Source organism: Crassostrea angulata, chromosome 2 (assembly GCF_025612915.1).
Source record: "Crassostrea angulata isolate pt1a10 chromosome 2, ASM2561291v2, whole genome shotgun sequence".
Lineage (NCBI taxonomy): Eukaryota > Metazoa > Mollusca > Bivalvia > Ostreida > Ostreidae > Magallana > Magallana angulata.
The window spans coordinates 29,057,075-29,201,253 of NC_069112.1; the positions used below are offsets into that span (position 1 = coordinate 29,057,075).

The following is a 144,179-nucleotide window of genomic DNA, read 5'->3' on the forward strand; positions in this document are numbered from 1 at the left end:
TCATATCATACCATAGCATAGCATACAACATTCTTTTAACTCGGTTTTAAATGTTTTTATTGGAAAAAAAATAAATGTTTACATAATAGATTTGTGGTAAACTTTGGCTTCTTATTATTTTACTTCGAAATTTGTGGAATTCTTCTGTGTATGGAGGCGTTTTTGTTCAAATCTCATAGCATACCATAGCATAGCATAGCATACCATATCATTTAGCCCTTCATTTCAATTTCTCATAGCATAGCATACAAATCTCATAGCATAGCATACAAATCTCATATCATATCATTAAAATCGCATACCATAGCATAGCATAAATTTGTAAAAGATATGCATGAAATGACTGTACCGGTCGTACCCACTGTGTAAGAAAAATCGTCGTCCATGTGATTCCGTCTATATTTAGACAATTATGATAATTAAATAAGTTTCTCAAAAAAGCACATGCAAAAAAAACAAAAAAAAAAAAACAACAACGTGCAGAGAATCAAATGATAGAAACTTTATAATATCTCTATTTGTTTGTATAGTAGAGTGCATTTAGTAAACATGTTCTTTTCTTCATCGCCTTGACAAAGATTGAAAAACATTGCTAGAATGTTGTTCAAACACGATGATATAAATTTCTGCGAAGGAGGAGCTATTCCTTGCTTTGCAATGAGCTCCTTTCTAGTTTTGCATAATAATTGTTCTCGTTTTGTTTTTAAAAACGTCAAGAGTATATTATTTTTTCCGTTCATGTGATAGAGATCATTTTATATTTTCAAGAAATATGTAAGAGTTGATTTGAAAACAAAATGAAAAAGTTTTTAAATACACGTTTAAAAATATTTTCTGTCTTTATTTCAGTTTGGCCTACATGGTTAACGAGATGAATCGTGTCCCTTTTCTCGTTCTTTATATGTTCTCCCCTCTTCTTTTTAAGGAATGGATTTAATGTTTACCTATGTTATACGATATAACATAGCTTTGGGCAGTTTACGCTTTATAAACCGCGAAGCGGTTTATAAAAAAGAGTAAACTGTTCAAAGTTATGTTATACTCGTATAACATAGGTAGAAATTAAATTTATTCCTTATAATTTAATTTTCTTCTATTTAAATCAAGATGAAAAGACCCATTAATAAGTTAAAATATGTTAATTTATACAAAATTTAAACGTAACGTCAAGCAGATTAACACGTTTCGCACGTGCGTCGTATTGTGACGTAGGCAAGTTATGTTATACATATATATATGAATTTGTTAAGACAATCAAATGAGGCGTTACAATCAGAATTAAATTATATACAGTTGGAAGAAGCGAAACTTTTTCTGTTTCCAATTATATGAAAATGGTAAGTATTTTTGTGCATTAATTAAACATAGAAAGTATGTCTAATAATGACTACTACAACCAGGGATATAACCAGTAGCTGATACCAATCACCGTATCTTAAACACAGGTTAACCATGACCCGATTAAAAATCACAAGATGAACCACAGGGGCCAAGCCCGTTTTAACATTAATTTCAATGTAACCATAAATAAAGAAAGGGGTCGAACTCTGACCCAGATAAAAAAAACTACCAGCTCGCTTCAAAAGCCTAATAAATCAATTAATTTTTAAAACACTTAAAAGAGTCGAGAAACATCTGCACTAATCTTTATAAATCTTACATCAAACGCAAGCTACTTACATACAAAAATCCGATAAAATTCCTGAAATACTCTCCATACTGAACTTTTATTCTGCAACCACATTGACTTCTGACAAGGCCAGCCATTTTGACGTCTTCGAGAAAGGACAATCAGGAATATTAACCAATGAAACTGAGTTTAACATTAGCTATCACAATGGCCGGTCTGGTGAGTAGTTTGGAGAGTATTTAAGGATTTTTATCGAAATTTAAGGATTTAAGTAGCATACGTTTGATGTGAAATTTAAAAAAAATTAGTGCGAATGTGTCGCGACTTGTTGCAATACTGCTGTTGTCATAGGCAAAATCCCATTGTGAGCCCTGGACCGGTAAATGTCCGAGTAAAAATAAACTGGCGACTTCGAGAGAATAATGACGTATATATCCGCTATTTTAAGACCCATCAACTTGAAATTTGGCATGAGTGTATCTCAGACATTACTTTTCTGAAAAATACATGCATATTGCGAGTGTTTAAAAAATTAATTGATTTATTAGGCTATTTTATAATCCTACCGATGCCATAAACTTATCTTCGCACATATATGTAAAAGGAACGTCCATTATCAGAATAAAACAGAGTTGAAACCAAACAAACTTTAGAGCAGAAAAATATTTTGCCGTCCTTTGGTCTTAAAACTAGGCGAAATCATATACCACTTTCCTCAGGAGGACGGGGGGGGGGGGGGTTAGTACTGTTTTCCCATATTTGTCTGTGTTATTGTGAGTATGTGGGTATGTTCTGTAACGACTTTCTGTTGCATCTTTTAAATCAGTTTTCATCATATGCATCATTGGCATTTTTTTTTTAAATTTCATTTCCTCTTGATTTTAATAAATATCAATTGATGATAATATAATAATAATTTTAAATAATAAATAAAATCGTATGTCATATCATTCTTTGGCAGCACGATCGACAATTTGGCCGCGGAAAAAAACCGGCAAGGGACTGCTGTACCTGCTATAGGCATCCCGCTTCATCTTGACATGCCCAGTAACAGGAACCAATTGCACAAATGAGAAACCAATGTGAAAATTAAATTGTAATACACATTAATATATGTGATTATTATTTGTTTTGATTTTATTTGATTTTAGATTTTTCTTTTGACACTGGCTTGTGTTTTCATGAAATTACCTGTGCTTTTTGGATACATTTGATTTCACCTAATAACACTACAAATCATTGAATGTAACTAAATACCTATTAATATGAAAAACAAAAACAGAAACATCAATCAGATCATTATTCTTCTATCAAAACTTTACATGGCATGTACAAAAAGAAGTAAAAATGGTAACAAGGAATAAAAAGAAACCAAAGAAATATTATATAAATAGTGCCTGTTTGGGAGGGTAACAGTTGAAATTGACACCCCGAGAAAACCATTGTCAACCGACGCGAAGCGGAGGTTGACAATGGTTTTCGAGGGGTGTCAATTTCAACTGTTATCCTCCCAAACAGGCACTATTTATTTTGTTATACTGAATGTCTTTTTTAAAATTTTTAAGAAAATTTTACTGCTTTTATATGGGAATAACGTGAATTTTACAGCGAACCGTACGCGCATAATTTTCGCGCATGTAACATTTTTTAATGTTACCCGTTGCCAAGTGCGTTGCTAACGCTGAGGGTAATAGTAAATATTATTAACTGCGTCTTAACCAATCAGATTTCAGTATGTAACATGAAAGTATAACAAAATTATTTGTTGGAGTCCATCAGTAACAGATTTGTTGATCCAATTATTCTTTATCTAAAGTTTAAATGTTGCAAATATAAAAGATTATCATGTTGTAAATACCTTACTTCACTAAAGAAATACGGCTGGGGTAGATTTATTAGTTAAATAATATCGCTGAATATTGATTTTAGTATTGCTCTTGAGTAATCGATAAAGTTGGAAATATATTTTTGCATTGTCGTTAACTTATCAATATTACATAATGTCTCGCAGAAAAAAATCTGAAGATTATATATAAAACACGGGAAATGTTTCACATTGTTGACATACAATACCATTTATCATGATTTTTTTTAAAATTCTTTGTTTGTCCACAAGTGGTAATTAACAAGGAAGTTTTTTTGTTACCTGCTCACACTTCATAAGTATAAGTAAGTGATTTATTCACGTTGAAGTAATAACAAATGGAGATGACAGAAATCTATGAATAGCAAAAACTTACAATACATAACATAATGGTCAAGTGATCGCCTACTTACATACATGCAACACTCGTTATACAAATCTCTAATTTTTATACTTCAAGTAAATTACATATACATTGTATTTATATAAAAGCAAAACATACAATAAATACAAAGATGTATTGATAACTTTGATATATTATAAACAATTAGTTTGACGACGACTGGCTCAGTCGTGCGAACAAAAAAGTTCTTTTTTAAATCTATTAGCAAAGCTGGCCACATCAAAAAGATACATGGTAACGCACAAATCTATATTTTATATGTTGAGATGAATTAAAAAAAAATATGGTGTTTATATGTTAAAAAATCCAACTGGAAAGAGAAACCATAATAAGTAATTGGGCAAATACATTATTACATCTCTTATAGATTATTGAATTTCATAGTAAATGCTGTAGCGTGTCGGTGTCAAAATACATGTACATGTAGACCGTTTTATTGACTTGGATATTCATGGATTAACGTAAATTTATTGTGAAGGCATGGAAAGATGACATAAGATGTACTAATGCAAGTTATCGAGGAATTTCAAGATTCTAATTCAAATTCCCTCAATTGACCTTGTACAGATATCATATTATCGGTTCGTAGCTCTCTCTCTCTCTCTCCCTCTCTCTCTCTCTCTCTCTCTCTCTCTCTCAACTATGACGATTTCAATCAAAAGATACAACGTATCCCAATTTTAAAAAAAAATGTCATATGCGGAGAGACTTTTAAGATTAAGTCGTCCAGCTAAACATTGATTTTATTGACAAGAAAACAAACCTGTAGAGACGGCGTCAAAAATGTAATAAATAGATTATGTTTAGTAAACGTTTTGTTGTGATTATAACAAATAAGACCATGGAACATTATCTACAGTCAGTTCAATATCTTTTACAACATATACCATAGCATAGCATTAAAATCTCATAGCATAGCAGCATAGCATTAAAATCTCATACATGTAGCATAGCTTTGGAATCTCATACCATAGCATACAATCTCATTCGTCATATCATACTATAGCATACCATAACTTAGCATACAACATTATTTTGACTTGGTTTTCAAATGTTTTTGTTTTAGAAAATAAATGTTCACATTGCAGATTTGTGGTAAACTTTGGATTATTATTTTACTTCTTCATATATGTGGAACTCTTCTGTGCATGGATGCGTTTTTGTTCAAATCTCATAGCATACCATAGCATAGCATACCATAACATTAAGCTATTCATTTCAATTTCTCATAGCATTGCATACAAATCTCATAGCAATCGCGTAGTATAGCATACAAATCTCATAGCAAATCATTAAAATCGCATTCCATAGCATAGCTTAAAATTGTAAAAGATATGCATTAAAAGACTGTAACTTACTTAAAATATAACCCATTTTTTTTTTACAATTTAACAAAACCTATCAATTTGTTGTTGTTGTCAAACTGTCGATTTAAAATGTTGATTTTCATATAAACAAAATAAAATCTTCCCAGTATCATTTGATGTAATATATAGCGATTGCTGAGGAGATCAAAAATTGATTTTGTCCAAAATGAAATTATCACATATTTCAAAAGCACGATCATATATAGATATACAATTTAGGTTTTCGTAAATTTGTGTTCTACGGTCTCTAAGCTCTTGGTATTCAGTACTCATGACGTCATTATTAGAAACATACGGCGTGTCGCCACATTGTGATTCTTCTACGTCGACTGTTTGACTCTTCTTATGCTCCCGTTTCCTAAAATTTATTTTAAGAAGATAAAATGTTTTAGTGGGTTTTTTTCTATGAGCATCACTGCATAATAAAAAAGTATAAGAACTTGAAAAGTACCTTGTAGCGACATTACATGCAATCAATATTCCAATGATGATGACAGAAAGGCATAATGCACCAAGAAGACCAGCAAAAATAAATTTCCTTTTGTTCACATTGTGAGTAATTGTGGATATTGATGATACTGAAAAGATGAATACAGTATTAAAGGTATCTTAATTACCCGGTTTATACTTTTTATAATCTCGATGACAGAACATACATTTAAAATACGACTTTATCAAATGAAAACAAAAAGCCATAATGATATTCCTGTATAAGCGCTTTTACTAAACACATCTTAAAATAAACAAGACCAAGAATCAAAATTGTGCTATAAGTTGAAACGTATTTTGTAATATTTTTGAGAAGTGTTCTCTATATGTTCGTATAAAAATATTAGACACCCTCAACACCCCCCACCCGTTTTGGCCTCCTATACAGGGATTATAATTTGAACGGAATTGAATTTACACTACCTGCTTCAACACACGTTTATGAAATTTATAGACATTTGATCTATGAGAAGATTTTTAAAAGATACATGCACCGACCAATTTTTCATAATTTTTTATTTTCTCCTTTTTAAAAAAGGCGTGACCCTTAAACAAACATTAATTCCTTACATTTGAGTATGATTTGTACTAATGCTGTGACAAAGTGTTGGAGTCATTCTTTTTAGACCGCAGATAAAAATGTATTTTTTTTTAATATGCACGTGTTAACAATGGCAAATGTGTACTTTCATAAGATTTAAACACTTTTTGAATTTTCGGGCAAGTATAGAAAAAAACCACACTGGTACTTCTTTCTTCAAATCATTGTTTTATAACATCAATATACATGTAATTGTGTAAGTTTATGAATTTTACTAAAAACTTTTCTATGTGTTAAGGCAGGTACAATTTTTAAATCATTTCAATCAGTTTCAAAATGAAACTCAATTCGATCGACAAGTTTAATAAGCGTACACGCAATTTTCATTAAGCATTTGCTCTCGTTTTTGGCAATCAGTCGTATATCGTTTGCTTAAGTGTAAAATATAGAAAAAAGAAGTTTTAGAGGCAGTGTTAGGTACAGCAGACGTGTGCCAAAATGTGACGGCAAAAATCAAAATAGAGGCAGCGTGAAGCGTAGCGTAAGCAAGTTTGGTCTGCGCTGTTATTTCGAAATGACATAAATTACAGGATATTGCTGATGTGTTGAAAATTCCCAGAGGAACAGTTACAGGAGTTATCACTCGTTACATGTATAAATTTCGAGGCGATGTTGAAAAATTACCTCAAACTGGACGTCCTCGTTTACTGTCGGTGACGGATACAATGTCCCTTGTTAGGCTCTCTCGGACCAACAGAAAGACAGCATTGAGAGAAATTACCACACAGTTTAATGAAAACAGACCCCAACATGTGTCTAAATGAATGTCCAACGATGTCTTTATCGGTAGTGTTACCATAGACGTATCGTGAAGAAGAAAGTCCGTGTGAGGGAAGTAAACAGAAAATAAGCGGAGGTACGCTGAAATGGCGTGTGAGCGGTCAGTGGAATGAAGTGATTTTCTCTGATTAAAGTCAGGTTGTTTTGGGAAAACTTAAAACTGATACTTATCTCAGAATTTGGTCCACAAATGTTGGCTCTTTGCAGTTTCAATGTTTTTTGGTTTACAAGGACAAATTTTAGTTAGAGAAATCCAGTTTTGTAAATTATGGTTACCTACACGCCATATTGTTTCCTAATCGGCAATGATAAAATGCGTTGCCACTATCGCTCGCCGGCGACGCGAGTTCAAGCATTCGGCGACGAAAGCAACACCGGCAAATCCGGCGATGCCGTTTAAATTGAAAGCACCCTATGTATGGCGGCGCAAGGACGCAGCCAGACTGCACCTGTCTCCATCTCAACGCAAAATCTCAGTTATGATGTGGAGATGTATCACATACCACGGTGTGGGCACAATTACAACTGTAAATGGCACTGTTACATTTTAATCGTCATAAGTATATATAAATCCTTGATCCACACATTGTGGACCGTACTCGCCATACATTTTCCCAAACAGAACATTCTATTCAAAGACGATAATGCCCCGATTCACCGCGCTTAAGATGTCAAGAATTACATGGCCAGGAATTGTATAAATTGTATAAGATGGCCTGCCCAATCTCCCGACTTAAAAAGAAAATGTTTGGCTGAAAGTAAAACTAAAGTTGTAGCAGCAACCATCAACACCCCTGACAAACTGTTCAGTGCTATCGTGAACATTTGGCAAGGTCTTCCCTAAGATTACATTCAGGACTTATATAATTTCATGCCAAGAAGGATGAGGAAAGTTTTGAGGGTTAAGGGTGAAATGACGAAGCATTAAATAAAGAGTAGCAATTTTTGACGTTGATCTGTTTAATTCACGCTTGAGCGCTGCCGTTTTGATTTTTGCCGTTAAATTATCGCACACGTCTGTAGCTCGTTGATATGTTTTGACAAGGAGCATTGCAGGCGATTTTTCATTTGCATACTTAAAATGTTTATCAGTATCAGGATAAAACATTTATTTACAAAAGCAGTTATACGACTTGACATAATTTGAGAGTGTAGAAAAGGACATTACCATTTTGTTCATTGCAGAAGTATCCCTTCCAGCCAGAGACACAACCATATTCACATAAACCATTTACAGTATTACATCCGTCACATGTGTCAATACATGGTTCTGCACAATTTTCTCCGAAGAATCCTTGTCGACAAGCTGACAAAAATATAAAATATCTATCTATCTATCTATCTATCTATCTATCTATCTATCTATCTATCTATCTACCTATTTATCTATCTATCTATCTATCTATCTATCTATCTATCTACCTATCTATTCATCTATCTATCTATCTATCTATCTATCTATCTATCTATCTATCTATCTATCTATCTATCTATCTATATATCTATCTATCTATCTATTCATCTATCTATCTAACTATCTATCTATCTATCTATCTATCTATCTATCTATCTATCTATCTATCTATCTATCTATCTATCTATCTATCTATCTATCTATCTGTATATTCGTCTGTCTGCCTAATACATGGACTATACCTACTTGTGTTACACATATCTCCTTCATAACCAGGATCACATCCCGTCTGGCAAGTCCCTGTTATATGATAACACTGATTTAAGTCACGACATTGACCGCACCTTTCTTTGCATCCATATCCATAGGATCCTCTGTTACAAGCTATGAAAAAAAATGTTTCTGTACAAAATATCTATTCAATTGCAGAAATGTATACGCGGCTATGTTAAGGCTGCCCGATTAATTTCACAGCGATATGTAGAAAGTCACTTGTCTGTACTTCATACGATATGACGTCATAGTTAACTGCATTCCTTTCGATAGTTCTTCGGGAATGTATCGTAACGTAATAAGTGATATTCATTGTGCATAATAAAACCGCTTCATTCCTTTACATAGACACTGTTGTAAATACTAGTGATGCTAAATTCAATATCTCCGATATGAAGTATAAAAAAAAATCAACAGTTTTAAAGCTTCGTAATAGGTAAATAACTATTCATAAAATAATCGTTTTGAGACTCCCCCTGATACGTGTAATCTAATGAATGGTGATATGTATATACATATAAAAAAAGGTTTGGTGCAAGTGAAAGAAAAAAACAATCTTAGTATAGTTTACGTGAAATCGGGAGAAGAAATAAGTACCAATGTGAATCTTGCTGGGGGAAACCTACCGATTGACCCGATTTTGTGTAAATAGAGCCTAAAAGGTAAAAATGTGCCTAATTTCGATGGCGTAGCGAAATGTTTTGACAATATTTCAAATAAACAAAATATTTAAATGAACCCCCAGCAAGAAATGCAAAATACATTACTTATCGAAGGATTTTTCATAAAAATATTTTTGATTTGATGTCATTATTCACTTGCGCCGATGCGATTTTTATAGATTATTTACCGTGTTAAAACACACCCGTCACGTGCTTAAAAAAATATATGACGTCACAAAAATATTCAAATATAGTGTTGGATGTCACTGTTAATTTATTATTTAAAGTAATTCGCTCGGTTAAAGTATTTTTCGATAATTAATATAGTATCATTTTTCGATATATATTTAGCTTCTGACAGCCTTAACATAGCCACATATATATTCATATATAAAAATAAGAAATTACAATTAAAGTTATTCATTGATGTATCACAAATACGTATCTTATTTCTTCTATCGTTATTATATTGGTAAATTACTTTGCGAATTTATTACTCACGCGTTTTACACAAATCCCCCTGATAACCAGAATCACATCCGTTTACACATTTTCCACTAGTATGTAAACACGGGGTGAGGTCACGGCAATTCCCGCACGTTTCAGTGCATTTAACACCATAAAACCCTTCTTTGCAGGCTGGTGAAGAAAAAAAAAGTCCAAATAAAGGCTATTAGGCCAGCATTTCTTTTTTAATTTTTAGGTTATAGAACATCAAAATGATTTTTAGGTTTACGAACCACAACTGTAAAGTTCTGCTGGAGGGGAAAACATTTTTGACATTATCTTTATTCTATTAATATTAAATGAATTGCAACGTCATGATTGTGCTGTGTAATTGAATCAAGTGTAGCATGAAGTGTAGTGTGTGAAAAGTATGTAATCTGTGAAACATCTCATTGAAAAAGTACAATAGAATATTAGACATGCTGCTTTGATGTTACATGTTGCAATGTTCATTAGTCATTTTATAGGGATAAAGTCATTTATCATTAGAAGAATCTTTAGTTACAGTTGTATCATATAAACATTTTAGCTAGGTTCAAATTGTTTTCCAATTTTTTTGTAAAGGGAAATCATCGTTAATACCAATGAAAGAAAACTTCGTATAAAATGGTTGAATTAAAGAATGCTAAACATAAATGTATGGTCAGAGGTGTTAAGCATGGATATCTTCAAAAGACAATGTTGCTTTAGAATATGTTAACTTACTTTAAATAAATTTTGTAAGAATTTTATTTTAATCAGCGTTTTGGATGCTCTAGTGACCGGTTCCTTTCAACTTGCAACACATCGACATGCATTAATTACATATCGGTTACAAGAAAGCTTGATCCTCTTAAGTTGTATATCTCGGCATTTTCCATCCCCGCACACAAATTTCAGACTTAACCAGGCCATATTAGACAAGAAATTGGAGCTTTACATTATGGATCCCGATTAAAATCTTGAACCCGAACCCAAATAAATGTTGATCCGGTCAAAAATTTTCCGTCAGGGGGAAAAGATCTCTTTTGAAATTATTTTTTTCTTCTAAAAAGTAAGAAAACCGAGCGGCGGGTTTGTTAACCTTAAAATTAAAATTTAAAAATGTTGGGCTTAGTGTCAATCTTTAACAGAATTAAAAACAACCTTGTTTTCTTATCATCTCATCTTTCCCTTGGAATTTTGAAAATATAGAGAAAATCAAACTTTGATAATAAAATAAAGTCTTAAAGGAGTTAACAATTGAATAAGAGAAAACAAATCAACCTTTAGGCAGTCATATACAAGATACTTTAACGAAACTTAAATTCAGAACATTGTGTTGTTTATATTGTATACTAGGTACCAAAGTGTTGGGAAGAAAGGTTGAGCCATTTTCCTGAACATTTTTAACAGTTTAGTCTGACTCAGTTGACAAAAAAGAAAGGCTATAAAAATACTGAGGACAAGGAATAGACCACTAACAACACAAATTGTGCGGTTTGTTTGGTTTTTTTTTTTTACAAAAAACAATACCTTCAGAACAGTTCTCTCCTTTCCATCCTGGTTGACATCCAGAATCACATAAGCCACTGTAAATATCACAGCCTGTACATTTTGCGTGACATTTCTCACTGCAATCTTTTCCAAAATATCCATACTGGCAAGCTTGCAAAATTAGATGAAACACTCATTTTCATAATGAAGTAAATATCTAATTAAGTTTATTTTCATTTCATTTTCTATGAACGCTTTCAAACTTATGTGTATCAAATATCTAGTTGTATAACTATGTCCTTCTAACCAAGTTTTATATTTATCTCTTCCTCCTTTAATCTTTTTTTCTTTGTTTCATGAATTTTACTCAAAACGTAACTATAAATTAAAAAAAATAAATAAATAAGGAAAGCAAAACGTACAATAAACTTCCACTTCACAGAGTTCATTGTATGCGTAGGAAGAATACCCAGCAGGATACGGAAGGTGCGTTCTGTTGTTGTAGTAGATGACTATTCTTCCGCTTATATTTTTTGAGCATGTTATGTTCATTGGATTTGGTATTGTCGCTGTTGTGTAGAAGTTGTCTTTAAAACATAATAGGCCATCTTTCTTATTGGTTGTGTTCGACACGTAAACTGACAACCCCAGAAACCTTGAGGTGTAGCCATTGAATACATCTGATATGAATATATGACGAATCAATTAAAAGATTCTATCATTAAAATTTTACATTATATTGATATGAACTAAAACATTTTTAACTTTTTATCAGCGCTCAATATAAACAAGATTAAGAAAAATGATAATTTAAACCGTAAACTTTTACATGTATCATCATTACTCAAGACAAATGACGAAGAAAGTTGATTTTGGTCAGATCAATAAAATCACATATTTCATAATTTAAAAACTGAAAATTTAAATTGGTACAGCCTTTTTCTGGTCATTTATATATCATAAAACATATTTTTTGTTACAAAGTGAAAGCTAATGCCAACGAATATAAATGAAACACTGAATTGGCAAATCCCTTGTTTAAAAAAAAAATAGATCTTACTCCATTGCAAATTGTCTGTCCTGTAGTGTATAGAAATGCGATGGATTTTAAATACTCCTCCGAGGTACACCTTCCACTCAGCTGTTGTTTTATAGTTAGCTGATACTGTACACTGACCTCCATTAGCTGACAAGTCAGATTTCAGTCCATCCACAGCTTTTTCTGCACTCCATTTACTAATCGAATACGGATGTAGCTGCCAAGCTGATCTATTCAATGCGACGTTTTCTTTTGCCAAAAATTCATTCAGCGGGAGAGATAAAAATGCATTTAATTGATTAATTAAACGTTTTATTATCACAAAACACCTTTTTTAAGATTTAATTCCAACAAAACAATGTATAATTTTGATTATTTTAGATAATATTTTCTTTAATTCTATATACAAGAGGCCCATGGGGCAACATCGCTCATCTGAGCAACAATGACTTTATATGGGCGTTCAAAGATTATTATGCCATATGGTCCCTCGGTAGAATAACCAAAAAAAAAATTACCGTAAAATATCCAAATTTAACACTTATTTTTAAATACACTTAATCTTTGACATTTTACCTTTATGAAATACCATTTTTATCGAAAATAAGATTCTATGCAAGATATCCAACTAATTTTTTGGTAGGAGTTCAAGGTTAATCTCCGGTTCTCTGGAGCCCCCCCCCCTTTATAAAGAGATCAAAAATATGACAGCATATAGGTATATCTTCTCCCTTACTTACTGGTTATTGTATTTTTTTTTTTAAATCCTTTATGTGAACGAAGAAAATAAAACCTCAATGCGCTTAATTCTCGAATCAAAAACATTTAAAAATTTTACTGGTTTTCCATTATAAATGATTGTCGTTTTTCATTTCGTATGACGTTTCTTAACCCTGCTCATTTGACTGATGAATAAACTATTAAACTGAACAATGTTGTCACATGATAAATTCTAATCAATGTATTGACAGGTATATCGCTTTATTGTACTAAGGCCCATCCATTATTTTCATCTTCATTAGAAAAAGACAAATGGCTACAAACAAAGATGCTGTTCCGCTGCAATATTTTTTTCAAGAACAACGACGATGCTTTTATACTCATCACAATAATGTGTCAGAACTATGGCAACTGTTTGAAAGCCTTCGTTTTTATTTACTTGTGTTTAAAAACTATCAAAGTTGGTGTAGATTTTCTATGTATAATTCGTATAAGAAGGGGCACCAGAAGTAGTTACTGCATATCATCCTTTTGGCAAGACATTTCTAATGACTAACTAAATTTCAGCGTCAATCGTAGAGTTATAAGGAAGATACAGACCTTGGTTTGAGTCAAGTTTTTGTTTACATGAATTTATTACATTTAACGTAAGATTTTTGAACTTCGTAATTCCTATTTGGCATTTAAGATATAAACAAAATAATGCATAATTTTAGGTCTTTGTACAAACATAGTATTGTGCACAAAGCTCTGTATCTTGCTTATAACTCGAAACTTGACTTTTAGATAAGTCAGTAAATTATAGAAAATTGTAATCAATTAAAACAAGAAAAAATGCACTAAAACAAAGAAAAAAGCAAAATTTATTTTTCATCATTAATATACCTTTTTATTTGTAGCAGCTAAAATAATCTCCGTTTAGACTAAAAATGCTGAGCATCTTAACAAATCACGTTGCAATATTCAACCATACGTAAAGATCGTATAGATACCGAATAACGAATAAAATGAATAGTACAAATGAATTGTATATTATAATATGGTGTTAGTGCATCCGATTTTGCTGATTTTGCACATGTTAACAATCAGCTGTCTATGTTTGATTTAATACGTAAACATTCCAAAATACACGCGATAGCTCCCCTAAAGTTCAAAGGCATAATTGACGGAAATGAAAGTAAAATCAAAACAAGCGAAAACCACCGTCACAAGTGAACATGTCAACGCATTGAAATATTAAATATTAAACCTGAATTTGCCTCACAAAATCGCCACAAATACATTATGCAAGTTTCATATATTCCTTTTGCATGCAAACTGTTGCACAACAAGCAAATTCATCTTTGTCAGTTTGACACGTTTTCGTTCGTCGAACATGGCAGCCTAGTTTTCGGTGGGATGGAGTAAAGGTGTCGAATCTACACTTTTGGTGAAGGACAATTGATGATTTTAAAGTTATTCGTGTTTCATATGAAGCAGAAATGATGCAATCGACTAAACTTAAGAATCTTTTTTATATCTGATTCAGGGTATTTGAAAAAAAAATAACTGAAAAATAAATTGCGAAATAGGAAATTGGGACAGCGCGGAACATATGGCTCGGACTACCTTAACACCGTCCCGTTTTCGGTATACGAAATACCTAACCCGAAGTTATAAACTGATCGACCCGCATTCTTTCTTTATTGTTATGTTCGTAAATTACTCACATTTGAAACAGAATTAGCCCATGATTTTTGCAATTTATATGTTCCTTTCCATAAGAATTGTTTAGACTAAATAAACGTTGAATTTGACTCAGTAGTTTTTAAGAAGAAGATTTTAAAAATGCACCCCTTTTTTTACAGTGTCGAGGTTTTCTCCGCTTTGAATAAAGATTGGTCTTTCATTTCCGAATTCTTATTCGTCTTACCAGAAGGATGCTTTGTGCCAAAATTGGTTGAATTTGGCCGGGTGGTTTTTTAGAAGAAGTTCAAAATGTAAAAGTTTACAGACGGACGAATGGACGGACAGGCGGACGACGGAGGAAATGTGATCAAAAAAGCTCTTTTGAGCTTTCAGCACAGGTGAGCTAATAAAACAATTCACACGTTTTTTTATGAAGTTTTTTTTATGAATTCAACATCATGTTCACAAATCAAGCAAACAAAATTTTTGTTATTTGTTTGTGTGGTTTTTTTTTTTATTATTCATCAATGCTGAATATTTGCAAGTGTCCTACCGTAAGATGCTCCTAGAGAGAATAAAGCACCCCATACAGTACAAAGTAAAGCCGCACCCATAAGAAAAGGCTATGGAATTGAAATAAGATAAAAACCAATTAATTTTAATATATTTATTTGCAAATATGTTTCCTCTTATGAACCTACATAATAATGAAAACGTTCAATTCTATATTGACTGTTTTTATGACCCTACAATGATAATGCTTATCGCTTGCTTGTCGCTTGGATTATTGTAAACAGGATTTTTCGGTAATTTTAACAATTATAAACAATTTGCCTTTTTTCAAATATAAATATAAGTAATAAACAGCAATGTTAAAAAGTTCACCGGAAAATTATCATGGTTGGTACGTGATCAAATCTTCCGATCACATGATTTTATCACGTGACCAACCAAACCCATATCCCCGTTTTGCTGTTTATCTCTTAAATAAACATATAGTCTGTACCAAGTAAGCGCTTTCATCACTTAATGATGATTATAGATAAAAATACACATACCTGCGAAAGAAACACAGTTGAAATCGATAAAAGAGAATATATCCAAGATATTTTCATTGAACAATTATCATTTTTCACTCATAAAAGTTCACAGACACGAAAACAAATTTCTTACAGAGATTTATAATGGGAAATGTTTACATATTTTCTCCATTCGGAAGTACTCGGGATACGTCGTGCAATTTTGCAACGTTATCATACAGGCTATTTTATAGCTGATGCAATGCAAAATCCCCGTACACTTTTTTTTTATGTATTTTGAAACCTGAAGCGGTATAGAGGGGCGTTTCAAAACAGATAATCTATACATTTTTCATAGTAGAAGATGAACGTACTTTGAGCACAAAGGTATTTATGATTAACGAAATGTCAAGCAAACAGTGGTGGAAGCAAAAACGCGGGACAAAATATAGTAAGACAAGACATATAGTAAGACAATATATGTATGTGATAAAGTTGACAGCAATGGAAAAGTAAATTAAACGTGATCAGGTTTTAAGAAAAGAAAAAAAAGTCTTGTCGACGTGTGTTTCGGAGTAAAAACCAAAATAATCAAAACAGTGGGACAATGTGATGGGGTGGGGTGCGGTGGGGAATACAAAAACAAAAACAAACTTTGTTTACTTAGCGAAAGTGACGTTTTAAAATACGTTAACTGAGGACTCATTTCTCCAACATAGTTGCTCTCCATTTGAATTAGTTATTATATAAACACCCCTTATAAACCACAAAAAGATATTTAGTAATATGAATAAAGGATGAAGATGCTTTATTTACAGGTTACAAAAGGGAGCGCCTTTGTTTTCCAGGCATTTATTGTACAGTAGTAAATAAATGAATTGTTTAAAATTCATCACTTATAAATATATATGATATTTATTACACGTTTAATTAAATCCATTTACATATATATGCTATTTTGTAAACCTAAAATTAAATAACTATGAACATATATTAATATATATTACATATATTATATATAATTAATACATATAATAGTAAAATTATCTGACAGATTCGTCGAAGTAAAGAAATTTTATTTCTAGATATAGCATTACATTATGTTCAAAGACGACAACACTTGCAGCTCTAAGTTAAGATTTAATTCGTTATGGACACCTTCGAATATACTTGTAGATAGATGATCATTTCATCCGAAAAGAGTAAGCTTTGAAATTTCAAAAAATGCACAATAGCTGATAGTTAATTGCATATTTAAATTTCTATAAAAAAGGTGAATAAAAATATATTATAAAAATGACCTGCCGATCACTAACTGAAGCAAAACGCTAATATTGTGTGGTATTGACGTTTTTCATACCTCCTTAATATACTAACATTCATTTTATGATAAACTATAATAAAAATAGTAATCATCTATGTGAATTTATAGTTTTGCGTTTGATCCTATTATATTTCATAATACAAAAAAAACCCAACATTTTTTACAACTTACTTGATATGTCCTTAAGCAAATTCCACAAACCATTAGGAAACTTTGCAAGATTTTTATAGTTAAAGTATGCGGATGTGTTTCTTTCGAAAGGAGAAGGTAAACATGAAATCAGTTCCGGGAAGTGTTCAATTGTAATACAACATATCAATTAATAAAAAAATTACTGAGTAGGCTAAAACAATTTTAATTACAAGGAAATTGTTGAACATTTCAATTTTAACATACAATACATTGACATATCTTATTTTATGTGTTAGCTCAAAATTTGTTTGCCTGGGATCACTCAGTCTAGAAGGAGTAAGCCGTATCATTTTAAATATCAATAACCTGTAAAAACGATTTTTCCCGAGAACCAAAATCACAAAATAATTAGATATCCATAATAAATGTAGACTCCAAGAAAAGAAACAAATCTGAGATATTTTCGAAAGATTTGGCCAAGTTTCAAAAGATGAAACAGGTGAATTTACATTAATCTATTTTTTTATAAGGCGGTTAATGTTAAGGCAAAATCCTCCTGTATATACTATTAACCCTATGGTGTTCATTAAAGCTTGACTGTTTAGGTGGTAACAATTTTATAAGAAAAATGTTCGACCTTCTCTCTTCTAAGCAAATGGAAGGGGAAGGGGATAAAAAATGAAAGATGCTTGACCCCACCTTTGAGGGGCAATATATTGGGAAGTACATAAATGAATAAAAACGAACGAGGATACATCTTCAAGAAATGCGATATCTATCACCCCAATGTCACAGAATGAATGTACTGTATTGCTTTTTTTGGCGGGATAAAAATTTGACAGACTGAGCCAACAAGGTATACTAATAATGTTGGCGGATATATTTTGGTAAATCCGTTTTCCTTTATTATAAACCTACCAGGAAAAAAATTTTAACAGCAGGGAAGTACATGTACTTAAGTAAAAATCACAAGTCATCTTTACGAGGCAATTAATGTTATGTCAGATCCTGGACATATAAGTATTTTCAACAGAAATATATTAGTATATAGATCGTGCCTGTTTGGGAGGGTAAAAGCTAAAATTGACACCCTGAGAAAACCATTGTCAACCGACGCGAAGTGGAGGTTGAGAATTGTTTTTGAGGGGTGTCAATTTCAACTGTTACCGTCCTAAACAGGCACTATTTATTCTATTATACTGAATGTCTCATTTGTGAGATAAGACTGTTATATACAAATGACGTGAATACTACGGCGAACCATACGCTCATATTTCACGCGCTTGTAACAATGAGTTTTATTATACTTTCATGTTAAATACTCAAATCTCATTGGTTAAGACGCAGTTGATAATCCGTTCTATTACCCCCAGCGTTAGCAACACACTTGGCAACGGGTAACACAACGCATTTTTACATGCGCGTAAATTATGCGCGCAGGGTTTGCCAAAGAAATAATGTCATTCCTATATAAAAGCAGTAAGTTTTCTTAAAAATTAAGACATTCAGTATTATAAAATAAATAGTGCCTGTTTGGGAGGGTAAGGGTTGAAATTGACACCCCTCGAATACCATTGTTAACCTCCGCTTCGCGTTGGTTGACAATGGCTTTCTCGGGGGGTCAATTTCAACTCTTACCCTCCCAAAGAGGCACTATTTATATAGTGTTACCCGTTACCAAATGTGTTGCTAACGCTGAGGGTAATAGAATGGATTATTAACTGCGTCTTAACCAATCATACTTCAATATTTAAAATGAAAGTATCATAATAGTACTTCCTAAATGCTTGAAAAATAATACCTATTGATAACCAATTTAATTATAAGGAAAAATATCCCTAATCGGACATTTATCTGCACGGAATCGATATGGACCATAGTTGTCATAAAACAACAAATCTAACACCCCTATGACTAGGATTAATTGCACACATAAAGAATCTGAAAGTGAGATGGTGTTTAAACAATTAACTATTTATTCATAGTAATTTTGTTTTAATTACATTAGTAGGGTATTAATAAAGAGTAAATGTCCATACTTATCTGAAACACTTTATGCTTGTAACAAGTATCCTTATTAATCATACTCAAAGACTGGAAAAAGATAAAAAAAAAAAATAGGCCAAAACTACATGTCTGTCAACAAAATCTATATACATTGAAGTACTTAAATTTGATGATTTTAATTTTGGTGAATTTTTAAAAATCGCGAAAAATAGGCCAAAATTATAATCTCGCTAAAATAACCAGATAAACGATATTAGAACGGAGCTCTATTGGTCAAATAGTTTATCAGAATTAATTTCTTTTTAATTTTCTTCAGCTCAAACAGGAATCTAACAGGCAAACTAAGTACATAATCAGAATAAGAGAGAATATCTGTACTTATATTGTGAACTATGCGACCCCAGATCACGGGTTTTGGTATAATGTCATGTAGCGAATATATATTTTGTTAATCTTATTCTGTAAAACTGAGACAGAGTCCATCAGTAACAGTTTTGTTGATCAAATTATTCTTTATTTTAAAATCATGTGGTTAATGCCTTACTTCACTAAAGAATTAGGGCTGGGTTAGAATCATTAGTTGATCAATATTGCTGAATATTGATTTTAGTATTGTTTTAAATTGATCGATAAAGTTTTGAACATATTTTTGGCATTGTCGTTAACTTATCAATATCTTAAATATTAATTTTTTCGGGTATTTTTTATCATTTAACTTTGGCTATCGCTAATATTAAATGAAGTATTAATAGTGATTATCGGATATCAATGAATATTGATTAAGGTATTGACATTTAAAACTGGATATCGCTGAAACTTGTCCCCCGAGACAGCAATTATTTTACAAGGCGAAGCCGAGGTTATAGTTGTTGTCGAGGAAGGCAAAAGACTCCCTTTTTGAACACAACACAGGTAAGCCAACAATATAAACAAGAGATGTTTGTAAAACACTTATGCCCCCTCCTTTTGAAACATCTGTGAAGAAAATGAATGGAAACTGCAAATTTTTGAAACATCTGCAAAGCAAATGAAAGGAAACTGCAAATATTGGAATTTTTCTTCGTCCAAGGGGCATAGCTCTGTATAAGATTGCTTGATCGTACCCAGTACCGAGCTTGATCTTGATAATTATCATACTTAACCTGTATACCACATTTCATTTCAATATGTGCATTCTCTGCGAAGCGAATGAGCGGAAACTGCAATTAATTGGAATTTTTCTATGTCCAAGGGGCATACTTCTGTCGAAAATAGATTCGAATGAACCTGTAAACTGACGGTGGACTGACCGACCAACATACCGACAGACAATAGCAAAACAATATGCCCTTCCTTCTTCGAACGGGGGGGGGGGGGGGGTATAAAAAAGCCGAATCGGATTTTGACGGTGAATTGTTTAGATGACTATTCTTGTCTCAAAACGATCATTCAAAATTTTCAAAACGTTTCATTTCGAACGAATATCATGATTTTCTAATACTGACACATGATACTTTGTTGATAAAATAAACCCATATAGATGGTGTGGTGTCACGGACCAAAGTTCAATGGCATCTCCCTTTGTGGTGGGGAACTGGAACTAAGCGATCGATTTTCTTGATTTATTCATTGTTCTGGGATTGTAATGAAAATAAATACGATTTACAAATATTTATGATTATAGTTAATTGATTTATTGTACAATTTTTTTTTAGTTCCCTTCCCCTTAACTTTCATCAATTTGTATATATTATCACCCAAACATAGTGTTTTCCATCGCCGTACACGTGAGAAAGAAGTTATAATGCCCTAGTCCAGGGAATTGACACACTCATAGAGTGAAGCTTGATTAAACTCTCCACACTCTAGATACTCAGCTCGATTCTCTACAGTTTCATACGCTGTGTTATTGTGTACAACAACGGTGTTACGTGCACTGATCTCGTTGTACTGCTTATTCGGTTTATATTTCATTTGAAGCCGTCTGTTTCTATAAAGAGATATAAGGTCTAAAATTATTGGATTGTGCTTTCTTTTTTTCATAATTCATGACATTGTAAAATTAGTTTGCTTTTCTACAGTTCCTAATGTAAAACAAATCAATAAAACTTACCTTATTGTTAAAATAATGTTAGTCAAAATGCTGACACAAAACAGTGAAACAAACGTATAAAGAAGAATGTTTGTATGGATGATTGGTTCTTCCGAGACTGTTAGTGATGCATTTGACACATCTGAAGCGAACAAAACTTTAATTATAGACCATAAATCGTGTTAATACTATCGACAAAATACATATTTAATGGATGCTAAATGTAACCTAACTTGATAGTGAAAATTGTGATGTCACTGTACGTTTTTGGCATCTGTCCCCCGTGTATCCAGAAGAACATCCCCTTGGACAGCGCCCAGTCACGTGATGACATTGCTCTCCATATATGTAGAGACAGTTTCCACAATTATACGAACAGTTTGGTCCATACGTGTTGTTAACGCAGTCTGTTAAAAAAGGATTAAACAAAAGGTAATGGTAAGTTATAATGAATAAATTATATTTTTGTTTATATTATAACATTTGTCTTTTTTTAAATGTTTTAGATTATTTGTTGTTTTTTTTGTAAATTTTTGTTTTGTTCTGTATTTAGTTTGCAAAATCGTTGCAAAATAACACTATCATATTTTTTTTTTAAAATATATGTTATTATGAATATCTATAACGTGTATGAATGGGTGCGTATGTGTGTACAATGTAAGTGTGTAACTGTAAGGATTATATGTTTTACTAATAATGAATTTTTTACTTTGAACACATAAACTTCCAATATATCCACTATCACATCCCTCCACGCAGATACCGTTAATGAAATGACATTGTTTCTTCTCAGTGCAGAATCCACAGGGTTGTGAACAATTTAGTCCAAATTTACCATCAGTGCATCCTGTAATGAAAATGCTTGTTTTGTTTTTACAATGTGGTAGAGTGATTTTGATTTCACAAAAACTTACATGTGTATATGATATGCATTTTTTCTTAAATTTTATTGCATTTTTTTATCATTAAAATTGATATCAATATTATTTTGTGTTTTTTAACCGATCTTTATTAGCAATGGCTAGGAGGGAAAAACAAAATTGAATAAGGCCAAATACATAAATAACCCAATGTCAAACATAAAAAAATAAGATATAAACAGTATACTTTGATCGCATCGTGGTCCCTTCCATCCGGCCTGACAACCACCACTACACTCCCCAGTTTCTCTGTCGCATTTTTCCGGAACCCCGCAGTTAATGTTACATTTTTCTTTGCAGTCATATCCAAAGTGACCATAAGGGCATGCTAAAATCAGTTGTAATTAATAATAGTAATTAGATGCATCTTTAAAAAAACTATTTTAAGTTTCACTTAGAAAAACCATGTTTGTGCTTTTATTTAAAGGCGAACACTGATTTTGATATGGCTGTATTTTTCGTCTGTTTAAAATATATATAATATGTATTGCCCGCGCAGAAAGGCCTGAAAGGAAAGGAACAAAAACTATATACCACTTGCCTTTTCTCTAAATATTATTAAAAATTAGACAAAATAATCTCTTTGCATTATGATCTTTCATAGTGTTCATTTTATACTGATCTAACCAAAACAAAGGGTGGGGTGTTTGCAAATGGTGGTTTTAAAAACAAGAGGCCCAGGGGCCACATCGCTCACCTGAACAACAATTGCCTTAATTCTGATCGAATTAGCATTACAGTATCAAAATATCCTGACAACTGAGTACAGTAGATCTTGCTAAATGCTAAAAAAAATTGAAAATCTGCCAATTTTATCCACCTGTGCTTTCACACTAAGTACTGAGTTTTGGACCGAAAACTTTCCAAGAATATTTTTAAAGATTTTCTCTATATATTCCTATGTAAAACTTGATCCCCCAATTGTGGCCCGACCCTACCCCCGGGGACCATGATTTGAACAATCTTGAATCTACTCTATCTGAGGAAGCTTCCAATTAAATTTGAGCTTTCCTGGCCTAAAAGTTTTTGAGAAGAAGATTTTTAAAGATTTTCTCTATATATTCCTATGTAAAACTTGATCCCCCTCTTGTTGCCCCTCCCTACCCCCAGGGACCATGATTTGAACAAACTTGAATCTACACTACCTGATGATGCCTCCACACAAGTTTAAGCTTTTCAGGCCGAATAGTTTTTGAGAAGAAGATTTTTGAAAAATACCAACAAATTTTCAATAATTCTCAATTATCTCCCCTTTAAAGAGGGCGTGGCACTTCATTTGAACAAACTTGAATCCCCTTTACCTAGAGGTGCTTTGTGCCAAATTTGGTGGAAATCTGCCCAGTGGTTCTTGAGAAGAAGATGAAAATGTGAAAAGTTAACACCGACAACGACGACGACAACGACAGATAACGGACAAATTGTGATCAGAAAAGCTCACTTGAGCCTTTGGCTCAGGTGAGCTAAAAAAAGAATTTTGTCTCTGATTATTTAAGGATCCGATAAAGTGGCATCCTAATAGGTAAGCGTTAATTTGTTTTCATAGTTATTTGCATATTTATATACTTTTTATTGCATTGTGTGTTGCAGCAATGGTTTTGTTTACAATTTCCTTACAGTATTACCTAGGTTACATTTAACACCATAGGTCCCCCTGTCACAACCGTTCAAGCAACTTCCGTTCACAGGGTGGCATTGTTCCCCATTGATACAGTTTCCACATATCTGTTTGCATTCCATACCATATGTATTATCTGAACAATCTGCAAAAAATTGTTCCTCTTTTTAGCTACTGTGTTTACGAGGTAATGTCGTATAAAAATTTCAAGAAAACAAACAAATCGAATTAAAGCATCTTTCCTTTAGTTATTGGTTACTTAAAACAAAAGTACTATGGGCCATCGCGTGACAGTAAAAAACAAATAACAGAATACAACAAATACTGTAAACCAACTTTTATTCGCGTGCAAGAGATTTTCGCAAGCATCGCGGGAGTATCGTCGTCCCGAATATTTTTCGCCGCAAACCAGTCCATGTCAAATGGTTTGTATAACAAAATGGGTCTAGATAATGCTTGGTCGTGGACATTAGTTGTCGCAAACCAATTTTTAGGAAGAAAACCGCGAAATAAAATCGTCGCAAATGAAAGTTGGTTTACAGTAACTTATCAAATTTCAAATAAGAAGAGCTAACGGGAAATATTAGCAACTGACCCGTGATGGTTGCTGTGTTCCTTATAAGAACCCCCACCCCAACCCCCGAATAAAATGAAAAAAAAAAGTACGTTCAGTGCAACGCGCCCCTTCATATCCTTTTGTGCAACTTATGCATGTTCCTTCCACAATGTCGCAGTAACCTCCCTGGCAGTTCAAAGGGCACTTGGATGAGCAGTTTAATCCGTAATTACCTGGGTTTTGACATCCTATTGGATTATATAACCATTTAACAGAAGTATTATCATAGCCTGATTAAAAATACAACAATATTTTTACATCTGATTGAACAATAGCAGTCTGATTAAAACCACCTCCCTTCTCATTGTTCTTATCAGGATCTGACAGGTATAGAAACAGTGAAACGGTAATGTTCATACGACCTCTACATTTGCATACAGTCTAAACATACCCCCGCCTATTACAACTTGCTTTTATCTGTTTTATAATAGGTTTAACTCCTCAGTACTGAAGATTATATTGCAAACAAGAATGAATTGATTTTACATTTTGATAATTCAATTAAGTGTTGAAAAACAAAAAAAACCTTTCTCTGATTGGTAAGAGGTAGAGCTATACCTATCAGACCTCGATGAGTGGGAGGAGAAAACGGGTGGTTTTGATCCGATTAAAACAATGCAATCGAGTGAATGAATGACATTATTTCACTCAATGAAATATAAAATAAGGTGTTATTTTCTTACCAAAAACTTCTACTTCACAAAGTTCGTTGTTTGCACCGTCTTTAGAATATCCATTTGGAAACGGTGGATGGGTTCTGTTGTTATAATATATTACATATCTTCCGTAAGCTCTACATAAAATGCTTTGAGGATTAGGGATTGTTCTTCTAGTATAGTTTGTGTCCCTAAAACAAAGAAGTCCATCTTCCTTTCTTGTTGTGTTTGAAATATACACTGAAAAGCCCAGGAATCTTGTTGTGAAAAAGTTGTTTGCGTCTACAAAAAAATATACAATATACAGCTCAGATGAGTTTTTGATATACAATATGTTTGAGATCATTGAGATTGTTATAACCTTAAAGCTGAACACCACTCGTAAATAGGCACTTTCTGCCATGTTTCTTTCTTAAGGTGGCTCTATACACCCACAGTTTATTGCAATTTTCAAAAGAAGACCACAAAACATATACTTATCAGATATAAAAATGATGATAGGGATATTATAGATATTTTAAAAAAAAAAAATTAATGTTTTTCCGTGTTTTTGTTATATAATTTTTTTTAAAGGTAACTATTACCAAATTGAGAGAAATTATTTTGTCATATGATGGATAATTCCTTCGGACATAAAATAAAGTATATTAAACTTCTTAACATTTAAAAATGTTATTATTGCATTTTTTTAGTACTTCCCCAAAACATAATTTTTCATATTTTCTTACTCTGTTCACAAATCATCTGAAAAAGCTGCTTGATGTTATAAAAAATGTACTTAAATAAATGTGACATAAAAAAATTGAATGAAAATCATTGCAAATAAAAACAAAAAATATTTTAAATTTTATTCGGTTTGAAAGGTCTAAGTCCCAAGGCCCAAACACCTTGGAGACTTCTCATTTCTTAGTTGAAGAAAATTTCCTAAATATCATTTTGGTATGATAAATACATACATATTTCATTAAAGACCTATATAAGTGAATATATTCGCATCAATTCAAAACTTAGTCAAATAAATAAAGGGGAAAATTAACTAATAGGATTTATGTATCCCACCCTGAGAGAAATTCAAAGCCACCCTCCCATCCCCTTAAGGTGGTAAGGAACATCTCTCGATATTTTAATTGAAATACTTTCACCTATTTAGAATTTTCTTTAACATATTCCACCAAAAATTACGTTTTAGAAATTGTGAAAGGTTAAAAATGTTATCGCCCTCAATGGAATTCGAACCCATGATCTACTGGTTTGACGTGAACCCACTAACCCACTGCGCTATGCTGTAGTATGTCAATGATGGGAAAGAAACTTTTTAAAAAAAATATACTTGATTATATTGTTTATTTCGATAAATAATACGAAACAACGTGAAGGTGTCATACACCATATTACTTATAAGTAAGGAATTTTCCAATTATGAAATTCAATCTTTTAATTTAACAAATTTTTCAACAGAGCGGCCCCCACACAATTCGCCTCAGTTTAAATCAGCCAGTACCGGAATTTCATGCTTCCAGATTTACTTTGTAGCGTACTGCGTCGTCAAAAGGTGGTGTATAGAGCCACCTCAATTAAGCTGCATAACTCTTAGCAGTTTTGAGTATTTCGCTGTAGAGGTCTCACCTCACATCTTGCCTCGCCGTGTAATTCAGTCGCGATGAAATAATTAAATTCTACGCATTTTTTTCAAGTCAAAAGAATTTTATCATTAAGTAAACATGGTGATGCATTATTAATACACATGATATGCAAATAAAATAAGAAATGCATGCATCAAGTCAATAGACCTTGAAGGGAATACTACACGTAGGCCACAGGTTTCATGTGTATAATCGGGTTTAACGAAATCGGAGGGTTTTAATACACGCGCGACATTGCCTATTAACGAGCGGTGTTCAGGCATCAGGATCATGAAGCAATTTTTGATTTACGTCATATTACGTTAGTCATAAAATTATTGCTTATTATAAGTTTTCGAATAAACTTTTTATAAACAACTTTTTATCAAAACACTTTCAATTGCATTTCATTGTTGTCAGTGTTTCAAATCAAGGTACATTAAGATAGTGTTCAATGTTTGATTTAAGTCAGAGATTGCTCGAAGGCAGCTTTAACGTGACATAGACACAGACTATACAGGTCTTTTTTAGAAATAAGAGTTCTTTTATACTGCACTAATTTCTTACTTTTTTACATAGCAGCATAATGTTTGATTTAAGCCTGAGATTGCTTGGAGGCAGCTTTAACGTGACATAGACACTGACTAAGCAGGTCTTTTTTTTTTTTAGAATGAACAGTTCTTTTATACTGCACTAATTTCTTACTTTTTGACATAACAGCAAAATTGAAGAAGTAATACTAGTCATTATATTACCGACCACAAGGAAACAAAGGAACAATCAGGTTAAATTAAGATAAGGGTTTTTCTAGTTTCCTTATGACTTCATTTACAAATGCGTTGAATAAAATGAAAGATAATTGTACATTATGTCACAGCAAACAATTTGAAATCAATAACTAGATACGATCTCGTTACGAGTAACGAGTAGGTCTTCCTTGCGATTTCTGTTTTAAATCATACCATGAATAATCGATACAATTTTAGAATTATCCCCCCCCCCCCACTTTCAGATAATGTATACAAATCCATTATTACGTAATAAATGGGTGTGGCAATGAGTTTTCCAGATAGATATTGCTACAATTAACAACTTTGCTTTTATAATGCATTACGACATCTTAATCGTTTTTATGTAATTTGTAATAGACTTTACGAGTTTCTTGCCCCCCCCCCCAAAGAAAAAAAAGGGGACAGCCCCTTTTTCTTGAATTCTTTGAAAGGTCTTAAGAATACTAACAATGTTTGTTCTTACACCCATCTAAAATTGTTGATCATTTTTGAGATCAAATGTATGAATATTTTAGGGGCCAGCCCTCTAGATCCTTAATGGGGACAGAAATTCGTGTTTTGATAAGTGGAATCGATTTAAATCATAAATTCAAACATTTTCTTTTCTATGATGTCTAACAAAATATGTCTACTTCTCTAGTTATTTTGCGTCAAAGTTTAAGTACTTTAGCCCCTAAAAATTCCCAATTACTAATTATAAATGGGCGTGGCAATGATTTTTTCTAATAGATATTGGTACGATCAACAACTTTGCTTCTATAATGCATTACAAAATCTTTATCGTTTTTAAGTTACTTGTAATAGAGTTTACGAGTGCCTTGGCCCCTAAAAAAATGGGCCAGCCCCTTTTTCTTGATTTGTTTGAAAAGGTCTTGAGAATACAAATATTTTTTGTTCTTACACCCATGTAAAATTGTTGATCATTTCTGAGATACAAATGATTGATGTTTTAGGGGCCAGCCCTCTAGATCCTTAATGGGGACAGAAATTCGTCTTTTGATAAGTGGAATCAATTTAAATCATTTATTCAAACATTTTCTCTTCTATGATGTCTAACAAAATATGTATACTTCTCTGGTTATTTTTCGTCAAAGTTTAAGTACTTTGGCCCCTAAAAATCCCTAATTACGTAATAAATGGGCGTGGCAATGATTTTTGCAAATAGATATTGGTACGATCAACAACTTTGCTTCTATAATGCATTACAAAATCTTTATCGTTTTTAAGTTACTTGTAATAGGGTTTACGAGTGCCTTGGCCCCTAAAAAAAGGGGCCAGCCCCTTTTTCTTGATTTCTTTGAAAAGGTCTTGAGAATACAAATATTTTTTGTTCTTACACCCATGTAAAATTGTTGATCATTTCTGAGATACAATTTATTGAATATTTTAGGGGCCCGCCCTCTAGATCCTTAATGGGGACAGAAATTCGTGTTTTGATAAGTGGAATCAATTTAAATCATTTATTCAAACATTTTCTCTTCTATGATGTCTAACAAAATATGTATACTTCTCTAGTTATTTTTCGTCAAAGTTTAAGTACTTTGGCCCCTAAAAATCCCTAATTACGTAATAAATGGGCGTGACAATGTTTTTTTCCTAATAGATATTGGAACGATCAACAACTTTGCTTCTATAATGCATTACAAAATCTTTATCGTTTTTATGTTATTTGTAATAGAGTTTATGAGTGTCTTGGCCCCTAAAAAAGGGGGCCAGCCCCTATTTCTTGATTTTGTTGAAAAGAACTTTCGATTATCTACCACTTTTGGTATATATGTTTTAACAAAATATCAACTCATAAAAAGATACAGATCAAAACGTATGAAAAATTTGATTCGAAATTCGTACCCAATTTTCGAGCCTAGGCGAGCTCATAGAAATGGCGCCACTGGCGCCAAAAAACTACATTGTGCACAACATCAACCTATGGTCTACCTATCCTGAAAATTTCATATTCCTATCTCTGATAGTCTCTGAGTTTATGTCTGCACAAAATGGGTCGTACATACTGACAAAATCGGCCGTAAATCGGAACCGGAAGTGCCGATTTCAAAATTTCAAAAAACTTCTAGAATTATGACCACTGGCTACCATCTGAGAAAAAATGGTCGAAATCGGCCGAATGGTTTTCGAGAAATCGCGTGCACAAAATTCGTGGAAAAAAATAATAATAACTAGATCTCGTTACGAGTAACGAGTAGGTCTTCCGTCCGATTTTGTTTTCATATGATACGATGAAATATCGATATTCTCTGCCAAATCTGCGATCTTGGTGAATCTAGGTTTTTTGTCTCGAGACCGAAAACGGACGAACAAAAGAGGTTTATGAAAATAAAAGCTAGGGTTTTTTATACATATGTTTAGTGTACACTACTGTTAATCATAGCAGATGAAACACCAAAGATAATCAGTTAAACTTGTGAAAAAAATGAATTGTTTGAACTCTTCTGGTGAGTACCGGAAGTGACGGTTGACAAAAGAAAACCCGTTAAATATATCTTCAATCGATTGTCTATCATTTATAAAAGTTTGTGTCTCAATCACTTACAGTGACTAAAATCTCGCTGGTATCAATTTTGTAAAAAAGGCTAAGTACCAAAGATATTTGAAATCTTGCTTGTTTTCAAGTTATCTGTAATATAGTTTACGAGTGTCCTGGCTCCTCATTTAAGGGGCCAGCCCCTTTTTCTTGAGTTCAATCGAAAGTTCTCACGAATACTAACATTTTTTGTTCTTACACCCATCTAAAATTGTTGTTCATTTTTGAGATACAAATGATTGAATATTTTAGGGGCCAGCCCTATAGATCCTTAATTGGGACAGACTTTGGAGATTTGATTAGTGAAATTGATTAGAATCATCAATGCAAACATTTTCTTTTCTACATTGCCTAACAAAATATGTCTCCTTCTCTAGATATATTGCATCAAAGTTTAAGTACTTTGGCCCCTTAAAATCCCTAATTACGTCATAAATGGGTGTGAAAATGATTTTACCTGATAAATATTGCTACAATCAACAACTTTGCTTCTATATTGCATTACAAAATTTTGATCGTTTTTAAGTTATTTGCAATAGAGTTTACGAGTGTCTTGGCCCCTAATTTAAGGGGCCAGTCCCTTTTTCTTGATTTTGTTGGAAAGAACGTTTAATTATCTACTATTTTTGTTATATATGTCTTAACAAAATATCAACTGATAAAAAGATACAGATGAAAACGTATGAAGAATTTGAATGAAAATTCGTACCCAATTTTTGTGCCTAGGCGAGCTCCAAAAAAATGGCGCCACTGGCGTAAAACAAAATAATAGTGCACAACTTCAGACTATAGACTACCTATCCTGAAAATTTCATAGTCATATCTCTGATAGTTTCTGAGATCAGCTCTGCACAAAATAGGTCGTAAAAATGTACAAAATGGCCGATAAATCGGTACCGGAAGTGCCGACAGGAAAAATCTCAAAAACGTATGAAGTTTACATCAAGACTCATCTTCTCTGAAAAAATGGTCGAAATCGGTCGAATAGTTTTCGAGAAATCTCGTGCACAAAATTTGTGGAAAAAAAAAATAATAATAATAATAACTAGATACGATCTCGTTACGAGTAACGAGTAGGTCTTCCGTTTAATTTTTTAAACGATTCGATTAAAATATCAATGAAATTTCAGAATTCCACCTCAACCACCTCCTTTTAGATAATGTATACGATTGTCAATATCCTTTAAAAGCTTAACAAAGAGTTTTGCTTTTTAACATACAGCACATTAAAGATTTAATATTTTAGTCCCCTAAAATCTCTAATTACGTCATCAATGGGTTTGGAAATGAGTTTTACAAACAGATATTGCTGCTATCAACAACTTTGCTTCTATAATGCATTACAAAATCTTAATCGTTTTTAAGGTATGAGTAATAGAGTTTAGGAGTCTAATGGCCCCTAATTTAAGGGGCCAGTCCCTTTTTCTTGATTTTATACGAAAGGTCTTATGAATACTTACATTTTTTGTTCTTACATCCATCTAAAATTGTTGATCACTTTTGAGATACAAATGATTGAATATTTTAGGGGCCAGCCCTCTAGATCCTTATAGGGACAGAAATTCGTCTTTTGATAAGTGGAATCAATTTAAATCATTTTTTCAAACATTTTCTCTTCTATGATGTCTAACAAAATATGTATACTTCTCTAGTTATTTTTCGTCAAAGTTTAAGTACTTTGGCCCCTAAAAATCCCTAATTACGTAATTAATGGGCGTGGCAATGATTTTTTTCTAATAGATATTGGTACGATCAACAACTTTGCTTCTATAATGCATTACAAAATCTTAATCGTTTTTAAGTTACTTGCAATAGAGTTTACGAAGGCCTTGGCCCCTAAAAAAAGGGGCCAGCCCCTTTTTCTTGATTTGTGTGAAAAAGTCTTAAGAATACAAATATTTTTTGTTCTTACATCCATGTGAAATTGTTGATCATTTTTGAGATACAAATGATTGAATATTTTAGGGGCCAGCCCTCTAGATCCTTAATGGGGACAGAAAATCGTGTTTTGATAAGTGGAATCAATTTAAATCATTTATTCAAACATTTTCTCTTCTATGATGTCTAACAAAATATGTATACTTCTCTAGTTATTTTTCGTCAAAGTTTAAGTACTTTGGCCCCTAAAAATCCCTAATTACGTAATAAAAGGGCGTGGCAATGATTTTTTCAAATAAATATTGGTACGATCAACAACTTTGCTTCTATAATGCATTACAAAATCTTTATTGTTTTTAAGTTATTCGTAATAGAGTTTATGACTGTCTTGGCCCCTAATTTAAGGGGCCAGCCCCTATTTCTTGATTTTATTGAAAAGAACTTTTGATTATCTACCACTTTTGTTATATATATTTTAACAAAATATCTACTCATAAAAAGATACAGATCAAAACGTATGAAAAATTTGATTCGAAATTCGTACCCAATTTTCGAGCCTATGCGAGCTCATAGAAATGGCGCCACTGGCGCAAAAAAACTACATTGTGCACAACATCAATCTATAGTGTACCTATCCTGAAAATTTCATATTCCTATCCTTGATAGTCTCTGAGTGTATGTCTGCACAAAATTAGTCGTAAAAACTTACAAAATCGGCCGTAAATCGGAACCGGAAGTGCCGATTTCAAAATTTAAAAAAACTTCTAGAATTATGACCACTGGCAATCATCTGAGAAAAAATGGTCGAAATCGGCCGAATAGTTTTCGAGAAATCGCGTGCACAAAATTTGTGGAAAAAAATAATAATAATAATAAGAAACAGTACGAAAACTATAAGGTCTTCCGTTGGAAACGGAAGACCTTAATAAGAAATCGTACGAAAACTATAAGGTCTTCCGTTGGAAACGGAAGACCTTAATAATAATAACTAGATACGATCTCGTTACGAGTAACGAGTAGGTCTTCCTTGCGATTTCTGTTTTTAATCATACCATGAATAATCGATATAATTTTAGAATTACCCCCCCCCCACACCCACACACATCAGATAATGTATACAAATCCCTAATTACGTAATAAATGGGTGTTGCAATGAGTTTTCCAGATAGATATTGCTACAATTAACAACTTTGCTTTTATAATGCATTACGAAATCTTAATCGTTTTTAAGTAATTTGTAATATACTTTACGAGTTTCTTGCCCCCCCCCCCCCCAAAAAAAAGGGGCCAGCCCCTTTTTCTTGATTTCTTTGAAAAGGTCTTAAGAATACTAACAATTTTTGTTCTTACACCCATCTAAAATTGTTGATCATTTTTGAGATACAAATGTATGAATATTTTAGGGGCCAGCCCTCTAGATCCTTAATGGGGACAGGAATTCGTGTTTTGATAAGTGGAATCGATTTAAATCATAAATTTAAACATTTTCTCTTCTATCATGTCTAACAAAAAATGTCTACTTCTCTAGTTATATTGCGTCAAAGTTTAAGTACTTTGGCCCCTAAAAATCCCTAATTACGTAATAAATGGGCGTGGCAATAATTTTTTCTAATAGATATTGGTACGATCAACAACTTTGCTTCTATATTGCATTACAAAATCTTTATCGTTTTTAAGTTATTTGTAATAGAGTTTAAGAGTGCCTTGGCCCCTTAAAAAAGGGGCCAGCCCCTTTTTATTGATTTTGTTGGAAAGAACTTTTGATTCTCTACCACTTTTGTTATATATGTTTTAACAAAATATCAACGGATAAAAAGATATAAATCAAAACGTGTGAAAATTTTGAATGAAAATTCGTGCCCAATTTTCGTGCCCAGGCGAGCTCCAAGAAATGGCGCAACAGGCATTAAACAACTACATGCTGCACAACTTCAAACTATAGTCTACCTATCCTGAAAATTTCATATTCATATCTCTTTTGGTTTCCGAGTTTATAGCTGCACAAAATGGGTCGTCAAAAATTACAAAATGGCCGACAATTCGGTACCGGAAGTGACTACGAAAAAATTAAGAAAAATGTATGAAGTTTAGATTACGCCCAACAATCTGTGAAAAAATGGTTGAGATTGGTCGAATAGATTTCGAGAAATCTCGTGCACAAAATTTGGAAAAAAAAATAATAATAATAAGAAACAGTACGAAAACAATAAGGTCTTCCGCTGGAAACGGAAGACCTTAATAAGAAACAGTACGAAAACAATAAGGTCTTCCGTTGGAAACGGAAGACCTTAATTAGCAATTGACATTACTTAATACCATGCATATGCTCCGTCCATAAAGTAATGATCATCTGTTTTGATCACATCGATCCAATGTATTTTAATCACATTTATGTAAAAAGAATTATATTTGTAAGGGAACTTTACAATATTTTAAAATAGTTTTATATACAAACAAAAAAAAATATAGAAAGATATTAAGATTATTGTTCAGATCAGCAATATGCCCATTGGACCGAATTTTCGTTAAAAAATAATAAGTTTATTATTGCATCTATTGAAAAACTGTACATCATCTCTCTTTCTCTCTCTCTTCCTCTCTCTCTCTCTCCTCTCTCTCTCTCTCTCTCTCTCTCTCTCTCTCTCTCTCTCTCTCTCTCTCTCTCTCTCTCTCTCTCTCTCTCTCTCTCTCTCTTACATCTACAATCGCATGTGCACACCCACATTATGGTGATGAATTCAGTCTCACAATCAAATGACACTTTACAGTTTCTCCGTAGAATTTATATTTTTAAAAACCAATACATTACCCCACTTTGAATTGTCAGTTCTGTACAGAATTGAAATATGGTGAATTCTAAGAACAGCTCCCAGGTCTACACGCCATTCTGCGGTTGGTTTACTGTTCGCTGATATCGTACACTGGCCCCCATAAGCAGACAAATCTGATTTTCGACCGTCTACAGCAAGTTCCGCTCCAAATTGTCGGTCGTCAAATGGATATTGCTGCCATGCCGATTTGTTAAATGCAATATTGTCTGTAAGTAAAATGATAATACTTTTTTATGACGATTATGCGACCACTCCGAAATAATGGTATATCAGTGCAAACGAGGCATACATAAAATAATGTTTGGATTTCCCCCTTTTCTATATGTTTGTGCCTGTTTGTTTCGTTTTGTTTTGTTTTGGTTTCGGTGGGAGGAGTGGCGGGGAAAGGGTGGGGGGGGGGGGGTAAAAATGGTTATGAAAAGATGAGTCGAACATATTGTTTTATTTTTAATTTCTTTCAAACAAATATATTTGGTTTGTTATACGAGGGTTTTGCAATATGTAATCCTATTGTAAGGTTTTAAAAATGAGCATTCGACTCGAACAGTAAATTACAAAGTAAATTACAAAGTACATTCCTGTAAAGTATCCTTCGCGGTTTGAAATACGTAATTTCAATCTCTGAATCAATTTTTCAAATGTGTCAGGGTACACTGCTTTAGGTATATCGCTGAAACACATACTGATGGCCAAGCCTATGGTTTGTCGTGACTTGTAACGAAAACCAGTAAAATTAAAAATTCTATGCTTTTAAAAAGGTATAGCATGTCAGTAATATAGACATGTAACACTTTTGCCCTTAAACATTAATAATTTATACGGTTACTATCTGCTATATCATCACATGACAAGAGCATGCAATAAAGATCCACTTTTGTGTTTATATTTTTTTTTTGGCAGCTAATGCCCTTTTATTGTGTTTTTTTAAGCCATGTATTGTTTTGGATTTTTCTAACGTGTTCAAAAAGGAAACCAATGTTTTATCACTATTAACAATATTTAAAAACTGTCTTTGATTTACTCTGGGAAACATTTTCACCAGTTTCTCAGCGGTTTATACTCGTTATTCATCTGTAAACATATGCAGTATTCTTCAGGCATATATTTTTCTTACTTTCAAAATATGCTTCAAAATGAAATGCACCCGCGATAGCGATATACCAACAGTTTTACAATGTTACGAATCTATCATTAGATATTTTTTTCTGACTTTAAGGATATTTGCTGTGTCTGTTATAGTAACAGTCCGGCAAAAATTTGCTGCATTTTGATGGACTTTGTGCCAGTCTTTCTTTCTCTACCTATGAACTTTCACAAGATACCTTATCAGACCCATAAAAGTCCCCAATTCAGTAAAAATCTACATTGCTTAATCATTTTGTTTTATGTGAACCATTATATCAGCTAATTTCATCAATAATTTTCAACCAATTTTGCAACAGTCTAAACGACAGGCCCCAATAGAATTACTGTAAGTTTAAAACTATGTGGAAATGAAAGCTCGTTTTTATACAATGTGAAAGATATCCAATGGAGCTATTCAAAAATCGTGAAAAGCGTCATCGCGCTGGGCTACAATACACATCTTACATCCCTCGTAGATAAGCCAACCAAATGCAAACAAAGTTTACATCAGAATATTCTCATGCATAGAAATGCATATATCCTCTTTTTGACAATTACATCTAAAAATACACTTCATTTATTAATCGATCTGTTTGTTATGTTACGATAGATCATACCTATTGCTGCAGCCTTATAATATTTTTTTTTCAAATGTTTTGATTTAAAAATAAATAATGTCAATAAATCAAGCTTTAAGGAATGAGAGGTTTATACATACCAAATGCTATTGATGACCAAACAGATGCAGAAAAAAGTATCACCATCAAATTTAAATCGGTGATCATAATCTTTCTTAGGTGAGATATTTGTCTTTGGGGACTGTAATCAGATCATTTTGACTTTTTTAAGGAAATATATTTTGAAATTGATACATTTAAAATTTCTAAAGAAACACAGATAATGTTTTTAAGACCATAACAAAATGTCTCGCATAAAAACGCTTGAAGACTATGCATAATACACGGGAAATGTTTCTTATTGTTGAGTTACAATACCATTTAGCATGATTAATAAATTCATTGTTTGTCAACAAGTGGTAATTAACAAGGAAGTTGTTCTGTTACCTGGTCACACTTCATTAGTATAAGCAAGTGATTTATTTACAATACAGAATGCAGATGACAAAGATATATCAATAAAAAAAAAAACTTACTATACACAACAATGGTCAAATGATCGCCCACTTACGTACATGATGTACCACATGATGTTATACAAATCTTTGGTGTTTATAGTTCAAGTAATTACATGTATTTATGTTTAAGCAAAACGTACAATAAACACAAATATGTATTGATAACTTTGATATATTATAAACAATGAGTTTGACAACGACTGGCTCATTCATGCAAACATTTAAGTTAATTTACAAATCTATGAATAAAATTATATCATAAATATGCTATACATAGATACATGGTAACCAACATATATTTTACAAATTATATCTAAAGGTGAACCTATGAAGAAATGTAAGGTGATTATTGGTAAATAAATCCAGCTGAAAAGAGAAAAGATATGATTAGTAATTGGGCAAACACATTATGAATGAGTTTCAAAGTGAATACTTTAGTGTGTCAGTGCCATTATACATGTATATCATTTTATTGAAGTTGATACTTATGGAACCTATGTACATTAATTGAAAAAACATGGAAAGATGACATACTATTTATAAAATGTAAACTATGGATGACTTTTAAGATTCTAATTCAGATTCCCTTAGTTGACAATGCACAGATCTGATATTATACGCTCTCTCTCTCTCTCTTTCTCTCTCTCTCTCTCTCTCTCTTAACTAAGGTGAAATCCAGCAACCAACAACAACAAAAAATGTATCCCCTTTTCAAAAAAAAGTTACATGCCTATATTTACCGTGAGGCTTTTGAGGATAAACAGGGGCTTGCAGTGTTAAATCATTTCACACATTTACATTAAGATGACCCCCATAACATATAACATTTCAATGATAGGATTTACCCACTTTTCTGGCATTATGATTTTTTCTTAACAATTTGAATTTTCTTTAATTTTTTTTATTGTTTTTTTTTTTGCAAATCAAATTCATCTTTTTTTGAGAACGAAAACAAATTTCAAAATTGTTTACATAGGTTTTTTAAATAGCAATATCATAATTTTATCAATTTATTTCAAATTTTTCACGAAATGTACTGCTACATTGAAAATTGTCCATGTCTTTTTTTTTTTTAAATCATCCTTTCCATGTGCTTTATAACTTATTTAATTTTAATGACATCTTTCTTGGCATTTAAGAGAGGTACTACAATAGGCACCACGCCTACCTCTTATTCTGGAATTATGACCTCTTGTGACAAATTCTGTTTGGAACCATGAAAAAATAATCCATTAATTAGATTGACCAAATAACATGAACAGACCATTATCACAATATATAAATCTGATTATATTAACCGGTTCCGATTTTGAATATTACCATTTTCTAAAATTAAAAATGTTAAATCAACCAGCTCAACCATGTCATATGATACGTCTTGTTCCCCCTAAAGATTAAGTCGTCCAGCTAGCATTGATTACATTGACAATAAAAGAAATGTGTATAATTCTAAGATAAAGTCATAACTAGATTATAGTTAGTAAACTTTTAGTGACTACATATTGGGCAGAAACTGAACACCTATTTAAGCGATATTATTATGACAAATATTATCTAACGTACTTAAAACATAACTTAATTTTCCAGTAATAAATCAAAACCTAAGCGACTTTCAATTTATTGTTGCTGTTAAGCTGTCTATTAAAACTTTTAATTTCAATGATTTCAATATAAACATATAAAAATTCTTATCAATACTGGTATCATTTAATGTAATATTAACCGACTGCTGATTGAGCCAAAAACCAATATTGTTCAAAATGAAATTATAACATATTTCAACAGCACTTTAATATAGTAATACATTGTATATAAGTTATGACAAGCGCTCGTAGATTTGAGGTTTATGGTCTCTTAGCTCTTGGTATTCAGTTCTTGTGACGTCATTATTAGAAACCTTCGGTCGGTCGTCACATTGGGGTTCTTGTACATCGAGTGTTTGGCTCTGTTTTGGCTTCCTTCTCCTAGATGTAAGATTTCATTCAATAAAATAAAATATGACTGTGGTTTTTTCTATGCTTAGCATGTCTGCATAATTACACAGTATGAAAACGATATTTACCTTGTAACCGCAATATATGTAGATAATGTTCCAATGATGATAAACGAGAGGCAAACTGTACCAATAAGACCGACAATAATAAATGTCCATGGTTTCAAATCGTCAGCAAATGAGGATATTGATGATACTAAAAATGTAATCCACAGTCTTAAAACTAAATCTGTTTTCATTCGTGTACATAGTATTTTGATCAAACACATGTCAACGACATATATCAAACGTTTGTAAAAGATGGCCCCTACCATTTCGTTCCTCGCAGAAATATCCCTTCCAACCCGAGATACAACCGTGGTCACATAAACCATTGACGTTATTACAACCATTACATGTGTCGATACATTTCTCTGCACAGTGTTCTCCAAAATATCCTTGTGGGCAAGCTTAAAAAAATGTAAAAATCATATATCTGTATTTCATCTATCTTTAAAAATTATCTATCTATCTATCTATTTTCTATCTATCTATCTATCTATCTATCTATCTATCTATCTATCTATCTATCTATCTATCTATCTATCTATCTATCTATCTATCTATCTAAAAACAAGACAAGCACTTACTTTTGTTACACATTTCTCCTTTATAACCAGGATCACATCCCGTCAAGCACGTCCCTGTCATGTGAAAACAGTGGTTTAGGTCACGGCAACGGCCACAGTTTTCACTGCATCCTAATCCGTACAATCCTCTATCACAAGCTAAAAAAAGTGAAAAAACCCTCAAGAACCCTATTAATCGAATTAACATATAAACATTATTCTTATTGATTATTAAGTTAATTTTTGAATAAAATATTTACGTGTTTTGCACAAATCGCCCTGAAAACCTGCATCACATCCGTTTAAACATGTCCCGTTAGTATGTAAACAAAGGTTAAGGTCCCGACAATTGCCACAGGTTTCTTCGCAATCAACACCATAAGACCCGTTATTGCAAGCTGTTAAAAGGAATTATCAAAAAATAAATCGAGAAAAATTTGATGTTAAGTCTCATTTAGCTAGTACAACAAATCCACACTGGTTGCTGTTATTTATAACGGTCTCTTTTTCACATATGCACATCAATTTTTATTCTGCAGAGAGTGAACTTAACTATAATAGTAGATTGTTTCCTATTTGATGCATATGTACTCACACGTAGTAGGTTGACTTAGCCCCTGTTTGACCAGTTTATAAATCAGGCACGTAGCATCAGGGGGGCCGGGGGGGGGGCTGCCCCCGCCCCCCCCCCCCCCACTTTTTCTCGCAGCAACAAATTGTTTAAAATTTACATATAAAAAATTGAATTACCATTGAGTTGCCCCCCCCCCCCCCCCCCGTTTTTTGGGACTTTGTAAAACATTTAAATGAAAATAAGGAAATGAGGTGTGAAATTGATTTATGATTTTGAGAAAGTTTAAATTTCCCTTTTTTTTTTTTTAATTTTGCTTGTCAAAATTTTTTGGATGAGTTTGCCCCCCCCCCCCCCCCCCCCCACTTTCAAAAACGATGCTGCGAGCCTGTAAATTTTTGCTATTCGTCGCTTTGTCATGCAATGTACAATACTTTTTTAAAAGAATGACTGCACTTAGCGCTGGTTTTGAGTCTTTTTCGGCCGTTCTGTTGCGTTTACTGTATTTCTTATCTTATATCACTTTTGGTTTACTTTATTAAAGATTAATGACCATTTTCAAAAAAAAAATATTTTAGACTGTGATTCAATAAAATTATTCTTGATGTTAATATGCATGAGAGGTGGAGCACATTTACTTGAGTGGGACTAAAATAAGACAAGGTGGAATATCAATGCCATGTATCAAAAAGAATGTGATCACTCCTTTACAATAGCTCTTTATATAATATATGCATTAGATGTGCTATTTACTATGGTTTCAACAATAAGACCACTCCCATGTCAGTACGAAATACCTTAAAACAATGCTTGACAACTTGCCGTGTTCAAAAACATTGTCGTAGGTAGCATATAGCACGCTAGCTTACAGTCGCATGAACCATTTTGTATTCAAAAAGTTACCTGAGATTAGAAATCATCAACTGATGGCTCATCAAAGACAGCGAAATTGAGAAGAAGCAGGCTTTTTTTTTCATTTTAATCATGATCGCATGTTTGTCTATTGATATTTTGTTGACATAACTACGATAGAATAACTATACAACAACTTTTAAAAAAAAGAACAAAAGACAAATTCGCGCTGACTATGTGTGATGTCAGTGTGAAAGTGGTGCCCTCATCTTTGCATGGTGATTCAAAAAATCGTGATAAACCAGTCTAAGAAAACAAATTCCTACTTATTAACAATACACCATTATTTAACGCAATTACGTAAAGTTTCAGTTTATCATCTACGCAGCACTGATAAGGTTTACTTTGTGGTCGCGCCGCCCAGAAAGTACGGGAAATGTTAACTATGACATCACACAAAACAACTAGTCGTCAAAAATGCTTATAACTAATGTAATTTCCGATTGTTAAGGGTACGAAAACGTTAAATTACATAAAAAAATTACCTATGCGTGCAATGTTCTAGTCAAATCCAACAACAATAAATTTAGACAACTGACTGATCGCGGTTCACTTGTTGAAGTGACGTCATACTGTGAATTTTTGACGCATATTTTGTGTATAGAGAGGCGGATCAATCAATTTTTTAACATGAAAAATGCATTTTATAAATAAACTGAAGGTAGTCTCAAAACAATCAACATACTATTAAATCCTGTCTATTATGCTTGTTTTGATTTGGCATGTGACTAACATCTTAATCCGCTTTTTACAAGGGCATACACTAAATAGATAATTACGATAGATTACGATGAATTAATGAATACGTAAATTATTAAGCGAGGGTCGTTTGAATTCCAACCGGAGCTCATTTCTTTGATATTTATTCTAATAAAATAAAAACTCGATACAAATAAGGGAAATGCCCTTGTAATATTGAAATTTGTTTATGACCTCAATTCGGGAGAATTATTAACACATGTCACGTGACTATCAATTCAGGGGGCCACAATAAGTGTCGTAAAAAGTAGCATTTACTATACGATTATTACTTATTAGGTTAGTTACTGACTCACTGCGGAAATATATTGGGTTGATCAATCTCATAGATGGCGAGGCGAAGTTTGTTTTCCCGAGGACTATCAAGCGACATATTTATTCACAAATAGCGATGATCTACGCAAAGCCATGTACATGATGCCTAACTTCTCGTCCAATTTAACTCATTTAAACTCTTCAAAATTTTCAATTTCACCTTACAAATACTCTTTAAAAATCTTTGCTTCACCCATGTTTACTTACAATGTGTTGTTGCTATTCAATTTTAAATGTTTTTTCCCTTTCCTCTGCAGAGATCTGAGCAAATTTCGACGCTGCCATTTTGTTCAGCTCCAGAAAAAACAATGTGACGTCAATATTCTCAGGGCAACTACTCTAATTTTAAAGAAATTCAAAGGGCAAGTACTCCAAATACTTTAAGAACTTACGGCATGCGGTTTATGTATTAAATACTATGAAAGGTCGAAATGAGTAAGCGAAGCGTTGACCAATGACGGCCATATTGCCTAATATTATTTCTCACAGGACAAATATAGAGATATATGAGGCAATCACGTGCTATGTTTAAACCAATGAAAATGTGACATTTCAGTCCAAGGGAAAACAATTTATTTTATATTACATTTACATCATGATAAAATAACTTTACATAAATATTTTGTAATAACAGATGCATCGTATTGTGAGCATTAAAATCCGCTGATGTTTTCATAGTAAGTCTTAACAGTGCTGCGTATCTTAATAATGTAATGGTTTGTTCAGAATGTAATTATGCGCAAGTCATCGCAATTTGATACCTCAAACAATGTAATGAAAAGATGTGTGGACAATTGCACTGGATATGTATGCGCCAATGACCCTCACCTGTTTTTGTACAGTCTTCCTCCTTAAAACAGCCATGTGCTTAGTTTGTCAAATGTAGTATAGAAGACGATATTGTTTTACTCTTTTTTATAATAATGCAGAAAAAATAAAGCGTGTATTAAAACAATAGTATTACCTTTGTGACAAAAGTCTCCCTCCCAGCCCGGATTACATCCAAAATTACAAAAGCCATTAAAAATATTACAATTTTTACAAGTTGGATGACATTTCTCAGAACATTCTTCTCCAAAGAACCCATATGGACACGCTGTAAAAATATGAAAATATATACTAAAAAAATATATGATGAAAAATAATAGTCAATATTCATTTCACTACTTATAAACAATTTAAATGATCTACGTTTTTAATTTATAATTTTGTATCAGTTAGTTTGAAGATATTAACATTGATAAATTTAATAAAAAAATATTCTTTTAGGATAACATGTTGAGCATTTTTCATAATAGATTTCTACAAGAATGTAAAAAAGGTATTTTTACAATCGCATTTTATAAAATTGAATTTTATCAAGTTGGTAACGTAACAAGTTTAGTTTAGGGTCCTTTTGTTTTTTCCTCAACATTAAGCATAAAGGATGTTTGTCTTATTAATGTTAAAAGAATTATGAGTGTGTTTTTTTTAAACTGATAATACCATATTGGCCTTTTTTCCCTTACAAGCAAAACATAATAGTAGTCTTAATTGAGAGCTGCTGAGCAGTATAGAAATAAATTGATTCTAAAGGTAAAAAATCAATCATTAAAACTCCTTTTAAAAAATGAAACGTACAATACACTTCCACCTCACAAAGATCGTTGAAAGCTTGAGTAGAATATCCGTGTGGAAATGGGGAATCTGTTCTATTGTTGTAATAAATTACTATTCTTCCGCTTACATATTTTTCACATGTAATGTTAATTGGATTTGGAATTGTTGCTTTTGTGTAAAGTGTGTCCTTATAGCAAAGTACTCCATCGTTTTTGTTCGTTGTATTCGATATATAAAGTGAAAATCCCAGAAATCTTGAAGTATAACCATTAACCATATCTACAAGTCAAGTACTTTGGTGAATTATTATATGCAATGTTTAACATCATTTTAATTTATCCTTGAAAACATATTGTCAATTACAGAAACAGGTGAATTATGAATTATTTTACTTAGAAAACCTACTCCATTTCACATTGTCTGTTCTGTGTTGTATGAAGATGTGATGAATTCTGTATACACTTCCAAGGTCTACCCGCCATTCTGCTTCCCTTTCACCCCATGATATTGTACACTGACCCCCTGCCTCTGATAAGTTAGATTTATGTCCATCCACAGCTCGCTCTGCTCCCCAGGGCTTCCCATTATACGGATGAGATTGCCAAGCCGGTTTATTTAGCGCAACGTTTTCTGAAAAAAGAGAATTCTAAATTAATTGCTTTAAACAAGATACCTTTCCTGGAAAACAAAAAGAAGCACAAAGCAGGAACATATGATTTTAGAAATCATTTTGAGATGAAGGTTTTTCCATAATTTGCTTATTGTTTAGGTAGAAATTCTACAAAAATTCTGTTTCGAGCAATGTTTGTTTTTTTGATAATCGGCGAAATTACATCCACTTTAACTGTTCCAAATACAATGTAAAAATCTGCTACACTTAAACCAAATTTCTATCGTTAATGACACAATATTGATTAAATTTGTCTCATATAAGCATAGCCTGGGAAAACGTTTCCTTCTAACAATACATTGGGCTAAGGACTCAGATAATTCCTCAGTGCAGTGCCTTAAGAATCAAAGATGAGTGCAAGAGGGTCCTTTATTTTGCTACGTTCCATACACACCTGTGGCTAGGATCTAATTACCAGTGTTACTGAATAAATTGTTTCTTTCGCTAATATAAAGATGGAAAAAATTTCTAGTCATTCATTTCGAATTGGCATGGCTTCTCACTGCGCAGACTGCGGAATGAGGGACGGTACAATTAGACTCCTGGGACGTTGGAAATTAGATGCCTTTAAATCGTACATCAGACCGGTAACAACTCGTGTAATTAGATGCAATTACCCAGTCTAGTCAACACTGTGTTTACTTTTTTATGACGCTGAATCCAAAGCATATGTTAATCTCTGTTGACATTATTGTTTCAATACTGAAGGGCATATGTTTATCCCTTCACAGAGATAGACACTAACAAGTAACAATAAAGGCTTAGCTGTCAGCAGGACTACCAAATGACTGCGAACGATAGCAGTGTCTAGCCGCCTAACTAAAGGTCATTTTTTGAAAATTGTCTTATTAAATTTATACTTTTATAATAATGTAAACATTTATGTATATCTTTATTAAATGTAGACGTTTTAGTCAAAGAAAGAGAGATCACTTTGTATTTTGGGTTAAAATAGCTCATTCTATAATAGAAAATAACGGAAAACGGAATGTTTTTTAAAACACCTTTCCCCCGTGAAACAAAAATTCCTTTTGAGGGTTTTTATATATTGTTATTTCGAATATGTATACCAAAAAGCTTGTTGTTTCACGGGGGGAACATATGTCAACAGACCGAAATACATTCCAAAAAAAAGATTTTGCTTGGCAAATTTTCTAAAAATAATTAACAGATATGAATTAAAACGAAATTTTACTTTAATATCTAACATAAACATGTGATTATTAAGCTTTTATGCACATATCGGCCGCTAAATAATATTTTCCTCACTCTGAGAGACCGATTTTAATGAAATTGTTTTAGACCCTCCGTAACCAAAACTTTTTTTAACAAAAAATAATAATCTGACTACAATTTATTTTTGATATAAATCAATTAGGATTCTACCATACTTTTTAATAGTTAAATTTGTTTTTGAATATATGACAGCAATTTCGAAATATTTTGGATGTAAAATGTAAGCGGGAAATGGGCGTTTTGTTTATATATTATGTATCGACAGATGGAAATGACGGTCATAAGTCAAGTAAACTATATAAGTTATAGCCCCTTCATACGGAAATCAATTATGGATAAAGGAGTTTTAAGTTTACTTACAATGGTTTATATATATTGATTTAATAATTTTTGCCATACGATCTATCGGACTCTTTGATGTGTATTATCAAGAATTAAAGAATTCTCTTTTGGATCTCATGCTGTTGGTGTCATCAAATCCAATCAATTTAACGCGAGAATTATTGCAACTCTCTTTGTTCAGAAAAACGCGCTAATTCACTTTCTTTCAGAACGCCATACAGGTAACACAATTGAATACATATTCTGTTCCTTCATACCATTTCTTAAAAAATCGACCACCTCCCCTTCTACCTTTCAAGTGTTAGGGGTTTTTAAAAAAAAAAATTCTTCTTTTTTCATGCATGTATTTTATTGTAGATGTGCATGGCGTTTTGAGACCACAAGGAATTTGTTTGACGATATTACGTAAACAATTTTCGTCTTCAGTTTCTCAATACAGCCAATAAAAAATTATCCTATTTGTATATGATTATTATTTTCTTTTCGGAAAAAAAACAATTATTATTACATCATATTAAGATCAAATTCAAAATCGAGACATATTTCAATTAAATTGCAATTGAAGTATTACGTAATATTTTTTGATATAATTTTGCGTAATATGTTACAATGTTATGTAACAATTAAAGTCACGCTGGGGGCAAAGAGCAACATATATCATGTTTTGTTTTGTTTATATACTATGTACCGAAAGAAGAAAGTGATGATCATTATGGATAAATGTATTGGGAAAAAATTATATATGCAATTGCTGTATTACCGTAAGTTCTTCCTAAACAGACAAATACATTTAGCACAGCACACACGAAGGCAACATCCATTTGAAGAAGATGATTGGATAAAATCCAATAGCTAGAAAAAAAGCAACAATAAAACATGTGTTACCTATTAAGTTTTACAATGAGATCAGATATATTCACTAAACCGCTTGTAAGATTTAACATTGTAGTATGCACAAATATGTTTTATTTGGATTTACATGTAAGTGAAGTATGAAGGATGTTTTTTTTCATTTATGTGACTTATGGCGGTAGCACTGGTCTAATAATGACAAGTACTTCACATATGTTAAGGATTTTTATAATGAACAATGAGATATCGCAAAATATTGCATACATAATTAATTATCAATTCTAATACTCAATTAATTATCAATTCTAATACTTAGACAGTGTTTCCTACATTTACAAATATGTATAAACATGGCCGTTTATCATTTTATTTGAATATCAAACGTGTAAATGTATAGATATATTTTTGGGTTGAAAACACATGCATTAAAGTTGCATAACACAACATAGGCATTCTAAGTTTTTATCGGGACTATGATTAACAATTAACTTCATATATTCATAAAACAATACTTTATTACGTAAAGCAGCATACACAATGTGCTTGCATGTATTCAATATATTCAATCTATAATACATTGTATTTCAAATTAAAAAAAAATTGTTTTTATAACATTGAAAAAATGCAATACGAGACATTAATGTTAACTTTGATTGTACGTGAAATTTTTTGCAGAGCCAAATTATTTAACACATTTAAGGAAAAATGTTTGCTGCCATGAACTTAAACCTTTCATCTGAAAGAACCCACTTGATTCAAAGAAACACTCTTTATTTCATTCTCAACCATATTCTAAGTATAATTTGTGTGATTTTCCTGAGAAAAGAGTATGTCAAAAAAGGAAGCTAAAAAAAAAATTAAACATTTTCTAACGTACTTCATTTTGAAAATTGATACTTTTTCTTTTGTTCATATCGTTTAACAAATAATACAAAGTAAAAATAAAATTAATAGTGTAAAATATTTAATATTATACTTACTTCTGATGTTGATTAGGGAATTTTGTCCTATATTGACTTGGAACAATTCATTTTACAAAAAACAAAAACAAAGACAATATAAACAGGCGTTTCGTCATTATAACATATGGGTAAGTATAGACACTTATAAGCATATCAGGAAGTTTAAAACTGCAAAATAAAGAACCAAAATAAATTGTTTTTTTTTGGTTTTGTTAAACAACTTATAGATAGAGACTTGTGAATTCATTTGCGCAAAACAACCAAATATCTAATAAAACTTTACAAAAAATAAATTTCCTAATTGCATTTATAATTTACAGACAGGTTTGATTACTTAAATGATGCAGATTCTGTCAAAAAATGAAATACTGTAGACGTATTTTTGTCCGCGTGGTATTAATTTACGCTATGAACGCGGGCACAAATTTTCCGCGGAATTTTTTCCCAGTGTACTTAAAGTGCATTTTGGAATGAAATTTTAAAATTGCATTACATGAATAAGGATAATTGGAAGTTACTACATTCTATACATGTAACACGTGCATATAGGTGTACCCTGCAGTGTATATCGTTTTTATCTATGCAAACTGTCAAACAAATTTGTATTGAGAATTCACTTAATAAATAATTTAATCTCCTAAAGATTTGAATGTTCTGTAAATTTACTTGCATGAAATTTAAACTTCTCCCAGCTTGATAACGGCACATGTCAGACGACAAATGGCCCCAAGCGGGTGTGTCTTTCAATGACCCAATTAACTACACGCTAAGACCCGTGTTTTTACTGTAATTTTTAGATCCCTTTGTGCTCTGACTTTTAAGTGATAAAACTGATCAACTCATAATTTAAACTACATGTGAACCCATAAATTGACAGTTACTATTAATTAAAGATGTGGGGTTTTACAAGACGATTTTAGCCAGCGTCGTAAAATCTAGACGGCCAAGTAATGACTACCGACCAGTGGACAAACGATAATTAAGTTCACAGTGAATAGTTCTTATAATTTAAGTCCTCAATTCAATTTCAATTTTGTCCAAAGTTGGACAAATACTAGGTAATGAAAATCATTCAGAAACAAATTTAATAATAAATATTCAAATTTTTCATTCAAAGAATCCGCGTAAATTTTTACCCGCGGATTAAATTGATATTGTGATCCCGCGGAATTATGACCCCGTGGAAAAAAATACGTTTACAGTAGATAGAGAATAATCAGCCCTCGATCATTGGGCTGATATTAGAGTTTGATACAAGTTGTGATATGGAAAAGGGTATCTATTAGTCTTTTTAGTTCATACTGAGAAAAAAAGATATTTAAAAAATCAACTTTAAGAAATGTATATTACAAAATATTTGGAAAAAAGTCTGTACATGTATTTTGTAAAGATATAAGATCTTATTGTATTAAGAAACATGTATTTACAAAACCAAAATTTCCGGAGGTTTAAAAAGTCTACTGCTTTAATACATTTGCTAGCATATGAAGTTTTCAACTGCATTTAAAAATGTCGACTAAAACAAATGTTTAATTTTCGTCTGTAAACATGCACAAATGCCGAAGCGGAAAAAGACAGAGAAGTACCGCAAGGGGTTATCAGGCAAAAAGTCATTTGGTACCATAACTTTTAATGCTCAATAACATGAAGAAAAAAATGTTTCAATATCTCAAGAAATAAAAACAATCTGTCCCTGGAAAAAAAGAGAAAAAGAAAAAAAAAGAAAAAAATTAAAAATACAAAAGGTCTCTCACCTGAAAGTTTTTGTGCAGATCTTGTTTGAGTGAACATGTAGATAAATTATTTTGAAACAAAAAAATAATTAATAGAAAAAAACATCCTTAACAAAAGGAAGGTTCTTTGATAAAAAGCTAATTAAGAACAAATTGATTTCTAAATTAAATATTAAGGAAATTGCCAAAGGATAAGTGTAAATTGTCTGATAGATAAAATACATTGTTCATTTTAGCATTGTTTGCCGAATTATTTCCTTGTTTCTAATGATATATTAAAACTGCATTCAAATACTGCACGACACAATATAACCAATACGACGGATTACAATTATTATAATTACAACGCTATATCCAAAAATACACTCGACAATCCATCATTTACTGTGGCATCACGTCATTTTTCATCAACGAATAAGAGAAATCCGGAAAATAAAACAAACCAGCAGCATTTTTCAGTTACCTCAAAACCGTCTTGAACACTGTGTAAAATATCAAAAGTATACATGCAGGTTATGCCCTTGCGAAAGTGCGTTGAAGATGACATACATGTATTTTCCTTAACTCAACCCCCATGCCGATCTAGATTTCCGCTAAGGGAAATAACTCTGTAGATATAGTGTTGCGGGCAATTTGAATTACATTACGAGCATTTTGCGATATTTTCCCTTGGTTGTTTTGCTGGAGGCAAACTTGTAACTTAAGTATAAATAAATATCATATGTTTATAAATTTCAATTGACAGCGTGGGTCAGTAATTCATCAACAGAAAAACACATGAAAGGTAACTACGACATGCATTACCTCTTTATAATCCATGCACTGATCCAGAAGTTTTTCTGAGTGGGAGGGGGGTCCGACAGTTATTTGAGTTTGCCTGGAAGGGGGGGGGGGTTCAAGGTAAACATTTGTAATGTAATTTAAAGAAATTTGAATTTTGATCTTGACTCCCCTAGCTGACCCCCTCCCCCAACCTCCCCAATCCCCCCTGTTCCCCCTCTAGATCCGTGCATGCAGCAATCAACAAGCCATGCATTTTTTCATTTTACTTTTTAGCTTCTTTGTCAATTAAATCAATAACTGGTGAATGAAATATATTTTAAAACACATTCTTTCTCAAAATTGCTGTTTATTTTCTTGAAAGTATTCCTCAACATATTCAGGAGAGAACGTATATAAGCGTTATGCCTGCTGTTCAATCCATTTCAATGTATCTATATACTTGAATAAAATACTTTTTAAATTACATTAACATATTGCTGTTTAATTCTAAGAAAGCACAAGCACAGAACTCTTACCCCCACCCCCTACCTAATGAACAAATACTCAAACAACAATACATGAACAATGTAAATTCCTAGATTTTGAGTGTTGATCACAACAACAAATACATAGATTTTCAAACTATTATTAATTTTTGAAGGGAATATTGAAGAAATAAATCATGGTCAGGAAACTGTTAACACATAAATCACGGTTTAAATAAATAATATTTGCATATTAAGATTAATTTTGACTGTTTAAGTTTTAAATATCATTGCTAATGATTTTAAAAAAATCCTTAGCTCAGATTCAACATATAGATACTAAGATTAGGTTTGTATATTTATATTTATAATTAACATATATAATCATGTTAATATTTCTGTTTTCTCGCACAAAATCATGCCGATGGTCTCCACATAGGAAAAGCTGGGTAACAGGCAGGAATATAGGGAGGTAAAACCAGCCAATTCACCAATTAATACAGGTGGTCTCACACATAAGCCTACAAAGTTTAACATAACATAATATATTTTAGCATTTGCACTTTACAACAGTACAACCTAAACAATGTCAAATGATGAAAAATGAACTTTCACCCCAAGATGACTTAGGTATAAATGTTTACAATAGCAGAAAGAACACCCCCCCCCCATTTAAAAACCTTTGTCGTCAAGTGATAATAGTAAGCAATCATTGTATTCTTTGAAAAATGTTTTAATTGTCCGCAAGGACAGTCAATGCACCTGACAAATAATTTCATTTAAAATTAATTGTTCTGATAAATTAATCATGTTAAAAAAAACCTGATCATGTTGATAGAAATCAAGACAGGTCAGCAAAACAGTACAATATTAGAGATAATAATTCTCACAGCAATTAACCTATATTGTATCAGAAATTTTTTTGATTCTAGACCATAATTAACCGGGTTTTCCGAAGGAAAAATCCGGTTATTAAAATGGTGAAAATGGCGGGCGGCTGCCAAAAGGGTACCCTCATTGTATGGATAACTCCTCCTACAGATTTCAAGATAGGAAGTTGTTCTTTTGCAGATCAATTGTACAAATATCAGAGGTGTGCATATTGCTAGAATTTTGATTTCCGATAATTTATGAAAAAAATACCAGCTTTTGAACTTAGTCATTTTTTGGCAAAATATTGCATATAGGGTACCCTCATTGTACGGATAACTCCTCCTACAGATTTCAAGATAGGAAGTTATTGTTTTGCAGATCAATTGTACATATATCAGAGGTGTGCATATTGCTAGGATTTTGATTTCCGATAATTTATGAAAAAAATACTAGCTTTTGAACTTAGTCACTTTTGGCAAAATATTGCATATAGGGTACCCCCATTGTATGTATAACTCCTACAGATTTCAAGATAGGAAGTTGTTCTTTTGCAGATCAATTGTACATACGGTATATCAGAGGTATGCATATTGCTAGGATTTTGATTTCTGATAATTTATGAAAAAAATACCAGCTTTTGAACTTATTCACATTTTGGCAAAATATTGCAAATAGGGGTACACCATTTCACTGGATATGGGTTGACATGGATTATGGATAAAGTTCACATTAAAGAAAACCCGGTCTGCTGTCACATTGACAGCTTTTCACTTGTTTTTACATATACTGGTAATAAAAGTAATTATGACACACTGTTATATTGAAATAAATTGTAAATAAATATTAAGGTCTTTAATTTCAATGTAAACAAGCTTAGCAGTGACACACATGGATCAGCAGTCAGGAGTGATACTTTAGAGCAATTTGTCAGAGTAAAAATGATTTCATTTAATCAGTTGGTACACATGCAAAAAACAAAGTATTGATCCAGTCCATGTAAATATACCAACACAGTCTAACACAGTGGCACTACTTATTATCTACATTGATACATGTATGGTGTCGCTGATAAAAAGTCAATGTGGAACTGGAATGTTGTGCATTCAGGTAAAATCTAATGTGTGCTGAATCGCCTTTTTTTGTCCAAGACGTTTTCAACAAGTGGGATTTAAAAACTCTTAAAATATTCTTTAAAATAATAAATTAACTGCAAATAAAGTATTGATATATTATCCTTTGTGTAACAAAATGATATGCTAGTGCGTTGATAAGTAATAAAACCTCGTAGATATTTACAACATGTGGTCTTAGGGAAAACACATTTCGATCCGTGCATCACTTTGTTGTGTTTGTGGTTACAGCGCACACTATAAGTACTGCGTATACATTCTTTATCATACTGTTTGCGTTAGTTTACGAAATGATTTGTCCAATACCTACTATATCTCATGCATAGTTCGACATCCACACGCATAGTATCAATCCACAACATCTCGGCGCACATGTTTACATCCATGCCTGCCATTTTGCTAGAAGCTAAAAATAGTCGACGCGTCACGAATCGACACAAGCGTCGGAAGGGAGCGGATCAGAACAAGACGACAATTAATGTTTTCATTAAAAATAAGTAAATAATGATCAGTATGAAGGATCACAATGAAGGGTTTGATATTTGATTTAACTCTCTTCAACAAGAAATTAAATCCAAAAACTAATCAACTACCATTGATATATGTTATTAACGTTAAATTACATATCTAATGAATATTCATGAGTTCAAAGTTGATCAAAATAAGCCCTGCCTCCAAATTCCTGCCTTAACTGTGCTGCGTACCCTGCCATGTTTTGGTAGTATTGTCAGATAATGGAAACCTTTTGAAATATGCTTACATCTTTTTTCAATGACAGCTAAATGAAATATTCAGATAGTATGTTATTTCTTAAGGGAATGTGCATATTTATTGCTTTTTCATCTTCTGACGACAGTTTTAGTCAGTTTGTGACATAAACAAACCACTCCATGAAAGGATTTCATTTTTATCTTCATATATGAAAGATTACCGCGCATCCTCTTGTAAAGCATTTGAATTAAAAAAAAACCCCTTATTCTGTTGATATTGATTTTTTTCATAGGCTAAAAACTAAAAATATAAAAGTTCATGAAAATTTACGTTCTTTCAACCACATATATGCCTTTCTAATGAGCACTAGTTTAAATGAAAAAAAAAAGAAAGAAATAATCTTAACGTCCAATGAATAATTATTCACTGGACGTTAAGAGTAAATTAAAAATGTGTTCGTTTCAATATCAATATCAATGGTGATACGAATAGAGAAAAAGAGCCATGTTGCGACTTTATCGAATTTATTTGAAGCTGAAATGGAGCCCCAACACTGTGTGTTTTGCGTTACATCAGGATGTTGACATATACAAGGAAGTCTATATGGAGTCTGCATGTTACCCACTGTTTACTACAGGGGAAAGACCTTAATATATTGGCATCCAATAAATTAATAATATGATAACCACAAAACAGTTCTGATAGAGTTGGCGATAAAGGTTCCATATCTGCAAGATGGCAGTAGCTGGCATGATCATGTAAATGTCAACAATGAGGTAATATTTGTAAAATATCAACAGTTAATTGACGTGACAATGAAATGTGCGGACAAAATTATTGATGGAAAAGAAAAAAGTTGACATTAATTTTGCACAAACATTAAGTATGGTCATTGTAGCAATACTGTGGACGATTTCATGGCGCTCATTTTATATGAATCTTCACTTTGTATTTGGATTTAGTTAATTTCTTCAATATCCAAATATATTTTCATAGTGTTATTTTCAGTCTACATTTTCTTAAATTGTTTGTTAATGTAGAGAAACATGTGAGTTTTAAAAAAATCTGATGAAAGGTTAATCAGACCTGTAAACGACGTTGGTGTCTTCGCAAAGAGTATTAATGACTTCATCATGTGAATTACTCTGCTGGCCTCTGATAATAAAAGTAAGTTATGTTGTTGTTTTTTGATAAATCTAAGTTATTTTAAAATGAACGTTATATAAAAAAAATGATAAACAAAAGATCAACTTTAAAGAAAATTTAATTTTTTCTTAAAGTTAAACCGTATTAAGTTGGGATGGGACCCCTCTAAATTATAGCGTACTTCTAATAGAACTAAACAGTAAAATCAAGGATCATTTTTATTTTTTTTTCAAATTGGTTTCTAACAAAGAAACGCAATTTGCTATTGTGTTAACTACGAATATGTATGTCATAAGTTCACATCCCGCTTGGACTTTTTTTTTATCCTTTCCAAAAAATGTTCAAAGATATTTTAGGGGCAAATATTGTAAACTTTGTAAATTGTAAAACGGTCACATCAATATCGACAGGTGTCCCATATCAAATTAATATATTTGTACTTAATATTTTGTTAAGCTGTCATATTTCTGAGAACTTAACTTGAATGAACTATTTCAGAACAAAATAATATAAATTGAAATGAAAGCAATAAAAATTGTTTTGCAGTGTCGTTTCACAGTTGGCATTTTATGAACTAGCTGAAGGCAGAGTCATACGAACGTTTGCTCTAATTTCATTGTAAGGTAAATCAAATAAAATATTATAATCCAATTGCGAGACACTGATGTTCGACTACAAATACTTATAAAGTAATAACTCCGACGGATATGATTTGTGTTTTTCGAGTTAGATGTATATTATAATCATTTGATAACGATTTTTCTTAATAAAAACGTCACATATTTTCTATTACAGAGGCAAAGACAAAGGCATGGCCTTATACTGGGTTATATTTATTATATTATTTCTTGTCCCGGATTGCATGGCACTTAAGAAGGATGTTATCTTAACAAGAGAATATGTTTTAAGCGACATGCTTCCGAAAACAGGCAATGCAAACTACATTGAAACAAAACATTGCGATAGCAGAATACAGTGTGCTGCAGTATGTGTGTTTTGTGCAGGAATACTGTATAACAGGATGACAGGGACATGCCATCTTCTAAAAGCTCTTCTATCGGATAAATCTTCTGACCGGAGTCGTAAAGATACCGGATGGGAACTTTATATCAATTTGAACGGTTGGTCTTTGAGCTGAAAAAAAATTCAGTGATCGATTTACATAATTGATAAACAAAACGATGACTTTTTAAATAAAAGTTCATTTCCATAAAATTTACAGTTTGTGAATCTGGATGGCAACTCTACAATGCACACTGTTATATAAACATCCAGAAGAAGGTCACGTGGACAGAAGCAAGGGTATTTTTTTTTTTAAATATGCAAACTATATTTTTTTAGACTATAATGTTTTTGAAAGATAATTTTATTTATTATATTGCATTACTAATGTTCCAAACTGTCAATGCAAACAGTATTTGATTTTATTTTTAATGTGATTAACATACAGAATAAGGTATCTTGTTACTTACGGAAAGTGATCGATTTATTTTGTTTGATTATGATTTATGCTATTTTATTTTTTTCTTTCATTTTCTAATGAATCACAACATATCTCAAACACCATATTGGCATAAGACATGTGTAATTCAATCCCAACTTAATTCCTTCCTATTGATCATACGTATTTGCCTACATAAAACTTTAATGTTGAACATTAACCTGCGCAATGGAGTCAAATGAAAATCAATTGAAAGTGACTACGATTCAGTCATGTGTCCTGATCTTTCAATGAAGACATATTTCTTGCAGGACTATTGTAGCAGCGTTGGTGCCTATCTGAGCAGAATAGAAACAAAAGATGAAAATGACTGGATTGTGGATATAATCTTACCGGCCATGAATCAGGGTAAATGTTGATAAGCGAAAACAATATTGATATCCCTAAAGCCATACAACCCGTCATTCATGTATGAAATTGTTATTTAATTTCATAAATGGAATATGTTATTGTAATTAACATTTCATTTTTTTCAAATATAATATAAAACCAAATTATAATTAAGTAAAGTTTCTCTTTGTTATACATTTTGTTGTTATCATTTAATGTTTCCAATGCATTTTAGTATTTTATAAACAAGGCTACTTTACCTTTAATCTTACTAAATTAACCCGGACACTAATTTCTGATTCAGAATCATAAAACTGGTGTATACATTGACTGAAAATTATCTTTCTTTCTTTATTTACGTGTTTTATACACTGAAAAAGAAAATTGCATAATCTATTTTACAAAACTTTATAAAAAAACAAAAACAAAAAAACCCACGGTTGCGTGAACTAACGCTTTTCAGTGTAACAAAAAGACGTGAAGATCACGTTTAAAGGGGAAGAAAACTAAAATTATGTCATGCAATAAATCAATTAATGATAATCTACTAAAATTGTAAATCGTATTAATTTTCAATGAAAATTCCGAAACAATTAATAAACAAAAAAATCGATCACTTAATTTTAATTTTTCGCCGCTGTAGGAGCTGCCATTACACTTTAATCTATGACGTCACACAATATATCCCGGTTTGTTTTATCAACTTAGCATCAGATATTAGCAAATCATGAAATTTGCTCTAAATGACAAGTTCTGAACATTTTTAAAACAATAGCGATTTGAGACCTTTCACTTCGTCAAACAGAGCATGTTCGTTGAAATCTCAAAGCGGAGGATAGTGTCGGTCGGTCAATTGTCAACAGATGCCAAGTATCGTAGAAAATGTGTGCCGTCGTTATTTCAACATTGTAATTTCGATTTACAGAATGTATTTTAAAAATCCCTATTACAATTTATAATTTATTTAGTTAGCTAAGAACTTGACTTGGAATAAACATTTATTCGGTAAATTTCAACTTTGAATCATAGCAGATTCAATTGTCAGTTATCATGATTATTTCATAAAAATGCACATAATCATGCATACGTGAATACAGTACCGATCAGACCCAACCTCACACCAGAGTAAACCCCAACTAAACCCCGGGTTTACTTTCTGGGTTTACTTTGGGTTTCCATCTTGAAAATTTGGGTCCACTCGGGGTTTACTTTGGGTTTATTCGAGAATTGCTTTTGGAGTAAACTATACGCACTGAAGTGTGAAGCAGACCCGTCTTTTATCTTACCATCATACTGCATGTGATTCCTGCCCCTTGTATATTCCGAATACACATGTAGTGTCTGCTTTCAGGGTATACTTCTGATCGGGGTTTTCTCTCTGTGTCCACTCTGGGTTTACTTGGGGTTTACTCTGGGTCCACTCTAGTAAACCCAGAGTAAACCAAGAAAGTAAACCCTGGGTTTAGTTGGGGTTAACTTTGTGTTAGGTTGGGTCTGGTTGGTACTGTATATTCTTTAGATTGACGTATGCTAAGCATTATCAATTTTTGGTCACTCGACTACTTGAGAAACAGAAAGGCATAAAACAGCGGGTTTTTTTTTCAAAGAACTGTGTTCGTTGGATATGTAAACCAAACCGGAGTAGATGGAATTACATTAAAATAATTAAGGTTTTTTGATTTTTAATACAAAAGCGTTCTACATCATGTCAGCCTCCAGTAAATACGATTTCTCTCACCTCAAACGTCCATTAGAGCTTCATTATGTGGTTTATTTTCAATAGAGCATGACCATGTGAGGTAATTTAAACCACTTTATTTATATAGATAAAACATGATTTTGACTTTCCTTCCCCTTTAAATCAAAATTATGTTTATGAATTTAGTTAATATCATTTTATTAGAAGAGATAAGAATATGTTTGTATGTGTTTATTAGAGGAGAAATATTAATTTCAATTATTAAAACTATTTAGAATCAATTTCCCTTTTAGTTACACTTGACAATGAAAATGCGTTTTGTTAAATCGCTTTATTGCATCAATTCCAGCTTTTTTGCATACTTTGATATCATTTAAAACGTTTTCTAGTAGTTTTTCTTTTAGCAAATCCTTAATTATGTGAAATGTGTTACAAAATATACTAGAAAAATATACTAGCAAAGGTAAAATAACGACTATCACAATGTATTTATTTAGTACTCAAAACATAGATAGTTTCACCACGTTTATTCCAAACGATATTAAAATGGTATAACTATTATTTATATTATTTCAGAAATTTGCGATGCGATGCCCTGGGTTTGTTGCGAGACCTGGATTGGGGCCAATGACAGGGATATGGAGGGCGAGTTCCAGTGGACGAACAAAGAAAACCTACAATACAAAAACTGGATTCCTGGTGAACCTAGCGACCATAACGGTTCAGAGGATTGTGTGAGAATATGTGACAATGGTCTGTGGAATGATGTTAGATGTGATCGGTCTAGCAACATAATTTGTGAAAAAGATCTTTAATTTGTTAAAATTCAATAATTCCAGAGAATAATATCCATATTACTTCGTTAAAATTTGATGTCATTGTTTATAAATGTACCACATAGAGACATATGCAGAGTAATTTGATTAAAATGTTATATAAATGAAGATTCTCGTTTACTTGTATATTTTCAAATCTACACCGGCAGAAACATAAACTTTTATGTTTATGAAGCATTCTTTATTCATTACTGTTTAAACAAATGCAAATATAAATTTTGTTTGTTTGTTGTTACTGTGTTTAGTTATATATATTGCAGCAGAGAAACAGAATGTTTACTTCTCGAAATAAGGCTACAGCTGAACACCGCTGTATATATGCGCTGTCCGCCATATTTCTCTTCATGAACCGCTCTCTCTACAACCCCTACATAAACCACATCACACCTCACAGCCTACTCAATATTCAGGGTCATGAACCATGGGGAGCATTTATTATTGTCCCCAAGAGAGACAACTCTTGAAAACCTGCATTGACTATAGTCCGTATCTTAATCTTATTAAAATGAATAAATTGAGAACAGTTTTCAGAGTATTTTAATAATACATAATACATATAACAAGGAGTAAAAAGCATGAGAAACGCATGAAAGAAGAATATTATCAAATATAGTAGGCTGGTACATGAACCTGGTGAATATTGAATGTATATTGCTTGTAGGTACATGTATAAATCTACACAACTACATTCAATTAATATACTGTATTATGTAAATTGAAAAAAAAATACACAGGTTGTAAGAGATCTTTTTTTAAAATGATTTTTCTTAAAATGAAAATAAATTAATAAAATTGCATAAAATTATATCATTCTAAAAAAATCAAAAAATGCTAACAGACATGAAGTTCAACATAAATAAAATGATACATTAGATGGATAGGATAAACTGTACAGCAATTTAAGATTTAAATGTCATTTTTCATATGAAAGGTAATTAAAACTTCATTCCATTTAAACAATGAAAAGGTTGCAGAAGGCCAATTTGTATCTAGTTGACTATAATGAAAATAAACTAATGACTCTGTATATATCATTCTAAGAAAAAAAAAGTAATAAACATGCCGTTCAATAAACTAAAGTGATATATTATAGGGAGCAATAGGATATACTGTACAGCCATTTTAGATATATTGGATTTGTTTCCAAACATTTGAATAAAGGGGAAAAACTTCTTATTTCTTATTTAGATTAAACAATATTCTAAAAAATATTCCTATTTGTATTTGTTGGCTAAAACTGAATATTTTTCTGACAATTTCTTCTGTTCATGAACAAGACCTATATATTTATCAGACACTTTTATATATATTATGTCCATTTCCCATTATAACTAAGTATTTTTGTTTTGTTCGTATACAAAAGAGTATATTAAAAAACTAGGCTAAATTTCAATTAAATATAGATAGCTGTTTCCAAAAATGCTACATGTATATGAATATGTTATATAAAAATATGTTAGATGGATGGCAGGATGGGTAGGAAAAATACAAAATAAGTGCACTCGATAAAAAGTTTGCTGGTATTTGTTATGTAAACACATTGTTTACACAATTCATCCAGTAACATTTAAAGTTATGTAACATAAATAAGAATGTTATGAATGATGTGTTTAGAACAAATTCTTCTGTGGTTGGCTCCATAAATCTTGAAAATATGGTGTGAGTTGGTAAAAAGGCAGAATAAGGTTCCATCCTTATCCTCATGCATTCCATTCAAGAAATATTCATTAATGTCATGGTCTGGAAACTAAAATAGAATAAACATAGTATTAAGATATTTACATGTAATATTTACAAACATTGTGCACTCATCAAATACTTATATATTCGATGCTCTTTTTTTTTTTCAAGAATTTGCTAGAAAGTGATACTAACAATGTAATCTTTTCTTATATTGTACATACCTATATTACATCATTTTGCTACTAATTTTAAACCCAGCTGACAGTAAATACAAAATATTTCCAGCATAAGAAATTCATGGGATTTCTGCAAATCCCATTTTCTCAGAGAGTGTTAAAGACATTTCGTTAAGTTTATAATATTTTTTAAACTCCTGGTATTCCTTTCAGAGGTTCCCACCACTTTAAATTCAGATAATCATGCAGAGATACAAGATGCCCATACAAACCTTTCCCTTTTACACAAGACATTGTAGCTATTTAGATGACCTTGCTTGGCTTTCAATCAGCTTAAACCAAATATATCTACATATAGAAGGACAAGTGGTAAGTTTATTACATGACAAAGAAGTACCTTCTGGGCTTCAGCAGACTTGACTCGGTCATTAGCAATATCAAAATGACAAGTTTTTCTATTTCTATTGTCTATATTCCTGATCTTTAGATCATCTGGTGGCCGCAGGTCAACCTGTATATTAGAAGAAAAAAGATACACTAGCTATCATTACAAAGCTAAATGCTGTCGTTGTCAAAACAAAAGGGTGTGTCCCAGATTACACTCTTTCATGGGCACATGCAGTATCTGAGACATGGATCAAAACATTACCATGATAACTGTTATAGAAACTCATTAGGTGGGAAATGACATATAACTATAAAATTTGTTATGGATTTTCATACTCTCTCTCTCTCTCTCTCTCTCTCACACACACTCTTCCTCTCCATGACCTTTCTCCATGATCTCTCTAATTATCTTTGTCTGCAATATTCCTAGTGCAATGTGGCATTATTGGAATATATATATTGTTCATAGAATCAAATCAATCAATAACAATTACATGTACACTGTAAACTCTCTCTCTCTTTCTCTCTTTCTCTCTCTCTCTCTCTCTCTCTCTCTCTCTCTCTCATACTGTCAATCGTATAATGTTATATTTACATAACAAATGCAGACCCTTGATTCATAAACACTCTCATCGTTAATAAATAAGACATAAAGTTAACAGTTTAAATGAGATACAGGTATCAAAACCACATGTACAATGTACGTTGTACGTGTCGAGGAAATTCTGTACGGAAATGACTGAAAGCATGATTGACACAAACTCAATATTCTAGGAAAAACATACAATATTTTGTTAACGTATGCTAGGTACCAATATGTGTAAAAACTTACTATAATACACCTGCATACGCAATTCATACTAAAACATGTCTTTCAAGTCAAATTTCACAACGACCATTATTTATGAACATTTTGGTAACACATGCAGTGGAATTATTGCACATCGGGTTTTTAAAAAGGTATTTATTTAGTTTAACATTTAAGTGAGTATGTTCTTACCGATATATTGCAACCCCCTAGCACGTTTCAGATTGTTGACAAAACCGGAAACTGCTGTTCAGGCGGTTTCATGCTGAACAATATTTAACAAGATAAGGCTAATCACCCAAAACTTCGAATTCACATCAATAAACAATTGTTCTGCAGCTTTAAATAATTTAAAAAGCTTGCTGATAGAATGAACATAAACTTTTACTTACTTTTTCGATCTAAACTCCTCTCTCGATTTGCAAGAGTCTCGAACTGGTCTCGTTAAAATCCCGTGAATTATGTATTTAGGCGTTCTCGGAGGTTTTTAGCTTTTCGATAATATAAAAATCAGAAAGGCTCCGATTATGCGAATAAGGCTGTGAGGTGTGCACAAACCTTTTAACAGTTCAAAGTATTTCGCTGTAGAGGTCACACCTGTGTGGACGTACATCTTGCCTCGCCGTGGTACTCGGTCGCGATGAAATTATCAAGTTTAACAAACTTTTTAAAACCTGGATAGTACTAACATCAAATAAACTGGTCAATGCATTATTTACAAACATAATATGCACACAATATAAGAACTAAATGCATAAAAATCCAAAGACAATGAAAGGAACACTACACGTCGGCCACGAATTTCAGATGTGCAATTGGGTGTGACGAAATCGTAGGCTTTATATACCAGGTACCTGTGTGACGGTGCCTTTTACCGAGTGGTGTTCAGCTTTAACATGATTTTTCTCCCATTTCCCTATTCTATTAGAAAAGCAGTAAAATAGTTGTCATGTTTGTTTTTATTCTAACAGCAAGTCAAACCTTGGTGTCCCTGTCAATCATTTCGACATTAGACCTAACATTAAAAAGAATAATTTCAAAGTCAACTATTATACACAGTAAACTCATCAGTATAAATATAAATAAATAATAAATATAAAAACAAAATTTTTAATTTCTATCAAAGTATTTGATATGAAAACCTAAGGGAACTATATTTATACATGTACATGTTTGTTATCAGAAAATATAATATCGGCACACATATTATTAACATTCACTGGCTTTGAAAAAAGAAACCCAGTTTTGTCATTAGGTCTTTACACCACAGTGTAAAGGCCTATTGATATTGTTCTGTTTCTTTTTATTTTTATTTTTCTTCCGTAAGCAAAAATGATTTTTTGTTTCGCGACTTATCGAAACGCTTTCATTCACGTCTTACTGCTTTCGGAAAATGATGAGGGCATTTGACCCTGCGTCTTAAAAACACCTTGCGTTTAGATACTATTGACGCGTGCACGTAAAAGTTTGTTATCGCTACTCCTCTGAAGCCGCGACACTTGCAAGTTGCAAACCTTCGCGGATGATGTCGGTCTGAAGTGTAGTTGAATCTCTCTGAAAGACAGAAGGTTTTGCAGTCTCCTCTTAGAACGACTGCCTCTCAAATTTTTTAATTTTCATGAAAAAAAAAAAAATGTAACGACTAAACGTAGAGCCGCGAAACCACTGGCGATGGCTTCGAGGAACTTTTTGGCTGCACCAAAGGTCAAGGTCAAAGGTCAAGGTCAACTTGGATCGGTAAAGCTGTCTAATGCAAAAGTGTGTGATCTTTCGGCACATGCGAATCCCCTGAAAGTTGACATTGACCTTTGACCTTGACCTTTGACCTTGACCCCTGGCGATATAGAACCCTTTGACAAAAATTCCAAGATTCTATCTTGCGCGACTAGTCTGTAAACCCCCTTCTTCACTTTTTGGGGTAACGGATGACCTTGACCTTCGACGTAAAAAAGAATTGTGCCAAAATGTTTGGTTTAGCATGCATACACAGATTTTGGCTTTGTCGAATGATCTCGCGTCTTCTTTATTAGGTCTTTACACCACAGTGTAAAGGCCTTTTGATATTGTTCTGTTTCTTTTTCTTTTTCTTCCGTAAGCAAAAATGATTTTTTGTTTCGCGACTTATCGAAACGCTTTCATTCACGTCTTACTGCTTTCGGAAAATGATGAGGGCATTTGACCCTGCGTCTTAAAAACACCTCGCGTTTAGATACTATTGACGCGTGCACGTAAAAGTTTGTTATCGCTACTCCTCTGAAGCCGCGACACTTGCAAGTTGCAAACCTTCGCGGATGATGTCGGTCTGAAGTGTAGTTGAATCTCTCTGAAAGACAGAAGGTTTTGCAGTCTCCTCTTAGAACGACTGCCTCTCAAATTTTTTAATTTTCATGAAAAAAAAAAAAATGTAACGACTAAACGTAGAGCCGCGAAACCACTGGCGATGGCTTCGAGGAACTTTTTGGCTGCACCAAAGGTCAAGGTCAAAGGTCAAGGTCAACTTGGATCGGTAAAGCTGTCTAATGCAAAAGTGTGTGATCTTTCGGCGCATGCGAATCCCCTGAAAGTTGACATTGACCTTTGACCTTGACCTTTGACCTTGACCCCTGGCGATATAGAGCCCTTTGACAAAAATTCCAAGATTCTATCTTGCGCGACTAGTCTGTAAACCCCCTTCTTCACTTTTTGGGGTAACGGATGACCTTGACCTTCGACGTAAAAAAAAATTGTGCCAAAATGTTTGGTTTAGCATGCATACTCAGATTTTGGCTTTGTCGAATGATCTCGCGTCTTCTTTATTAGGTCTTTACACCACAGTGTAAAGGCCTATTGATATTGTTCTGTTTCTTTTTAGGTCTTTACACCACAGTGTAAAGGCCTATTGATATTGTTCTGTTTCTTTTTATTAGGTCTTTCCACCTTTCAGGTGAAAAACCTTTTGTTTTTCTTATGTTTTTTATTATTAGGTCTTTCCACCTTTCAGGTGAAAGACCTTTTGTATTTCTTATGTTTTTTATTATTATTATTATTAGGTCTTTACACCACAGTGTAAAGGCCTATTGATATTGTTCTGTTTCTTTTTATTTTTCTTTTTCTTCCGTAAGCAAAAATGATTTTTTGTTTCGCGACTTATCGAAACGCTTTCATTCACGTCTTACTGCTTTCGGAAAATGATGATGGCATTTGACCCTGCGTCTTAAAAACACCTCGCGTTTAGATACTATTGACGCGTGCACGTAAAAGTTTGTTATCGCTACTCCTCAGAAGCCGCGACACTTGCAAGTTGCAAACCTTCGTGGATGATGTCGGTCTGAAGTGTAGTTGAATCTCTCTGAAAGACAGAAAGTTTCGCAGTCTCCTCTCAGAATGACTGCCTCTCAAATTTTTTAATTCTCGTGAAAAAAAAAAAAAATGTAACGACTAAAGGTAGAGCCGCGAAACCACTTGCGATGGCTTCCAGGAACTTTTTGGCTGCACCAAAGGTCAAGGTCAAAGGTCAAGGTCATCTGAAAATCTGTGTATTCATGAGTTTTCGTATCTCTTTTGTTTAGGGTGATAAAGAGAAATTTGATCAAGGATGTAGTAGGACGTCAAGGGGAGTAACTCTCTCTTAAATGTGTAGAATGACCACCACTAGAGTAAATTGGCTATGAGAGTTGGAATTAAATCATTATTTTTGAATTTGGAGCCATTTTGCTGTCTGATTTTATGAAATAACATTAAGCCACGTGACTTATATCACCCACACTTTATGCTGATGACAGTACATTACAACAGTGTTCAAACAATATATCTGTCATTGAAGACAATCTTAATTATGATCTCCATTTACTTAAGGAATGGTCAAAACAATGGCTTCTAGAATTTAATCCACAAAAAACACAAGTTTTAAAAATGTTGAAAAATGTCCTAATTTGTTGTTTGATGATTATGCTTTGCAGTATGTTTCACAACACAAGCATCTAGGAGTATTGTATCTTTAAATTTAAGTTGGTCTAATCACATACAAATCAACGTTAAAAAAGCTTACAAAAAACTTGGTCTACTAAAAACCTTCAATTGACTGTATCTAGAGATATTTTAGCACAAATGTATGTATCATCTATAAGATCACATCTAGAGTATGCTGTTGAAGTTTGGCTAGATGTACTCAATTTGATATGGATAAGCTTGAAAGGGTTCAATTTTACATGAATGCAGCAAGAATAGTTTCAGGTCTTTCAGTCATAGCGTCAAGAAATTATCTTTATTTGGAAACAGGATGTAAAACAATTAATAATGAGACGAGACCGCTTTAAATTATCTACTATGTTTAAAATTCATAACAATCTTGTTCCTTCTTATCTAAAAGACACTTCCAACTGTAATACTAGAAACTCCCCAAATTATATTAGTCCTAGATGTAGATTATAATACCTAGGAAGCTATTTCATTAAATATTTTTAAGAAATCACTACAGAGCGATTATACAAAACGCCCTAAGAACATTTGTATTTCTCTTTTGGTAAAAGATTCTTAAACATTATTCATACGAAATTAAGTCATAATTGTGCTGTCAATTATGATCTTTATCGGTGTAACACAATAGCCAACTCAATGTGTTCATGTGGAATAATATATGTATCCCTCTCTAGCCTTGAACCCGTCCCCTTTTACATGATCAATGAATACTTATCCAGGGTACCGTACGATTTCATCGCGTGGATGGTGGTCTGAAATTGAATATTTATTTTAACATCATGAAAATTTTCTATACTATAATAATTATTATCATTTCCTTTCCCTATTCGTACTGTATTGAAAGGATGCAGTTCGAAATTAATTTCAAATCACCGTACAAATCAACTTTCACATATTCACAATTCAGAGTATAAGTATTGCGCATCAACATAGATGCATGAATCCAGTGTAAACATATACATTTATAGTATTTGTTAGATAAATACATCCAATACTTAGATATAAAGCATATGTACATATACATATCACTCCTCGGAAGATTTACAATACAATTTGAACAAGTAGTGGTTTATGATATATGTGAATATATATATTTTTTTCTTGTTTTGTATTTTATTTGAAATATCATATTAAAGAAAGATACGATTTTATTTATACGTGAAATACGTAAGCGTAATTGGCTTTTAAAAAAAACCCTACACACACTTAATATGACATTTTTTAAATTAGTTGTGGCAAACTTCCGTGAACTGTGGGTATTTTGCATATTCTTGGGGATTAGGTTTCGTGGATGCGTCTGTGTTTGGTTCAAATAAAAAAAAATAACCTTTTCAGATGTTTTTCGACGAAGATGCAAATTTGTGGGATAAGGTTACCCGCAAATACATCAAAAATGTGGATCGCGAATTTAATTGATACAACAGTATTTTATTTATTAAGTTTATTAGAAGCTATTGTAATCAGGCAGAATGTAGTTTTGTCATCTTACATCAAAAATCACTTTTCATTGTTTGTTTTGTAGTAATTTACTGACATGATTCATAGGTCTCTGATTTATTAATTTCACCAAGCTCCTGATATGACGTTTCGTTAGAGGCCTCTTTGGAAACATCATTGTCCCCTTTGTATTTTTCTTCATTAACTTGATCCTTTGTCACCTCTGGACTTGCTCGTCTTAACCTGAATGAATATATTTAAAAATGCATTTGTGATGTAATGTCACGTTACACATCCTGTTGGCGTTACAATTTCAATACAAATTTGACACACATGATATCTACCGTTTCATAAGGATGATTGCAATAAGGACGCAGTTCAGAGCCAGTGAAATACAAAACGCCGCTGCAAAGCCATGAAACTTAAGATTCCAACTCTTCGCCATCTTCTTTTACATGTATGTTGGATACTTGTAGTAGATCGTGAAAATAAAAACGATATGTAAATATGTAAATGATATTTACCCCTTATACGTATATTTTCGCATTGTTTCATATTTTAGCAAAGATATGTGAATCTATTTTGAAGCTATTCGTAAAAAAATTGAATTTATCCTATTAAACTATGAATTTCATATTTGTTTGTACTTCAAAAAGATGTTATATTCAGCACAGTAAACATAATCTGTATTTCATTTAGAAATGAATCAAAATCATGATTTACAAGATAACTCGAAATGATGGGCTTAACACATCACGTGATAAAAATCCCCCGACGTCACAAAATTGAAAAAAAAATCGAAATATGACGTACAGTTTATCATCAAAATTAAACAAATACTGATGATTATTGATGTTTGGTTTAATTAGCGGTTTGATGTATTTCAAGAGTTCTAAACATTTCTCTAATAACAATTTATGCATATTTAAACTTTAATATAACTAACCATCAAAGCAATCATCACCCTGCCAACCATGTCTACAGCCGTTTCTACAAGCACCAGAAACGTGGTTACAGTCACGTGATGTTTTGCAAAAACTGCTACACTCTTGATGGCAGCCGATTCCATAGAATCCGAACTTGCACACTGCAGTAATTAACAGAATGTTAAAATCAATTGCCCGTATAAATTTTGAAATAATTTTATTAGTCTTTTATAGTTTTGTCATTTAAGATGAACTCGTGTATTATGAGTTCTTACTTTGTTGACATCCCTCCCCTTCATACCCTGGCTCACACCCAGTAAGACACGTGCCATTAACATGGGAGCAATATAATAGATCAGAACAATGACCACAGGTCTCGTTACATTTGAAACCATAGTTTCCACTTTTACATTCTAAAATAAACAAAACCAGGATAATTCTTTACATTATGTGTGTTTCCTAAAGAAGTACGTAATTTTACAAAGATATTTGGTGAAGAAATTAATCGGATGTACCTGTCTTACACAACTGTCGAAAGTATCCAGCACTGCAGCCAGTAGAACAGGTCCCATCAACAGGGGAACACTGTGCTGGGTCAAGGCAGTGTCCACATGATTCTGTGCACTTATATCCAAAATATCCAATGCCACACTCTATACACAAAATGAAAGAAAATGGCCTTTTATTAAGTACTTGAAGGTAATTTATTATAACAAGATATAATAACACTGTGCATAAAACGTATTAGTTGGACACATTAGTTTTTATACGATTAAACTAACCATATACTTCGAGTTCACATATTTCAGCAAATGCATATTCAGAGTAACCATCTGGATAAACAACTCCTGGAAGTCTTTCATTGTAGTAAATAACATATTGTCCGTATACTGGGCAGCTAATGTTGAGAACTGCCGGTATTGTGCTTTTAGTAAAATCGTTGTCCTTAAAACACAATGTTCCACCTAGTAGGGACGTTGTATTTGAGACATACACGGAGAATCCTAAAAACCTAGAGGTATAGCCATTAGAAGAATCTGCAAAGATTTAGAGTATCTAAAAAATTATTGGATAAAAATACAACATATAAGAGTATATATTACATATAGTGTATCTCATGAGCCCAGCATATATATAAAACCATGCTTGCAAAAAATGACATACATTTATGTGATCAAGTCTTCAAAGTGGTTTGCATATAAATACAATTCTAAAATGATTATTGTTACATACCCCACTTTCTATTGTCCGTCCTGTAATATATTGTTATGTAATGAACATTGCTGAAGCGTGTTAGGTTTACCCACCAAATGGCAGTAGTTTTATTATTAGCTGAAATAGTACACTGACCACCCAGAGCAGTTAGATTAAACTTCAACCCATCTACAGCATTGCTGGCGTCAAATCTGCCTGCATCTGGTTCATATTGGTGTATTGTGAAAGTATTTTGTTGAAATGCCGGTTTGTGAAGAGCAATGTTACTCCTTATTTGACCTACAAGATCAAAAAACAATATTTACATCAACAAGGTATGATTCCCTTTATTTCTTACGGAAATTGGTTGTAACTGTTAGCATAACATATAGAAACTGACAGGGCAGAAATCTACACGCCCGGTATTCGATTGTTCAAATCTTTCAGCAACCTAAGAAAAATCAAAGACTGCATGAAGTAATCATGACGTCAGACTCAAATTCCCAAAGAAGACGATTTGGTTGTTTCTTTTTTCACACAAACTGATGCACATTAACACCAAGTTAGTTAAATTTGCTCACATTTTACAATGTGTATCTTTATGTATGTGTTTTTTTTTGGTGACCTATTTCTATCCGTTTTCCTCCGTCGTCGTGCGTTGTCCGTCGTGCACTAACAATTTCACATTTTTAACTTCTTCTTAAAACCTACAGGTCCAATTGTAACCATTTTTGATGTGAGGCATCTATGTGGTAAGAGAAATCTAAATTGTGAAATTCATGGCTCTACAACCCCCAGGGCACAACAGGTGGGGCTAAATATGAAAAAAACCAAATTTTTAAAAATCTTCTTCTCTACTCCCACACATGTGAGGAAAAAAATGGTTGCATGATTTCCATGAAGCCTTCTACCAAAATTGTGAAATTTATGGCCCCTGGGTCAGAGGTTCTGGCTCTGGGGTGGGGCCAATATGGTTCACTTTTTTACTGTGAAGAATAGTTTCTTTTTCCTTGGCTACGTATTTGAAAAATTATGTGGAACTGTGTTTGAAGATCGAGACCATGATCACTAGTGTTGTAAATTTAATAAATTTTAGCCATCACTAGTGCTTATTAGGCAATAATTAGGTTCTAATCGTTATAATGTTTGCTGCATTACACTCTCCAAGTAAGCTAGAAAGTAAGCTACAAATTAGTCCTAAACTAATAAAAAAAATACTGATATTTCCTTAATATAATATGCACATTATATTTAATGTTTTAGTCAAGTTTGAATAATCCATAAACTTATATATGAATTAAAGTATATGTATTACCAGCATGAAAATAGTTATTCTATGTTAGCAAAATTTGTATTGACGTAGTCCTATGCTCGGCCCTGATTGGGCTCAGTCCTGAAAAACCTGGTGTTTAATGACAATTAAACTGTTAAACAATACATAAACTTTAGACAAATTATATGTTTAAAAGTTCTGTTGTTATCACCCCTACAAAATGTGGATCTTTTTTGAAAAATTATTTACAATTATAAACTTTGCAATTCCTCTGTTTTTGTCTAAAGAATAATTATCAAATTTTGGACAAATTTCCACTGGATATACAAAATAGAGTGTAGACCTTTGATTAATCCATATCACATCAACATTTTGCGTACATGGTTGTAATTAAGGAATGAATTTAATATTTATTTGCTTGATACGATATAAGATGGTTTGGGGGTCATACATGTTCGAATACTACCCGAATGCGCTGCATGTTTCAATATAAGTCATTCTGAACTATTGTTATATACTCAAACCTAAATCAATGATATTAATTTTACGAAATGTAGGAGATGGATTTGATAAAATTTGATAAAATAAATGGTAAAGAGACTGAACACTTAACACACTATAAGTATAACTCTTAAATGTTAGTTTATTAATGATAAATCAAGTATTCAATAGCTACTGTTTATTAAATTTATATGGTTTGTAAACTAGTAAAACAATTGTTGGGATGTTTGTGTGTGTATGGGGGATGTTATTCACTTGTCAATAAAAACATAGGCATAGGTCTGACCATTGGTGAATTATGCATTGAGGATCAATTTACAAAGTGCACCAATCGCTTACATCTAATTTAGAGACCTTCCTGATGATACGAAGGGGTACATGTAGGGGTCGTAACGTTTATCTTCTAATAAGAAATATACACCAAATCAATACTCAAATGTTATAGTTTATTTTCATAACATTGAACTTAAGTTTGCTTGTTAACATTTACATGTAGGTCCGTTTGTTCTGTCTTACATTGGCGGTGTAAGCTTACCTGAGATCCTAATCGGTACAGTTTTATCCTAAGAAAGTTAATTTAATTACCATAAAATGACTGCCTGTAACATATTACACGGAGAGGTAACACCCGTTGAAGAGTAAATCTAATACATCAAAACCATGAGGTTTCCCTCAAACTGTCTAAAGAGCTATCAAAAAACATCAACAAGATTATATCTAGTTATCTATCTATCTGTCTATCTTTCTATCTCAAAATAATTGATCTGTTTATAATCTTGTCAACAAATAATTGACACAATAAATAAAATGATTTCAAAAAACAATATTTTCACTCACCATTTACATATCGCATTTTTAACACTCCAAACCATAAAATCAGGGAATGAATGCTGAGATAGAAAATGGTAGAAGGTAAAATCATTGTCAGATTTTTGCACTTGTCACAAAATGTAGAATAAATGAGCCAGTAGTCAACCAGGAAGTATATTGACTTAAATATATGACGCAATTGTTTCGTTTTGGGGGTTTTTTGGCTAAGAAAAAACATGAAAAAAAAGATCACTTTTGACACATGCAGATTATTTTTCTAACCAGAATGTTAATGCATTTCATTTAGTAAAATTGTACAGCAACCAAAACTAGTCATATATAAAAATGATGTTTGTCTTTACCTACAACATTTTCTGTTTTTAAAGTTACCCATTACCGATATATTGTCACAATATTGTTGGACTCTCTATATGAGACAGCGATATTTAAAGAGAAAGTTACTAGTTTTTTTTTGTTTCAGTCAGTTTACCTCTGGAATGTTCATGTGAGAGGTGGATTAATCTTGATAAAGGTGTGAAGCCACTGGGTACAATAAGTCGTTTTTGTAGGGATAACCGTGTGCAGGTGTTAATAATTTTTTTTTCACTTTCTTTTGTGTAACATTTTAATTTGCTTTGAGAGTTTAGATGACTCTTCCTTAACTTTATTGCATTTTACCGAACATAAACAAGTTCAAACCATAAATATATCTCCTTTAAAAAATGTCATTGTTGAATCGTTGTAAGCATTTTAGTAATAACAAATTCTGGTTTAATTTATTTCTTAGCCTCACGATTTTGAATTTGATGAGAAAAATATTTGTTCTTTAGAATAAATGGCAATGAAAAAACACATTATGACAAGAATTGGGCTTTTCAAACGGAATATCTTGTGTTGGTAGTTAATAACAATGCACATCAGTATTCACTATGGAAAGGGTGAAGTGTAAAATGTTCACATCGCATCGTCAATTTAGGAGATGAAGTGAGTATTTCTGCTTAGTCACTTTTAATACAGAAAAAATTGGACCTATTATTTTAATATAGTTATATGTTTGAATACTTGCTATTTAAAATAATTGAAAGTTTGTGTAACACAAAACCTATATAATATAAGTAGAATGTTTAGGAATACATTTAAAGAAACAAACATAATGTAGATATACATATAATTTAGATATTTTCTAGTTTTTTTTAAATGTTCAAGCAATTTTAAATCCGTTTCATGTTTTCAATTTCCATAGTCGTATGTGTAGTAAACTTAATATCTATAACTATTTTCTCTCCACAACTTAATCTAAAAGTATCATTTAAACGATTGTTTCATACATTCGATTTTGGTTCGGTTCCTCTGGTTCGTATCGACTGAATTGAATTTCGTAAAAAGAGGTATATACGATGGAATGATAAGTTCTGATTCTGGAACGTTGTATGTTATAGCAAACATGTCTTCTTTCGTTTTTCTTAAAGAAAACAACAACGTGCATACAAGAAAAAAAAGTAAGAATTTACAAATATAACAGTGTATGATTTAAAATAACGCTTTAAACGACGTTCACATATATATCGTTTTACCGAGACAAGCAAAATGAAACATGATCTAATAAGGAAGTAGTGCATCACTCTTTAACAACGTTTTCTTACAGTCAAGTCTTAAAAGTATTAGTAGTATAAGTGGCTGTACAGAGGGGGAAAACAATGGGCGCTATTGTTCTCAATTGAATGGAGCTATTGTCCTGGGCACGTGCGGCTGAAGAGAGGGGGAAAACAATGGGCTATTGTCTGACCACCGGTAGCTGTAAAACAATAGATCATTGTGAAATTGATACCCGTGATCAAGAACAATCAATGTGAAATTGATACCCGTGATCAAGAACGGGGAAACAATGGTCTATTGTTCATTGAATTTTCTAGATGTTAACGTCATTAAATTTTCTATGACGTAGTCTATTCGTATATAATCTTGTTTCAATCAAAATAAAACTCCATTTTAAACTCGTCATTTTACAAGCAACAGTTGTATAATTAAATATCGTTTATTTAAAGTAATCACCGTCAAAGGAGATAAAAGATGCAACTACCTCAACAAGTTAGTGAGCAGGGATCTGAGAATGATGTTACATTAACTTTAAGTCAGGAAACAGACGACCAATCAATTTTAAGTGAGCCGTCGAGGGATCATCACCATTATATTGAGGAAACAACTGGATTTATTTTTGATAGATTTGATCTCGTAGAGGCTGTTGCCAGAACGGCTGGGGGAGAATCTCCAATGAAATTAGTGTGTGATTTTGGATCCGGTTACTGTGGAATCATTAGATTTCGTGGTGGCTCAATTTTCGTGGAATTCGTGGGTACCTCTCATCCACGAATTAACATCCTCCATGAATTAATAGATTAGGGTAATAAAGTAATATTTCCTTGTAGGTTTTATAGAATACACGAAATTACGTCCCCACGAACCTGTAAAATTTAATCAATCCACGAAAATTGTCCCCCACGAAATTTAATGATTCCACAGTATGTACTGTTGAAAGACAAAATTGACTATCTTGTGAGTACCCAAGCTGATTGCGAACGATTGAATGACATTGAGTCGGGAGATCAATGGGTACATTCATGCATTGAAAGTTGTGATTTTTGTCTCGGATGGGATGACGATCTTGAAAACTTTAAATATTGTGAAAAATGCGCCTATTTGGGCCCAGAACGTTAAACAACAACGTTGTTATATTTTTGATTGAATTTACAAATAAATCTGTTCAGTATTTAATTCTTGATTTTATTTTATTTTTTAATTTTTTAAACAATTAGGTTGTTTGGATCAAAGATTAACAAAAAAAAAACAAAAACTCTGTTAAGATTCAAAAAAACACTTTATTTTAAAAAAGGTAATGCTATGTATAATGCACATCATTTTTCATTATTTTCTACAAACTAAATGTTAATATTATAAGTTTATGTCAAAGTAGTCAATCACTTTTTTCTGTAGGTGATAATGTCAGATTTTCACCAATTTTCCCATCCCTCGGGGTTACAGGAGGAACACTTTAACATTCCCATTTGGTTCAAATGGTCATCTTGATCGTAACAGGGAACAAAAGTTTCCAGTTCAGGCATGGCCTTCATAATTTCCTCCCAATGGTTTCGCAAGTTCTCAAACTCCTGAGGTCGGAAACAGAGTCCTCTTTTAGTCGGTACCGATTCATCTAGCTGTGGTGGTTTCCAGTACTGACGGATGTTGACACATGGATTGTTTTTTTGAATAGAAACGAAAATGTTCATTCCGAGATGCCATTTCATTTCTTCGTTTTTCTTTAAGGCTTCCTCAACAGAATCTAGCATGTTGTTTAATGTTTTTACTTGGTGAAGTTTCAAACTAATCCCTCTTTTAGTAGGTATGGTTGTCTTCTCCCCAATTTCCCATTGTCGTAAATCCAATCTAGGTTCGTTTCGCCACACAGTTACTTTGGCATATCGCGCATTTTCCAGTGCGATGCATAAACGGTCGTTCGACATGATCTGGGTAACAGTCAATGCGATAATGAAGTTTGCTGTCTTTGACACCCTCTCTTATATCGGAAAGATTATGTCATGCAAAATTCCATGACGTAAAACTATGAACCATGAAGTTACTTTCAATAAAAACAACTGTTTTTTCGATAGACAATGGTAAAAAACTTAAAATGACGTCAATAATTTAGATGTCTTTTGTTATATGAACAATAAGCACTGTGTCTATAGCGTGGTATCTTATATGGCAAAGGTTATGTCATGAAAATTCCATGACGTTCAACTATTAACCATGAAGTGTCTTTTCCTAAAACCTACTGTTTTTCGTTTAACAATGATAAAAACTTGAAATGACGTCAATGTATACTCATGTCTTTTGTTTTATGAACAATAATAAGCATACAATACCATTGCAAACGATGACATGACATCAAAAGGTCATGACGTAAAAGTGTAATATTTTTCTTTGTTCTCATTCAACAACAGTTCATTAAGTATTAAATCTATTTATAAAAAAATTCTTTAAAGTCTAAATATATATGACGTCATGAAATCAAGAGTATAAATGGGCGCCGCTCACATCTAACATCACCATTTTTCCCCTGTGATCAAAGCTTGAGGTAACACGATGACTTCGTCTGTTGACAGCATGAGAAATGTCGTAGAGACGGATTCTTGTCCACGTATTCACCGTCCAGTCTTAGCTTCCCCTGCTAAGTTTGTCCTGCGTCATCCAGACGTTCTGTCAAATAAAAAGGACTCAGAAGCATTTACGACGAGACAAACGACTATCAAGAATATCCCACCACCACCTACCACTACTACTCAACCCCATTTTTGGCAGTATCCGGAGTACCATACATTTGCCTCTCGGATTGCATCGTTTCAGGAATGGCCAAAATACTTGAAGGGACCCAGCAGAAAAGACTTGGCTCGAGCTGGATTTATCTATACCCGGACTGGAGATTGCGTAACCTGTTTTTGTTGCGGAATGTCATTGAAAAATTGGGAACCCGTAGACGATGCCTACCAAGAACATATTCGCTGGTCCAGATATTGTCAGTATGCTCAAATGGTGACTGACGGAAAATTGTGAACCACAGAAAAAGAAACAATTTCTTTTAAATGAAAATCAGAGGATTTTTGTGTGTGTGTGGTTTTTTTTTTTTTTTTAAATATTTCTACATGTTTCCTTCAAATGTTTGTTTGTCAAGAATCCGAAAAAAATGATCAAGGACACTAATGTGCTCCGAGCCGTGTTGGTAACGATCGACCTTAGTAGTGAGATGAACAGCAAAAAAAAATTAACAAATTCATAATAATAAAATTTGTTACAATTGAATGTATTTTAAAATATCAGTCAATTAAAGTTTTCAAAAATTTTCTTTTTCTTTTTCTTTTTATTTGTCTGTGACCAAACCTATAAAAGTGTATGTGATTATGGTAAAACAATTATTTAGATACTCAATGCCTCAGAGTCAAGACATGGAAGAGTACTTGAAAAAAATTTGGTATGATCCTCGACACCCTGGATCTTTTGCGGGACCCTCAAAGTTATATCAGGTGGTAAAACAAGAGGGCAAGTTTAAAGTGGGTATGAGTAAAATCAAAAAGTTTTTACAAAATCAAGATGCTTATTCGTTGCAAAAGAAAGTTCACAGAAAAGGATTTAAAAGAAGAAGAGTCGTGGTGCAAGGAATAGACTACCAGTGGGAAGCAGACCTGGCAGATGTTCAGAATTTGTCCGAGCACAACAATGACATCAAGTTCCTTCTCGTGATTGTTGATGTATTTTCTCGCTTTCTGTGGGTTCGCCCTTTAAAAGACCGAAAAGCCAAATCAGTGATCGACGCCTTCAAAGACGTGTTAACGGGGCCGAGACGTCCCCGAGCCATCAGAACCGACAAGGGGTCAGAGTTTTACAACCGATTTTTACAACAGTATCTCAAAGACCAAGAAATTAAGATATTTTATGCCTTGAACGAGACGAAAGCCAACTATGCAGAGAGATACATACAGACGCTGAAAAAACGAATTTATCGATATTTTACTCATCTTCAAAAACACAGATATATTGCCATCCTACAAGACGTCGTTCAATCGATCAACAAAACTGCTAACCGAGCGCTGAATGGTCGCACACCTGCCTCCGTGACCAAAGAAAATGAAGACGAGGTGAGGTTTGATGCCTATTTAGCTCGTAAGAAAAAAGACACTAAACCTCCTCGAGTAAAGTCTAAGACTAAAAAGCGTTTACCATACACTTTTAAAGTTGGGGACCAAGTGCGAATCACGCACCTGCGACGAACCTTTCAGCGTGATTACGACCAAACGTATACTGAGGAAATTTTTGTGATTCGAGACCGCTTCGTTTCACAGGGTATTCCCATTTATAAATTGAAGGATTTGACAGACGATCCTATTCAAGGAACATTTTATGCCAGCGAATTACAGAAAGTGTTCAAAGACGAAAAGACAATTTGGAGAATTGACAAGATTTTACGCAAGCGCAAAGTTCGCGGCAAAGAAGAAGTATTGGTAAGATGGCTTGGGTGGCCTAAAAAATTTGATAGCTGGATTCCCCGAAAGGACATAAAAGAGACGTGATCTGCTCTAGCCCCGTCATTTTTCTTCGAAATGTCAATGCGAATGGTTCCCAAGTCGACGGACAGCAGTGCTGTTCATCCTGATAATAATCCGCAAAACTTTCGTGTTCGATTACCCCGATCACTCCCTTTGACAGGTGACTGGACAGTAGAACTGACCGAATTTAGAAACACAAAACTCGCAAAGACGACAGATCGGGAAATTTTTGTCTATTGTTCCGTGTGTGACGTCAGCATTGTGGGAGGAAGTTCAAAACCGCTTCTGTGACGCATCGTTTTAAAGAACACTGACAATATCATCTTTGAGCACCCCTATAGAATTCCTTTGCGTACCAAAGATCTCAGAGATATCCACGTATATATAAAGGACTCGCAAGACGCAGACGTTTCATTCTTGACTGGAGACTCGACGGTAACACTAGTATTTCGACGCCTCTGAGGGTCATGTCTGGACCGACTTATGTGTCTCATCCTGCGTTATGGGAGCAGTTTCGTCACACACACAGAGGTGAGAACTTTATTCCTACAATACAGAGAAAACGACAGAAAGGTGGTGGTATCCTAAACCGCCGTAGAGCCTACATGATTCCCGTGAAACGCATCGCTGCTCCCCAAACCGAAATCCGACAAGTAACACCAGTTGCCGCCGAACGAGAAAGAGCCCAATCGGATTTAAAAGAAACCATCCGTAACGACGAACCTCACATGCCTCTTTAAAAATCTATAAAAAAGATCTCTAAAAAAAAAGTGTCAGTCGTTCTTCGACCGTCAAAGAGAAAAGACCTGCTCAGAAGAAGAAAAGAAATTCCGCAAAGAAAAAAAACTCTAAAAGGGTACAAAAAGGAAAAGGTCAACCGAACACACATCCTGACGGAATTCCCATATTTTCCTAGGACTTTCGGATTTTGATCTTTATTTCTTGGCAACTATGGCTTTTTTGAGTGAAATCAACACAACCACCGCAGAACCATGCGAACTGTCTCTCTTCAGCGATCCTCCCAATCAAGTGGCTCTTCAAAAAATTTATTTTTCGGAAACTCGCCCCGTTTCGTCATTCGACGCAGCAGACGCACCCCTTGAATTTGCCATTCCAGGAAGTGGAAATGAGTACTTGGATTTGAGAAGAAGTCGTCTCTATTTGAAAGCCAAAATTACAAAATCGGACGGAACGGCTCTGGCTAATTTAGAAAAGACGGGGGTCGTCAACCTACCCCTACAGTCCTTGTTTTCTCAGATCGACGTATACATGAACGGAAAATGTGTCACTCAAAACGCCAACAATTACCCGTGGAAGGCTTATTTAAAAGTCCTCTTGTCCAATGGCCCGGCGGCCAGCTCCTCTCATCTGCAGACGCAGTTGTATTATCCCGACCAGGACAGTTTAGACGACGCTAACGCTGCCGGGGGAAAAAATACCGGTCTTCGTTCCCGGTATGTTTTTACACAACAGTCCCGCACTTTTGATTTAGAAGGACCTCTTTATTTGGACTGTTTTTACTTGGACAAGTATCTGATCAACGGAGTGGACTTACAGTTGAGACTGTTTCGTTCTCGGAACGAATTTGTCTTGATGAGTGCCGAGACCAGTCCCAGTTACAAGGTCACTATTTTAGACGCCGTATTCAAAGCCTGTAAAATCAAAGTAGACAGTGCCATTTTACTAAACCATGCCGAAACTATCACTAAAACGCCGGCGCGTTACAATTACGTGAAATCAGATGTCAAAATGACAACCATTCCAGACCAGACAAGCGAATTCTACTGGGACGATGTTTGGAATGGAAAACGCCCGTCCAAGATGTACATTGCCTTCGTAAAACAGGCAGGTGTCAACGGCAGTTACACGAGCAACCCCTTTAACTTTCAACACTTTAAACTCTCCGAAATCGTAGTAACTGTCAATGGCGAGCCCATTCCTGTGCGACCTTTGAAACTAGACTATGGAGACAACAAAAACTATGTGAGCGCCCTCTGTAACCTGTATCAGGCCAGCGAGAAATGGTATAAAGATGAGGGAATAATCATTGACCGAGATTCGTTTTCTAAAGGCTATGCCATCTATGCTTTTGACCTCGTCCCCAACGATCTGGGAGAAGGGTATATAAACCTTGTTCATCAGGGAAATGTAGGAGTCTACGCTCGATTCGCCGAAGCTACGACAGAAACCATCTGCGCCCTGGCTTACTGCGAGTGTCCCGGACTCTTGATGATTGACCAAACCAGAGAAGTGAGAAATATTTGAAAAAAAACCCATAGATTCCACTCAGCTTATAAACATTGTCGAATCTCTGAAAAATTTAAAACCTTATTTTCGAGGAATTTATGCCTGCAACACTCTACCCGATCGTGTGCGTCGATTTCCGTCGGCCTACGTGTGTAACACGGACCCCATTGAGAAAAAAGGTACTCATTGGGTTGCCTATTGGTTTGACAGTGTCAATCAGTGTGAATTTTTCGATAGTTTTGGACGAACACCAGAGGACTACGATGAGCGTCTCAGAGACTTTGTTGATCGCAATTCGCCACTGTGTCTGTACAATAACATCCAAGTGCAGCCGGATTTTTCTTCCACTTGTGGACTTCACGTGTTGTATTATTTGAATGCGCGTGCAAGAGGAATCTCAATGTCAGACATTGTCAACAAGACCTCCGAAATGCGGGTACGGGACATTCTCCCAAACAGAGACTAAGTCTGACAAAGACTTCCGGAGATTAAATGAATCCGGAGACTTGAGGCTACCGGAAACCAAAAGTTTCCGGAGACCAAAAGTTTCCGGAGTCTCCGGGTCTCCTGCGGCGGCGGCGGCGGCGGTGACGGCTTTTCATTTAATTGTTTTTTTTATATATAGAAAGGTTAAATACTTGTGAATATAATTTTCTATATAATTTTATATACTTATATACTATATAGCTTAAACTGTGTATGTTAAATGATATTGATAATAAAAACATGTATTGCATATGTATTTGAATAAAGAGGTGAAGGTGGCAAAATATTTGTTGTTGGTATTTTTTTTTTTTGGTCAGAGTTTACAGGTCCATTGATACCGTGAAAAGAAATTAGTCTTTATAGGTTTAATGTCCGTTATTTCCGTATAATATTTATTAAATAAAAATTCTCTCTTTTTTGTACAAAGTTGATCCACCCCCTTCCCCTAAGCTATGCTATAATTATTATTTATATTTTATATATTCATTACAATAGAAATATCATTTTAAAACAACTTTCAACGCTATTGATCAGAGGGTTCATGAACCTTAAATAAGAGGTTTTGTTCTCAAATAAATCAGTCGAGTGAGAGCATTTGAACAAGCGACATGCAATTCAAGGTCCCCACATCCTTTGCCATAGTTGGTGGCACCATGTCCGGTAAAACCCATTTTGTATGGAATTTGTTAAAACATGGTCGAGAACTTTTCGATGTACCTCCGAAAAAGATTGTTTACTGCTACTTAGAGGATCAACCCATAGTGGATGGCATGCAGTCTAGCCTACCAGACTTCTCTACGTATCGAGGTCTACCGAGTCGAGAGGAACTCAGAGAATGGAGTATGAATTCCCCTCACACGGTGGTCGTCCTCGATGACATGATACATTTGGTGACCAAGAGTGCCGATGCCTTACATCTGTTTCAGACCATGGTGTCTCATGCAAACGTAACGGCATTTCTCTTGTCACAAAACCTGTATCCCCCAGGAGTCTACGCTAAGAGTATTTTGCTCAATTGTCAACACGTGGTCTTGTTCAAGAATGTGAGAGATAATCGACAGATCATTACGTTTGGAAGTCAAGTGTTTACGGGGCGGTCCAAGTTTTGGATGGATGCTTATGCCAAAGCTGTGCGACGTCCGTATGGCTACATTTTGATCGATTTGACCAATCATTGTCAGGAAGACCGCCGCCTGCGAACAAATGTGTTACCGGAAGAGGGGGATACGATTGTCTATCAACCCCTATAAATACCCTGCATTCCTTTTGCTCTTTGTCATTTCGTCATGTCACAAAGGACTAAACACCACGAACTTTTTTTGAGATTTCTTTACGAAGCGAATGTGCAACAAAAAAAAGAGCTCGTGAAGATGGCATCAGAGGACCAATTAAAAGCTTTTCGTGAAATTGCCATGAATCTGTACCTGGGGCGACCGACCGTGACACCCTACTACCGATCAAAACTAAAAACGCATAAGACACTTCTTCAGTCTCTCGCCGACCGCAGTGTTGACAACAAGGACGTGAAATCATTACTTCCAGAGGCCATATCCCTGATTCTCAAACCACACTGGAAAGACAATGGCAGAAGAATACGTTCTGGTGAAAAAAACCATACACGATCAAATGAAACTCCGACAGAATGAACGAAAAGATATGCAAGACCAAGGAACGAATACCGAAACCTCTGACGAACTGCAAACATCTGTCGAATCTGTACCTCCCCCAAAACCCGAAGAGCCTCACACTGGATCAGGACTGATTTACGACAAACCCTTGAAAAGGAAGTCACCGCCAGGCATGCGCACTTCTCCACCCAAGAAGAAAAAGACATGGATCAAGTTTTGAATAGTTTATTGTATATTTTCTATAAAAAAAAAAAGACACAAAACCCCGAAAACCTGTTACAAATAACTTTTACATGTATTTATGTATTTTATTGTATAATAAACATAAACAAAATAAGTATAGGAGTGTTTTTTTTTTAATATTAGTAACCATATGGTAGAGTTGAAAGGTTTGTCTGAACGACACGTTTGCTGTAGACTGCTGAGTACTGTTCAACTTCTTCCTGAGAGTAAATTTCTGACTGTATTTTCTCGCGACAAATTTTACTTGGATTCTTGGTCTGATAATCTCCTACACCAGGTTCATTTCGATTAAACATGGCGTCTTTCATGTTCTCCAAGTTTAGGATCTGTGAGTTGTCGAAATTCAAGGAAAACCCCTTGACTTTACACACCCGTTTACCTTTGTGTGTCTGGTAAGCGTAATTTTTAGGACCATTACAGACAAATTCTGTAATCCAATCATCCTCATCGAGCTCGTTTGTAAGCTCTCCGAGATAATCACCGACGGGAGGGTTCCACTGCCCCTCGATCGAGGTAAAAATCACGGAATCAGTGTCCCAGTAGAGCACACGTGTCTGTAAACGATCCAGTAAATCGTAGAGCTGTAACCGCGCCCAGCAGGTGGTAAAGGAAGCTAAAAATACATTAGTATGACCAGGTAAGCATAATTCCTCGGAGATGCGTTTTGTAGAAAGCATTAGATTTTCGTCGTTGACAATTTGAAAATCGACAACCTCCACGGTTGGATTTGTTAGTTGACCAAAAAGTTCACTGGCCTGGCTATCGTGTAAGAACTTGGTTTTGGTTTGATTTTGACGTTGACCGAATTTACCCCAGAAGCTGTTCAAAAGGAGTTTAGCCAGACTTTTGAGACCTGCATTGTGTTCCACTTTAGACGAATCTAGTTTGATACCTTCTCTTTGCTCGTACTTTTCCACATACCTCCTGAGATCCTCGTCAGACTTGACCCACGAAGGTCGTCCACTAGCCTCCTGTTTAATTTTGAGAAACAGGTTGATGTAGGAGGCAAAGAGACCCCCAGTTTGCGTCTTCGGATCATACTGTGAGGTCTCTTTCCAGTGGTAGACTTCATAGATTTTTAAAACTCTATACCCTTTTTCGATGGCTTTGATAAGTTCAGGAGTGCAGAACGTTCCAGTCAAGGCTCTCTGGTCGTCGGAGCAGGTACAGGGAGATTGGTGTTGATTTTCCACGCACGTTCGACAAAGAGGAAATGTTAATTTACCTCCAGTACGATATCCTAAGACAGGATGAAAGAGACCTCGTGGAGGTAAGATTTTGACTTTAGCTAATCCAAAATAAGATGAGAGATCAGAAAAATCTCGAGTAATGATCTCAGGGTGACCAACCGGATATTGACAGGTCTTATTCACAAAAGGATACAAGGACGTGAAATCCACATAATGAATCATCATTCCCTTTGTGGCTTTCTTATATAACGTGCATCCGTTTGTGCGTCCACCCATTAGTCTGTCGCGGGGATCTAGTCTGTCAACCAGATCGAGTTGATCGACAAACGCCTTAGCTTCGGGATTTGTTTTTAACAAAGCATCAAAATCATGTTCCCAACAGACGACAACTTTGAGTCCGAGTTCTCGGAGCCGATTCTCTTTTCTTTTCGTAAGTGCCAACAATTCCAGCGCCGTTTGCTTTGAACCAGGTACGAGAACGATTTCCTGATTCTTGTAGCAAACGGGACAACCGTGATAGCGACATCCGTGGAACTCGTATGCAACACCACCGCGATTATCGACACTAGGCATTACGTAGCCATCTACCGAATACCGCGTTCCAGGTATGCGATACTCTCCATTTGAAGTGAGGGCGTGTTTAATGTCCAGTTTCCTCCCCTCTTTTCGTTCGCAATGTCGTAGCCACTCCAGCCAAGCAATGGATTTCTTGCTGAAGTTGACTTTTGAGTGATATCCCTTTGGAGGAGGTCGAGCAATGGGGGAGGACACAAATTCCTCCTTTAAGATTTCAAGTCCGAGGTCCTTGCTAGGAATCCATCGATCCTGATACCAAACTGTTGCCTTACCATTGAGACGTCGCTCGAGTAACCATCGTTCTTGATTGTTTTCCTGAACAAGTATGTTCCAATCTTCCGGTAAGAATTTGGTCTTGAAGACATTCATGCAGAGTGATGCTATGGTACAAGACTCGAAAGCATCTACACCATGACCGCCATCTATTGAGGTTGCTTCCCACAGAAGGTTCTTAAATTTCAGACAGGCTCGTCGGAGGATGTCTACATCACTACGGCAGTATTCGAGCATTTCTTTTTGAAAGTCAAACACAGCATTGTCGGCAATTTTGCTCTCGTACCATTTGTAAAACTCAAGTCTACCCTCTACTGACATCGCATGAGGTCCGTATGTTTCGGCGGGAGGATAGGTTCCAACGTAGTTCAAATTATTTGCGCTCGTGAAGAAATGAGGAAAATATCCCTTTTTTAAAGAGTCCAACTGGAAGGCCTTGGGGAGTTTGGCTAAAGCCATGGGGAGGACATTGTAAGAGTCCAGGACTCTAATGTTTAATGCGTCGACATTAAACATCTGAATCTTGCTACCTCGATAAATAATGAACGAGGGTCGCAGAGTTTGTGACAATAAGTACTGTAACAGGAATGATCCGTCATATGAGAGATTATGGAAAAAGATAGTAAATCCTTTGTGACTCTCACTAAACATCCAGACTCCCATGTCATATAGTGTCTTGAAAACGCACTCTCAATTACCACATCTACCGGGGCATGGAGGGGATACATATTTCTTGCTTTTCTTGTCAACCTTGGAGTAAGATCCACACCGATCGCCGCAATATGAACAGGTACTATTTGGGTTTAAATCCTCTTTTTCACATTTATAACACGCGGTCTGGCACACAGCAAGAACAAACGAGTGTTTAGCTCGACCACAGTGTGACTTTTGACAGTGTTGACAAAGTCGACAGTCGCTACAGGTTTGATCTTGACATCGTGAGCAGTCAACAACCAGTTGAGGTGCATACCCAAATTCACACTGAATAATTTCGTCTCTTTGCGATGCTTCAATGTCGGCAAAAATGTATCGACGTTGATCTGCAGACATGGAAGAGTAAGCTCTTGCATAACACAAGTGGTCTGGTTCCACGTACTGACTACAGGACTGACAAGTGAAATAACCACACCGGTGGTCTTCCCGTTTTCTCTCCGAAGAACGAAATGTTTGGAGACACTCGGGGCACTTATAAGTTACCTCGCAGGGAACATCTCCGCTCTTAGTAGGTAGTTTGTGTCTCAGAAAACAAGTCATAGATCGACAAGTACGATGGCAGTCCGAACAGATTTGAGTATCTTCCTTTCCACAGTCATCAGAGAGACAAACATTGCAATGATTTCTGCAGCTGTGCTGGTAAGAGTGTTCATACGCTTTGAGGCAGTGAAGACAAAATCGAGAACGGGCAAAAAATCCTGTTATTTTTGTAATGGCATGAAAATGACCACTATCTTCTATGTCTTCGTGATATAAAAAGATTTTTTTCCTCTCCTCGTCTAGGTTTCGACTGATGTAAGAAAACGCATCCCCCATGCGTGCACTAACGACGTATATGTTGACATTTAGAAAATCTTCTAATAGAAGAATATAAGCATACGTCAGGGCCTGATTTGTGACAATACCCAAAGTCTCGCAAACTCGACGTGTTAGCAAATCCTTTTTGTTTTGACGCAATTCGATGCAATACCATGTAGGGCAGGTGGCAAAATGGATAAGGATTTCCCCGGTATCGTAGGTCGGGTAAAGAGCTTTGAGTCTCTGAAACTCGGTCAAATGAACCCTGCAAGTACTGGCCAAGGCGACGAGAGTAGCTCGAATGAGACACATATTGTCCAGATTTCGTATTTCTACGACTGATAACTTTTTTTTAATTTTCCGTGTTAGATTGGACATTTTCATTCCTCGACCCCCCCTTGGGTACTTGATTGCTCCTACATCAATTCGACAAGAAGAATCAAAAAGCACGTCTTCATTACTATTGAGAACATTTTCGAGACAGTTTAACATGGCCTCGGCATTCATGTCCTCCATTGGACGAAAGGGAATGTATACGGGTAGATCTAATCCGTCATTATGTATAACCCCTCTCATGATGTCTCCGGGTCGGAGATCTTTCTTCATGTCCAGTATCATCTTGTCAAACGCTTCCTTAAGAAGGTTGTTAACCTCCTTCATTTTTTTTTTTGTTGACGAAAAAGGCGGTCGTTAAATGTCAACTCGTATGTGACCTCTTTAACACCCATCGTTTTTAGAATTTTTTCTTTGACGAGTTGTATATTGTAATCTGTTTGTCCCCCACCAATTTGTACAGTTTCGTCAAGAGGATTTAGTAGTAATTCCCTAACAAGCGAGTCCTCCTCGTGAAAAGATCCCTCCAGCAACTCGAAATCTAAAAGATCATACAGTTGACCTGTGTCCGCGAGAAGGGATTGATCGGCGTGAAAAGAGGATTCGGTTATATCCTCAAAGGCTTCTTTTTGAGAGGTTGGTAAAGGTTGGTTGTCACCATAAAGATCATCTGCTACAGGCAAAGACAAAGCGGTCCATTCCATGTCTTCAATGTCTCGAAAGAGGTCCTGTTCTTGTACTTTTGACCTTAAAAAGTTACAAAAAAAAAATAAATAAATAATTAAAATGAACTTGAAAAAATTCGCATTTAGTTTAATGCCAGGTAATATATTAATCTTTTTTTTTTAACAAGAAATACTATTCAAACAATTAACAGATAGAACTTGAGAGTTGTTTAAAGACAATAAATCAGTATCAAGTTGTATACTTGTAGAAAGTAGAATTATTGTTTGTTTGATTTTGATTTAAAATGTCACATCATACGTTTATAATAAGAAAAGGAACATCTATTCAATCATAATCAAATTCAGTGTCCAAACATTCTCACATTTTCATAATTTACATTTAATCATAACATTGCATACCATGTATACTCATTTCCCTACAAATGCCATCGTGCATTACCCTATGTCTTAATAATGAAACATTTACATATAAATAAAACATTTAAAATCACAATTAATTTCATATGAATTTTCTTTATTTTATCCCTAACGAGTCACCATACCATTCTTTCTAAAAGATTTATTTCATTTGAAGCGGACATGTTACAATTTTTAAAAAAGGATCAAATATTGTATTTTTAATTGAAACGGGTCACCATACATTGACAATGCTCTATTTCTTTGAATTTAAACACAAACAGCGCACCTTACGTTTCAAATTGTCGACAGGAACGGAACAAATAGGGGTATATGATAGATCTTTTCATTCCAATCATCATTTCTCAACAGTAATATAGATCGTAATTCATTGATAACGAGGGAGGCATTTGGTTTTTTGGTTGTTGTTGTTGTTGTTGTTGGGATTTTTTTTTTCACCGACGATGGATTTATAAAATGCAAATTCTATCAAAATTTATATGAATATGTTTTCTTTGTTTTACGAGTTCTAAAAGAATAATCGCATAACCCTTACAGACACTCAAAAATTTAAACAAGCGTTGTTTGTTCTACGATAACTACGTTGTTTGTTTTACGCGATTAAAAAAACAAAAACAAGAGTAAAACTCTGTAATCTTGGCAATATTATAACCATTTACTGATTTGTATTACCTCCCTTTGCCCAGTCACGTCGTTTGAAAAATATATAAAAATCACGATACATATTCAATATAAATTTGGGTTTTTCTTTCATAGTTATTAACATGAAGAAGTTTTTAATATTACTTAAGAATTCATAAAATAAATTTAGATTATTTAAAAAGATTAACTATAGAATTATTATTTTTTATTTTGTATTTTTTTTTAAATATTTTTTTTATCTTACCTATCGTGGATTAATTTATTTTCCAACTCGTGTGTTTTTTCGTGATTTTCCATACTATTAAAATCTTCAAAAATTAAATGACAATATCCACACTGAAACATCTTTAAACTTTCCCTCAAATTGAGTGTCCTCACTGTTCAAAAACTAATTGCAAAATGATTGATTTGTATTTCATAACTATGTTAACAGAAAGTTATACGTAGAAATATTACTGGATATGTGTATTTATGCGTAAAAAACGTTATGTCGTCATAGAGATTTTAATTGTTCTCTCCTTAATGTGTTCATAAAAATATATTTGAAAAAGACTATTGAATGCTAATGTTTTTGTTATCGTGTTGTTATGTTTTGTTGTCATGGTGAATATTTAGTCTTTGTTTTCTCTACTATTGTATATGGTCAAAAAATTGTTTCGTTGACAAAACAATTAAAATCAAACGTTTTTATGTGAAAAATAATCATTATTTATTCATCATGAAAAATAAATCTTGTTTTCATAAATATTTCGCTGATAAGTGATATGTATACACACATTGCAGACGTCCAGAACTAAATAAAAGGTCAAAATTGAAATTCGTGCAAAAAGAAGATTCCAGGTGATCATTATTAAATTGTCGATTTTCCATTTTTCAATTTAAATAATAAATTATTCACAATCAATTCAATTTTGACCTTGTCAAATAACCATTCCCTTTTTTTTTTTTTGATACCAATTAAATTTTCTATCATGATAAATAAAAAATTTCAATTTGGCGTAAAACAGTGTAGAAGAGTTAGATATATTTCAAATAGTTCTCCTTATTAACATTTGATATTTATGATCATTGTTTAATCGGAAACCAAATTAAAACTTTTTCTTTATTGTTAACAAAGGATTTGAACCTGCATTTGAAAAAAAAAATCAAGTTCTCTTCTCATTTTGGTGTGGAAGTCACAACAAAACCCTTCAAGTATATTTTAACATTTATTCAGCCTTTAAAAAGTACATTTAATTTTCTTTTGGCTGGGTGGAACTGTAAAAAAAAAAATCATGTAATTGAAAAATATCAAAAGAAGTGGAAACTAATTTGTTTTTTTACATTTAAATTATTATTATTACCAAAATATTTTTTTTTAATTTACTTACGTCACTTCCATGCATGAAGAAACATGCTCCTGGTTACTTTCCTCCACACTAAAAAAAAAGGAGTTTTGTGTTTTTTAAATCAGAGTTAAAAAAAATAGTTTTGATTTTAAATATCATTTTAAAAGTTCTTTTAAGTAAATAAAAATTGAACTTACATTTCATTGGCCCCTTCATGAACCGGTCCGCATGGTCCGGGACCACTTTTACTTTCATCTTCATACATGCTGTAAAAAATTTTTTTTAGAGTATATATATATATATATATATATATATATATATATATATATATATATATATATATATTCATAATATGAATGCGTAAATTTTACGTCACAAAAAAAATTATACTAAGATTAAATAAAATAACAAACCTGCTCCAATTCATGTACTTGACAAACTCCTCAAAAGTGGAACTAAAAAATAAAGAAATAGAATAATAAGTAACAGAATGATACGTTAGCTTTGATTTATAAGTCATTGAACTTTTTCAGAATGGAAATCCGAACTTTTCATCGAATATTTTTTTTAATTTTTGTTTTCTTATGATAAAAATAAAGATATTTTTACTTACTCGTCACTTATTGAGATAATTTCTCTTCTGAAATAAAACAAACAAAAAATATCAGTACAAAAAAATTGAAATATTACGGCAGTAATGATTTTTAAAAAATGCAATAAAACGTAAATGTGTACGATACTAACGGGTTTCGCACAGGTGCGTTAGGCGGCTCTCTGGAAAAAAAAAATCAACACAAAATATATCAACAAAACTTGCTTGATATAACTCTGTTTTAAGATCAAATTAAATCATGTTTGAGTTACTGACCCTATTCCCCTTGGTCTCTTGGGTGTGCTATAAATAAATAAATACATTTATATAAATAAAACTATCTGTGTGTATATTAAAGATAAAAATTTTGTTGGATTTTAAAGATTCTTCTTTTGCTAATTTGTATTAACTACAAAACAATATTAACTTACTTCAAAGGTGTACTGTAAGGTAATGTAAAAAAAAATCAATATTATTTTTAGGAGGGGATTATTGTATAACAACAAATCTCATCAAGATAACCAAACTACGTTTAAAATAATGATTAAATACCTCGTTCGCCTCTCATTTTCTATTTGTTCAACACTAAAAACAAAAATAAAAAAAAAATAAAAAATCAAATGCAACTAACCAGATGTGTGTAATTTCCAAAATCCATAAGAAAAGTCTGATACTCACGGGCACAGCGTATTTTTTTTCAGAAACTTTGTGATTCGGGTAAGATCCCGAATCACGTGGCGCATATCCTTACAGATGCATCGACTTGAGATAAAAAAAAATAATAACATTATCTCTGATAATGTTCAAATCGTTACGGAAAAGAGAGAGGAACAGAGAGAGAGAGAGAAAGAGAGAGAGAGAGAAAGAGAGAGAGAGAGAGAGAGAGAGAAATACATACTTGTCCATTTTGACTTTTACCCCGAGGAGTGAAATTTTCGAATGTTTCACCCCCTTAAAAACTATTTTTTGAAGGAATATCATTGGTGAATTTTAAAAAACCACCCTAAAATCTGCAAGAATAAACAAAAACAATAGAAACCGATTTTTTTTTAGAAAAAGAGATTTTTACTTCTTATTTTCATAGGTGTGTCGGTGTAACGCTATAACCCCTCCCCTTAACTTTAAAATAACGGAATGAAAAACAATTAAATTCTGTTCATTTACAGAAACGAAGATATTCTGTCTTTATATATATATATATTTTTAAATTATTACTGAATTGAGAGAAGGGTGGGGACCCTTAATTCATTGCATGCGCGGATCTAGAGGGTTTGCAGGGGGGGGGGGGGGGTCTTGTACATAGATTAATGTGTTAATTAACTTAATTCTTAATTCTGTATCTCTTTATAGAGGAAATAAAAGATGAATGAATGAATAGTAAAATTATCGCAAATATGCCACGGACCTCCTTACCCCTGGCAAACACAATTATCATTCGGAACCCCCCCCCCCCCCCCCCGAAAAATTTTCTGGATCCGTGCATGCATTAACATTTTCATCCTAAAAGTTTAGGTACATACTACATACATACATTGTTTGTATACGAGGGGTTTATTAATTAATTTGAGCAGATACTGTAAATTTTCGTGAATAAGTATGACGACTTTCAACAATCTATCATCACCTGAGGGTGGGATCAGGGTACCATGACATTACATCGTATAACCGTGCGGGTGACACAATGAAATAGCTCAATTATCTTTAACATTATTGTGTCAGTTCTAATCAGTGAGGCAATGATAGGTGTATATTATATTAAAGTCAAGTTGAAAAATTTCTGATCATTTTCATTCAATTCATACAGAAAGAGGATAAGTTTGTCAGATTTTGATTCTGCATATATATATTTACAAATGTATTTCATTACAATCTTAATTTCTATAATCGGATGCGGATCAGCATTTCAATGCAATTTCTGTGACCGTACTCCATTTTCTGTGGAATGTAAGGGTAAAATTGTGTGTCCGCTGGATGCTCAATATGTTAAAGTACAGTGTGAAATAGAAAAAATTATATCCAGTGATATAATTCTACAATTAATGATCGCAGGACCCGGCTGCCGACCAGTTGAACACTATGCACATTTCTGCTTTGAAAATAATATTAAAGAAATTATTCTTCTGGATACTTCGGAAAAACCCCTGTATTGTGCAGGTAAAAAAAATCTTTTCTTTCTATCACTTCTTCCTTCCTTTCAACTCCACGTTGCTAAACACGGTTTATCACCTGTGTGAATAATTGTTCTTTCTATCCTTTTCGTTCTTTCTCAAAAATATGCGGTATCGTTGTATGGGAAAACTCCGCCTCCTGTCAGTCTTGACCAATCCTAGACCTGTAAAGATACTGCAGACCATCAAGAAATTTGCACACAGCCTTGACTTACGTAATATTCTACTGACCATGTACAATTTACAAAAAAAAAATCAATCATGCCCTGTCACTTTGTGGGAGAAGAGGTGATTTGCTCTGGTACATAATTGCATTATTTGTATCATTACTTATAATTATTGTATGCAAAGTATGGTTAGTTTCACGTTTTGAACTTTATTTGTATTTTGATGTTAACGTACAGCACCGGAAAAAAAATCCAACGGGGGGGGGGGGGGGGGGGGTGGAGGGGGGGGGGGGGGGGGGGGGCAGGCGGGAGCAAACCTATTCCCCCTTTCTATAATTGAAAAACATGTTAATGTATAATCAATCTTGTGTGAATGTTTACGGTTTTAATACACTTTTGAGAATGGATATGATTTTTTTTTTCAGACCAAACAACGATCAGAATGACCGACACGTCGTCTATGCGTGAGTTTTATATATTACTGTAATCTTTTTTATCTTTTTGTTGTTCGTTTATTTTGTTTATTGATTATTTATTTAGTTTTACATGGTGGAGGAATATTGCGTTGATCTCTTTTCTTGTTCGTTTTTATGTTGTTGTTGAATTTCTATTATTATTATTATATCTTTAGATACCAGTCCTCCATCTACCAGCGCGTCGGTAACAACTGACAACAAGCGAACATCCGCCGGTGTTCTCTTTGATACTCACACTTATCGTACATTGTCCACTGTCACTCACACACAGGTCCAAAGTTCCTCTCGCTCACACACCCAAACTTCCACCCCTGTTGCTCACACACATGATCATACATCTACCGGTTCTACTCTCACACACCCACGCATATTCACCCCCGTAATTAGTACACAGGAACATACATCTACCAGTTCTACTCTCACACACCCACGCATATCCACCCCCGTAATCAGTACACAGGATCAAACATCTACCGATTCTACTCTCACACAGCCCCACACATCCATTCCCGTAATCAGTACACAGGATCTAACATCCATCACTCCCACATCTACTTCCAGTCAACATTTCCACAGTCATTACATCCACCCCTGTTTCTATATCCTACCCTGCAGAGAGGACTAACACGACCGATAAACAAAGTAAATATGTTTATTACTTCTTGAGTTTATTGGCAATACCCATAGTTATTCTCGCATGCATTTATAATCAACGGCAAAAAAAGAAAAACGGTTTTAATCGCATGACCAGCGACATCATAGAGGAACACGATATTTTCAACAGATTAAAAACCTCTGTTCATGACACTAATATAGAAATGGACGAACTTGATTCAGAATCTATTTAATATTGTATTTCTGTAATATGCATGTACTCTTATTTTTTGTGTTCTTTTTGGATTGTAGAAATAAATGTGATATTTCGCATGTACGTGTTTTTCTTTTCCAATCTGTTCCAATTTTGATTTTTGTTTTGCATGATACGAAACCTGATGTTGTAGATCAGCATGTAAGTAGTTAATTCATTTCTTAAATTATAAATTAAGTAGAGTGACCCCAGGTGGAGTTTAAATATAAAGTATTCTATTGTGTTCATGTACAGCGTATTTATAATTAATTTTTTTTGTGTTTAATTTTATTACAGTCCAAGATGCCTATGGCCTGGCAGTCTCTGCTGTAGTAATGGTTCTCCTCCTCCTCCTGGGATGGATCTTACGATCCATCTTAGGCCATTTTGGAATTAAATGCTGCGTCCCAGTGAGGAGGGGGAGAGGACAGAGTGATGTTGAACACCCCCAGCCACGGACGAGGAAACCCGCCCCAAAGAGCGTGTATGTACAGAAGTTAACCTAATTGATCGTAACAATAAAAAAAAAGACCTCTTAAAAGCTTATATATAGAATGAAATTTAAAATATATTTTGTTTAACAGCTGGAAATGATGGAATCTACTGGCGCTGGAACTGAAAGGGATCATGACAGACCGCTGCCACCTGGGGCAAAGGGTGGCCGACCCCGTACGATGCCCCCCAAAAAGCTGATCTTAACTCCACCGTCTTACTACCTCAGATCGTAAGTCAAACGTTTTATTTCAAATCTCTCTCTCTCTCTCTCTCTCTCTCTCTCTCTCTCTCTCTCTCAGTTACAAAAAATCCAGTAAAACGAAGATGTATACTAGTTATAGTCTATTTTCTCTTTATTTTGTTTGACCCGTCATTGAATATTCTATACATTTAAAGGATTTTTCTTTGATTTTTAGCTCCAAGAAGTAAGGACAGAAAGACAAAGAAGGACTGCACTGTAGTCAAGATAGGCTGTGCAAGCTTTTGACATATTGAAAAAAAATTTGATTAAATTTTATTGAATTACTATCATTGTTTGTTTAAATGAATTAACTGAAATGACAACAGTTTTGATTCGATATGACTGAGAGTAAGTCAACCCCATTCCTCTGTCAATGTCATCTAGTGATTGATGTTTGAAAAGTGAGAAAAGCCACGTAGTGAAATTCGATCGTAAGAAACATAACCACCTGAGTTGCGTAAAAATTGGTTGGAGTCTGTCTATACGTCAACACACATGAAGTCAAATCTAATGTACCGAGTAGATATATTGAAAACAAGAATATCTATTACTGTATTAAGTTTTATGGATAATAATTTTCCTTAATAGTTCAAGTGAGATCACCGTGTACTTGTCTATGATCAGATAACACATCTGACCATGAAAATGTCTAGTCTCATTATATGATGTTTTCTGTCCGAATCACAAAATGAAATTCGAGTGTAGGAGATGATCCTGTTCACTGATAATGTTCAACCACACTTCGTTAATCGGTGTCTTTTCTATATCTGATAAACACCATTTTAGTGATAACCATCTTTTATTTCAGACATCAGTATCAGTGCGTTGCACCATCGCACAGTGAACTTTCACCCATAATTAACAACGCAATAGATCAAAGACGTATATCGTCATTGCTCAATGCTTTCAGGTGAACTTTCATTCATAGTTAACAACGCAATCGATCAAAGGTGTATCGTATTCATTCCAGAACAATTACCCCCTCTTTTGTTTAACCTCTCTGTAAAGTAACATACCCCTCCCTACCCTCTCGTTGGGTGACGACGTTCCCGTTGGGGTCACCGATGTGGATCATTGATCTATTGTTTTACAGCTACCGGTGGTCAGACAATAGCCCATTGTTTTCCCCCTCTCTACAGCCGCACGTGCCCAGGACAATAGCTCCATTCAATTGAGAACAATAGCGCCCATTGTTTTCCCCCTCTGTACAGCCACTTATACTACTAGTATTTGCATTGTCAATGTTGAACATATCTGAACTCATGTTGTCAATGATGCACATATTTGAACTCGACGTAAACTATGTTATTTTTTTTTTAAAAGATGTCACTTATACGTGATGAATATATTTTTGTGGTGTCCTGTTCTTGATTTCATATACCAACTGTGATGTTCATTAAAGTATAATAAGCATTGTATTTTTTAATAGATGCGCTGTTAATGAAAAGAAAAATCATATTGACAACGATTGTGCCCAAATGTCGCCGTCCCTGCCCTTATGCAACTACCAACCTAGAAGAGGAAAATTTTGAAATACATCTGCTTTCGACTGGGTTAGGAATGAAAAAATAACAATAACAGACCGCGAACCATCTCAAAAATCCAGAAAAACGAAATACAAATTCAAAGCAGAGCAACACGGACCTCCAAATATACAGAGGTAGGATCATCTGCCAAGGAGGATTTGAGCTTCCTTTGCTGACCGGTCAAACCCGCCGTGTGCTATTTGTCGTAATCGGGAAAAATAACTGGAAAATTCCCTACACAATTAGGTGAAAAATTATGGTCTAATAATTAGTATGGGAAAGTCAGTCAGCATGCGACCCAGTGGAAGATTGTATTTGCTGACAAGGTCGTTGTATCCACCATAGGACTTACAAAAAGATGACTTTAAGCGAGACTGTACTTGTTCTTTATTTTCCTGATAGGAGGAACTACAAGTTTACTTTGAAAGACATTAAAAACAATGCTACCGTTGACAAAGAGTTTGATTGGGTTATACGAGACTTGAAACAATTTTCTAACAGTATAAGTTATGTTACAGAGATGTTATTTTGTGTTCTTTAACAATTGCAGACAACATAGAAAAAAACTTTCCCTGTAAAACAGATTATAAAATTAAAGACAAAACCAGAAAAGATATGATGTGCGAAGGCAAGATAAGAATAAACTTTAGTTAGGTACCCAAGGAATGAGATAATCTGTCCAACAAATGGGAAGGGGATAGATGGATGGATGGAAAACCTTTATATGACCTTTTCTTTATATAAAATACTACATGATATTCGGCGCAAGGGATGGGGTTATCGTTTTACACATTTATATAATATAGTGCTAAATTTGTTGAACAATAATTTAAGTTCATTTTTAATTATACTGTATCCAAAATGTTTTTTACACAATTACTTTTTTAACATATTCTTAAAAAATGAAATAAAAAACAACTGTGATGATTGGTATTTAGAGGAGCGGGCAAGGATGAAAAGCCTAAACTAAATTGCTTCATAAATAAATGTACTTGAACTTAGTTCTTTTTGTTACAGCTAGCCAGAAAATGTATCGCGTCTCTAAAATTTGTTTTAAGGTCATCCCTCCACTTTAACACCCCCGTTCCATATATACATCATTTCATTGTTCATTATTCACAAATTACGAGGGTCAATCAAAAATTACGAAGACAATGTGGCTGTCTATCATATATTTTTCATGAAAGTCATACTTAACGGATTAAGCTGTGCACCAACACTTATGTTATTATTATGCGAAGTTTAAGTCCATTTGATGAAACGACATTTTTGTTACCCCTTTTTAAAAACATGTTTTGTCACCACGGTGCACGGCAACGTTCAAAACATGACGTCAGGATTAAACACGCACAGTTCATAGATATACCCAATCTTTATATCACGCTTAGTCTCTTGTGCCTTTCTTCTTACAATTTAAAATTGCACTGAACCACTTAACATCTTATTTGCACACTTTTGTTCGATAATCATAAGTTAGTTCTTAGTTTTCATTTTCTAACTGTGTATCTCTTGGTTTACAGTAAGGATAACCCTGAACGTCAGTTGACGTTACTTATTTTTTACCAAATATTTACAGATATTCTACTCTCTTTTGGACTGTTTTATATTCAAAATACAATTACCACCATCCCCACAAAATTTATTAAAGTTAAGCACAAACTTGCAAATAACTGTTGACTTATTTTGCGTACATTGAGCATTTTAACAGCTTGTGTCGGCTTTTTTCTGGGTTAAATCCATTTTTGTTTGTACCTCTCGTTGCGCCGTGACGTCCGGCGACGTCGATGTTCTTAGTCAATTCTAAAGAGGACTATTTATCTTAAGTGACTAATATCTGTTCGACAAAACAATATATCCCGTCATTATTTGGAACATAGGATACCAAGAAAAAACTTAATTTGAGGTGTCAATATTAATTGGTTTGAAGCCCATTTTCAGATATTACTTTCAACATTATATGGTTTATTGTTGACATAACACAAATTTTGACCGTGTGCCGTGACCTCATGTTTGAAGGATTAGATTCTAAATAATTCTTAGAAATAAAGGAATTTATTAACTTTTTTTCTTGCAAATTGTTTGAAACTATTGCTAAATTATGTCTTCCAAATTTAGAAATGATATGACTTTAAGTAACATAGCTATGACAAAAGTCTTCGTATTTTTGATTGACCCTCGTAATTAAAAAAAAAATTAATACCAATTTGTTCAACTTTTAAAAAGTCATTTGTTTTTTGTTTTTTGCTGTTTAGGAATCAATTTATCAGATCCAAAGTATCGGCCCGATAGTTAATTGGGCTTTTTTAGTTTCACAGGATGAATGACCATCTTTAAGTCCTCCTTACAGATAGCTTAAAGGTGTTTAAAGGTAGCTTAAAGACGATCTTTAAGCCACCTTTAAGCTATATGTGTTGCTTAAAGGTGGCTTAAAGAAAGCGTAAAGATGGCATAAAGGCAGCTTAAAGACTATCTTTAAGCCACCTTTAAGCAACCTTTAAGGACAACTTATAGGTCCTTAATGTCCAAACTTCTTTAAGCCACCTTTAAGCCACTTTTAAGCTACCTTTAAGCCACCTTTAAGCCATTAAACAAATTTTAATTCAATAGTGTGCTTAATTTCTAACAAAATGTATTAACTTTATGAAAGAAAAGGTATTAAAACGGTTTTTGTTCTAGAAAGAAAAATGAAAAAAAAACACATAAAAAAACCGGCCACGGCGAGAATTGAACCCGGGACCCTTAGTTTACTAGCATCACCACATTTCCTCTGAGCCACGGCAACTTACATCTTCATGAGCGTTTTTATATCCTATATATCAGTGGATATTGAATCACTGTATTGAATGTGTTTACTTGAAAAGATTTTGACAAACCATTCAGTTTGTAACAATCAATTATATCTAATTTATACATTACATGCATGCATGTATTTAGAATGAAATACGGAACTTGGTCTTCAGTGAACAAAAATATATTATACCTAAGTGGAAACCGTTAGGTTCACTTTAGTAAGCTTTCTTAGTTAATAAATTTAAACCGAGTAGATATACGTTCATCTAATTTATAGCTATAAACATGTAAGAAAGAAAATGAAATCATTTCGTTTATTAAATACATTGATACTATGAGGGTATTTGTTCAATTTCCCGCAATTTCCCGGTTTTCATGATCGCGGCGCCGTTCCAATATGTTTAAATATTTACATGTAATTGTATGTACATGATTTTTAACATATCAATTCTATAACAAACAAAATTACCAATTACCGGTGACGTATTTACTGCATGTGGCAATTGCAAATGACTAGTACATACAATTGTATGATGTGCCAGGCCGGGTATATTTGACATATTTACCTTTATACACATATTTAAATAATCAACCCCTATTTATGATCACCGGTACATTAATTAATTAGCCTCAAGAATTTACTCTTACATACATGTATCGTTAATTTGTAGACGTAACATCTTTGAAACCCAGAGAGCTAGGAAATAATACTTTGAAAATGAATTACAAATGTAAATTAACTTTTATTCACTAGACTTATCGTATACTCGTACATACTAAGATTCAACGCCTTTAGACACCCTGACGTGCACCTGGGCACACGACACACTTGTTGTGTATATCTTGTATATTCTGTGTTAGTTCCAGGGGTTTTCTTAAGTTGGACAAACAATAGACTTTAATTAGATATACACAAACATGCACCTGGGCACACGACACAACTGTTGTGTATATCTTGTTTATTCTGTGTTAGTTCCAGGGGTTTTCTTAAGTTGGACAAACAATAGACTTTAATTAGATATACACAAACGTGTACCCGGACACAGGACACAACTGTTGTGTATATCTTGTATATTCTGTGTTAGTTCCAGGGGTTTTCTTAAGTTGGACAAACAATAGACTCTAATTAGATATACACAAACGAACAAAACTATGTCTAGACAAACAAAGCAGTATTATCCTGGCCGATATAACAAAGGCAGTTGAGAGTCTTTTCATCTTTTACATGTATCTAGCAGATCTAGAGTTAGAAATAATGAAAATTGAAAAAAAATACAAACCTTAAACCGATTATCAAATTAAATCATGCACTTTTGGTTTATTATCTTTATTTTGTTTAATAACCGGATGAACTGAGAGAGAGAGAGAGAGAGAGAGAGAGAGAGAGAGAGAGAGAGAGAGATTTTGTTCACCGATTAATTTATAATAGGAAACAAACATACTTTAATTAGTTTTATGCACATATTAAGATACAGAGACTGCGCTAATCCCTACGATAATTTTGAAACCCCCAAAAAATTATAAAGAATTTTATAACGGCAATCTGTGTCCATCGGAGCGGTGCTGATGATAGCGATCTGTGTTTAATGGAGCGACGATTAAAACCGCCTGGAACACCCCCCCCCTTCCTTGGAAATTATATATTCACTCGGATGACCCCCTCCCATCTCTATAAAAGAGCTTTTTAATTTAATATGTGTTTTTATTGTTCAGCTTGATCAATATTGACTTAAAGGCCACTTAAAGACAGTGTAAAGGCAGTGTAAAGAGAGCGTAAATGCCACTTAAAGATGCTTAAAGGTGGCTTAAAGAAGTTTGGACATTAAGGACCTATAAGCACTTGCTTAAAGGTGACTTAAAGGCGGCTTAAAGGTTGTATAGCCTTTAAGCTCCTTTAAGTCACCTTTAAGCAACCTTTAAGGACTTGCTTAAAGATGGTTTTTCGCCCTGTGTTTATTAGCATAATGTCTTAATTTAAAATTATAAATATTTAACCATATGTTGTACGGATTGTGAAAAGCAGCGTATGTCGGATAAGTTTGTTGCATGTCACCTTTAGATGCGTGTTGTGACGCTTCTGAGAAAAGGTGTTTTTGTGAATGTGATATTTGCCCACCATAACATGTGGCAGTTAAAGATGATGATGAAGATGAATCTTGAGACAAGGAGGTGACACGCAATGCATTATCAGAACAAAGGTTAAACCAAAAGTTGGAATCGTTACCATATTCATTAAGTAACACAGCAAGTTGTGAGCATATTTATTCTGAAGAGGTTCTTTTTTTTTTACAAAAGAAATATTGAAAAAAAATGTTTCTAAATACCATGGTTTTATTTACTGCAGTATACATTGTGCAAATAAATTTATTTTGTATGTTTGTAATGCTCAAGAGATTTGTAAAGATAGTACTCTATGTATTTTGAGATAAAACTATGTAATATTAATAGTTGGGAGGAATATTTCCACATCGAAATGTTATCTGTTGAAAATACAATACTAGTATTGAAAAACAATGCAATTAGACTTACACGGTATGAATAAATCAATGTCAGCAGTTTTGATATGAGCCATTACTCACACACTGGTTTTAGTTTGGCTTCATCTTAAAATATTTAAAAAAATACATCAAAGTTATGAGTTTTGTTTTTTACGAAAGCCCGTTGAGCTCATTTTCGATGGTAAAAAAAAAATTCGCGAATATACGCGAAACTTTTGCGATATAACGCGTAAGTTTCGCAAATAAACGCGAAACTTTCGCGATAAAACGCGTACATTTTGCGAATAAACGCGAAAATTTCTTGATATAACGCGTAAGTTTTGCTAATAAAGGCGTAAGTTTCGCGAATAAACGCGTAATTTTCGCGATATAACGCGTTAATTTTGCGAATAAACGCGAATCTTTTGCGATATAACGCGTAACTTTTGGGAATAAACGCGTAACTTTCGCGAATAAACGCGTAACTTTCGCAAATTAACGCGAAATCATTATACATGTATTAATATTGTCATTTCATACAGAACCCCTTATGATGAAAAACGATTGAAAACAAACACATTTTAAGTTCATAAAATATTTGTTATTCATTATTATTATAATATCCGTGTTACGTTGATTTATGAAGACACAATTATCTTTTTTTGCATATAGATATTAATAAATTTGATAAAACTTTATAACATTTTTATATGTTATATGTCCAAAGTAGATAATAAGTCTGAGCATCATATTACGACTTTTCAGTTGTTCGCCGACCCTGTGTTCGAACAGGCATTCATTGATGATCTTTTTCTTATAAAATTGATATAAATTCAATCGTCGGAAACCTTTAAAATCTTAGTATTGATTTTCAAATGACATGTGTGATTTTTTAGGACGAATTTACGTCATTTGAACAAAAGCTTGAAAATTTCAATTCACAGCTTGACTTATCTTTCTGATATTAAACTAGACGATAAGTTATGTCGCAGCGATATAACATATATATTATAACGTTTTGAACAATGATATCCTTAAAATTCTAAAATGATACTTAATAAAACGTTTAATTCGAATTAAAATTGTTATAATTAAAATATGTTGCTGCCTCATTTTCGATATTACAGCGCCCATTAGAATGTGAGAAGCGCGATGCATTATGTCCTTTGAAAATCAGTACTAAGATTTTAAAGATTACCTATGTTTGAATTGATGTTAATTTGTATAAGGTTAAATTTAATTCATTTACATCTTTCTATAATATTATTTTGTTTTATTTAAATTAATATATTTGTTTTCCGTAATTATTCTTCATAGGGTTCTTCTATGAAACCACAATATTTATTTTTAAGTTTTGCGTTTAATCGCGAAAGTTTCGTATTTAATCGCGAAAATAACGCGTGATATCGCGAAAGTTTCGTGTTTATTCGCGAAAGAAACGCGTTATATCGCGATTGTTACGCGTGTATTCGCTAAAGTTTCGCGTTTATTTGCGAAACTAACGCGTTTATTCGCGAAAGTCACGCGTTTATTCGCGAAAAATTTCAGTCTGTTTTCTACGAAAAATATATTTTAATATATAGGGCTATTCTTGAAGGTCTACACATTATCATAAGTGAAACTACATTTTAAAGAATTTGAGAAAAAAAAACTTTATGAAGTTAGGCATGTCAGATTTTATAAAAGCAAGAGCAGCAACCGGTGAATATACAAATTGCATCATATGCGTTTTATTTGTAAGTCTCTTCACTATGTCAGGTAAAATAAGACAAATATTTCGTATATGTGTATTTCTTTTTAATGTCGCCCCTCTTTTGTATTAGCAATATCATTGAAAGGAGTTTGGTTTTTTTTTTTACTTTAACATCACAATTGGATAAAAAACCAATGTAGCTCCTGTTTCACCTGTGAATTTTGCACTTTACATTTAAAATGAGAGGTACAAATACGATGGCAATGATGTCAAAGACTAAAATGCCACACATAATCGGAGGTTGCTGTAACTCAATTTGATATAAATTTTTTCTAACTTTCGTGTATTATTATTTGTATATCTTTAGTTACCACAAACAGCGAATTCACGATCTTGAAAATCTGTAAACGGTTGTTTAATTTTTACTCTTTTGGGTTATTTTTTCGTGAATTTAGAATAAAGGTTGTATATAAATATACAACCTTTACATATAGTTTTGTTTAGCCATTAAAAGCTGAAAATACGGTGATCCATATCCGCTGGTTTCTATATATTAACTGTTCATTGTTATATTATTTTAGACGTTGTCTTTTTAAAAATCAGTATCTATTTTGTAATATTTTTTGATGATATAATTCACAAATTTTTTTTATTTAATCAGTGCTTGACTCTTTGTTCTGTTTAACCTTACGACCCGCTGTGCGCCAGAACTTAATACCTTGTATCCTATACGCTAACATTCGTTCACTCCGTTTATCCTGTACACGAGAGGTGTAGCTCCAAATGATTTCTTGGCATGGTACAAGTCAAGGCGGTCACATCTATTTAATAATAATAAATTATAAACAGTTTAAGTGATAAATATTCTGTGATGCAGAGGCTTTAACATTATTAAAAAACCAACTTCTGAGCGTAACATTTTTGCATTTTACTAAATCATGGCCTTTATTTTTAAGGTCTTCCGAAACGGAAGACCTTATAGTGATTGTTGTGTTTCTTACTATTTTACCTCCTTTTTTGTCAACAAGATTTCTCAGAGATGGTTTGATAGATTTTTTTGAAATTGTCAGGAGTGATAGTGTGTTGTTACTTGTTTTGATAATTTTTCAATTTTATCCGGTTTGAGATTGTTTAGGTTTATCTAATATCCGGAGGGATATTTTTATAATGAGAAAGGCTTCGCGCCATACATCATGGTTTTCTGTTAACCGACTAAACAGGGCTTGGATGTTCATAAACTGTAAGTGTCATGTCTTTGCATTGCTAATAGTGTCGAATAATTACGTTACATTTTAAGTGCATCAGTTATTTTTACATGTCACATCATATTTACAGCAGAAATAGAGATTTGTGTATTGGCAGGACGTTAGCATTAAGTAAAACATAGATCGGACTATCTCATTATTTCTCTAACGTGATTTTATTCCGGATATTTTACAATTTGCTGTCTCGATAACTTACCTGAACTCTTTAGAAGTAAATTTGACATGTTATGATTGTTAGATTTTACAGCTAACATTATGCACATGAGTCACGCTCGATTTTTCTAAATTTGGCATAATGTGAAATGTGGATTGTCATGTTGATGTCTGTACATGTACTTATAAATGTTGTAACTTTTGTAGTTTCTCACCCTCTCCGAGGAGGCAATAAAACAACTCAAGTCTGAAGCTTGTTACTGCACAGTGAGAAAAGTTTAGTACTACACATTCATACGCCATGGATATCGGTACATGCAGTCTACCAGATCGACATCTACGATCAGTGAGGACGCTTACTCAACAAGCCCTAATGCTGTTCGAGGACAAAGTAGAGAAATATAATGACAGACTCCGAGATGTAAGAAGAGACATTGAAACGGTGATTCTAGAATTTGAAGATGTCTGTCCAACAGAGGAAAATGTTCTACGAGCTATGAAGTCTGACCTTATCCACTTTGCTAATCAGTACAACAGTCTGTCCAATGAATATGTGTCATACTTAAAAGGAACAAGAACAGCAGCTAGCTTAAGGGAAGAGGCCTCACACAGGCTAGTTGCATCATCAGTTCGTGGTAAAGTTGACTACATGATAACTGAGATTGAAAGTAGACTTACGGATAATGTGCCATCCTACACACAATTTGCAGAAAGTAACGGTCAAACTGAAGGATTACCACTCCGTGTTAAAGAAGAAGTGGTGAGAAACTTGAGTTATTCTTCTCTCAACAAAAATCATCTGTAGGAAAGCGTAGGCATAGCGTCACATCTCAAGTCCCCTCAACAACTGGCTCAAACCTCAGCACTATCATCCAACGCCAAGCAGCTAAAGTGGGCCTGCAAACTGCAAAATTGGACCTGAAGTTTGCAGAAGAGGAAGCGGAGCTCCTAAGGAAGCAAGCAGCCATCGAAGCAGAGCGAAAGATTCTGGAAAGTCGCAAAGCAGTTGCTGTAGCCCAGACTACATTTGAAGCATTAGAAACACTCGCTAATGACACAGAAAAAGGAGATATCCTCGAAGAGTGTGCAGAGAAGGAGCAGTGTCAACAAGACACCTTAGAACGGACAAAACAGTACGTACGTAACTTGAAAGAAAATCGGGAAGACCAGGTTAGTGTTTCGTCCATAAGAAGCTTCAAGAACTTTTGTAACCCAAAACATTCCACACCGTGTGAGAAGAATCAGGATCTTGCATCCAATCTGAACCCTTCAGCCAAGCCATTCTCCCCATATGGGTTCGATCACCTCACGAGGTATATTGCCAAAAAGGACCTGATATCTTCACGTTTTTCTACTTATGATGATAATCCAACCCACTACTCATCATGGAAAGCGACATTCCAAAACATAGTCACAGAAGTACAGGCATCACCTCTAGAGCATCTTGATTTGCTCGTCAGATGGCTGGGACCAGATTCCACCAAGCAAGTACAAAGCATCCGCTCAGCGAACGTACAGGACCCAGAAAAGGCATTAAAACTTGCATGGGAACGCCTTGACACACGTTTTGGAAGTCCAGAAATAATTCAACACACACTTCAACAAAGGATCTTAGATTTTCCAAAACTTCAAAATCACCAGAGGAAAGAATTCTTTGATCTAGCAGATCTTGCAACTGAAATTGAAGGAATCAAGAGTGATGATCAGAACGCGATCACACTAGCCTATTTTGACTCTTCCTATGGTGTAAACAAACTTGTGTCTAAACTGCCATTCAATCTACAAGAAAAATGGACTCATAAAGCAAGTGACTATAAATTGCACCATAACGGACAGTTTCCACCATTTACTTACTTCACTTCTTTCCTTCAAAATATTGCAAAAATGAAAAATGACCCAGGATTCGTATACGAGTCAGATAATCAGAAGCAAACACAGAGAAGTGGTAGACGAAGTGTATACCAAAGAAACCCCCCTCCAAGAAATGTGTCAACTAGAAAGACAGAAGTAGATGTGTGTCAGTCAGATGTGACAATCTGTCCATTGCATGGAAAAAACCACTCCCTAAATGAATGCAGAGCCTTTCGACAGAAACCTCTAGAAGAAAGGATGAAGTTCATTCGCATGAAACAGATTTGTTTTAAGTGTTGTGCAGACCAGCGTCACCTTGCCAAAAACTGCAAATCCAAGGTGCAATGCAGCATCTGTAATGCTTATTCACATCCCACAGCATTACACCCCAACTTGATCCAGGATGAAGGGGAGTCGAGCGCTTCCAAGGTATCAACATCCTGTACACAGATATGTGGAACTACCCGTTCCACCAACAGATCATGCGCCAAGATACTGAAGGTTCGTGTACACCCTAAAAACAAACCGGAGGAAGTTCGGATTGTTTATGCCATAGTGGATGATCAGAGTAATCAAACTCTGGCAACTTCTACACTCTTTGACTTTTTCCATGAAAGAGGCCCAGAACATAACTACATTTTAGTGTCATGTGCCGGGAAGAAACCTGTATTTGGTCGACAAGGTGTAGGATATATTGTGCAATCTATGGACAAGACTTGCTCATTTGAACTTCCTACCCTTCTGGAATGTGATGAAATTCCAAACAACAGGGATGAAATTCCGACCCCCCAGATAGCACGTCAATTCACTCACCTGCAAGATATTGCGTCTTGTATACCACGGATAGACAACAAAGTGCAGATAGAACTGTTGATCGGCAGAGATCTTTTGGAGGTCCACCACGTGATGGAACAGAAAATAGGAAAAGTTTCCTTACCATTTGCACAGAAGCTTCCACTAGGATGGGTTATACTTGGCAGAGTATGCTTAAATAACACTCATGTCTCAGAAGTCGTTAACACAAACAAGACCTTTGTACTCTCAAACGGAAGGCCTACCCTTTTTGAGCCTTGTGAAAATCAGCTATTTGTAGTCAGCAGTGTTTTCCAGAAAACAGAACACGATGAAAAACTTGGACCATCCATAGACGATCAAAAGTTCATTGAAATTATGAATTCTTCCTTCAAGAAAGATGCAGATGGGCGATGGACTGCACCCCTGCCTTTTAAGGAAAATAGACCCATTCTTCCCAATAACAAAACTCAAGCCCTTAAACGAGCTCTGATGTTAGACAACAGCTTTCGACGTAACCCAACGAAGCATCGTCATGCTCAAGATTTCATGCAGAAAATCTTTGACCACGGGCATGCCGAGATAGCACCACCGATTTCAATGGATTCTGAATGCTGGTACCTACCATTGTTTGGGGTATACCACCCTAAAAAGCCTGACTCCATACGTATGGTCTTCGATTCTTCGGCCAGGCATGAGGGATTAGCATTGAATGATGTTCTGTTCAAGGGGCCAGACCTAACCAACAATCTCTTAGGAGTTCTTCTGCGGTTCCGCAAGGATGAGATAGCCATCACTGGAGACATAGAGCAGATGTTCTATAATTTCAAGGTTACAGAGAAAGACAGAGACTTTTTGAGATTCCTTTGGCACCCTGATGGTGATCTCGATACACCGCTCAAGGAATACAGAATGACTGTACACGTATTTGGAAATACACCTTCTCCCTCGATTGCGACGTATGGACTACACAAGGCTGTTCAACATGCAGACACAGATGTACAAGATTTTGTCAACAGGAACTTTTATGTTGACGACGGTCTGACGAGCTGTACCAGTGAAGAAGAGGCCGTCAGTCTGATGAGGAGAACACAACAGGCGCTTAGCATAGGAGGACGACTTCGACTGCATAAGATTGCTTCCAACTCAAAAGCCGTTTTGCAGCAGTTTGTTAACGATGATCTCTCCAAAGACCTGAAACACCTTGATTTTGGATGTGACACACTACCAGTCCAGAGAAGTCTAGGAGTTTCCTGGGACACTGAAACCGATTCTATCATATTCCAAGTTTCAAAGGACCTGAAACCCTTCACCCGCAGAGGGGTACTGTCGACAATCAACAGTCTGTTTGACCCGATAGGATTCACGGCTCCTGTCACATTGCAAGGAAAGCTTTTTCTTCGGGAGGTCATGTCAACAGTGAAACAAGTAGGTTGGGATGAACCACTTCAAGAAAACTTCCTCATCCGTTGGGAAAACTGGGTAAACTCGCTTCAGTGTTTAGAGGACATCAGAATTCCCCGCATGTATGGCAAGACCTCAGTGACTTCAGCAGACGATGTCAGTGTCCATATCTTCTGCGATGCTTCAAAGGAAGCCATTGCAGCCGTAGCCTATCTTAGAGTCAGTACAGGCAATGTTACAGATGTAGGATTTTTGGTGGGAAAGGCAAAGGTGGCTCCGACACACGGTCACACCATTCCCCGTTTGGAGTTATGCGCGGGAGTCCTTGCTACTGAATTAGCAGAAACTGTAAAAGAAGAATTGGACATTGCAAAGAGTGCATTCCGCTTTTATTCAGACAGCAGAGTAGTTCTAGGCTACATCTCAGCTGAGGCGAGACGATTTCATGTCTATGTGTGCAATCGTGTGAGTCGCATAAGATCCTTTTGTGGACCTGAGCAGTGGGGCTACATATCTACTGAATCCAACCCAGCTGATATCGCCACCAGAAGTTTTAAGACTTCCAGTCTTCCGCATAGTGCATGGTTACAAGGACCAGAATTTCTTGTCAATGAATATGTACATGTGAACGAGTATTTCCCTGTAGTCGAGGCGGATGACGATGAAGAGATCAGGAAAGAAGTTGTGAACCTGAAGACTGAGACATCAGATCCTCCAGAAAAAGTATTATCCTTGACTGCCAGATTTACGAAATTCTCATCTTGGAATAGTCTCAAGAGAGCTATCACAAACTTAAGGAAGATTGCTGTGCGCTTCCAAAGAGAAAAACAAAATCATCACTTACCTGTAGAGCAGTTCATCATAAAGGAAGTCCAACATGAAGTGTATCAAGAAGAGGTGCAATCAATCATGAAGGGGAGTAAACCACCTAAAAACAGCTCACTTCTTTCCCTAAATCCTGTCTTAGATCCAAACGGAATCCTTCGAGTTGGAGGACGGCTGCAGCACATCTCCACTAATCGACCATATGAAGACGATCATCATCCAATCATCATACCCAAAGGCCATCATATTGCACTTCTCCTAGTACGTCATTTTCACAGTAACATACAACATCAAGGACGTCACTTAACAGAATGTGCTATACGAGCAGCTGGCTTTTGGCTTGTGGGTGGAAAGCGACTAATCATTTCTGTGCTTAGAAGTTGCGTCACATGCAAAAAACTTAGAGGCAGCTTTGGCTGGACAAAAATGGCAAACTTACCTAGAGACCGTTTAGAGACCGGGCCACCATTCACATTTGTTGGAATCGACACCTTTGGACCCTGGCCTATTGTTTACAGGAAGACACGAGGCATGCAAAGAAACCATAACCGCTGGGCCATTCTATTCACATGCATGGTGTCCAGAGCTGTCCACGTCGAACTCATTGAGGAGTTAAGCAGTCCTTCCTTCATCAATGCTCTTCGCAGATTTATGGCCATTCGTGGACCTGTTAAACAATTCAGGTCGGACAGAGGCACCAATTTTGTTGGTGGTGTGAAAGAGCTAGAGTTGGATGCTCAATTTATTGAGAAGGGCCCTGTAGCCAACTACTTGAAGAATAACAGAATTTCTTGGATCTTCAACCCACCCCATGCCTCGCACTTCGGAGGAGTTTGGGAACGTATGATTGGTTGTTGTAGACGGATCCTAGATGCCTTGTTACTACAAAACAAACATGATCTAACACACGAAGTCCTATCAACGTTTATGCTTGAAGTTTGTGCCATTCTAAATGCACGACCTTTAGTGCCAGTATCAACGGACCCAGATAAACCAGAGGTATTATCACCTTGTCAGCTGCTTACTCAAAAGAATCCTTTGGATGATTTTGACCTACCGAGCTGCGACCAGAAAGATGCTATCAAAAACCAGTGGAAGAGAGTACAGTATCTTGCCGACAACTTTTGGACCCGCTGGCGCTCGGAGTACCTTCACCTTCTTCAGACCCGACCAAAATGGGAATCGCCAGGAATCCACTTCAATAAAGGTGACATTGTGCTTCTGAAAGACAGTGAATCCCCCAGAAACCATTGGCCGATGGGAGTAATCGAAGAGGCCTTCAAAAGCGAAGATGAACTCGTTCGCAAGGTCAAAGTGCGGGTAATGCGAGGGGATACGTCCACTTCCTATGTACGTCCGATCACCCAACTTGTGAAGCTCCTTGAGGTTAAGTGAGTGTGCCATCGAAATATGACATAAACGTTTGTATTCGTGTGTGCAATCGGATTTATTGTATTATGTACTTTTACATGATATCGGTACCAGTTTGGTATCAGAATATTTTGTCAAATTTGATTATATTTTCACATATTGATATAGTTTGCTTAAATGTTGATTTCTAGTCAAAATCAGAAGGGGAGTGTGTTGTTACTTGTTTTGATAATTTTTCAATTTTATCCGGTTTGAGATTGTTTAGGTTTATCTAATATCCGGAGGGATATTTTTATAATGAGAAAGGCTTCGCGCCATACATCATGGTTTTCTGTTAACCGACTAAACAGGGCTTGGATGTTCATAAACTGTAAGTGTCATGTCTTTGCATTGCTAATAGTGTCGAATAATTACGTTACATTTTAAGTGCATCAGTTATTTTTACATGTCACATCATATTTACAGCAGAAATAGAGATTTGTGTATTGGCAGGACGTTAGCATTAAGTAAAACATAGATCGGACTATCTCATTATTTCTCTAACGTGATTTTATTCCGGATATTTTACAATTTGCTGTCTCGATAACTTACCTGAACTCTTTAGAAGTAAATTTGACATGTTATGATTGTTAGATTTTACAGCTAACATTATGCACATGAGTCACGCTCGATTTTTCTAAATTTGGCATAATGTGAAATGTGGATTGTCATGTTGATGTCTGTACATGTACTTATAAATGTTGTAACTTTTGTAGTTTCTCACCCTCTCCGAGGAGGCAATAAAACAACTCAAGTCTGAAGCTTGTTACTGCACAGATAGAAAATCATAATATCCCGAAGAATATTTTTCATTTTTTTCAAAATCCATTCCGATCGTTCGTTTCCTGTCCCGCGTCAAAAAATCTTGTTCACTCGAGATCTAAAAATCGGCAAACACTTGAACATTTAGATTTGTGGGATGACAGACCTATATTTGTAAATATGTGTAAACTATTTTGTTTTGTTCGTCGTATCTTCTGGTCGTCACCGGAAACACTTCAAAAATAATTATTATTACGCATTAAATTTCTTTTCCATAAAATAAATTCATAAGTAGAAATCTATACATAGGTTATGTATGCAATGTTGTATCAACCAAAAAATTCTACTTCCGGTGAGATATCTCAATTATCTCAGGAAGCTTTTTTAAAGCTTATTTTGTACCCTCGAAACTATATGTGATCAAAGCACGAAACTTTCATGGATGACATACATTTAATTGAAGATGTGTTTAATTGGTTTCATTTTGTCTTCCGTCACGTCCGGTCCACACCGGAAGAGTTCAAACAAATCGAGCTGTTGATCAGCTTAACTTTTTTCCTTTGACATTTGTAGTTAGCTCGATGAACAATACTATACAAAAGGCAAGTATTAAAGAAATATTTAAAACAATTTACATTGAGCACTTCTGTTTGTCTGTTTCCTGTCCCGTGACAAAATACCTTATTCTACGAGATTTCTAAAACGGTAATGACTCGAACAATTAAACTTTGTTGGATGATAGACATATGTATGTACATGTGTTAACACTATTTTGTTTAATTCGGCGTATCTTCCGGTCTTCACAAGAAGTACACCTAATTTTCATTGGTTATTTAGCATAGAAGTAACATTTAACCATGGGATTACAAAATATCATCTACACACGGTAAAAAAAAAAGAAGTTCTACTTCTGGTGAGACATCTCAAATAACTCAAGAAGCCTTCTTTTTAAAGAAAAAGTACCCACAAGATCTCAGAAATTGTGAGAGATCAAGACACAAAACTTAGATGGGTAATGGACATTTGATTGAACATGTGTTTAACGGGTTTCATTTGGTCGTACGTCACTTGCGTTCGCATTCGAAGCGTTCAAGCAATAAAAGTTTTTTTTTTTAACTTTAGATTTTTTTAAACATTTTACTCAACGTGATGACCAATAACGAACCGTATGTAAATGAACTAAAATATCTACTTTCAATTTCTTAAATCACTTCCGTTTGTTCGTTTCCGGTGCTGTGACAAAAACCTTTTTCTCAAAGAGATATTGTAACTAATAAAAACTTGAACATCCGAACTTTGAGGAAAGACAAAACAATGTATGAAGTTAATTTGTTCTGTATGATACGGCGTAACTTCCGGTCGTCAGAGAAAGTACTCAAAAATTGACATTTCGTCTTTTTGTTTTGTATAACTCAGAAATAATTTCTTGGGAATTCCTTTACAGTAAATATTATATCCCTTTTCTTTTCACAAGAGAACTAGATTTTTATTTGCAAATTAATACATGAGAAACGGAAGACCTTTCTTTTGCTTTAGCACCAAGAGTCTAGATAATTTACAGTATTTTTTTTTAATTTAACGAATAATTTTACATTGAGATCAGTGAAAAGGAATTTATATCTATCTAAAAGTCATGTATGTAAATGTACACTTAAGATATTGTTGACATTTTTTAAACAATGGTTAAAAACCTAATGCTATATCCATTTTTAAAATATTGAGATGTTTCGTTTTTTATTTTGTAACCATGTAATTCACTGTGAAATAAAAAAATTGTCAAACTACACGTTATATTATGATGTGGAGATATTAAGTATATTTATGTTTTGAGCACTTACATTTGAATGATTTAACAACATTTAATCCAATTTCAAGTAGGTTAAGAGGAAGTAAATCCTAAGGATTCTGCAGAAGCTGATGGCATATTAAGTGGAATGTACTACAGGGAAACATATCTTTAATTGGTTAAGTAACGACGGACGCTTATTCGTCTTAAAAAAACCCAAACTAAACAGACCAGGAAGATATCGTCATTATGATGCAATTTCAAAGATTGAAATATTAAATATGTCAATGCCTCTCTCTTGATTCGACTGGTCTACTGGTTTTAAAAGTTAAACAAATAATCATGATAAATATGATCATCAGTACATTAGTATTAAACTTGCCATTTTTACAAGAAACTTTGAAGGTACATCAAAATATTTTTTTATTGAACTTTCACATACTCACAATTCAGAGTACAAGTATTACGCATAAACATAAATGCATAGTTCCAATGTAAACATATATATTTATAGTATTTGTTCGATAAATAAATCCAATATTTAGATAGATAGAATATATGTACATATACGTATTACTCCTCAGAAGAGCTACAATATAATTTGAACAAGTAGTGGTTTATAATATATGTGTAAATATTTTTTTGTGTTTTATATTCTATTTGAAATATCGTATAAACGAGGGATACAATTTTATTTATATATGAAATACGTATGCGTAATTGGCTTTAAAAAATTTAAATTAAATTGGGCAAACTTTCATGGATTGTGGGTTTTCGTGGATACGTCTTTGTTTGGTTTTAATTAGAAAACTAACCCTTTCAAACTCTTTTTTCGACCGAGATGTAAATTTGTGGGATAAGGCTACCCACAAATACAACAAAAATTGTGGATCGCGAATTATATTGATACAACAATATTTTATTTATTAAGCATATTAGAAGCTGTTGTAATCTAGCAGAATGTAGTTTTGTTACCTTACATAAAAAATCATGTGTCATTGTTTGTTTTGTATTAATTTACTGACATGATTCATAGGTTTCTGATTTGTTAATTTCACCAAGCTCCTGATATGACGTTTCGTTAGAGGCCTCTTTGGAAACACCATTGTCTCCTTTGTATTTTTCTTTTTTAACTTGATCCTTTGCCACCCCTGGACTTGCAAGTCTTAACCTAAATAAAAATAAACATTGAAATGCACCTGTGATGTAGTGTCACATGACATACCCGGTTAGTCTAACAAATTTAAAATGAATTTGATTAACATGCTATTTACCGTTTTACCACGAAGATTGCAATAAGGATACAATTCAAACCCAGTGAAACACAAAACGCCGCTACAAAGCCATGAAACTTAGATTCCGATTCTTCGCCATCTTCGTTAATGTTTGATACTTTAAAAGATCGTGAAAAATAAAAACGACAAGTACATATGTATACGACACTTTTTTATCCCTTATTTGTAAAATTTCCTCATTTTCGCATTTTAGCAAAATATGTGAATCTATTTTGAGGCTATTCATAAAAAAACAAAACATTTAATTCATCCTAAATGAGTTTTAAGTTCATTTTTGCTTGTATTTTTCCCTTATTTAGAAAGATATCAGCACATTCAGTTGGTTCACCGTACGTCACAAAATTGATTGTGTTGTGATGTATTTCTAGCTTCAGAATTCAAAACATTTCTCTAATTACGCTCTTTGCATGTTTAAACTTTAATATGACTAACCATCAAAGCAATCATCACCCTCCCATCCATTTCTACAGCCGTGTCTACAAACGCCAGACACGTGGTCACAGTCACGTGATGTTTTGCAAAAGCTGCTACATTCTTGAAGGCAACCAATTCCATAGAATCCGAACTTGCATACTGCAGTAATCAATGGAAAGTTAAAATCAATTGCTCGTATAAATTTTGAAATAATTTTATTAATTAGCCGGGCTCTGCTGAAAGTAGAGTCCTGGTTGTAGGCAGGCAAATCGCCAATGTTACTATAAATAGCAAAACTTCAAAAGTAATCAAAAACCAAACAGCGTCAAAGTAAAAGCTTCCGCTGTACCAAATAGTTACACAATGAGCCACGTTTTGTTAAAAGTGTTGGCATTTATCTTTTTTTTAATTTGAGGAGAAATGTCTACCTTTTTCAGTTTTCTTATTAATAACGTGTTTTAAAAAGAAGACTATTTGTTTTGGACACAATGCGCATGAATTTTCACGAACTACTTTGCTGCGCGTTGACGAAATTGGGATTGAATATATATAACGCTTGTTGCAAAATTCAAGGCAGCAACTGTTGAACCTGTTTCTACTAGAAAAACATAGTTTTGTTTATAACCGCTTACAAAATTTGGTCGCTCTCTGACGCTTTTGGGACATTAAAAACGAGAGAGAGAGAGAGAGAGAGAGAGAGAGAGAGAGAGAGAGAGAGAGAGAGAGATTTTCAGTCTCTTTTACACAATTTGCATAATGACACACCAAAAGAGCCCGGCCTTCAGTACTTTGATATTTATAGTCCTGTCATTAAAGCTCAGCTTGTATGTATGTATTATAAGTTCTTACTTTGTTGACATCTCTCTCCTTCATATCCTGGCATACACCCAGTTAGACACGTGCCATTAACATGGGAACAATACATTAGGTCAGAACAATGACCACACGTCTCATTACATCTCAGACCATAGTTTCCACTTTTGCATTCTAAAATTTAAAAAAAATCAGGATAATTCATTACATTATGTGTTTTTCTTAAATAAAGAAGTACGTGATTTTACAAAGATACACGGTGTAGAAATCAATCGGATTACCTGTCTTACACAACTGTCCAAAGTACCGAGCACTGCATCCAGTAGGACAGGTCCCATCAACAGGGGAACACTCTGTTTCATCGACGCAGTGTCCACAGGTTTCAGTACAGTTATAACCATAATATCCAATGTCACACTCTAGAAAGATAATACATTAAATTTGCAATGTTTGTTTTATAGACTAGAATTTACACGAAGTTATTTATAAAACAAGAACGTGCAATGTACATGTAACATACTGTATTATTTAGTATAATATTTTACATAGTGTGTTTTAATATGATGAAACCAACCATATACTTCAAGTTCACATATATCAGCAAACGCGTATTTGGAATAACCATGTGGATACACAAGTCCTGGGAGTCTTTCGTTGTAATAAATAACATACTGTCCATACACAGCGCAGGTGATATTAAAAACTGCCGGTATTGTTTCTGTGGTGAAAATATTGTCCTTATAACACAATAATCCATCTATTTTAGATGTTGTATTTGAGACATATATAGAAAAACCCAAGAATCTAGATGTATAGCCATTTGATGAATCTGCAAGGAAATGAAAAGTTTTAAACTTTTTTTAGTGGAATTAACTACAAAATGGGATAAAATACACTAAATTCTAAAATACACACATTTAGAAGGCTTAAGGTTATTAAAGACGGTTGTAGAGAACTCAAACATCCAAACATCACTAAGCAAGAGGCCAGTAGGCCGTAACGTTCATCTGAGTACCATAGCCCATGCACGAAATTGTTGAGGAGCCACATAAATGCATGTAATTTAGGTATAAGGAATCATTCTTTGAGTATTATGAGGTGATAATTTTGGCCGGGGCGTTATCAAATCTAATAAAGACCGAAAGGCTTTATCATAGATTTGATCACGCCACGACCAAAATCATCACCTCATAATATTCAAAGAATGATTCCTTATTACTTATATTTATATCATTTTAAGCCATTGTACGATTAAATATTTAAATTTATAGATAATACAACCCCGCTGGCTCCCCAATTATATGAATTTTGAAGCTATTGGTTATAAAGAACAAAATCGATACGTAGTGTTATCACAGGCAAATACACTTGAAAATGTAAATATTTGAGTTTTCTCCCTGCCTGTTCTTATTTTGGATAGGACTCTTAATCCTATAGTTTAGCACAAGACCTATCATTTTTAACAGTGTATGACCTACTACTGAAAAGGTGCACAGCTTCCATACAAAGTATTTTTCCCTAGATATGTTAACTTTCAAAATAGGTTATATGTTTAAATGTTTTCAAAGATAAACTAAAACAAGGTGGCCAGTATACTACTTATTAGTTTACTATTAACAAGCCTACTTGTTTATTTTTAGAAATTAAAAAAGAGGTTTTTCTTTCAAATGATGAAAATACTTGCATAACTATTTTGATCACACAACTTCTAAATAACATTATATTTAATGATTAATTACTAACTATGAAAAGGCGAACGAAGATAACTCCATTTTGAAGAGGCAATGAAAGAAAAATTCATTATCTGTTATAATCATCTTTCCTGAACTCCTTTCATATGCTTTCACAATATCATATCAATAACTTTGATGGGCAGATTCATTATATTTCTTTCCTAACATGTGAATTGGATCATTTTTTTTCATTGAAATCCCTGAGCAGAAAATAATAAGACAAATACATACCACCCCTCCCCCTTCCAAGCCATAACCCTTGCCTTACATGCAGGTAAAAAGAAATATTATTAATTATGACAGGATTATTTTAAGTTAGTTTTTTAATCCGTGTTCTGTTTAAACATTATTTGCATTAACACTATATGGCTATATTGACCCCCCCCCATATTTTACCAGCAGGCGCTATGAAAGTGAAGTATGATCCAGGTTGAGCAAAGGAGAGAAAGAGATGTGTCATTGACAAGAGATTTTAGACGAAGAGACGGATGGATGAACAATCGGACTGATCACTATAGGGTCCCTTACACAAAAGCCAAAAACATGTACACTTAATAAAAAATATTTACCCCAAACAACATTGTCCGTCCTGTAATATATTATGATGTAATGGATATTTGCGACCCGTGTGAGGTTTACCCACCAAGTGGCCGTGGTTTTATTATTGGCAGTGAGAGAACATTGACCTCCTAGTCCACTGAGATCGGACTTCAAACCATCTACAGCATTACTGGCGTCAAATCTATCTTCATTTGGCTCAATTAGGTCCAAAGTATATGTGTTTTGTTGGAATGCAGGCTGGTGGAGGGCAATGTTACTTGTTCGCTGACCTACAAAATTAATTATATGTTTTATTTGTTTTCAATATTTATTAAAACTGTAAAGTAAATCTTGGTCATGCGAAACCTAATATATCGATACTAAAACAAGACAGAACTTTATACCATATTTCGAAACTATTAAAAAAAGGTAGCCTGACGTTTTTGTCAACACTATCTGATTAACATAATTATCAAGTGTACAGGTAATGTATATATTTACTTACCAAAGGCATATGTTGGTGTCAAACTTCCGACCCATAATATCAGACAAATTATGTGGAAAATGAAGTAAACAGAATCTAAAACCATTGTTGAATGATATGTCCACAGTATGACGAATGAGTGATAAAGTAATTTATCAGGAAGTAATCTCACCATTCACATGACAAAATCGTGCATGTATATTTCAAGGACGTCGTTAAAACAGTATTTTTTTCATTCTACAATTCCCTTCTATACAATAAAATAATTTACATTTTAAAAGTCTTGTCATCCAATCAAAACTCTGAGAAGTATAAAAAATGTCCTTTATTATTTTTTTCTTACTAATGGCTGTAAATGTGCAGTTAAAAAAATCAAGTTTAATGGGACGATGTAAAATAAGTGTTAAAATTGACAATATCAACTTGTATTATAATGGACATAGATTTGATTCCGACTTTTGTTTCACGTGTATGTTCCTATCTGGAACGATAAAGAATTGGTAATGAAATTAGTATGGCAAGTTAACTTATTAGAAAATAAATTCCCGGGTAAACTATTAGTATATTTAATTTAAGATCAATGAAAGAACTCTTCGTTAAAACAAGGAGATACTTTATGACACAATCACGTGCAACTTTGTTTGTAGTGAGATTTATGTGAATTGTTTTATTTTTGAATTTTAAGTCCATGGTTTTTTTTCTTCTGATTTCCTGTGAAATTTGTACGCAGATTGTACTTGAAATTAACGGAAAACAAGGATAGGCTTCATGAAACAATCACGTGCAATTAACGTTGATCTTTGTGTGAAGTGAAATTTATGTGATTTGTTTTATTTTAATTTTAAGTGAATGGTTTCTTTTCCTACTGGTTTCATGTGAAATTTTCACACGAATTATACTTGAAATTAACGGACTTTGACAGGAAGCACATGCCTGTGAACAGATGTATTCCACAACGACTTGATTAGGAATAACCTATAAATTGCAAAGGTGTAACATTATGCGTTTGTTAATTATCAAATTGTATATTTTATTTTTGCTTCATTGGTAGTTTATGGCTATGAAACGGGAACACCCTTAACAATAAAGTATTCCTCAACTTAAATGATACTATTTTACAAAGCCTTTACTAAAAATTGATGTTTTTTATTCTTAATTTATTCTACAAGGTCTGATGATCATCGAAGATTATATTACTCCCGATTACGACAAAGAACACACGGCGGATGTGACCGGTCAGCAGAGGATGCTTACTCCTCCATGGCACCCAACTGATCCTGTCTCCGTTTCTTTTTTTTCTTTTTTTTCGGAGTCCGTGTTTGCTCTGGTTCTGATTTTTGTATTTTCCCTTTAAATTTAGAACACTGTTCGTTGTCGCCACATTTTTTTAAAAGTTTATCTACAAAAACCCATGGCATTTTGAAATTGATTCACGCCTACCAAAGTTTGAATAACAAGAAAATTCGGGTTGATATGCCGTTGAGCAATAGTACCTCTCACATAAGAATGATTATGAAATTGTGTTTGAAAATGCATTACAAGGTGCTTTTTGACGCCTTACATTAAAATACAAATGTAAAACTATGATTCCTATTGAATATATTTATTTTTGTTTTTACATAGTTCAGTATATTTGTTTGCATTGATAGGGTTTTGATATTGTCGAATAATCCTGAAAAAGAACACATAAAAGATATAAAAGAAAATCTAAATGTTGTTGTTAATGAAATTTGTTTTAAAGTGCACATTTTTAAATGATTTATTCAAAAGAGTCTAATAAATGAAACATTATTGGCTTTTAATGCTAAAATAATATACATAATAATGTTCAGAAATAAATTTAAAATGCATTTATTTTTAAATATCTTGTTTACAGTTCAGTTTCTATAAGCACAGGTAAACAGTTAAATAAGGGTTGTTTTTAGTTGCCAATATATTTATGAATACGTGTGCATACGTCAAAGGCTAGGGCATTATATCCTGTAGAAGGTAAAAAGGCAAACAACAATGTTGTTACTTGACCTCATGCTATTTTGGACATTTTCTTCCATATGTGATGCCCTGGGGTGTAAGTACATGATGACTTTTTTAATCAATTAACACTCGCGCAAAGATATTGATGTCTTGTGTTCAATGTGTCTTATATGACTTGTTTGCTACAAATATGTTATGATATTGGTTTAAACGACTCATTTTGTAATCTGTAAACGTTTGAAATTTTGAGTTTCTGTTAATTATGTTAATTATGTTAATGTAGCCTAAATTTCTTGCCATAGAAGTTGTTTAATTTTTTTTTTCTGCGTCAGCTGCCGGTTAAGCGATTGAAAACTTCTTCTTGTTGAATAATCTTCCTCTTGTGTAAATGTTTATTTTTTTTTCCAAAACAGCGAAAAAAAAATTGATTGGAATTTTTTTCATACATATTTTACCCTTAGGCCAAGTGTCTCACTTATTTAAAAAAAAGTTTTTACAATTTTTTTTTAGTTATATGTATGTTGTATTTCACAATATTTTTTCTGCTGATGATAATCGCTGATTATTGTTTTGCTGTAAACTTCGCGTTTAACAATACAACCTAGCACACATTTTTTCACATTTACACATATTTGTCAGCTGTTGAGTAAATGGGCTAAAAGATACATGTACATTGTTACTGTTTTAAAGTATTCGATGTTTAACGACCACATTTGTACCTAGTAAATGAATGGCCTGACATTCCTAATCATGATATCATTTTAAAGGTGCTATCAAATACAAATACTCCACCAAGGGATTTTTCAAAATTTTTATGATAGTCTAACTAATTACACATTGAATTTTGCATTGAAGTATAAGGGCAATGTATGTTTTAATATTGTAAAAAGTAACTTAAAATTCGTAAAACTCTCTTGGTTAATACATGCATAAACTTTCTTGTTATTAAAATATGAAATAAAATGAATTTTGACGAAATTTGGTTCATTTTACTTTCATAGTCATCTTGCAACCCATATTCTTAGTTAATAGTTAAAAATGATTCAAAATTGTTCAATATCCCATCATTATACATTGAATACCTTAACAAGCTTTCTCGTTGGAAATAATAGATAAGTGTACCTTAAATAATGCCTAGCAGGGCCGTATGCACCCCCCCCCCCCCATATCAATTTTGTAATAGATATCCATTCTTTATTACTCGTTTTCTTTTATTTCTATCAATGGTGAACTAAAAAAAACTAATTGATATAAAATACACATATAGATAACCTGGCTTATCAAAAGCCAACTTGGCAGACGCGAGAAAAATTTTCCTCCGCCAAGGCAGTAGATGGACTGTTTGAGACTAGCTCAGGGGGCAGGGACCAGTGTGCCATGTCCTACAAGTCGGCAACTGACGTCATGTGGATGGTGGACCTCGAGGATATATATAGCATATACCAAGTTGTTATATATCATAAAACAGACGGTGTATCGTTTGGTAAGTAAAGTATTTCTTTCGTGAATATGTTTGGTTGTCACATTCATCACTTTCATTGGTTCGCGTTGTAGAGTATTCGGAAAGACAAGGCTCTTTACCAATGTATGTGTACATGTATCACAGATGCTGATCATTAGTTTAAAAAAATATATCAAAAAAAAGGTCACGGTATGATACCTTAATGAGGTTTGGTATTAAGTTAACGTTACAGCATGCATAAATTGCAAGTGAGAAACATAGCATAGCAGGACATATACGAATGGAAGTGAACAAACTTACACCTCTCTTCCATTTTATGTTCAGACGACTAAATCCAACTTCCCCTGGTTTGTAAAGTTTTGCCCAAAACTTTATTACAGGAAACTTTTGATAGACAGTTCTTTTGTCGAACAATGCAAATACATAATTATCTATAAAAAGTGACGTCACAGGGTAAGCATCCGTTTAATAGTTAAAGTTATACAAGGTGGGCATTTCCTACGTTTCAGAATTACATGTACCTAATATTATATTTAATTATCACATATAAAATATCAAAAAAGGAAAAAAAAATATACATGTAAATATTGTAATATTTTTTACACGTTGCAAGGTGAATATATTTAGAAATTAATAGACAATATATCGAGGCTTACTTGTATATCTTACCTCCTGCTTAATTCCAAAAAAAATATTGGCCAATAGCAGTCACGTGGATACCAGGTATATCCCATAAATAGGTCAGTAAGAAATATATCTCACATTGAGCATTATGACGTCATTTTAAAAGTATTATGTCGTCAGGTTTCGGACTCAAATTGAAACTTTAATCTTGTTATAAACTTGATTTACTTTGTTTTATATATATTTATCTTTAAAACAATGACAGTAAGATAAACACTTCTTTATTTTGTGTTTTTATTTTTCTCTCTTTTCAATTCCAAAAGCTGACAGCACGTATGCGAGCAGGTTCTTGGGCTTCTCAATTTACATTTCGAATACAACAGAGAGAGAGGATGGGATATTGTGTTACCGCGACACCCACCATATAGCATCGACCATACCCGCTAACGTCACCGCATTCTGTTTTATGGTCGGCCGATACGTGATTTATTACAACACTAGAGAGGGACTAGCGTCCAGAAAACTCGACTATTCTGCATTGACGCAAATAAACCTGTGTGAAGTAGTAGTTAATGGTAAAGATTGGATAGTGCTGGTAAACTTCTGGTACATGTATTACAGTTTCAGTGTCAAATGCAATCTACTTATTACTGAAAATTGTGATATATTCAATTTGAATTCGTCATCATACCTTTTAACTAAATTTTGCATTACTCAAAAGAGTTTCCAAATTTTTGTAATCAGTTTCTAGGCAGTTTAAAAAAATCATCTTCTGCCATTAGTTATTATTTGAAAATAAATAAAATACGTAATATATTTGTGGTTATTATAAATTTTCTAAAACTGTTTGCATCAAATTGATAACAATTTTTGAAAACAAAACTCGTAGGTATTGTCTTTGGATTGTGTTGCTTTTTCACAATAAGGTTGTCCTCTTGGCTTCCATGGTAAGGATTGCTCTAAGCCGTGTCCAGTTAACTGCCATCATTGCGGTCTTATCTCGGGACAGTGCGACGGACTGTGTAGTCCCGGTTTTGATGGCCCTACTTGCGATCAGTATAAAAGGAGTGAGCTACTTTATTATCTCTTAAGGGAGTTTTTTTTAAATGTGAATTCTATAAACTAATTCTCTGAGGCAAACCTTTTTATTTTCATTTTGCAATACATCAATCAAAATGATGTATACGTTTGGTTTCGTTATTCTCTCTTCTGTATATTAAAGCCATTATTGTTCAGAATAAATCTGTAAAATGAGTTTCACAAACCAACCAATTTATTGTTTTTTCGTAAGGATAAGTTTTAATTTTCTTTTACATGTTTTTATTATAGTAAATTTGGCGTTACACCGCCGAACCTACCAGATGTCAACACGTATTACAGAGTACCCTAGTGATAAGCTTGTTGACGGCAAAGTGCTGACTAGACACATATCCCAAGGAGCATGTACCTCAACTTTAGATGAGAAATTAGTTGCCATGTGGATAGTTGATCTGAAGAAACCTCGACGAATTGAGCGCATAAATGTATTTTCAAGAACGGATAATTTGACTTGGGGTAAGAAGTATTTTAAACTCCATAAGATATAAAAATAGCGGAATGTGTAACAGCAAAAATGAACCCTTTGTGTTTATATACTTCTTTTAAATGCATTTTGATATGTTTTAATTAAATTACAGTGTACAGTTTTTGTTTTCCCAACTGTTAATCACATCATTTCAAATTATACATGTATATGAATCAACATTATCACAAGTCAAGATTTTGATTTCTTCATTCATACAAGTGCTTTGATTTTTTTTTTTAATGATATTTCTATTTTTATAATAGCAACGATCGTGCTACAGCTAACAATATTTCCATTTATTACCATAGAAGGCGTTCTGCAATGTTTTCTGTCCACATGCTTTGTTGTAAACAATCGCAAAGTCACTACAAAACGATGTAAAATATTATAATTGCATTTATTGTTTTAAATACCTACAACTATTTTTTTTAAACCTATAATGTACATGTATATGATGTTTTAATTCAGATATCCTTTACAGACTGATTTTTAATCAGTTCAATACATCATATAATCAAAAATATATCATATTTACAAGTCTTCACTTATTATCTCTTACGATAATGTCTTTCCTTCATCTTCTGTTATGTTAACATTCAGAACTTTCAGTGTTCTTTCTAACAATAAAAATCTATCACCTGTTATGTTTCGAAATGACCATTTATCATGCATGAACATAACAGAAAAACTGTGGATATATTCACTTTGTAGTATTCTTCCATAATTACTTTGGGATTATTAGATTTTTGTTTTAACATAATTGTGTTTGTATTATCTTTGTTGGATCTTATAAAATCATGAAAAACCAACAACAACAATACTTCTTAAACACAGACACTAGGCAGTTTTTACTGAGAGATGCACAATATACAAGTCAAAGTTCACCAGCTCCTTCTGTTAACTAAGCCATGATGATGTAAACTTCAATGAAAGGAGCAGTAAAATATATACCTTTAATCTATGTATCATGTCATGGTTTTTTAACTAAGAATATGTCTATGTCGCAGATAAAAGCAATGATTTCACCAAAAAGCTTCTTGGATTTTCCATCATTGTATCTAATACAACTGATCGTCGAGATGGTGTCGTCTGCTATCAAGATACACAATACACTGCATCCACGATACCCGATAAGGTGGAAATATTCTGTTCTGTGATTGGTCGATTCGTCTTCTATTATAACGAGAGACTCCCTGGGATACGTTATCCAAAGGATTACAGTAAATATGCATATGGCGACCTCTGTGAGATTGAAGTTTCAGGTGAGTTATACTTCATAACTATTGGATAGCATTATAACAATACAATAAAATAAAATCTTGCGTTTTGAAATAACCATTTATTCCATATTCATTACAGAGGATATTTTTGTTAATAAATGTACTACATGTACGTTAATTTTTTATAGTTGGTCTGTTTAAATAAATATTTTTTTAATGAATATTACATGTATGTGTTTGAGGTTGTCCCGTTGCCGAATTTGGATACGAAAATGCAGATTGCACTATTCCTTGCCTTGCCATGTGTCATAAATGTAAGTAAATCTTATAACTAGCTCAAGTAACTATACATGTACATCACAAATCATGGTTTTATAATAACTTGATTATCTACGAGAGGTCACGGCAGAGGCGAGAGGAGGGGAAGTTTTATCAAGCCTCATCAAATAAAACTTCGTGTGTATTACTGTAAAACGAGACAATTTGGCACATACGTATTTTAGCGCAAACGCAAGTGCCAGTACATTAGCGCATTTATATTTTAGCGCAGGCATCTTTTCTTTAAAAAAGAATACAAAAAATGTTGTTTCATAAACGATCACGCCCAAAATTTAGTTCTGTGTTCACTCATGCACATGAACACAACGACTTTGATTTCTATCTCGCATGCACGGTATACTGTCGTTGAGAACAATACACTTACTTTTGTGTAAATCGTCAGTAGATAGATATGAAAACTTCATTTATTGGCGATGATGTGTAATTTTTGTTGGTAAACAAATTTGAGCTATCGGACTTTGAATTTAACGTGTCGACTTGGATAACACTAGAAGAGTCCCGAAACTAAAAGTGAAATCGAATGCTACATTTACCATGAGTTTCGATCACCATGAGAGAATCTTTTTCACAGTTATTTTACATTAAAAAAAACACAAATAAAATAGGTATCGTCTTGTTATCTTTATATCCACTAATCAGAGATCAAAGAAATTATGATCAATCATGTATTGTTAGCGTTAACGATCGGCGCGCTTAATCACATTTTCACCTCGAGGCGCTAAATGGAAGTGGTATTGGGAGAATCCAATTTTGAAGGTGCTAATGAGAGATATTAAAAAGCAATTAAAACTGAATTAATTAATCCATGTTTAGTCACTTATACCCGATAACCCATACCGTTTACCTGTGTAATTGTTTAAACAAACAGAACCGACAGCATCTGATATTTAAATTAACACTTCTATATAGCCTTAAAAATGGACTGACGTTATTGTTTTGCAACTTGAAGAACTTTAATACACATAAAAAAACGTTGGCGCACTATTAATTTTAGCGCTAAGAGGCAGCTGCGCCAAAGGCGCTAAAATTCGTAGTGCGCCATATTTTCTCGTTTTACAGTATATCTTTTTTATGTAATAAACTAATATACTTTCTTACAGGAAAAACATTAACCAGTTCTGACACTGATTTATTACGTTAATATATATTTAGTTGTCACGCTGCAAAATGTACCTGAAATTAACTGCAATTTGTTCTCTTTTGGATACAAAAATAGCAGCTCATATGTTTGTCCTTTTCATTAGATTTATTAAATAAATAAGCAACATTTGAATTAGATGCACAATAACAAATTAAAGTACGTAAAAGAACAAAAATATTTCTGAATATAACTATTATAAAACGCCCCATCTAAATTTGGATAACCTATTTACGACTGCAATGTTCATTAATTTGATCCACAGTGATCTGCTATTCCAAAACTTGTGATGTAGTAATATTTAAAAAATGTATTAACTGAAAGTTGTCTATAAAAAATGCAATACATAACACACAGTTAGGTGCAATGCATTTGCAGTAATCTTTAACGAAACCCTATTTTACAAAGCTCTTTTCAGAATTTCTTGTGGTTTATAGATCTGGAGAACTTAAACTATAGAAAACCCACAAGGCTGTCATATACCAATGCGAAGTTCGGATCGAGCGATAAAGCTGTGGACGGAAGGAAATCCCGCCATTATAGGGACAGGCAGTGTACAGAATCAAGTCACTTAATTCGTAACTTGTATTTCTGGTGTTTTTAGACCTGGAGAACTTGAGCTATAGAAAACCTACATGGCAGTCCTATACCTATGCCGAGTTCGGATCTAGCGATACAGCTGTGGACGGGAAGAAATCCCGCCATTATAGGGACAGGCAGTGTACAGAATCAAGTCACTTAATTCGTAACTTGTATTTCTGGTGTTTTTAGATCTGGAGAACTTGAGCTATAGAAAACCTACATGGCAGTCCTATACCTATGCTGAGTTCGGATCTAGCGATAAAGCTGTGGACGGGAAGAAATCCCGCCATTATAGGGACGGTCAGTGTACAATCACAATCCAAACAGCGAGGAATACGTGGTGGGTCAATCTGGAGAAAAAGTACAGGATCGCCTTCATAACCTTGTATTTAAGGACGGATAACTCTACCTTTTGTATGTCCACTGTTATCCATATTATTATAGTGAACGCAAGTTATGAATATGAAATACTAGTAAGCACAAAATACTGTAAACGCATTTTATTTTGCTGTGTATTCTCTTTGGCGCTATTGGTGGCATGTCACTTCCGCTAAATCAAGTACATCGCTAAATGCCATCCATTTATGTATAAGAATAGTCATATTCAGGAGTACGCTAATTCAAATCCACGCCAACTTGTTCAATAACTAATTTCCGCCAAATATCGTACAGGCCAATTATAATACGTTTACAGTATTGGTTTTTGAGAAAATTATGATATTTACTTTTTTTTAATAAAACTTATAATCTGGTAACATTTTCATATGTATTTCATTTACTAATCCTAAAAATTCACCACAGAAGATTTGTTGTCTAGTTTTCAGAAGTATATTTGCAAAATATTACCTCGGGTTTGCTGTGTACGTTTCGAACACGACCAATAGAAATGATTGAGTGCTATGTTACAAAGATCGTAGTTATTCAACACGTACGCTTCCTGATCGCGTTACCATTAGGTGTCTGCAGACTGCACAGTACGTCATCTACTACAATGAACGTCGACGTGGTGTGGTCTATGATTCTGATTATTCTCACAACGTGTTTGGAGATTTGTGTGAAGTTGAAGTTTACGGTATTTGCTTTCAAATATCTCTCTCTCTCTCTCTCTCTCTCTCTCTCTCTCTCTCTCTCTCTCTCTCTCTCTCTCTCTCTCTCTCCAAATTCCATTTTCTTCAGCATTCCTCAAAGTATACTGATGTTTGCTCATACATTGCATAAAATAGTATAATTAGTTAAAATATGAAGAAAGAAAACATTTTTGTATTTTGTTTTATTACATTTGGATAGGTATTAGCTACGCTAAAGTTGATTATTCTTTACCTAATGATTATAAGATAAACTAAATAATCTTAATTTTTACGTTGAAGAGTGAATCCTATGGCATGCAAATCAAAATTGACATAGTATTTTTTAACTAAGGATGTCCAAGTCCTGTGGCTGAAGTACCGGAGTGTTCAAAGCCCTGCCCTTCCAACTGTGAGACATGTTATCCCAACACAGGGTTTTGTACGAAATGTAAACCTGGATTCGAGGGTTCGGCGTGTGATGTAGGTGAGTGCATATGTTTCTTATTCATTTATTTATGGCTTAAAATTATCCATTGGATAATTTGGATTTTGTTAATTTGACTGTATTTGTCTTAACGTAGTATTTTTGTTCGGCCATTAATATTTTTGGTTCATTTTTCTTTCTTTCTAACACATCCTCATAACTACGAATGAAATCTTATACAGTCCTTAAAACAGATCTAAGACAGCTAAGAGGTATCCTATACTGTTTTGAAATTCATGAAGTTTGATACATGGGTTAAACAAACGGTTTTAATTTATATGAAAGATAGTTTATTCATAGCTGATTTATTACTTTTTATCATATATTTTGTTTCTAATATATTTATAAACGATTAACATAGAATAGTTCATTTCAGTTTGCGATGCTATAGGTAGAGCTGGGATAGCCAACGACGGTTTTTACAATGGTTCTTTCACTGATATGTTCACTTCTGAGGGACACACATTCTTACCGACGGAACACGGATTTGCACGTCTCTTCTTGACTCTATCGGGGAAGTCTTCGAACGTTGCAAAATTGTCCTTCACTATCCATAAGGCATCCAACGTATTTGTTGCATTCGTAAATAGCACTAACGAGTATATCGTAATGGTAAGTATTTGCATACAAATAAGTGTTGATAACCATCGTAGTTTTTTTTAAGCAGTTCGAACTACTAAAACAAAACTGACCTTAAATATTTAGTTGTCTAAAGCTAGTTTTATAGTCCTTTTTTGTTCATATTGGAATTATACAAAGTCAGTGTATAACGTTCTGAGATATGCTATCTGGAAATAATATTTAGTATTTTTATATAGATTTTCTTTATTGTTTGTAACCCAGTAATACGAAAATCTATTGGAAATAGTAAAATCATAAATGTAATAATGTAGCAACAACAATGAATAATAACAAATGAACGTAACCCTTTTATTTTTCTCCCAAAACAAAGAATTTGAAACGCTGTATATGTCTTGTAACTTGATAAAATAAACGTTGATAGTTTTAAAGCCTTCAATCCTTTCTAGAGTCCGTTTGATGGCACAGGTTTATGGTGTAGACCTCAAGTAGTTGACTTTGCACAAATGTTATAAAAAAAAAAAAACAGTCTTCCTCTAACTGGGGAGGTACATGTACCTTGTATAAACAGAACCGTCTCAATCGCATAGAAGATAATGGGGAAAATGAAGCTTGGTGTTTGTAGAAAGCATTCGCGCTCTTGTTGGTGTCTGTTTACCGAATACTGTACATGTTCTAGGGTATTTATGTTCCGTATCGATTTTGGCCTTATACATCTGTGAATAGTTTCGCCTTGTATCGTATTTACACAGTTGTGTTTAAACCGAGATGATTTTAATTATTGAAATTCGACCCAATCTTAATTTCGCCCGCTGACAACGAGGATGATAAGGGCAACACGTTTAGAACAGAGGGTGGGTGGGTGGATTTCCCCGGTTTACAAAATACCTGCATCGGGGGGGGGGGGGGGGGGGGGTCCGGTCCGGTGTACATTATATCGGCATCAACTGCTTTTTTCGTAACAAACAAAGCGATTTTTCATTGCAGCATTTCGACCAATACACAAAAACGCAACACTGGGAAGTCAACGTGATAAACGAATTCATGTCCAATGTTCATTTAATCCGAATTACAGTCCAATTCAAAATTCCGTTCACCATCTCAAATCTGAGACTTCCGTTGCGGGCTTGCTTCAGGAATGACAGTGACATTAGTGAAGTGGTAAATGCAATTAGCAAATACATTAATTTTAACGATAACTTTACTTTTACTATTCAGCTGCTTATCATAGACATTTTGTGTTAAAGTGAAAAAGGCTGAACGGCTGTTAGTTTAAAAACTGTAAATAAACAAACATTTCAATGAACCAAAAAAGTGTGGAGGAATAGAAAAAAGCTGTTATCAATAAAAGACATATACTTAACAAGTGTATAACAAAAATGCTAGGATAAAAAAAATTGGTAATGAACTGAAAAACGGAAATTAAAAATAGAATAAAAACATTTACCATTTCCTGTTGTAATACGTTTGGTATTCTACAAGTTAAATTTATTTTTTTCAGGCATGGCGGAGACCTGGAATGTTCAAATATGTGCGAGAGATACACTAATAATATTATATTTAGTGTAGAAATGATTTCGGTAAAGCAAACCATGTAGAAAACTTTATTCTGTCTTATGGCTATTTTGAAATTTTAAATTATACTTGTATAGCACATCTTTTGTATTGTTTGACTTTGCGATACTAGTATATAGGACTTATTTTGTCAATCAGAACTTTTTACTTCATAGTAATTAAAAAATATATATATTATTGACATTATTTTTTAAAAAAATATAGTCCCCACTCTGTGGGTGCCAGAAAAGTGACCAATCGGTTCGCCCGTTCGTTCTTATGCCTAAAATCACTTGCCTGGGGCATACATTTTATCCCCTTTGCCCAATATCTTTTTAAATTTTTTTACCTACAGAGTGACTTTGGGTAACGGGTGTGCAGTGCCCTTGAACCATGTTCCCAGGTCTAAGTTAAGGCCACAGCAGAATCTTTCGAAAATCATAGTCTGAATAATTATTTCTCTTCTCATGGTTAACTGTGGCTCATTCACAGAGTGCCTATGGTCAAAGGCTGTACAGTTACCTTAAATGACGTCTGAGGTCCAAGATCAAGTCACATCAGACCCCACAAAATAAAAAAAAAATCAAGGACCTTATTCACAGTCTCCCTTACGTTGCCGTACACAGCAACATGTGACACATATGTTGTGATCAAACATACGTATAACTCATGTTTATCCTATGTGAGTCATGCGTGATTTTTCAACACATATTAAACATGAGTTCAAAATTATATAAACATGTTTGTAAAATCGCATGTATCAATACACACGTGAAACAGATGTTGTTTTTTTTTCATATGTTACACGTATGTATACATATGTTATTCATGTGTGCTGTTTTCTATATGTTTTTTATGCATGTACATTATTTTAATAAATGAGTTACATTTGTGCAGAAAAACTTTGCAATTATATGTCTGTAAATAACTTAAAACTTTATATTTATTAAGGAATGTGCTGTTTTCTATATGTATTTCATAAATGTACATTATTTTTATAAATGAGTAACATTTGTGCAGAAAAACTTTGCAATTAATTATATGTCCGTAAATAACATAAAACTTTATATTTAGTAAGGAATATATGTGTAACTGAATTAATTAAATAACCGAAGTCATGTACGCTCTTTAAAAAATGGTTTGATAACTAATCCAGATTTAATTGAGAAACAAAGTACGAGTTATCGTGAATGTTGCAGAATAACCTCCGAGGTCGAGAAAAAAGCCGATGCGTTAGCCGAAGCTTTAACATTTTAAACAACATTTCGAGACCGAGGAGGTTATCCTGCAACATTCACGATAACAAGAACTTTATTTCTATTCTACTAACAGCCCAGTATTTCTACAGATCGTTTCTTCTATATAGAGACAATGTAGGTCATTTTGACGGCTGTTCCGTGTAACCCCAACGATTTTGTTAGTAATGTTTACATGTATATCGATCATAGAAATCACATGCAGACGACAGAATTTTTCTTTGGATTTTTAATGCTCTTTACTTATTTATAAAATATCTTTGAATCATGTTCCTAATATTATAAGGGCAATTTAATACGATTATTATTACTACACGTTACATATTTTATGTAAAAACACGCAGTGAAAATGTGCTAGGGAGGTCCTAGGAACAGCCGCATTGATCTCTTAAAAATAAACATTTGAGGCAATACACATTGTTTTGACTGGAACTAACACGTGAAATTGGCCTAGTTTTAAAACTTTTTACGGTTTGAAGTTGTACTTTCATGGTCAGTGCGAGACAAATAGTTATTTCTAATCTGATAATTTACTGATGACGTTCATAGTATATTGGAAAATAATGTCCGCGGCATCTCTTTGAGCTCGGCAATAACTGTAGTAGAATTCGGAATCTTTTACGTCACGGAAGCATAATATAGTGCCGCCAGGCAAAAAAGCTAACATAAAGATAGTTAAGCATTTGTTTTGATTTACTTGCATAATAAAATTTTATCATACAATTGTAGATGGCAATAGAGTCAACATACCGGGTAAGTTAGGGTTGAAAAATGATAAACGATTGACAGACATTTGATGATATTTAATAATTATAAAAAATAAACCAGCTAAACAATTAAGGTAACATTGGCCAAATAAAATATATTTTTCTCAACTCCTACACATAGGGTTAGCAAGCTAAATGCTAGTGTTGGTGTTCATTAAGCCATCTAATAACAAGAGAAAGCTTTAAAAGTGACACTATCCATTATCCTTTGTATACCTTGAATTGATCAATAATTATAAGTTATGGGGTTTATCTGGCTAATGTTCATTTTGGTGACATAACTTTTGATGGTCAATTACATAAAGAATATTTTATGATAAAAAAAACTTGTATGGACAAAACTAGAGAAGAAGAGGGAAATGTGTTTCACCTGAAATGTAGAAGTACCTAAATATTTTTTTTTTTAAAACATTCAATCCAAAATCAGCAACAAGATGCATGCATACATGTACCGAAGTAATTTTTACATTAAAACGACACAATATCATTCAATTTCTATTATGTTTCAGTTAATTTGATGTTGGCTTTCAAAGTTGACTGTAGTGTGAAGGTCCACTGAGTTGATCCAGTTCTTGGTATACAGTGTCGTCGTCCGATGTATCATACATGTATATCCCGGTCGTAGGAATGAATTTTGTTTCTGTCTTCAAATCGTCTTGTATTACATCCCTTCTCTTGCATGCGTTGTTTCTTAAAATCCTGAAACGTTCAAATAATAAAAGTTTCAGCATTGGCCAGCGGTTGATTGTATTACCTATAATTTTTTTTGCGTGTACTTAATATGTTATAGTGAAATTCTAAATTTTATTATTTTTTCAGTTTGTTTTTTAACTCAAATATTGAACTTCAGATGTTCACTGCTTAAAATGGCTTCATTAAAGAAAGTTTTTAAATATTTATTAGATTCAAAGTAAATAATCTAACTAACTTTTTTTCAAACTGAAATTTAACTGCATTCAAAGCTTTTGAATCATTAAATTTCGTGGGAGCAAATCTTCGCGGATTGCTTAAATGATAGGTACTCACGAATTCCGCGAAAATTGTCACCACGAAATCTAATGATTCCACAGTAATAGGGACAAAAACAATCCTGATGAAGCCAAAGGTATAGTTGTTTAGTCTTTTTTTTCCCATTTTTTGGAAGGGTGGTGTTTTGTTTTAATTTTTTTTTTTGCAAAATAGGACAATTCTTATAATTAAGGTAATTGATTAATTCACATTTTTAAATCTCATGCATGTATACAATCTTAAGTTTTGAATGTTTCAATCCTTCGGATTACTGTCAACGTTTTTTGGGTTTAAAATATATACATGTTATTATTCACTCGATTAATGTACATGTAGAACGGTATCGTCATCAAATTTGGTTGTTTTTTTCTTTTCCTTTTGTTATTCAAGTTTCAGGGTATGATGCTAGCACATTTGCTATCCTTTGGCAAGATACTATTTTAAAGCGTGTCTGTTTCTGAGAATATAATTTAAAGCAATACAATACATAATTCTTAGAAAACACATTCACATACCAGGTAATTGTACAGAAGTTGATGACGAGACTTGTGCAAAGAACTGGCAGCATAACATACAAAATGGACGCTGTGTTGTTTGATTTCTGTGACAGATTAACTGTTAAATGAAATGAAATTTTAACATCATAACACAACAGACTTTGTTTACTTACGACAAAAATTATACATTTTTTTGGTGCTCCTATTTTGAAAGTTGACAAAACAATCGTATCCTATATCGTGCATATTGTATCATATCCTTCGAAAGAGTTCTATCTTATCATAATCTACCCCATACCATCTTTTTTAAGGAATAAGAGTTAATAAAAACAAAAGTTAAGTAAATGAAAAAATATACTTTATCAACCAGCTATCGACTTATGTAAAGATAAAATATCTAATTTTTAAATTGAACCGAAAATATTTAAAACGAGATACCATTATATCTGTGCTTCGGTAATATTAAAAATCGTAGGCGGATTGTACACACTTACGTAAACAAACAGATAGGCGATCATAATTTTGTTTTTATTTGACATATTTTTATAATGATTAAAGGATAAAGGAAGAGCTCTGATATGTTGTTTGAACAAAATGTTTTATCAAAGTATCTTCCTTATCATGAAATTACCAAAATGAATCTTTAAATAAAACACAACAATCTTTCCAGTAGTTTTGTGCTGCATTGTGTCATCTATTTTTTTAAAGTAATTAAATAGTTAAGATATTACCGAAACAACAACATTAAAGCGCCCATCAATTTTATTCACTGTTTTGTAATAATATTGCATTATCAAGCATTCTTCATCGATAGGATACGTCTTTGAATGCAAATTACCTAATATAGTTGAAGTGGAACAAGTCGAAACATCAGGCGTTGCTGTAGTTGTAGGGTCAGTAGGGGAGGTGTGGGAAGAATTTTCTATATTTACTGTAGATCCCAACCCCTCCCCTACTAGTGTCAAGGCCCCCTGGTCCTCCTCGTGGCTTGAGTGGTGGTGACTAGCCCCGACGGTCGCCACATCGGCCTCCTCGGTGGTGCCACTGATAGCGGTAACCTCCCTAGTGGTGCTGCTGGTAGTGATAGCCTCCTCGGGAGTGCCGCTTGTAATGGTGGCCTCTGCAGGGATGCCTGCCGCTGTAATGGTGGAAGAGTTGGTGTTAACCTGAAGGGGTAAGGTGGTGGCGATAGACTCTCCTCTATAATGCCTTGTTGTGGTGATGTCCAGGGTAGGTACACCTGAATATACCCTATCTCCAACGGTTGCGGTGATGGCTGTTGAGGTGGCTATGGTGGTGTCTTTTGACGCGGCATTTGTTTCACCGCTGTTGTATCCTTGATGTAAAAAATACGCATTGGACATACTTTGCTTTAATATTTACACTATGATTGAAATTCATTTTAGAATATATCCTGTATGAAAATCTTCATGCAAGTGTCATATACTTGGCAATGTGTTTGAAAATCAAGGTGCGAGTGTTATATAGATTTCCGACCCAAGGACGCCATCTTGATGAAATATGAATGGTAAATCGGTTTGAAAAAATAGACGTGCATTCAGATGACGAAAAAAGGTATTTTTTTTCATTATATGTCAGCTGTCTTATTTTAGTTGTAAATCAAACTATCTGGGTGGCATGACAATTGACAGTTTACTGTCGTCTGCAACCAGATATTATTAGGAAGAAAATATCATATCGTGTGTTTGATATATCTATCGTTCTTTGCATTCTGCAAAAATATTTTTCTATCTAACCCCTATTTTAAATATGAAATGTCTGATTTTGAAGGATATCGGTACTCTGGTGTGACCACTGTTAACGGTCTGATATTAAGAAACTCACTTATATCGGACTGTCACTGGTAAAGTTTTAGAATGCTTAAACAAAGAATAACATCACAGCAGACTTTTAACTATGGTTCACACGGTATGTATATTATGCTTTGGGATTTCTGGGTCTGTCAATTGGTCTACAAGTTAAATACATAACATACCGTACATCATGTCAATGGCAAATAATTATAAAATACGATGAAAAATTCTATTTGAAATAATCATATTTTGTTACTAAATTAGAAGTAAAGTATATTTGAATGGACGTTTGCACATGCAATAACAAACTAGTGATCTGTAAAATTAACATGAATAGTTCATAAAACATCAAGCACGTTTTCAAACTCATGCATAAATTATATTCTAATGATTTTTGAAATTCTTGAAAAATCTATATCAAAATTTAAAAATAATCTGTTGTTTCAGATCTTATGGACGTTTTTTTTTTATCATATATATATATATATATATATATATATATATATATATATATATATATATAACAAGCACAGACATTGCAATAACTCTCAAATTGACATATACCTGCCCATAGTGAATGATAAAGATATATATAAAGCACAGAAAAATTCACTTTTGTTGGAGCTCCACCATCCGCCCCGACCGAGGCTTGAACTCACGACCTCTGGAACCCATTCTCCTAGCAGTGAGCGGCCACCGCGCTCCCCACTCGGCTATCTAGGCAAGACAAAAAATCTTGCTTTCGATAACGAACGGAACCTAGCGCGCTGGCCGCGCACTACACAGTCGCTTGAGATACAGGTGGAATACAGTTAAACGACAATCTGAGAGGATCGGAACGATACACATTGCATAGATACAAACATATATAACAAGCACAGACATTGCAATAACTCTCAAATTGACATATACCTGCCCATAGTGAATGATAAAGATATATATAAAGCACAGAGAAATTCACTTTTGTTGGAGCTCCACCATCCGCCCCGACCGAGGCTTGAACTCACGACCTCTGGAACCCATCATTCACTATGGGCAGGTATATGTCAATTTGAGAGTTATTGCAATGTCTGTGCTTGTTATATATGTTTGTATCTATGCAATGTGTATCGTTCCGATCCTCTCAGATTGTCGTTTAACTGTATTCCACCTGTATCTCAAGCGACTGTGTAGTGCGCGGCCAGCGCGCTAGGTTCCGTTCGTTATCGAAAGCAAGATTTTTTGTCTTGCCTAGATAGCCGAGTGGGGAGCGCGGTGGCCGCTCACTGCTAGGAGAATGGGTTCCAGAGGTCGTGAGTTCAAGCCTCGGTCGGGGCGGATGGTGGAGCTCCAACAAAAGTGAATTTCTCTGTGCTTTATATATATCTTTATCATTCACTATGGGCAGGTATATGTCAATTTGAGAGTTATTGCAATGTCTGTGCTTGTTATATATGTTTGTATCTATGCAATGTGTATCGTTCCGATCCTCTCAGATTGTCGTTTAACTGTATTCCACCTGTATCTCAAGCGACTGTGTAGTGCGCGGCCAGCGCGCTAGGTTCCGTTCGTTATCGAAAGCAAGATTTTTTGTCTTGCCTAGATAGCCGAGTGGGGAGCGCGGTGGCCGCTCACTGCTAGGAGAATGGGTTCCAGAGGTCGTGAGTTCAAGCCTCGGTCGGGGCGGATGGTGGAGCTCCAACAAAAGTGAATTTCTCTGTGCTTTATATATATCTTTATCATTCACTATGGGCAGGTATATGTCAATTTGAGAGTTATTGCAATGTCTGTGCTTGTTATATATGTTTGTATCTATGCAATGTGTATCGTTCCGATCCTCTCAGATTGTCGTTTAACTGTATTCCACCTGTATCTCAAGCGACTGTGTAGTGCGCGGCCAGCGCGCTAGGTTCCGTTCGTTATCGAAAGCAAGATTTTTTGTCTTGCCTAGATAGCCGAGTGGGGAGCGCGGTGGCCGCTCACTGCTAGGAGAATGGGTTCCAGAGGTCGTGAGTTCAAGCCTCGGTCGGGGCGGATGGTGGAGCTCCAACAAAAGTGAATTTCTCTGTGCTTTATATATATCTTTATCATTCACTATGGGCAGGTATATGTCAATTTGAGAGTTATTGCAATGTCTGTGCTTGTTATATATGTTTGTATCTATGCAATGTGTATCGTTCCGATCCTCTCAGATTGTCGTTTAACTGTATTCCACCTGTATCTCAAGCGACTGTGTAGTGCGCGGCCAGCGCGCTAGGTTCCGTTCGTTATCGAAAGCAAGATTTTTTGTCTTGCCTAGATAGCCGAGTGGGGAGCGCGGTGGCCGCTCACTGCTAGGAGAATGGGTTCCAGAGGTCGTGAGTTCAAGCCTCGGTCGGGGCGGATGGTGGAGCTCCAACAAAAGTGAATTTCTCTGTGCTTTATATATATCTTTATCATTCACTATGGGCAGGTATATGTCAATTTGAGAGTTATTGCAATGTCTGTGCTTGTTATATATGTTTGTATCTATGCAATGTGTATCGTTCCGATCCTCTCAGATTGTCGTTTAACTGTATTCCACCTGTATCTCAAGCGACTGTGTAGTGCGCGGCCAGCGCGCTAGGTTCCGTTCGTTATCGAAAGCAAGATTTTTTGTCTTGCCTAGATAGCCGAGTGGGGAGCGCGGTGGCCGCTCACTGCTAGGAGAATGGGTTCCAGAGGTCGTGAGTTCAAGCCTCGGTCGGGGCGGATGGTGGAGCTCCAACAAAAGTGAATTTCTCTGTGCTTTATATATATATATATATATATATATATATATATATATATATATATAATTTGTATTACCATACACCTCTATTTCACAGATTTCTAGGATAGCCCCCGTAGTTGGGTTATCTTCAGGTGCGTCATACGTGGTCTCCACAATGACGTATCTAGCTGTGTGTTTACACGGTATGTCTATTATGTTTGGAGGTACTGATGGGTATGCGGTATTGTCAGTGTAACATCGAGTTCTATGAGCCGTTTTTGTTTGTGTTGCTGAAGTGTTTGATACATCTAGGTAAAACTGTCTAAATCGATAGGGCTTCCAAATACCTAAGGAATATGATGTGAAAATAAAGTAAAACATACATTTTGTAATAACCATCAATATATGACAATAAAAATAATGATCAAAAGAAAAACAACAACATCTAAAACCTAAAATATATTTACATTCATGTATCATGAGTCTCCTTTAATGATGCTATGGAAGTGACATATTCTTAAAGAACAGTTCTTATTAGGGTGATGCATATGGTAGGCAATGCTTGTCCCCAACCGACCATTAAATTGCATTTGATAAATTGACAGATATGCAATTTTTATCGGTGTTATCTTTCATCAATTCTGATTTGAACATTTCTAAACTTCTCATTTGAAATTATTCTTAGTATCAACAAAGACTTAGGTTTTTATTCTAGAAGGGAAATACCATCTTCTCCCAAACATTAATCATAATTATTCCTATTTATAAAGTAACACGACGATTTTACGAACATTGTCAACATATTACAAATTAACTTAAAAATGTTTAAAATGAGAAACAATGTAATACCACTGACTTAGGTGTATTTTGTTTAGTTGTTTCAATCAATTTACGTATAAAATACCGGTGGGTTCATATTAACCACAAAACACTTAAAATTTTCAGATTTAATGAAAAATTAAATACCTTCTTTTCTATAAAATATTTGAACATTTCCTATGTTGAAGGGTTGTCCAAGATCTATTTGAAGCCACGCCTTTGTCTGATTTACTTCTGTGTGAGCGCAATACTTTTCTGAAGTTCTTGTATCACCATCAATCACCAATGTTGCAATATTAGATTTGTACGTCGAACTTTGCAAAACTGATGTTGAAGGGTGCCTACAGAGGTTTTCTGCAATAAATGATTTAAATGGAATGCACGAGCCTTGTCAAAAAATGGCGTAAACAGACAGAAATACTTAAATTCTGTTTACTGTAATTTTGGCAGAAAACTGTACTTTGATCATTTACCGTTTGTCAAATATTACCTGAAAAGTCAAATTCATGCTTGATATTTTCTTTCAGAAATCAAAATAATTTATATCAGAGGATTTGGCGAATGGGGGTAATATGCGACATCCGAAATAGTCTGACTTTACGCCGTAAGTATACACATCACATTGTTTACGAGAACATTCACGATCAATTCTAAAAACTGTCTAGCACCAAACAATTTGAAGAAAAATTAGACATTTGAAAAGCACTAAAATATATCAATTCATAAGTTTTAAAGTGTGAAATGATGTCATGCGTATTTTACATGTTATTTTACATGTCAGTTGAAGTCAATGGAAAAAAGCGAAATAATACACCATATTTAAACATAAGTTGAAAGACCAAAATAAACAACATTAATAAATGTGACAAAGCACATCCATTTAAGTGAAAATGCTTAATTATTGCATTAAAGGGTAATGGTTCCTGTTCCGATTATATCACATAATTGGCAAATCCCAATTAGTAAAATGCATAAAGCTAATTATCAGTATACTGAAATGTAAAATACTGCCCTGTCAAATTAAAACAATCTAGTGCTATAATTAATGGTAATATTATGCATTAACTACACAACAATTTTTTTTCAAGTTAATCTATCATTTTATCAATTTCGAAAATTAAGAACATACTTTGCAATATCAATTATTACAGCTGTGCAAATAAAGAAGTGCAATCGAAAGTGAAACATACATTTCGATAGGGAAAAATTTAAATGTCCGCATTAACATAAATTAAACGCAGAAATTATTTTTTCTTCAAATGATAACGAAAATGAGGCATCATATCTTTTATTTTTATTTTCTACAGGCAACCACTCTATAAATAAAAAACAACTTAACTCCGACTGTTTATGTTATCGCTTTGTACATAATAACATCGCCTAACTGGTAGTAATTAATAAAACAAATACAATATTTAATAAATATCGCTAAACTAAAACAAAACTGGATGCATATTGGAAACTAAATGTATGTAATTAAAATTTCCCAACATAATATTTTTTTCTGTATATAATTATAATATTTAAATCTCTGTCATTTTGACAGAGGAGAGAAAACAATACTTAACAATTGATTTTGTATAATATCTAGATATCATTTTTACAAATTATAGTCTTTAGGTTATTTTCTATGTGATTTATTGTCCTTTTTTTTTGCTTTTTGTAATAAACGGCAGACAATAGACAATCTTATTTCAGCCTTAGGCGATATCATTGTTCAGTAGCATTAAAGAAATAAAAGCAATTAGGGCATCCTTATTGAACTAATAATATGGTATATGCATTGACCTATTATTCCTTTCCATCCCACTTGGTATTTGTTGTTCTTATTTTAAAGATATTTAGAAGACGTGCATGAAATTTAGAGTGTGATTCATAGTTTTTTTTTAACTTGTGTGATATTTTGATAATATATCCGATATATTCATATACACGTTTATTCATTCATATATCTTTTATTTACATAATATTCTCAAATAATAAACTTTAGTATACGAGTATTGTCACACTTTTAGATATTATTAAACATTACCTCTATGTTAGGATATCAACCGGTTCATAACACCATGAACCTGTTGATAAGGTGGGAAAAATGGACATGTATTCCAGCGAAAAAATAAGCGGTATCATTTTGATTTTACTGCCTGGTGTCAACATAACCAAATTTCTGACCAGTTAAACAATCAGTCATTAGTATCTTAATGTTAAGTAATGTATTTTATACTTTACCGTGACAATAAACATGAAGATGGAAACCAAAGACGACAATCCCAATAGAATAATACATTTCGAATCAATGTTTTAATGAATATTTACCTATGTCAATTAAATAATTAGGAAATATTGAGGAAGTTAGCATTTATTGTCGAGAGGCTTGGTTTGCTCTCCTGGGCAACAATATTATGACATTGATCAATCATTGAACCTCAGTCATTATTCATGAATATTTATATAAATTAAACCTTTTACATGTGTTAACATTTGCGTTCTCAGTAATTTTACTTATAAGAATTATTTCCTACAATAACCAATCACCACTTAACGGAAGTTTTATGTCCTCACTAAACAGAAACATCGCAAAACACATCATTCTTGTGTAAAGAGAATGTGTTTGAATTTGTTGAATAATTTGACAAGACAACGGCGTATCTGATACTCGTATTTTGTTAATGATATTGCGTTTATATTAACAAGCATAAAACAAAAAAACTGTTGAATAGTTTTGAAAGCTGGATATAAATGCATTGTTATAGAGTGAGATGTGTGTGTTATAGAACATAAAAAGAGAACAATAAGCCAAATAAAGTTCAAATATATTTCTGACCTACTTACTACAGCTAACGACATTACACTTCCTGATCACACTCCATATGAATGAGAGTTTTAAAACATTGAGTACTAGTGCTTTTTATAAATTTAATTTGCCACATTGTGTTATTCCCCCTCCTTGTAGTATTTATATTTGTAAATGTGGATAAAACTATTTAAAACGTGTTAAATTTTCTTTCAAGAATAGTTATCTTTCATTTCTAAAAACGTTCTTGCCTTGTGTTTAATGTGTTCCTGATTCAAAATGTACTTCGTCGAAAGCTGTCTCTATTTATGATATATTAGACTGAGAGATCTGTAAAAAAAAAATATTGAGAAACTTTGCATCAAATTATGGTAGAAACGGAACTCTTTCATTTTCATTGACACCTCTGCTTTAGAAAAAAATAACTCTACGATATAAAAACACTTTATCAAACTATCAGCACAACTCTTGAGAACTGTTTTCTCTCGAAGTTATAGGCAGTAATGCAGGATATATCTAAGGTGAGAAATTATTACGGGTTAATTCCAGAAATGTATAAAGTTAGTGGCGGTTGGTACATGTACATGTTTTAAACTTATTTACAGGTTCTCTCGAATGACTATTTTTATGGGTTTTTTTCTTTGTGAAGTAGCCTAATATGATTTTACATCAGGGCAAATGTTTTCTTAAAAGGCATTTCCAAAAGAGAGAGAGAGAGAGAGAGAGAGAGAGAGAGAGAGAGAGAGAGAGAGAGAGAGAGAGAGAGAGAGAGAGAGAGAGTAAGTAAGTAATCAAACTACAGCAGGAAGTCTATCGACAAACGAGAAATGTTCATTAATGTCAATAACAATAGTTCTGCAGATCCTAAACCAGGGGTTTTAATAATGGTTCCATGTATAGGGTTGACACTGCCGAAATATTGTTTTGCTGACAAGAAGCATA

At 33.8% G+C, this 144,179-nt stretch overlaps 11 protein-coding genes and 2 pseudogenes across 13 annotated transcripts; 5 read left to right on the plus strand and 8 right to left on the minus strand.

Moving 5' to 3' along the window:
* Positions 1 to 4,586: 4,586 nt before the first annotated feature.
* LOC128174146 (cell death abnormality protein 1-like) lies at positions 4,587 to 13,747 on the minus strand. Its single transcript, XM_052839769.1, has 9 exons — positions 13,722 to 13,747; positions 12,506 to 12,813; positions 11,868 to 12,125; positions 11,485 to 11,616; positions 9,985 to 10,122; positions 8,795 to 8,932; positions 8,303 to 8,440; positions 5,716 to 5,842; positions 4,587 to 5,622 (listed from the first exon to the last, which is right to left on the minus strand). The coding sequence occupies exons 1-9, from the start codon at positions 13,745 to 13,747 to the stop codon at positions 5,409 to 5,411; spliced, it is 1,479 nt and encodes a 492-aa protein (XP_052695729.1). The 3' UTR covers positions 4,587 to 5,408.
* A 6,968-nt stretch (positions 13,748 to 20,715) lies between these two features.
* On the minus strand, positions 20,716 to 37,224 carry LOC128174147 (multiple epidermal growth factor-like domains protein 10). Its single transcript, XM_052839770.1, has 10 exons — positions 37,220 to 37,224; positions 34,872 to 35,119; positions 25,260 to 25,514; positions 24,627 to 24,764; positions 23,968 to 24,105; positions 22,533 to 22,673; positions 22,135 to 22,272; positions 21,689 to 21,832; positions 21,447 to 21,567; positions 20,716 to 21,323 (listed from the first exon to the last, which is right to left on the minus strand). The coding sequence occupies exons 1-10, from the start codon at positions 37,222 to 37,224 to the stop codon at positions 21,143 to 21,145; spliced, it is 1,509 nt and encodes a 502-aa protein (XP_052695730.1). The 3' UTR covers positions 20,716 to 21,142.
* Positions 37,225 to 38,566: 1,342 nt separating this feature from the next.
* LOC128171158 (delta-like protein A) lies at positions 38,567 to 49,823 on the minus strand. 2 transcript variants are annotated; one of them, XM_052836890.1, is made up of 10 exons: positions 49,727 to 49,823; positions 46,919 to 47,010; positions 44,316 to 44,540; positions 43,932 to 44,189; positions 43,276 to 43,407; positions 40,015 to 40,152; positions 39,776 to 39,913; positions 39,458 to 39,595; positions 39,216 to 39,342; positions 38,567 to 39,117 (listed from the first exon to the last, which is right to left on the minus strand). In XM_052836890.1, the coding sequence occupies exons 2-10, from the start codon at positions 46,977 to 46,979 to the stop codon at positions 38,970 to 38,972; spliced, it is 1,365 nt and encodes a 454-aa protein (XP_052692850.1). In that variant the 5' UTR covers positions 46,980 to 47,010; positions 49,727 to 49,823; the 3' UTR covers positions 38,567 to 38,969. The 2 variants fall into 2 exon arrangements, with proteins under 2 accessions (XP_052692850.1, XP_052692849.1); XM_052836889.1 differs by lacking the exon at positions 49,727 to 49,823 and adding an exon at positions 47,991 to 48,315.
* A 5,535-nt stretch (positions 49,824 to 55,358) lies between these two features.
* LOC128171180 (hepatic lectin-like) lies at positions 55,359 to 59,177 on the plus strand. Its single transcript, XM_052836907.1, has 5 exons — positions 55,359 to 55,435; positions 55,608 to 55,933; positions 56,035 to 56,114; positions 56,565 to 56,661; positions 58,919 to 59,177. The coding sequence occupies exons 2-5, from the start codon at positions 55,624 to 55,626 to the stop codon at positions 59,155 to 59,157; spliced, it is 726 nt and encodes a 241-aa protein (XP_052692867.1). The 5' UTR covers positions 55,359 to 55,435; positions 55,608 to 55,623; the 3' UTR covers positions 59,158 to 59,177.
* A 7,922-nt stretch (positions 59,178 to 67,099) lies between these two features.
* On the minus strand, positions 67,100 to 72,485 carry LOC128171160 (uncharacterized). Its single transcript, XM_052836894.1, has 8 exons — positions 72,358 to 72,485; positions 69,903 to 70,046; positions 69,335 to 69,589; positions 69,068 to 69,205; positions 68,828 to 68,965; positions 68,573 to 68,713; positions 67,971 to 68,031; positions 67,100 to 67,869 (listed from the first exon to the last, which is right to left on the minus strand). The coding sequence occupies exons 1-8, from the start codon at positions 72,440 to 72,442 to the stop codon at positions 67,716 to 67,718; spliced, it is 1,116 nt and encodes a 371-aa protein (XP_052692854.1). The 5' UTR covers positions 72,443 to 72,485; the 3' UTR covers positions 67,100 to 67,715.
* Positions 72,486 to 76,470: 3,985 nt separating this feature from the next.
* LOC128174148 (death-associated inhibitor of apoptosis 1-like) lies at positions 76,471 to 76,938 on the plus strand. The gene has a single exon (XM_052839772.1). It carries the CDS (start codon positions 76,471 to 76,473, stop codon positions 76,936 to 76,938), a length of 468 nt encoding a protein of 155 aa, XP_052695732.1.
* A 2,438-nt stretch (positions 76,939 to 79,376) lies between these two features.
* On the plus strand, positions 79,377 to 81,138 carry LOC128174149 (uncharacterized protein F54H12.2-like). The gene is made up of 2 exons (XM_052839773.1): positions 79,377 to 80,545; positions 80,883 to 81,138. Exons 1-2 carry the CDS (start codon positions 79,377 to 79,379, stop codon positions 81,136 to 81,138), a joined length of 1,425 nt encoding a protein of 474 aa, XP_052695733.1.
* Positions 81,139 to 83,148: 2,010 nt separating this feature from the next.
* LOC128174150 (uncharacterized) lies at positions 83,149 to 85,731 on the minus strand. Its single transcript, XM_052839774.1, has one exon. The coding sequence runs from the start codon at positions 85,729 to 85,731 to the stop codon at positions 83,149 to 83,151; it is 2,583 nt and encodes an 860-aa protein (XP_052695734.1).
* A 140-nt stretch (positions 85,732 to 85,871) lies between these two features.
* On the minus strand, positions 85,872 to 87,617 carry LOC128174151 (uncharacterized; annotated as a pseudogene).
* A 2,273-nt stretch (positions 87,618 to 89,890) lies between these two features.
* LOC128171177 (uncharacterized) lies at positions 89,891 to 92,995 on the minus strand (the record flags this gene model as incomplete). The annotated part of the gene is made up of 10 exons (XM_052836905.1): positions 89,891 to 89,915; positions 90,029 to 90,076; positions 90,184 to 90,252; positions 90,400 to 90,441; positions 90,600 to 90,626; positions 90,731 to 90,760; positions 90,855 to 90,881; positions 91,131 to 91,163; positions 91,257 to 91,340; positions 92,805 to 92,995. Coding segments are annotated over 10 exons (576 nt in total), but the record flags the coding sequence as incomplete, so codon positions are not given.
* An 11,551-nt stretch (positions 92,996 to 104,546) lies between these two features.
* Positions 104,547 to 111,934, plus strand: LOC128174153 (uncharacterized). The gene is made up of 3 exons (XM_052839775.1): positions 104,547 to 104,698; positions 105,084 to 111,489; positions 111,875 to 111,934. The coding sequence occupies exon 2, from the start codon at positions 106,761 to 106,763 to the stop codon at positions 111,141 to 111,143; it is 4,383 nt and encodes a 1,460-aa protein (XP_052695735.1). The 5' UTR covers positions 104,547 to 104,698; positions 105,084 to 106,760; the 3' UTR covers positions 111,144 to 111,489; positions 111,875 to 111,934.
* Positions 111,935 to 114,112: 2,178 nt separating this feature from the next.
* LOC128171159 (uncharacterized) lies at positions 114,113 to 119,168 on the minus strand. Of its 2 annotated transcripts, XM_052836891.1 has the most exons (8): positions 119,007 to 119,165; positions 118,531 to 118,791; positions 116,803 to 117,057; positions 116,510 to 116,647; positions 116,265 to 116,402; positions 115,434 to 115,574; positions 114,981 to 115,098; positions 114,113 to 114,877 (listed from the first exon to the last, which is right to left on the minus strand). In XM_052836891.1, the coding sequence occupies exons 1-8, from the start codon at positions 119,158 to 119,160 to the stop codon at positions 114,724 to 114,726; spliced, it is 1,359 nt and encodes a 452-aa protein (XP_052692851.1). In that variant the 5' UTR covers positions 119,161 to 119,165; the 3' UTR covers positions 114,113 to 114,723. The 2 variants fall into 2 exon arrangements, with proteins under 2 accessions (XP_052692851.1, XP_052692852.1); XM_052836892.1 differs by lacking the exon at positions 114,981 to 115,098 and having other exon boundaries at positions 114,750 to 114,877; positions 119,007 to 119,168.
* A 5,238-nt stretch (positions 119,169 to 124,406) lies between these two features.
* On the plus strand, positions 124,407 to 131,567 carry LOC128171155 (uncharacterized; annotated as a pseudogene).
* The last annotated feature ends 12,612 nt before the right edge of the window (positions 131,568 to 144,179 follow it).

Excerpts from the sequence above, each read along its gene's own strand:
- LOC128174149 (XM_052839773.1), top strand. The coding sequence starts at position 79,377 with ATGGCTTTTTTGAGTGAAATCAACACAACCACCGCAGAACCATGCGAA. Across the intron at positions 80,546-80,882 it reads CCCAACGATCTGGGAGAAGG|TGTCAATCAGTGTGAATTTT; the intron begins GTATATAAACCT and ends TTGGTTTGACAG.
- LOC128174150 (XM_052839774.1), bottom strand. The coding sequence starts at position 85,731 with ATGGGAGTCTGGATGTTTAGTGAGAGTCACAAAGGATTTACTATCTTT.
- LOC128171180 (XM_052836907.1), top strand. The coding sequence starts at position 55,624 with ATGGCCTTATACTGGGTTATATTTATTATATTATTTCTTGTCCCGGAT. Across the intron at positions 56,115-56,564 it reads TCACGTGGACAGAAGCAAGG|GACTATTGTAGCAGCGTTGG; the intron begins GTATTTTTTTTT and ends TATTTCTTGCAG. Across the intron at positions 56,662-58,918 it reads CTTACCGGCCATGAATCAGG|AAATTTGCGATGCGATGCCC; the intron begins GTAAATGTTGAT and ends ATATTATTTCAG.
- LOC128171160 (XM_052836894.1), bottom strand. The coding sequence starts at position 72,442 with ATGATTTTACCTTCTACCATTTTCTATCTCAGCATTCATTCCCTGATT. Across the intron at positions 70,047-72,357 it reads AAAAATGCGATATGTAAATG|GTCAAATAAGGAGTAACATT; the intron begins GTGAGTGAAAAT and ends TTGATCTTGTAG. Across the intron at positions 68,966-69,067 it reads TCGACAGTTGTGTAAGACAG|AATGTAAAAGTGGAAACTAT; the intron begins GTACATCCGATT and ends TGTTTATTTTAG.
- LOC128174153 (XM_052839775.1), top strand. The coding sequence starts at position 106,761 with ATGAAAAATGACCCAGGATTCGTATACGAGTCAGATAATCAGAAGCAA.
- LOC128174147 (XM_052839770.1), bottom strand. Across the intron at positions 22,674-23,967 it reads TGGTGTTAAATGTAACCTAG|CATGCCCTTATGGTCACTTT; the intron begins GTAATACTGTAA and ends AACTGATTTTAG. Across the intron at positions 21,568-21,688 it reads GGGGGACAGATGCCAAAAAC|ATGTGTCAAATGCATCACTA; the intron begins GTACAGTGACAT and ends TGTTCGCTTCAG.
- LOC128174148 (XM_052839772.1), top strand. The coding sequence starts at position 76,471 with ATGACTTCGTCTGTTGACAGCATGAGAAATGTCGTAGAGACGGATTCT.
- LOC128171158 (XM_052836890.1), bottom strand. The coding sequence starts at position 46,979 with ATGGATGTTGCCTTCGTGTGTGCTGTGCTAAATGTATTTGTCTGTTTA. Across the intron at positions 39,343-39,457 it reads TTTCTGCGAGGAACGAAATG|TATCATCAATATCCTCATTT; the intron begins GTAGGGGCCATC and ends TTACATTTTTAG. Across the intron at positions 39,118-39,215 it reads ACATATATTGCGGTTACAAG|GAGAAGGAAGCCAAAACAGA; the intron begins GTAAATATCGTT and ends TCTTACATCTAG.
- LOC128174146 (XM_052839769.1), bottom strand. The coding sequence starts at position 13,747 with ATGTCTTGCCAAAAGGATGATATGCA. Across the intron at positions 12,126-12,505 it reads GACAGACAATTTGCAATGGA|ATGTATTCAATGGCTACACC; the intron begins GTAAGATCTATT and ends TATTCATATCAG. Across the intron at positions 5,843-8,302 it reads CTTCTGCAATGAACAAAATG|TATCATCAATATCCACAATT; the intron begins GTAATGTCCTTT and ends TCATCTTTTCAG.
- LOC128171159 (XM_052836891.1), bottom strand. The coding sequence starts at position 119,160 with ATGGTGAGATTACTTCCTGATAAATTACTTTATCACTCATTCGTCATA. Across the intron at positions 118,792-119,006 it reads GACACCAACATATGCCTTTG|GTCAGCGAACAAGTAACATT; the intron begins GTAAGTAAATAT and ends TTAATTTTGTAG. Across the intron at positions 114,878-114,980 it reads GCAATCTTCGTGGTAAAACG|GTTAAGACTTGCAAGTCCAG; the intron begins GTAAATAGCATG and ends ATTTTTATTTAG.